This window comes from Helicoverpa zea, chromosome 11 (assembly GCF_022581195.2).
Source record: "Helicoverpa zea isolate HzStark_Cry1AcR chromosome 11, ilHelZeax1.1, whole genome shotgun sequence".
Lineage (NCBI taxonomy): Eukaryota > Metazoa > Arthropoda > Insecta > Lepidoptera > Noctuidae > Helicoverpa > Helicoverpa zea.
In genome coordinates this window covers 5,365,262-5,509,440 of record NC_061462.1, presented here as the reverse complement: position 1 = coordinate 5,509,440, position 144,179 = coordinate 5,365,262, and the positions used below count along the sequence as shown (strand labels likewise).

Sequence of the window (144,179 nt, the reverse complement as noted above, 5' to 3'; positions counted from 1 at the left end):
TGCAAAGTTCCAAAGATGTGTTAATGTAATAAAAGTGGACAAGAATAAGTTGTAAGTGAATTACAGTGGGATTAACTAACTTATAAAAGTCATGTCGTCAACCTAATCGTATCAAATTAAGTCTAGCATCTTTCTTGTATATCTAGGTCTTATATAACTAAGCCTGAAGTTACAGTTACAGATACAGTTACAGCCTTTTTCTCGTCCCACTGCTGGGCTGCGGCCTCCTCTCACACGGAGAAGGATTGAGCATTAATCACCATGCTTGCTCAATGCAGGTTGGTGATTTCAGACTATATAGTCCAGGTTTCCTCAATTATTATTGTAGCCTGAAGTAAGCTACAATAATATTTATTTTAATTACAAATCATTTTTCATTAGTGACATAAAGGCTAGTCCGGTTATGAGGATAAAAAAATCTTAGTAGAGTAGAAATTAGCTGTTTGTCTGATTCTTGTTCTCTAAAACGATTCCCACTTTTCATACGTACCACAAAACATACATAGTTTTACCAACCAAACGAAATAACACACATTTTCTGAGTGACACCCAATCACAAACACTCATCACTATTTACTAATCATGAAACTGTCAAGTCTTAATCACGATCGCGATATGGTCACCGCGGTACGCGTCATTGGATAGCTGGCAAGGATTATCCGTGAGCAAAATGCCATCGTTTGGACATGCTATCGGTATCGCCCGCCCGCACCCGGGTATTTACACAGCGCGATTATTATTTGATGCGAAGAGGGTTATTATTTTTGTGTTTATGTTAATGTTAATTAATTATTTTTGTGGATTAGACTCAAAGCTTGAATGTCACTGAATAACGGTGTAGGGTTATAACATTATGAGGATATCGGAACTTGAAAAATAAAACTGTCAAACATTATTTTAAACAAGCGTTCAAGGCTCATGCCTCGTATATAAAAGAAAACACAATACGTTAGTCACATTTTTCACCTAAAATCAACATTAAATAATTCGAAGACGTTTAAACCACAAAATGACGCATATTAATTGTAATTACCAACTAGATAAAACTGAAACTTGCTCCATTAAACACAATTACTTGAATAGTTAGTTTCAAATATTTTTATTCCAAGAACTTTTTGATGAGCTTTTCCAAGTATCAACTACGTAATTCTATCGATACCTAATTGAAGTTTATAGTACGATTATGTTCGAGTTGTATTGAAGACGGTATCGATTCGAAGGCGGAGTGCCAATGTAATGTCCGCATGTGTCATTGCAAATAAGCATTGCAAATTACCAGCGTACACTTGCACCATTATATAAGGTAATCAGTGCGACTGTTACAACTAATTGGAGGAATTAGCTATCTCTGTAACTGATTGTAGCAACTAGATGCTGTGTTTTGTTGGACAAAGTTCGCGTCTGTTTCTCGGGGTGTAGGTACCTATGTTTGGGGATATCTTGAAAAGTTTTGGGCTGATTTTAGTTTGTGTTTTGGTGAAAATGGGTTGGTTTTTTTTCATACTGGAAGGTTGTTAGCTTATAATATGTGGATTTATGTTCTCATATTATATCAAGTAGACACGTGTTAGTCTTTTTCTGCTAGATAGATTTTTTATCTGCTACTACACATACTTATTCCTTTTAGATTATCTAATAAACATTTTCTTGTATCTTAACAGTAGTTACAAGTTTTATAATAGAAACTAAGAAAACGCTTGTACTAAAGCGATCGATAAGACAAGCGTTTATTAGCAACTACGCATCCTCACACAAAGGATTATCGCGAAAGGAAGAAAGTGGTGTTCATAATAGCTAATTAGCCAAAGAATAGAGACTGAACGAAATAGAGTAACGAGGTCATTAATCTAACATTACTGTAGCTACATGTACACCTATCTATATGGATCCATAATAATAGTAAACACCCAAAAGTAAAATAGAATTCAAATTCTGCTCAGTAGAAAGTTATTTAGGCTCTTGGTGCAATATCTCAGTAAGAAAATATCATTGAGCAGCTTCGAAAAGACTTATGGCGGACGCAGTTCTACTGAAACCTGAAGAGAATACTGGGCAAAATGTATGCAATTGTCAGTCTCACTGATTATTTGATGTGGTTTTCCTGACCTCTACAGGTGATATGTTAAGACTATTTTTCATATCACAATAGTCGAAGCTGAGAGTGGAACTCAAATTCATTCGATAACTGCTGCATTATACTGACTTATAGATGACATCGTGAGAAAACCTTTAAGTATCTAGTCTATTTCATTCGAGTTCTGAAAGAGAAGCCGCTACTAAAAGGGGAACAATAACACCGAGATATTATAGGCAGTTTACGTAACTATTATTGTTACCATAATAACGCTTGATTCAACAGTAATTCTTTTCGTCACATTGTATTCAGAATCTTTTGTCGTTTTTCGACGGAAAATGACCATTGACAAAAGATAGGTAGCACTGATATTATTTTGTATGGAGTGGATGAACGAAATGAGTTTTAATACCTTTGTTATATTATGAGGAAGAAACTAGTTTAGTGTAGTTTTATCTGTGTAATCTTTTATTTTATGGTCTCGAGCTTTGTGTTCTATTCTATTTTCAAATATTCATGTAAGTTTACCTCCTATCTTTGATACATTTTTTTTAATTAGAAGGCTTTTGCTATCTGCATCAAATTGACTAAAACCTGTTTCCTTACTCTTATGTACCATATTTACCATGGTCGTATTACAAAAGCATAATATTAATGCTAATTGATGTTTCACTACATGAATAATTAGAATATTAATAATTACAGTTCCGTTCAATACTGCATGTGGCCAGTTTACATAACATTAGAGACTATTCATTTCAATAATACCAACATAATGCTGGTTGTACCAATATTGTTTCTATTGATTCCCGAATAATAATACCTATATGCATTATTTTCGTGTAGAATATATCAAAATGCTTTTCTGACTCTATTATTTAGTTATAAATGCCGCAAATCGAATGCACCAATATTGTTTGGGAATATTATAAATTACTTTGTTTTGTAGAGCTTATATTGTTAGCTAGTTATTGATGTATTTATAAAAGCGGTTTTATACCTAACATTATATTCTATTCTAGTTTATTATTAACTATGAGCGGTTCCTAATAACGAAGACTTTTGCTCATACATACCTAGTAATAATTTACAACTGTCTAAATGAATACATTTATATATCTATGTTTAAACAACACTGTTTCCTACTTGCTTTACTTTATATTAACTACCGCTGGAACACTGGTACACAATATGAAATATTTCATATGTACACAATCCTACTTATCCTACTTCCTACTTATATTATAAATGTGAACGTTTGTGAGATTGTATGGATGTATGTTTGTTATTCAATCATGCAAAAACGGCAGGACCGATTTGATTGAAATTTGGTATGTAGATAGGTGATACCCTGGATTAACACAGGCTACTTTTTATCAACACACCACGCGGGCGAAGCCGCTGGCGGAAGCTAGTATTACATAATAACTTCATGGAATAATGTAGTACACTAACTGATTCCATAAAATTTTAACTGTTACTGTGGAGGGTCCATCAGGTCCAACATTCCACATAGAGAAAGGCGTGAAACAGGGTGATCTACTATCACCAAACCTCTTCACGTGTACGCTGGAGGAAGTTTTCAAAAAGCTGACTGTGCCGTGGACATCAAAAGGTATCGATCGATCGATCGGGAGCAAGAGACTTTACAAATTTGCGGTTTGCTGATGACATCGTCCTTTTTGCGTCCACATCAGAGGAACTCCAACAAATGCTACAAGATCTGAGCATGGCAAGCCGAGAGGTTGGACTTCAAATGAACATGACTAAGACACAGACAATGACCAACAGCACGAAACGTAGGGTCGAGGTAGACGGGCAAGCTCTACATTATGTCGACGAATACATCTACTTGGGCCAGTTAGTCTCTTTCGAAAACAGGCAACAGCGAGAAATCGACCGCCGCATTGAGAACGCCTGGAAAAGCTGAAATATTTCATATGTCCATGAAGCATTACATGAAAGGGGACCTTCCCCTTTCACTCAAGCGAAAGCTAGTCGACATGTGTATCTTGCCCGTCCTAACCTACGGTGCACAAACCTGGTCTCTCACGGAGTGTCAGAAGTCCAAGCTCAAGGTTTGCCAAAGGGCAATGGAACGTAGCCTTTTAGGCATTAAACGGACCGATCGCATACGGAATACCGTGATACGTTCCAGAACAGGAGTCGCTGATGTGGGCCAAAAGGCGGCGACATTAAAATGGAACTGGGCCGGACACGTCAACCGAATGCATCCGGAGAGATGGGCCACTATTATCACCCAGTGGACACCTCAGGTTGGACACCGCAGGCGGGGTAGGCCCCGGAAGAGATGACGTGACGAACTAGACGCCTATCGTCCGGATTGGTGGACACGGTCGAAAGATCGGGAAGGGTGGAAGCGAGATGGGGAGGCCTTTGCCCAGCAGTGGGACACTACAGGCTAGATATAATATATAATAATATAAAATTATAACTGTGTTGTTATTACAAACTGTAATTTTGTAATTCTATATTATTACAGTTTGTAATAACAACACAGTTATAATTTTATATTAAAAATTAATTAACAAATTGTCAGACAGACAATTTGTTAATTAATTTTAATATTTAAAGTACTTTATAATTTTCAATCAATATAAGTACCTACACATGTGTACTTATATTGATTGTATGTAACTACTATAACAAAGTAGGACAACAACCATAGATTAACTCTTAAAATTATCTCTTTAGAGTAAGATATATATTTTTGAGATATATTTTTTTCTTACAATGTGTATCTAGAGCACTTTAAAGTCTCGACTGTATTCAATTAAATAAAAGGGTTCACACACTGACAGCACATTATATTGGCACACTCATAAAATCACACAATAAATATCAATGCACAGACGTCTTGAGTTCTCTATCTCAAGTCTTCATTTTCTCAATTCTCCCGGTCAGCGCGGACAAAGCTGTGGCCAGTCCCGGCTTATTCTATAAAAGCAATTGTATTGTCACATCCCGAGCACTTTGACGACGAAGCGACCCCAAACATTTTGATAACCACAAATACGTGTTTCGCGTTACAAGGGTATAGCGCCCTTAGACCGCAAAACAATGATAGCAATATACCAAGTTCGAATACTTAGTGTCTGTTTTGGCTACCTTCGTCATGGCCTTTTAAAGTGTGCGGTTGCGATATCGGCACTCTTAGTTTGTTTTATCAACCCGATGCCACCGATACTGTTGTTTCATGCAAATGTTTTAAAGTAGATACAAAGAAGTTTTAGACTATTGTCTTCTAGCGAGAACAGAAACTGTTAAATCCTTATGCAATCTCGTAATAAGGATTTTCAATACATTAAATGAAAGTGGTCTCATTTGTTCATACAAGTCCCGGAAAATGTGTTTATTATAACCATTCAAAATGTCAACTGGTTATACATATTAATTTACGATGATCTTACACGCAATTAAACATTGGATTGTCATTCAATTAAGTAAAATTAAACGCGTGATCCACGAGCGCAAGTTGCTGATACCAATAATTTTCCGTCCAACACTCAACTGTGCGTAATTAGGTTATATTGTATGTGAGGAAATTATAAATTTGCACAAGCTGTGCAATGAAATCATTATTGAGCAATTTGTCGCATACGCCCATAAATGCACCGTTGATTAATTTATTAAAGGGACCACAGTTTTACATAAATGATGGCAGTGACACAACCGTTGCACACCTCGGCTGAAACTGAAATGAAGCTGTGGTAATCATTCTGTTTATTAATGTAGGCCTTTAATATGAATAAATACTGGTGTACGTTATTTACGGAAAAATATATCAACCAATATTGTGTTAACATTTTGGTTTTCGTCATTTTGTTTTACCATGACATGTCATGTTGTTGTGTTTTAACATTTTGAAGTGGAGCAAGGGAGCGGATAAACAAACATTGTATCATGAACACATTTTAATACAAATCGATTTAGGTAAAAGCAAAAAAGGGAAACATTTTAACCCACTGTACTCAGCTTCTCTATTTATTTTTCATTAATTTCCTAGTAAAATATACGAGGCTCGCTCCCAAGTTCATTAACAAAATCAACTGAATAACTATACCTATTTGTACCTGACATTAGCGTTCGTCCTATTAAAAGCCCGGTACAAAATGGTGTGGGTGGGAAGGGTCCCGGCTTAAATTTTCACACCGTAATTGGAAAAAATGTTTAGCTACACAACGTCTAAATGAGTGTGACACGAGCCCATAGAGGTTGGGCAAACTGAATCAATTTGCGAGCCACCGCCTACACCCCTTGCACTAATTGATTTACTTTGCAACGAGATACTATAGGTTCAATTAAAAATCGTTTCCTTTAATTGACAATAACCGAAGCCAATAAAGTGAGTAAGGCATTAAATGAACAATCCATCAGATCGGCGTTTCGGTTTCGTTGAAAAATCTTTGCGATTTACGACTTTGCTACGAAATCTGATTGAGCAGTGATTGAATTGACCGTAATATTTATTAAATAAGTTCTGTTTGTGAAGATGTATTCCAATAAAAAAATAATAAAGTATATCTAGCATGTTTTGAACAGAAAAAATATTTTAGATAATATTTTGTGTTTCAGTAGTGTCAAACAATCGTTAGACACCAACTCCTTTGTAGCAAAATACTGTTAAAAATATGTTCACAGATGCTTACGGAATTCCAGTAAGTAATTATTATATAGGGCCGTAGACACAAAATACAAAAAAAAAGCAACATTTTCCCACAGTCCCTGTTATTTACAAGTTGTCGACTTATCAAATTGACAAAGTATATTTTTTGTTCGAACCGAGTACCATATTTCACAGCAGCTGAAATAGCGCTCAACTACCGACCCAAAATATAGACTAGCGCTATATATTTTACGAGTAAACCGAGCTTTGATTTTCGCTGGCTCTCTTTCAAAGTCAGCGTGAAATTAGTCTCGCCACATTCGCTCCAAATCCTACAAATAAACTGTAGTTATAGTACGGTTCTGAATTACTTCTAAAATAAATTCATGAATTATAATTATTACTTACATAAGGCAAACGATTGATCATACCTAAAGCAATTTAGGGACACCGTTATCTTCAAAATTAGATCCACAGGTGAAACTTCTCACAAATATAAAAATAAAGTGTTTACATAAATGTAATAATCAATATAAAAAAAAACGATTCTATACCATTCTAATATTTCATGTTGTCATTTTAAAAAATAACCGTAGTTTGAAACTTTAATTGGACGGAGCCATAACGTGCAATGTCTATCGGTTATTTTGAAAACATCCATTTAAATTAGTGTCACACCGCAATTTTGTTTGTTGATTTCAGAGAGGCTATCGATACACCTAACAAATTATTTGAAACATGTTATGATTTAAGTATCACACTAGTTTATGATTAATAAACTATAAGCTTCCACTTTACGTTAACTCATAAACGCCAATTTCACCAAAGAATGTGGAAAAATATCGCGCGAATAAAGGACTGCATGAGTTGGATCGTCATGTGAACGACGCGACGTTCAAGTGTGAATCAATAGCTCAGAGAGTCGATTCATACGGCTTAACTCTTAAAGCTCTGCTTTTTGATCCATTCACAACGTAAAGTGTTTTATTTGCCGTTTCTAGCCATAAGAACCTACAATACTGAACAACGAAAATAGAAACCTGAAAAACTTGAACTATCTTACTTGAAAAATCACGGACTTAGAATCCGTGCGCGCGAAAAGTCTAATCGAGTAATATTTTACTGAACCTTAGTTAAAACTGCAACTATCTAGCTCATTCCATTCTCCAAACCGTTATTTGTTGGAATGGAAGGCGTTTTAAGTAAAATAAATTACCTGTTACAAGATGAGAGTTTGTGACCGAGCGGGGATCAGCGGCGGGCGAACGTTACGGAAATGAGAAATGAATTGTGGGGAGATCGGGCCGTGTGTTCCTCGCCTTAACCGGCACTACCCGGTAAAACTATCGTGTTTCTGAAAGTATGAACATTATCTGGTATAGCGGGAATATTTTTAATAGCGCCGCAATATCTTTTAAATCGTTCATTACAGTTTACTCGGCGGTAATGACGGGAAACATTTTGCGGTGGCCGCGCTGAAGGCAAAATGTTTGTTTTATTGCTTTAAATGTTGTTTAACTGACATGAGTTTCGATTACATTTATGTACATTTTGGTAAGGGTACCTGTACGCTGTTGGAAACATTTACATTGGTAATATTGTTCTTTGGACTTTTATGTTATTAGTCCTGTCGACTGTCGTGTTCCGTCTTTCCGTCCGCGTATGTTATTCCGAGTTATATGTTTTACGAGTTCATAACTTTTGAACTTTTGTTTTTTTTTTTTTTGTTTATGACTAATAAACAGAACCAAGTACAACTTGTAACTTTAACGTGTAGTTTTGTTTAAAGTGTTTTTCCAGTTTAGATGAACGTTTCATCCATATTAGTGGCATTTAATTTAATTTTTATTTACATCAATTATCCTATATGATACTATTATACAATAATTAGACTACATAATTACCACAGATTATATAATAGTTACTACGTAACAGATAAATCACTCCATACAAAAAAGTCCATACCTACTGTTAAAAGCACCTACAAGTTCCCCAACTACCTACAAATTCCGAGCTGCGTTATAAAATGAACCTTAAAAGCTCGAGCGCTTGATTGTTATTCCAATGCGATAGCGCACAGTTCAGTGACCGCAACCGTGCCGTGGCCGCGCTTAGGGTTGCTTCTTACATTTTATTAATATTTAAGTAGGAAAACAAAGTTACGCTTATTTTAAGATAGCCTTTTTTAAAACTGAGTTTTTAAATAAAAAGTAATATCAAGAATATTTTTCTTTAGTTAACTATTGTATTGCCTACTAAAATGGAGTATGGGTACATATTACTAAATATTACCTAATACGTAAGCATAGGTAAGTACTTAAGTAAAGCTTTCGTCAAAATCAAAGGCGGTTTCCAACTATTTTTCGAGCACAAGTGCCATACCCCATATGGTACAACTCCGTCGAGTGTTGATACATACCTAAAATTGGTTTCTGCGTAGCGACACGCGTAATGTTCCGAGTTGTCATTAAGTTGGACCAGAACTATACCTACTTACACTCGAGATGTGTTTTGAGCTACAAAACTCACAATACAGTTCATATAACTAGGTAGGTATCTAAAGTAAAATAAGTACCTAATGATCTCTGTTGTTAAAATCATAAAGTATTACTAGATAAGTTCATAAATAAAAAATGTTTCTAAATCTTACAATAGTCGCATATAAACCAATACAACTCAAAATAATCCATCAGTTTGTTAGGTAGCTTAAAAAATCTAATAAAAACCAACAGCATAACATGCCACGAAATAAAAATAATAAATATTGGAACGCGCGCGGCGCGTGTGACTATTGAAAGCCCTGAGCCGCGTGGGGCTACCGGTAGCCCAGTGAGCGGTAGGCATTTATATATATATGATATATATGATATTACCTTAGAATTGAATGTTAATTTTGAGTTAATATATCGATTAAAACATTCACAATATTTGTACCTATTAAATAAGTACTTCGTCGTCTCCAGATTCACTTTGAATAAATGTCAATGTTAACTTCGAGATACTCCAAAAGTCAGAAGAGTTGTGTTAAAAACTTAACAAACTTGGTCTGTGTTTGATGTGGGAACGTCGACGTTGAAGTTTACTGAAAGTAACTCCCTAACTTTTGTACGAAAATAAAGGTTACATTTTCTTATACACAAAACAAATATTTCAGTTTTATTTGCAACAAATGTTTTAGTAACATCAAGTTTTGTGACTTTAGATAGTTTTATGGACTTCTTTTATTAAGTGAAGTGAGGTAAATTGAAAATAGCCTCTCAGCTGTACGAAGGTATATAGCACATATCTCCTATATGTAGGTACCTAGTATTTGTTTTCTATATAATTCTAAGTGAATTATTATGTAAACACGTCACCGCTGTATGAATTTCTATTGTAACCTCAGAGTATGTTCGCCAACTTTTTAATCATATGCATACTTCATTCTCACCTTATGAATTCTTGTTCCCGAATAATTAAATATGTTTCCTTGTAAACTGGGACGTAGAAAATAACGAAGAAAAGGCTGGTGAGTAAAATTGTCTTTTACAGTAAATTATGTTATAAAATGAAGGTTAATATTCCTTATAAAATTATATAATTTTCTATATAAATCTGTAGGCAGGTAGGTACTTATATACAATTTATAAATTCAGCTCTACCTAAGTATATGATATTCTGTTCAAAAATCGGTCTTCCTTATAATATATTGCGAAGTAATTAAAGGAAGCCATGCAAACGCTAATGAACAATTTGATTATAAAATTTACCTGAGAATATACGTTACACACCTACTCACATCCTAAGACACTCTCGAGCTACTCGATAAGTTTATCGATTGTTTACAAGATATCGACAAAGTGCACAGATCGAAGCAAAATTGATGGCCTATGATTCGGTCGGAGCTGGCTTGAATTTTTATTGAATTTGAGCTCGCTGGCATCAGCTCAAACACTACGTTAGCAGAATTAAATTATGGTAGCGCCAATTACAGCCGTTTTTGAACCGCACGATGGCTGATCGCCAATTTATGCGCTTATAAAGCCCGTTTCAGTTATAACATGATTTCAGTGCCCTGTTGTCCAGAATGTGTGCAGAATGCAGCATGTTACATTCCACCGTTAATCCTAGATAATATCTGAAAATTGAGACGCTTTTTTGATACTAATATGCAATCAACGTGGCAATCTAATCGCAGTTTAACAATGATGTTTTGTAGTAACAAAACACTTTAGTAGGGACCAATAGTAGTGTATAATAAAAATACGCTTAAAAAATCCATACAGACAAACGTGCAGTATTTCTTTGAAAAAAAAAAAAACAACTATTCATGAGGCACCGACCATTATTCCTACAAAACAGGCATTTCTCCTATACAAAATTGAACTAATTATTTAAACAACAATCGAAAGGCAAAAAGCAAACAGCGCTAAGTTTGTTTTGTCGAACAAAATGAAGAGAGGTGGTCGTGCATTCCCGTTAGAACAAAGCAGAAAATGTTAACAAATTCCCTCTCATTTTCATGAACAAATGATCGTATCTACGCTTGTGTGATAGCCTCGTACAGATTTTATCATTAAATTGATACTAACTGTAGTTTATTTCAATACTGTAGAATTGACACTGCGTTTGTTTTGAAAAAAAATGAATTCAGTAGGGCTTCATCAATTTCGTTAAGTTGGATTTTAAAATTAATGCTTCTCCTGTTTCTTCCTTTTGCACTCTTTATGTACTGGGTAGATTTGAGCTAGTTTGCAAAAATTATCATCGTAAAATATAACAATTTCATCAAAACCTTTTGACATAGGAATGTTAAATAATAGTATTTTCACCAAAAAGGTTTGGACCTCTTCATAAGATAACTTTTTCTGAAACCACCCCTTCATCGTAACATCATCAGTGAGAAATGTAAAACAGTTACTTAAGCATCCCAGTTTTTAGGTCACCCTAAGATCTTTGATGTGGCAAAGTCTTCGAGGCACCGAAAGTTTTTCTAGGCGATCCGTTTAGCGAAGTTTGTTTTATAGATAAGACGGGCTTCCGTCCTGTCATGAAGAGCTCGTTTTCTTGATATAAAAACTTGTAAAAATAAATTGTTGTAGAAACAACGGGACACAAGACTTAAGCAGTTTGCTGTTTACTTGTTGTTACAAACAATGGTTTTTGTGAGATGCTTGATTTTTATGAATAGGTATTGTAATTTCTTGAAGAAAAAATTTCAAATTTTTTTCTTGTGTGTTTTCCAAAAATGAATTCGTATGTAGAGGCAATTTCTTTTATGTTCAAGTTTTATGTAATAAGAGCTTGTTAGATCACAAATTATCTTAAACGTTGTTAGTATAAATTGGGGAAGGTTAGCACATCTAGAGCAATTCGAATGAAGCGTTAAGTTGGTAAACTGTTAGTCAACAAACTTGGGCTATAGTACCGACACTAATAGTTTGCCGATAAAGGTATTCGTTCTAGAACAATCTACTAGGGATTCTAAATTCGTTTGTTTAGGTAAGGTACTTCTAAGAATTCTTTAAGGAATTTTAAATTCTTTAAAGGAGTTTTCTCTTGGTCTAACTTCGAGGAAAAACTCCTCAACAGGATTCCTGTTAAGAAAAGAGATTTTCTATTTTGGATACTTTTTAAACGTACAGCTGTGATTTTATCAGGTCTTATTGATAGCCTTTTTGTGGGAAATCATCAAACGACACCTTCCGGTGTGTTGTGTGCTGTTAATGGCCAAAACTCAGCAAGTATGTATCGGGGCCGCGGTTTCTTTCGATCTATCCCGCGGCCCCGGCTGGCTTTGGCTTTGCTGACTCTCTTTTAGGAGACGGACGTACGATGAGCCACCTGAAACTCACCGCTGAAAGACAATTGATTTATTAACCTTACATTTGCCTATACCTAGCGGAATGTCTATTGGAGCGAAATTAATTATGGTGACACGGTTTTTGTCGGTAGGATACTTCTGAGAACTTCCTATATTGCATTTTATCTTTGTCTGACTTCAAAGAAAAACATGGAAACTCAAGCTCTACAGATGCGCTCACGACGAACACTAAGCACGGTTTTGTTGAAGAAAAGCCGGATTTAAATTAGAATTGCTGTTTTAGTGAATGCTCTTCCCGGAATTTGCATTCTTTAGTACAAGACTAGGAAATTATGACAAAGGTGAATGTAGGTCTCCTTTGTGTTACAAGAGTAAGATATTGTGTGACACTACTTACAGTAAAAAATTGCCTATTTAATTGATGTAAACTGGGGAGGGATAATGCCTGCCTAGATATTCTAAATAAGACGAGAAAAGCGACGGCTACGATATTCACTTTTTATATCTAGGTATTACATTATGTGCTCCTTTATGTACTCCCCTATGCACTTCCTTATGTACTCCATTACAAACTGCCCCTACGTACTGACAGCCCTATGCATTTTTAGTTATCACAAAAATAAATGAAGAGTGCTTACGTACTAAAACTTTGACGAAATTCTATTAATTAAAGCAACAGAACAGTAACTGTATAATGGTATCAATATGCACATTTCCTCAAACATCTGTATCGTTAATCAAATCAAGTGTTAAATGATCCGTTTCAAGGGGAGGGCCACCAAAACCAAGATATTTCCTGCTACCGACTTCCTGATGATTTTCCTTGGCAATATTTTTTCTTGTAGAACCAATGGAGTTGCTAACACGAACAATTTGTCAGAAGTGTGCTTTGTCTGTTCAGATTCGGACTATTTATCTTTCACTTTGAATTGGCTTCGAACCTGTCACTTATCATTTGCGAGTTCGTATGTTACACGTGTTTTGTTCCTGGTTCATGGTGCCAACGTTTATTTTGTGATTACGTAATGTTGGGATACTTTGTAGCTTTCATCGCATAAATTAATAATAGCATCGCTTTTAAGAGGAACGCGCTTTATAGACTTTTCGCTCAGTTTTCAATACGATGTTATTATCAATATTAACGCAATGAAAAACAGTAACAAGTAAAACAAAATCCTCAAGATAAATACGCCTTCAGTCTTTTTCATTTCAACGTTAATTTACCTTTCACCTAAATTATATTGCTTAAACAAATAAGAGACAACATCAACACTACAGTTTACACGTTGCACAAGTATTCACACAGCATGCCCATCCAACTCAAACGCTTACAGAAAGGTGGTAAATGCCAAGTTCCAGGAACGCTGACTCCGAATAGTTGCATAGCCTATATACGCCGGCGTAACCACAACCTTCTAGTTGACAATGTTAGTCTTGCAGACATTCAGACTATGTGAGTCATCCTTTAACCGCTATGGAGGAAGAATTTATTGACACCGCTTGTATGAGAGGAATTTGATGGAACGTGTCGGATGAGCGGAACTATTTGTCGTGTTTATAATCAAGCTTATGATGAGTTTGTATGCGTTGAATATATCGGTTGTGTGGAATAAGTTATTTTGCATTGTGGATTTTGGCGTTATGCGTTTGCGAATACTTTTCAAAAAAGTATGGGCAACCATTTTTTGCTCGTCACAAACTTTTAGTCGACAACGAAGGCAATCCCAAGATATAAGAAAAGCAAACCAACAGGAAAAACTAAGAACTTAAAACAGTATTTAAAATAAAGGGTTGACCACAAAACGTCAAATTTCACCAAAAAAAGCCCTAACCACTTAGCGTAAAGCCGTAGCCCACGTTTAATGCACTGTACAAGGTACATTAGTATTCCGTCTATTGTCTTCCTTTTTTCGAATGGACAGATGCTGTTGGCCTCTTCCGGCCTTTATAGCATCACTGGGCTTAAGCAGGCGAGCACTTAAGGCGCTCAGCCTGTAAAAAGCAAGGGGGGGTTACAAGATGTCTAATGGTACCTTAGGGAGAAAGCTCTGTTCTAAAAGAAGTGTGAGCTGCTATCTTTTATTATTTTTTGACATGAACACTTTTTGTTGCTAACCAAAATGGTGGTTGATGGAGCGTAAAACGAACTTTTTTTTCTCGTCAACAGGGTGTTTTTAATTTTCCTTTTTTTTTTAAATTCCTTCCGATATTATTTTCTGTATATTTGACAAGTTTAATATACGGTTTCACTACAGAATAATATAATGTATATACAGTGGGAAATAAAGCTTTATGAAACGTAAGTAAACTAATCCAAAATCCGCTTGGCTAAAAGATGTTTATCCACCTACCGCTATACGTATCTACTCACATATCAAGGTAAAATCCACGATTATAATTACACACATCACTTTTTAAAAAGTCTACATTAAGATCCACCTGATAATAAGAAGACTTGACGTGACTACTTAATGGACTTATGGCTCATACGTTACAAAATATGATTCGATTTTAATAAAATTTCACAGTATCAAGCGTCGGCATCGTGCATTAATGCAGTACCATAAATATCGTCGCTTACAGTGGCTTTTAATAGCACGTATACAAACTTTTATTGAATTCGCTCAATATATTTTGGCATTGGCGCAAATACGATGGTTGTTGAATTAAATAATGAAAAGGCAGTTTCCCACAGGTTTTAAACGGCTGAATGGCAAAGAGCCAACGTTTGTGTTCCACCTATCTACACATCTACAACCAATAGACATATTTTTAGTCTGTACCAGATGGCGTTTTGATTCAGATTGTGTGCTATTACTTAAATTCGCAATACATTTCCAATAAGGACTAGTGGTATCTACTTGAGACAGTTTTACTAACATTATTTTAATGTCGGTAGGATCCTTCCACGAGGAAGAAATATTAAGATAGGCATGTGTAAGAGCACTCCAAAAATTAGACCCATCCTCGTAATTGAGTTCCTAAGTCAACCTTTTGTTCAAATAACGTGCACACTTCCATAACATACACGAAAATGAAAGTGTTGTTTTCTTCAAAAATATTGCTAATGCCTAAAACAAAGTTGATGCTATTATTAATATTCAAGTCAAATATTTCCCTAACCATGCTTCTCAAACATTGGCGAACGGACGGATCTCCAAAAAATCCACATTAATTTTTCACGTTACATTTTGACGGAGCGACCACATTCTAATAATCCATTACAGCTAAACAAACAACTTGGCAAACTGTACACAACACACTACAGCGTGCCATTTATTAGCCGTCATAAATTGCTTCTGTGGGTTTGCTCAGTTTCAATTAACGTAACAGACTATTGGGCTTGCGCTCACATTAGCTTTGGTTCTCGATTACTGCTTTCAAACTTGATTTTGAAATCTGGAAAGTTATGGTACTGCTATTATTACTAATATTTCTTAATATTATGAAAGCAAAGTAACTCTTTTTATTTGTTGAACAAGACAACTGGACCTATTTAAATTATTATGTACTTACTCAAATTGTCTAGACTCTAGAACCACAGAAAAGTAATAGGCAACTTTTAATTCAGCTTTAAATAAGGTTCCCTCGAGACGCGCGAGGAAAGCTTTTCAAAAAAGTGAAATAAAAATAAACTTCTCCTAATACAGCACTCAGTAATGCTAACAAACAAATAGGTGAATAAGTACTAGCTTAAAAACTACGCCAGTGCAAGCACACATACTTCACCGTCAGTTGACAAATTGCACCGGGTGGGAAACAGTTGATACCGCTGTTTTTGCATCCCTCCTTGACTGGAAATGGAAATTATATTGAATACAAAGGGTTTTCTTGCCAAGAACCACTATGTTACAAAATACTATAAATCAGTTTTTTTTTCTTTTTGTAAAAAAGTAGAAATAAAAGTGTCGACTTTGAGATTCTGAGATTAATTTGCAGTCATGGGTAAGTAGCCATGTCTAATATTTTTTACACTTGATATAAGACAAGTTGCTTAATTGAACTCTGTCTATAACAAAGTACATACCTGCAAACAATCTAGAAGACTTTTCGAAATATTCTAATATTGAAACCTGCTATTGAAATAAAATTACACGTTAATTAACGGCTTCTATTCTAAACTATTACAATTAATTATCATTACGCAACAGAGAAGAAATTATTAACGAGCTAATATGTAAGCACTCTCTACAACAATGAATTGCCCAAGCAGAAATATATTAAAGATATTTGTAGTTAGGCGTTATAATTTAAAGTGCAATGACGACAGGCAATATTATGAATGAAAAAAGAATGCAATTTTGTGAAGTGGACCAGTGGACAATGGATGAAGTATACAGTTGATTTTGTGATCTAATCTGAATCAGTTCAGGTGTTTGCCGTGAAGGAAACAGACGCATTGTTTCCGTATTTATAATATTAGTTAGCAAACCAACATATTGTATCTCCAAAGTCCATAACATATTGGTGCTCACGCCTCGAGAGCTCATGACAGCGGCTGTCAAGACGCCACCGATGGGAGTGATTGACGAATGGCCTTGTATTGGTATCGCCTTAAATTACTACACAACTTCGCTATATAGACCATTGAATGGACGTACTGTTTTATGAAATGCACCAAGGATGAAGAATGTAATTATAATAAGGTACCAGTAATAAAAGGTTTTAATGCTACGAAGTAGGCATTATTTATTTAAGGTAAAATAGAGGAAATATTGTGCCATAGGTACCTATTACTTCGTAGACCAACAGTCTTTGGAGAGAACGAGATTATAATTTAAAGTTTGTATTGTTAAATCAAACTCCTCGATTTTATTTGAAACTACGGTATATATCAAGTAGTAGATATGTTTTAATTTTCTAAAAGCACTACAATTAACAGTTTAATTTAATTCAAAAGCTTTTTCAAGTTAACCGTTGATAAAATAGTTAAGACCTACGTACATGAAACTAATTTCCTGGCGCTTTGTTCAAATAAAACAAAAGGTTGTAGAAACCACTAAACTGAGCGAGCATGTGAAGAACACAAACAAAATTAAAGAAAAACTAAACAATAAGTAAACATCGACGGAGCATGTCCGGTTCGTGTAAGCTAAGCTAATACTTCGGTGGAGGAGTTGAAAGCCTCGGTGAATCCGATTCTTTTTACGAGTACATATACTCACTCGTGTACTTACTTCTTGCAAGAATATTGAAAATGCTGTGTCAATTATTTTGGAGACTATGTATTATAACTGTTTGTGATTATTGCAAGCATGGTGACATTTATAAGGGTCTGGCAGAATTAATACTTTCTAACGAAACAGTTAATGACTATATAGATTTCATCAATTTGAAGCATTATAGCAGTAAATACTCATTGATGATAGTCTTTTGTTTTATTAAGCTAATGCACGTCAATAAAGTATAAAATAAGAACCTACATATATTTCCATAAAACAAGTCCCATTAAAGCTTATCATATTAAATCATATTCACATATCAGCAAGAAAACATATGAAATGTTATATTTAGATCCCGATACCCAACGAGCAAACCAGCCGACGCGACATTGGGAACAAAGTTAATATAAACACAAAAACTGGATCGGGCCACAGGGCGTCACATCCGACCAAAAGTACGAGAAAAACAGGCAAAACCCGACATAACGAGTAACCGATAGGAAAAGCAAAACCCTGCATCGGGCCTGAAAGAAACTAACTGCGAATTAATAGAGCAGTTAGGGAACCGTTCAAAACTACGCGCCAATGTTCAGCCGATTTAAATTCATACTTTATTATACAGTGCACAGCACTGTGCTCTGAACATTTCCTATTTTTTCACTACTTGCCTTTTTTACACATTTGCAAATGGAAGAATTTTAATTAAAACTGCTTTTCTGCAGGATGTCGTTATATTGCGCTATTTTTATGATTTGTTTGTTCTGTGAGTAAGTAAGATCATAATAATTTGCAGTTTCAAGTCCACTTAACTTAGCATGTCCTCAGCTATGAGTCTTTTCAGGTCATGGAGTAATTAAGGGCTGATTTTTCAATCGCCAGATAACTTCTATCTGAGGAATATTTTTAACGTTTTGACAGCATTAGTATGGAAAATATGTCAAACCGCCATATTTATTCCTCAGATAGAAGTTAACTGATGATTGAAAAATCAGCCCTAAAATGAATAAAATTATGCTACAAGTTAGGTAAGATACTATCTAACTTAACCGACAAATGTTCGGATTATACTTTGCTATAAAGAAAACTTTTATTATGGAAGTAATTAATTTGAAAGAATGCTAATTTTTCTTTTAATCGCTTCTTTAGCGCCGCAACTTTTATCTACTTTGTTTGAATTACTTTCGGTCGAGCAGTTCGCGGCAAGTTTTGTAACATTTTTCTACTAAGTTATAACACTTTTATTATAATACAAAGCCATTGTTCCAAAATAAATTATAAATGAAGTTAAAAATAACCATTTTAGGGGTGATCATTTGTTAGCATCAAATATATGTTTAAATAATGTTTTAAAATTATTTAAGATGAGGGCAGTTTCATTCATATCAGTGGCTCTATCTGTCAGTTCCGTTTTTATATTATAGCAGAACTTAGATGTTTGATTTATATTGACGAGGACTTTATGATGTTACTTTTATTTGAGTACGCAAAGTATATCGCTCAGAATGTGAGAGAGGCCGAGGAAAAAGCCAATTCTGTTTATAATAAATAGGTTTTTTTTTGTCAACTGTTATTTTATTTCAGCATCAACAATGCTCCTGTTTATAACAGTTATTTTTTGCAACACGAAAAATCATGAGTGGCATAGTTCATTATTTATTTTACCATTTTATATACATGGTTTGGTACTTATATACCAAACAAATATTTGTAAAAACCAGATAGATATACATGTCCATAATGTTTTCCATTTACTGCTCACAGCCATGTTTATTGTTGACATGCCCAAAAATAAACAAAAGTACATTTCCCCTTTAAAACACTGCAACGTTTCGATCCTGAAACAGAATCTGTAATGTATTCGATCGGCGAATTCGTGACTACTCAATGCAGATCAAATATGAGCCAAATTGGTTCTGTACTTCCAAAAAAGGTTTGTAGCACCGTAACTAGGCATTTCGTTCGCTACACTTGGAAAAAAGGGGTGATCGAGACAAACTAGTTCTGTTCGCTACCATGAAATTACCAAATTGTTTGTACACCTACCTGTAGGTAAACAAAGAAACCGCTTCGGACTGGTTTGATTTGATTTTAGATTGTTCATTCTTGAGGTTTATTTGAAGGAACTCTCGAATAAATGGAACGCTTATCTTAACAAACATTTTCGAATGACATGTTTTAAGTTCAAAAACATTGTATTGTTGACCTACTTTTAACATGTCAGTGGCAAAGTTATTTTATGAATATAAGCATTTATTAGCTCAAATCAACATTGATTGAAATCGCAGGTACAGAACTACGCAAGCTCATATTGACTGACGGAGACGTTAGTGTCCAAACAGACCTTATCATAATTGATTAAGGTCGTTAATTAAAGATACGATTAGTGTGAACTAATCAGCCTCACTGGCTAATTAACCAAGGATTTAATATAACGTAATTAAATAGATGATAAGTGAATTTATTATACGCGTACCTATGTTATCTGAAAACGTCTTGATAAGATGTGAATGTCTACATCGCACATTTTACACCTTTACCCACATAATTTTTAAACACCATTGCCTATACCTACATTGTAAAAAACCCACTAAAGTGAATAATTTCATACATCACTGTCGCCGCGGAGTCGGTAAAGCATCCGTGAAATTATTCTGTACTCGGCCTTACGAAGTCGGCACTCTGTACTCGGTGGATAGACATGCGAGAAATTAAATCGTATGGAAACTAAAGTCGCTTGGAGGTTGAAAATTTTTATAGGTAATGAGAAATTCTGGTCTAACAACCTTGCAGTCATATAAAATATTGCTTTGGATAAAATTGATTTGAATACAATAAGGAAGGACAAGTAGGAATTTAGTAAAATATGCGATTTTTAGGTCGGTCCATTCAAATCAAATCAAATCAAATCAAATCATCTTTATTATCAGGCATCAAAGGCCCATAGATAAATACCTTAAAACTAGCATACATATGTTATACAAAATTGTTAGTAAATAAAAACTTAAAACTATGTTAGTAGCACTTCACTTAATGCACTATCTACTATCTGTGCGGTCCTGTGGCACTTGTCCGCGGAAGCGACGGAACACCACGTCCTGTGGCCAGAAGTTCTCGTCCAACACGAGGTGCAGGAAGCACGTCGGCACTCGCACCACGAACGCCTTGAAATTGACGTTATGGCGCGACTCCAGCAGCTGCACTCTCGGGGCGTACTTCAGCTTCTGGCGCACGTACTCCACGATGTCCTCCGCCTTAGTGGTGTAGTGTAGGCGGGAGATGTACACCGGGGTGTTCGGCTTGGCGGCACGAATTTTGATGTTTGGCTCAGTAGGAGCCGTGCCGCAACGATTCTTGTTGGTTCGCTGACGGCGCTTCCTCCTTTGCACCGTAACGAACCCCTCATCGTCAGCCCGATTCTGTCCCTTTACGGGCACGGGCTTCTTCGTAGCATCAATTTTGCTACCGGTGACGCTAGCGTAGTCTCGATGTTTCGTCGACGCTGCAGAAACGAGCATCTGTTCGAGCGGTCGAGCGGCGGCGAGCGGAGGAGCCGCAGGGACGGGAGCGGGGCAGCGGGGCGCACGAGGCGCGCACTGTGCCGACTCAGCATTCGGCGGCGACAGCGGCGATGGCGACAAAACTGCTGACGCGAAACTTGCACCCGATACATCGAGGCACGCTCCGCGCCGCATGTTTACGTTCGATGCACCCGCAGGTGACCCAGTTACAGTCACCGATTTACGCAACTCATTGAGTTCGCTGCGCAATTCGGCGACAGTATTTTGGGATGCATCTAACTTCCTCTGTACATCCGCAAGACTTGCCTTAAGAAAGACAATATCTTTCAATAGGCTTGTTACGTCGACGTGGTCGAAAGTGACGGGCGGTAGCTTGTTGAGATCCTTCGCTACAAACGTCGGCACGTCGTCAGGATCGGTCTCCTTTAGCAGCGTGATGATATCTTGTATGCTTTTCTTTGTCCCGTCACGCCGTCGGGACACCATCTGATCGCTCTTGTTGAGCAACCGGTACAGCAGCTGCTTTGCAGCAGCGACGTCCTCCTCGCTGAAATTCGTCGCGCAGATCTGGATAGCGGACACCTCGTCCATCACGTCCAGCTTCTGCTGCAGGAACGCCAGCAGCTCATTCGCCACAAGCTGTTCACTCATGGCGATTAAAATAACTAGCAACGGCTTACGCCGCGCTAAAACGATTAGAAACATTATCATCATCATCTCCCTGCCCTGTTCCCAAGTCATTTGGGGTCGGCGCAACATGTCTTTTTCTTCCATTCCTCTCTGTCAGACGTCATACTTACATCCACTCCCTTCTGCTTCATGTCCTCTTTCAGGCAATCTATCCATCTTTTCCTCGGTCTACCTCTGCCTCTCCATCCTTCCACATTCATACTTAGCACACTCTTTGTAGCATGAGTTTTTCTTTATTCGTCTTCTCTTCAACACATCCGCTAACTATTTTTACTATTTAACTATTTTTAGGTCGGTCCAAACTGTATCAAATACTCATTGAGTACCTAAATATAATATTTAAGTCCACAAAACTTTCTCAGCTCTCGAATAGGTCAGTGATCAGTAACTCCATCTGTTATATCTTGTTTGAAGTAAGTTTACGACTCTGTACAGCCGAAAACTACTCCTTCTCATTGCTAAAGTTCCACTCATTTAAATGCATTCAAGTTTGTGTATCGCTTTAGAAAAAATCTATAAGTCAGCTAGGTAAACTTGTAGCTATTTATCTACGATTCAATTCTCCGCAGTGATTCTACCTGAATATACCTGTAGAATGACACGTGTTATGAATGCTTTTAAATGTTAAATTAAAACAAGCAACGCATAGACCATCCAACATAAACTATATAAAACAGTTGCCTTATATCATAAATATCTAAAGGTAAACTGTTAGCTAAGACCAAATTTCGAGCACCAAGTTATGAATGTTGCTAGAACTTTTAATGGACTGCATTCAGTTAGCTCTATGCAAAACTGCGTCATTTCATGCAGAAATACAATATTAAATCTTAGCACACATCGCATTCGTAGAGTTTGCGTTTATCTAGGGAATTATGTGCAGTAATTTTGAAGCGTTATAATTTAGGAAGTTAACACAAGTTGGTGAAAATTCCCCGGGTATGTCAGTTTATACAATTTTGCTGTCTAGATTTATGTTTACAGCACAGTTAATTGGTACATCATAGACTTTATTCAATCAAAATAGGTTTTCCTACTTAAAGCTAAAGAGTAGGTATCTATACAATGGTTAGGTATAGATAGTTCAACTCAGATTTGCGCGCGGCCCTATGTGTGCGTCGGCTTGTAAATATACAACTTTCATTCGTGTGACAGTGACGTCGTCCGAGCATGACGTGTTCTTATCGCTTTTTGTTATGGGTACAGTCGTTTACGAAAATGTCTAGTTCTTCACGGAGAAAATGTTTAAGGAGTCAGGTAGCGTTTCAAAAAATGAAACAACATTCAAAGCTTTTTATTATTACATTTTACAGTTTTTCATTATTTTCTCATAAGTTTTTTCAAATTGACGTTGACAGTATCTAAGAAATAAATGAGGTGAAATATCTAAGATGAATTAAATACTCCTTACATATCGATCTCGGGGTACGCGGACAATAAATAAAAGTGTGGACTAAGAATGTAAAAAGATGTATAATCTAGTATAATAATGTAAACAAAATGTGTGAGGAATTTTAAAAAATAATATTGCTTCGCATAATGTCGACCAAAATAAGACGGAAATAATGAAACTCATAAATGAACGTTTAAGTCATATTGATGAAGGGATGTTGGGTAATACTTGTCGACATGTACAAAAGAAAAAAGAAAAATACTATAGACATTTTGACATGGAGTCAAAATTTATAATTTACCTCGGTGAGAGTAGCGAATCCGAAAATTCATCATTTGATTTTTCAAGTAGCGATTCAGAATCATTATAAATAAATAAACATTAAATTACGTAATAACTGTTTTTCTTTAAACAGCCGTAACCCCTAAATAACTGTATTTGTACCCGACTGTACCTCTTGTCACGCACACAAAGTCACTGTGCATGTACAAGGGTTACCCACACATAAGGCCGCGCGCAAGACTGAGTTGAACTTACTATATATAAGTTTTCCTAAATTAATCTAACTATTTGAACTCTACATGAAGTCACAACAGAATATTAAGTATCCCTTTATCGAACAAAACATTCAATATCAAAACCTGCATACAAGAACGCATTATGCAGTTTAACCCCATTGTGAAGCAACAGCAGCGGTAGGATTAGTTCAAAGTACACTAACATTTAATCCCAACATCGTAGCCGACATTACACCTAGCAACAATGCAAAAATTACACTGAGAAACAAGGTGAAACTGGAAAATTAGAATTGGTTTTCTTAATCGGCTGAGGTGGGAGTGAGCCTCGCTTGGTTCTATTCTGTCGCTTCCGAGAGCCGGCTGTTTTCAATACACCTCCAAATTGCTCCATTAAAACTTCTCTAACTGCCTTCAAACCGAATTGTTAACGCTTCGCCTACTACTGAATGTTGGACAATGACAAGTATATTCATTGAACATCGCATTATTGTCTCTCGGAAAAATCTTTTGACGTTGCTCTTTGAGTGACATATTTTAAGATTTTTTTCTATTTTGTTTTTTTTTTTTTGCAAGGGACCGTTAACTTCAAAGTAGCAAAATATTTAAGTATGATATCGAAATAAAATGTTTAAGTAAACTTTCCAATAGCTACCTCTATGTTTAACAGTTTTGCGGGATATGAGGGCATTAAGTATTTTTAAACTCTTGGGTCTACACGGGTTCCATCGCTACACGAGCACAAAGTGGCTTCATATTTTCAGAGCCAACAAAGAAAACTTTTTAAAGCAGTGTAATCATCCACTAGATGCATACTAGAAGTAGGAAACTTTAACTACTATTTGGCACACTTTCAAACTTCCACCGTGTCTGCCAGTGTGTCTATTTTCCACTTTTTGTAGTTCGATTAAAACATGCAGTAGCTCTTTCCGTTCTATTCATGTATGCGATGCACTTGAACGAGTTTTACAGAAAGGTGTGTGGCAAATAACACCCGAGAGCGAGCGTCATCGTGCTTAAAATAGAGGAATACTATCGTAAATATCTAGTACCACAGAGACTGTTCAATAAAACTAAAAGTGCACCAAGTGCTTCCTTGGAAATAATGAAAGTGTAAACCTTAGTTTTGTGGCATGCAGTGTATTGCTTCTCGGAAATTAAATTCTTTGACGGAACCATCCCGCTATTCAAAAAGCATAAAAATCTAAGGAAAGTTGGCTCTCGTATAAAAGGCTCGGCACTAATGTTTGTATAAATCGTACTTACCTGGCCTGCCTCGGCATCCAGTACGTTAGGTGTTTTGAATGCGAGGCCAAATTGACTCCATTAAAAGTTTTGAAAGCGCTCGTAGCTTAGATAATTTACTGAGAGAGTTATGCCGTCTATAAAAGCATACGTGGGTACTGAAAACTAATGAATTTATGTTTGTGTTTATATTTTCGTACTTTGTTAAGTTGAAGTTTAATGTTTTAGGTGGTTCTTGTTGATACGCTCATATGCTCTCATCTAAACATAGATTTAATCACGGTTCAGTACCACACTTTCATATTTCATGTTTTAAAGAGTGGATACTTCTAAAATAATGTTACTAGGTAGGTACTTAAATGATTGTCGTAGAGAAAGCTGATGGGTACTCAAACTTTATATCCAATCGCTTAAATGGTGCTTGAGTCTCATCGGATATCTTTTGAAAGCAGATATTGCCAGACACTATAAAAGAATACGTTCTTGCAACTGTCCCTTTAAAGATTCGCAATATTTTGTGAAGTGTAAATTACATAAATCTTAGGTAGGTACTTGAATGTTATCTGACCAATAAGCTTTATAACAACGGGACGGGAGCAGGAAAATTTCTTTCATGCTTTGCACCCCAAAACAAATAGGAAAAAGAGTAGGTAAGTACTATGTAGGTACACCTAAGTAACAGATTTTATCTATGAGCACGCATCCCGATAAATTCAGTTTTATCGCAAACTTTTCCTTTGAAATTGTGGTAATCTCACAGGGGACGAGACGGGACCCCATAATTGATAAGAGAGCACGGGGACACAGGACGCAGTAATAAGGGAACGGGGAAGCAATTACGACTTTAATAGGAGTAGGTACGAGGCTCGTGGGCCGTATGTTTGCTCTTAAATAATATGATTATGTTGCTTTGTTGAACGCTATTTTGATAAAGGAACTGTTACACATCAACGAGCTAGCTCATTTTAGTTATCGGAATAAGTTCCTGCCTAAATACCTAAGAGCATATCCACTTATCTGCAGAAATGACCTAAAAACTGGGTAACGCTCTTAAACATGCAATATCGAGCTATGTGAGCAAGATTCCTAACTTATTCTGTGCATAAGTAGGTAGGTAGTATAATATAAACGTTATTTTGTTTTGTCAAGTTGGTTTCTTCACTGCTAAAACATTTGTAATAACACATTATAGGTAGGTACGTAACTTCTTATTTGCAGGCTTATTTATTAAACTTAAATTATTAAGTTGCTCCACTAACCAACCAATTAAAAGAATTGGTAACATAAAGAAACGATCACAAACACAGTTGCAATTAACCACTGTAATTAAGCGCCGCATTCGATCGCAAGTGACATTCGAAAGCTGCGGTTTAGCTCTACTCGATTAAAAGGGTTTGAGCTTGTTATGAAGTTCTTACTCGGCTTTATAAAAATACAAAAAAAAAAAAAACTAATTAAGTACGTAGATAGGGGTCTACTGAAAACATAGTATTAAAAGAAAAACCCTTTGGCACCTTACAGGGAGTACCTACCCGCCTAAAATATAGGTTGATATGATATAGGTACTAATTATAATTGTTCAAAAACCTTATAATAATACTTATAAAGTTATTTATGTAGATGGAGCATTCAGTATCGTTCATCTACGACCTACCGACTTCACCTATTAGCCATAATGATAACAGATAAATAGATCAGCACAGAAGTTAATAAATAATTATTGTGTACTAGCATAGGTACACTCTCATATGTAAAAATACCGTCATTTACGAGTTTTATATGAAAATTGTATTGTTTAGCTTTTATCTTAGCAAAAAGACTAGTATTTGAAAATAAAAAGTTAGTTTGTTTATGTTAACAATGACATTGACATTGCCGCGAAAAGTCGTTGTCAATTTCTATTTGTCTATAATTCATTCAATGTTTTGTTTTTGGCGGTCTGTTTCTGGATCCCTGGATCTTCTGGGGAATTTAGAAATTAAATACTAATATTTTTTTCTTATATACTTAATTACTTACCGGCGATAAGCTTTGCAGCATTCACTATGACGTACGGTAAATTGCACAGGTTTTTCCTGCAAACTGTTGCCAGCCAAGGTGTTCTATCAATTACAGACGCCGAAACTGTTCTGAATAACTTTAACGGTAAGTAACATAGTCTTTAAGTAAAATAATGAGTTATAGCAAACAACATTAGGTCAGGAGGTCGTCTTAGGTTAAGCTCGGCAATGGTTTTTATGAGTTAGTGACCTCAAAGGGTGGTGGAGTGTCTTGCTAGTTCTTCTCCATGAGACCAATCTTTGGAACTGTGCACATAGCTTATGACTTTTCTTCAATCAGACCAGTGAAATTTAGATTATGAGACCTTTACCTACTATTTATCATTTAATTTTTACAACTTCCAGGTGAAGAAGCCAGTCCACCAGTCCAGGATGTGGTAAAAGCTATCAATGATCAAATAAGACCTTTTCAACAGGAAATTAAACTAGCTAAGGATGAGTTCACTAATGAAGATGTAGTTATATTCTTGTCTCTCGGTTATGATGATGCTACAAAGTCACAGAATTTCTTTTCTGCTACTGAACTCGAGTATTTTAGGATCCTCATTGAACAGATCATGACTACAGAATCAAGGCAGATCACAGGAATTAATGCTATTAATTTAGTTAGTAGAATGAAATCTACTTTTACTAAAACTGATGCTCAAGTAAGTATATTTCTCAATTATTTTTCCAATAGAGTAATGGTTACACTGGTAAGTCAATCAATAAATATATTGTTTATTTTCAATGCAACTGTTGGTTGCAATTTCATGGTTAAAATTCACACATACACAAGCTTTAAGCTTTTTCCATACCACTTAATTGCTATAACATCTCAATTGAGCAGTTAGGTATATAAATACTAATACAACAATTAAAGGTTTTCTGTAAGAGATTGCTTTTGAGCGATAAGCCTGCATATTGTACTCACACGTATTTGTTTGTAATGTCCTTTTCTATGTTTGTTTTGGTGTACAATAAAGAATATTCTATCTACAACTGAGTGGAATATTTTTTTTGTTTCTTACACTGACTTTTGAAATGACTGATGTGATTTAAAGAATTCTTTCCCTGTTAGAAAGCTAAACTATGCCAGAGTATTTCGTCAGAGTACGGAAGAAAGTGCGGGCAAACAGCTAATTTTAAAGTAAATGCAGAATTACAAAAATTTATATAAATGACACAAAAACTATGACATTTCAGAAACTGCTGGACACTTGGTGCAGAATGCGGTACTTGGATAAAGAACAGAACAACTATGCTTTGGGAGTGCGAGCCATCCATGAGTTTGAAGGATACTTTCGTCAGAACATGCCAGATGCTGTTGAAGAGTGTTGCCTCTGCAAAAATATTGTGTTCCGAGTATGTGATAACATTCCTTAAGAGAAAAATTTAATTGATAATTTTAGTAAAATATATAGAAACATTCTTTCTCGGCAGTGCAGTGAAAAGAAACAGAAATTGCAAAATTTTACTACAGTATAATGTCTGTAGTGCATTTTTAATGGTGTTTTTTCTTGATTATTGTATATTTAATTAATTTTATATTAAAGATGAAGAAGAAGGATCTACATTAAGCCAGACACCTCTGCTAGGTGTCATAATTCAGTTATGTTGTAATTGTTTTATCAGTTCTGCATTTTATAATATAAATGTAGCCACTTGAATGACTCAACTTTATTAGTTGCAGATAAGAATGTGCATGAATAAATTTTATTATTAAAATAAAATGTTAGAAGATTTATCAATTCAATATTTTATTTATTGTGAAGCAGAAACATAGACAGATAGTTGTTTGCTCTGAAACGTTATACAGGAACTTCATTATCTGCACTTTTTAACATTTTTTGTATTGTCTTATTTCAGGGTTACAACTGCCCGGCTTGTAGTAAGGCTGTCCACACAAGATGTCTGATCCGGTACTTGGAAAAAGTGGAAAAGTGGCCTTGCTGCAAATTTGACTTCAATCAAGATCAATTGGAGCGTCTCAATAATGAAGGGTAAGTTTAATATTTCTTTTTTTGTTGTTTTAGAGGATGTTTCATTAATTATAATTTAATAATATCAATCAGATAAAGATTCCCGCTCAGCCTTAAACTAAATATGGGTAAATACTGCTTAACAAATTGTAAACCTGCAATTAAGCAATACCATTACTATTTGGGAAGTTGTAGGACTAGTCTGTATTTGTCTTGATAAACTTTAATCCATAGGATTGATTTTGTTTTGTCATGTTTTACCTTTTCTAACATCATAACTTTAATTTCCAAAACATAGCAAAGAGGCAGGTAAGAATCATAATATTCTTATATTAGAATGTTTTTCTGATAAAAATGTAATTTTACCCCCTGACTTGCACTGACTCATACTTAAACTGTGACTACCATTTCATATTGACTATATAATTCATTTCTTTTAATTATCATAAAAGAAATTTGAGTAAAACTAATAACTAAGTCCTTCCTAGACGCGGGAAGGACTTAGTTATTAGTTTTACTGAAATTTCTTTGGAGAACCTGAACTTAGAAGAACTACTTCCCGTTCTATGGATGGAGATAAAATGTATCCATTGTTTATCTCCTGCTTATCATCAATTATCTCCCCACCAATTTACAAACAAATTATTTCAACCATTCTTGAGGCATAAAATAGCGTTACTAACATGATCTTCTGTCATATTCCTACCTAATATATATATATTTGAATATATTCTTTTGTATTCTATTGCTGTAGAAAATCAACCTACAATAGATTTCTAATCAGTTCCAGACTAACGCAGACACAAGTATCAGATAATTCACGCCATTCTGCGGACTCCAGTATTGAAGATGAGGGAACAAATGACACTCAAGAAAATCAGTCCATAGCTGGGCCTTCACAAGTTCAAGAGTCATCGGAAACCATGGATATGAGCCAAGATGTCATACCGGAGATCTCACAGAGAGTTACCAGGAAGAGAAAACGACAATAAATAAGTTTCCATACCCATAAGTTTCTATTTGGTAAGATTTGTTTGTCTATGGTTTCTTAGTTTCTTTTTGTTTGTATTTTGTAGAAGTTGATTAGTTTTTTTTATTTTTTTATTTGTATTTAGAATTTTGTAGTACTTTTGTCTTGATGGAAATTTCTATTAATTTCAACTCTAAGTAAATACCTTACATGCATAAGATTTATTGAATGTCTAGTAGTTTGGAATTAGCAGATGTTTTTGTCAGGACAACTTTAATATTTTTATTTTAATAAAAGCAAAGATAAGGGCCATTTAATTCTAAGCTTTTTTAAACTGTAAGTTGCAATTGTCGTAACGCGATTATCTTATTGACATTCCTAAGATGTTTAATGTGTGCAATGCTTCGTAATTTGGTACATGTTAAACATAGTTTTATAATGAAGGTATACAATGCCTTAGGTTTTATACCAAAACAATTGTTATCTGCTGGTTACAAATAAACGCCAGATTCAAAATATAAACTTAATTTATTATTCTAACTAACTTAAACAACTTTAATGACTAAAACATACCAAGAAATGATTATATAGCTAAATAAACATTCGCGACCTTCTTCTGAACAATTTTAGCAGATTTCGGATAATAATCGAGTAGATACTTCCATTGGTCCAACTTTAAATACACTATGTCGACCACGGTGCGAGCTCGGAATGAAAAGTGATGAACTAAACCAACGAACAAACCCTGTGAAGAATAAAAAATCTTGACTTTATAATCGTAGCGCACACTCGAAACCTGCTCGAAACATCTCGAGGAAACCTGGACTATAAAGTCTAAAATCACCAACCCGCATTGAGCTAGCATGGTCATTAATGCTCAATCCTTCTCCATGTGAGAGGAGGCCTGTGCCCAGCAGTGGGACGACAAAAAGACTGTAACAGTAACAGCACACTCGAAAATGTCAATGTATAATTTGCATGAAACTTCACTCGAGACATTCAATATAATTTGTATGAAGCTTCCTTTTTCTATGCACACAATCAGTAATTGTAACGTAATCGCCTCCCCTTCACAAGGACAATGAGTATGGCTAGATTAATATTAAATCAAAACAATATACCTACCTGAGCAATCCCAAAGCTGTCTTCTGGTCCTAAAACATCATAAATTGATTCCGTCAAGTTCGGATGTACTGTAAGCACTTCAACCTGCAATTAAAATGGTAATTACCCACAGACATTAATATCTTACATCTAGATGCATTAACTTGCATAGTAATGATAAATATGAGTGACAAATTGACGGTGATATCACGAGTGTTCAGATTACCTCACTTGCTTACCTGTCCTCTATGTATAAAGTAGATGCATTGGTCTGAGTCACCGCTTTGAACGATGTAGTTGCCGGGGAAGAAAACACAATGTTTCATCCACATGGCCAGCATTCTTCGGAAATCGTCGTCAGTTTTGCTGAATATGACGGATTCTCGAATGTGGGACCCGTAGACGGCTTGCATCACTTGGCAACGTAGGCGGAATGGTAGTTTGTAGATCAAGGAAGGCATCTATAGGGTTTTAATAATAATAATAAATCATTTTATTTCAGACACAGTCCATAACGTTTAATAATGGACTTAATTTTGATAAGTATAAAAGGAGAGAACGATAATAACCCTTTTTGGTAGTCGGGTACATATCAGCCTCGTTTCGGCGACATAGTGATAGATTATGTGAAATACAACTTCATAAACTCGATTTTTCTCATACATTTGGATTTCGTAAATCAGAACACATTATAATTATTTTTTTTTTATTTTGTCGTTATTCGATAATTTGGCATCAAGACAAGTGGGTGTGTTTGAGGATGGACAAATGACTATCATGCCAAAATGACCTATTTTATATACGGCAACCATTGGCCCTCCCGCAGAGTTTGATCACTATTTTTATATTTTCCTAAGGATAGGTGAAGCAAAAATATCTTTACTTGTTTTCCTTGTTGCCTATTCCATAGCTCGCGTACGTAGTCCCACATTTTTCCCATTTGGTGTAGACTCAAGTCCATGTCCCGGAGTCCATCTCTCAATTCGTTTATATTGTAGTCATATGCTATGCGAGACGATGAATGTGCTGTGATCATTGCTGACATTTCTGATATCAGGAGACCTAGGAAAATATTCAAATAAGTGTCATGCCATCAACCTGGATTGCTTTTTTTATGTTGACTTATCTTTACCACACCTGTGCAAAACTTGATAACGATAATGACAATAATAGTTTCGATAACTTCGAAACTATTTTGTGAGGAGACATCTCCAGTGCCCGTTATTGTAAGAAGGTTGATCATATACCATAACGCTGCCACGTATAATGCGAAGAAATTGCCCTGAAGAGAAAAAAGTTCAAATTGTGTTCTTTAAATTTTTTATAAGGATCAACCGACCTATGCAGCTGTTAGTTATTCACAAGCTCTTCCATTCAAATAAATCAGTTGATTTTATGGAAGAGCCACGGATGCTAAGAACAAATAACGAAATAAGTTATATTAACCTCAGAATATTTGGCACGTAGATTAAGAGCTTCTTTGGACATCCAATTAGCCGATGTGCAATGTACTGGTGTTAGGCACGATAATTTGAAGAAAAGACAAGCATTTACGTGCGATAATATTGATGCCCATATAGCAATTGTTCTGAAAACAATTTTATATAAATTTTGTATATTTTCAATTTCTACTCCAATAAATTAATCATCTTGGATATTTATTGTTAACTGATTCTGATACTTACGTCAGTTTAAACAATAAATTCGCAGAACCAATACTCGTTTTTCTGTGTGTTCGATACGTAAATAAATATGAAATTCTTGTGAGTTGGGGCGAACGTGCATAACAGAACATTATCATTTTCATTGACCACGACAGAGGCAGAGCAAACACGAAGTAGCATATAAGAAAATTAGCTAAAAAGTCCCTCCTTCGAAGATAAACTTTAGAGAAATACCTGTAATAATAAAGGAAGTCATGTGATATTGTTTTCGGAGTCTGTGCCTTAATATACCTAGGTAACATTTAACTGGCAGCGGTACCTAACACAGAAAACATATTTAAGCAAAAACTGATTAGAAAGTGAAAGACTTACATTTTCCTGACTTTGCGTGGATTTAAAACATAATCTCCGTATCTATTCATGTAACCACTGTGCACGTCCAAAAAAACTTTGAATAGAAACAGTATGTCGAAAATGACGCACACATAGAAGAAAAATGGTATTGAGAGAAATGCCATTTGGTACACAAGCAACATGAAATCTGCGTAAGCCAGGAAGAGTATGAGGTATTCTGCAAATAAATAATGTTGGTTACTATCCGTTAGCGTCAGGTCCGCCGTCACAAATCACCGATCCTCTCGAAATACATATAGAGAGTTGCTACCTAATTGCTACCAGCTACCATTAATTGCTACCAATTACTACCCTCGTAGTTTTGAAGATATTCAGCATTCTAAGGTGACAGCCATTCTGATATCAGGATGGCTGTCACTTTTCACAGTGTGAAGAAACGGCGCAAAAGTATTGAGTTTTTTTTTCACCCAGAGTTGCTACCTAATTGCTACCCTACAGAATTAAATTTTAGACCACATCGATTCCGTGGATAAAAAGATATTAAAAAAATTAGTTTTTGCGCCTAACTAAAATAGATTCTGTCGATTCTGTAGAGGCTGTCACCTTAGGATGCTGAATATCTTCAAAACTACGAGGGTAGCAATTGGTAGCAACTAATGGTAGCTGGTAGCAATTAGGTAGCAACTCTCTAGGAGTATTTCGAGAGGATCAGTGATTTGTGACGGCGGACCTGACGCTAACTACTATCCAGGTGGACAAAAAGTAAATAATTATGTTAAAGTTTCACGGGTACGGTGATTACCCATAAAAGTGACTAATTTGCTGTCCGGAATGATGCTACTACGGAACCATCTGAAAAGAAGAATAACATTGATTTGTCTCAATAGTAACAACTCTTACCTTACAAGCAAAAACTATGAAAATACTTTACCTATGGGGCTTCAATAACAAAAACGCTGCTGGAGTATAATTGACATTTCCTGCTGATGTTATAGATTTAGAACCGTGCGATTCTGCTAGGCTTTTGTCTGGGCTCTGCAAGTTTAAATAATGATCTATAATTTTTTAAATTTCTTCAAAAAACATCATTCGAACTCTCCTATCTTGGCACGTACGGCCTACGTGAGGTAGTAGCTGAGTTCTTAGTTAACTAACTCGAAGAACAATGGAAACCTAACATTACCTCCAAAAAAACATTTGTATCTATGTCAACGTCTTCTTCCTCTTCTTCGCCAGACTTGTACGATGCTGGGACGTTTGTTATTTGCTAAAATATCAAATATACACTATGAAAGTGCTATCGTTACAATAAGTACTAGAAGGAATAAGGATATTATGATGAGAGTTTCCTCACTTCTTCACTCGTCCTTTCTGATACCACTGTTGGTAGCACGTAGTCTTTTGGTGCTGATTCAACCGATTGCTTTACTTTTCTCAAAACAGATGGGTAGCTCTGCAAAATATAAAAAATCTGAATTATTGCGATGTTTTTATCTTCTTTATGTGATTTTATATATGACAAAACGAGGTTTATAAGTAAGCAAGCAAATGGAAATGCAAATAAATAAGAATCAGGTTTAGATGAGAATAATCTTGCAATAAGTCGGATCGGTTACCTTCAATAATGTATAGAAATCCCTCCCTTGAATGCAAAGTAGATCAATGTTCCTACTAGCAACGACATTTGACATAGTCAAGTACTTGGAAGCTCCTCTTATGTTCCCGAATATTCCTCCTGGGCCCATACAAGCTTCCACTTCATTTATATTGGATATTATATCGACCTGTTTGGGGAGTTTAAATATGATTTAGCCCATTCAAATCAGTCTCTAACATTGGAAATCATCCCAGTTGCAAAATTACCTTTCCCCGATAAATAATGTACATAGTATCTATGACTTCATTCGATCTCATAACCATATATCCTTTTTGGAAGTAGAGTTCTTTAAGTTTCTTGGCAAAAGCTCTGAAGAAGGAATACTCGACATCCTCAAATAAGGGGATTTCTCTCAATGTTTTTTCATACATGTATAAGACTGCATCTTCATTCAGATTTGCGTGTAGCTTTCCGAGTATCGATTGGTGCTTTAGAGAAAGAAAAAAACATGAATATTGATTTTTATGTTTTAGTTCCGTTTTTGTTTTATTATTATTTTTATTTAATTAATTCACGTACCGACCATCCACCTGTTCTCTTCCACTGATACTTCCAATATTCTATTACCGTCTTTTTAAGTGCAAATGGCACTTTCTCTCTTGTCAAAAACATTTCTAAATGCTTCAGATTTTCTTGGAACTTGGTCACGACCTGATCCGCCATGGCCTTGAGTGATGCAATTCTCGCGTACACATATCTAATGGATAGTAAGAATTGTATTTAATATTGTTTCTTTTGAGTTCTATCAAGCTAATAAAAGAGGTTGGAACCCGGATTAAAACTTGAAGCAAAATGAACTGCGTGAAGGGTGATCGTGATAATAAAACCGATGATTTCTTTAATCAAGGGTATTTGAATTTGAATGAAAAATACGGTATTCAGAATGAAGGCAGCGAGCTCACCCGAAAAATAAGACGCCATGTATATTGACGCAAATGCAAAGGATCATGTGAACGATATTCTGAGGTGTGATATCGCCGAAGCCTGCGCCTCCGAAACTGGTTGCGGTCCAATAGTAAGCCAGAAGATATATTTTAGCCGGTGCCATATGGTTTCCATCAATAATTACAATCCCGTCTACCCAAGAACCTGAAAGAAATTTAAATGGTTCTTGGAGTGTATAAAAATTTAGTCTTAGTGTCTTCAAATATGTTTTGCATTGTGTCGCAATACAGCTTAATCGTATACTGTTCATACTTGCCTTCGAGACAAACCATATTGCCATCAGGGTGAAAAATCGTCTTCATGTAAGGAATTTTTTTCGGTAGTTTTGAAATCTTCAATTCAAAATCTTCTGCATCTTCAGCTATTACGTATCTACAGGATAATGCGATTAACAGAGAAGTATATAGGTTCCAGAAGAATAATGTAAGAAGAAGAAAATGAACCACGCTCATGAAGTATGCCTGAAAAGACGAAGACTCGAAAATAATTAAGAGCAAACTGCTCACACTATGATGATGAAATGATAAAATGAAATGAACCTCTATGAATAAAAAAAGTATTTCATGTGAACTTATAAATCGGTGTAAGTGATGGAACATCGCATCGTCGCCAGGATAGGAATACAGATAGAAAAATTACCCTTTTCAGAGCACCTATTGACTCGGCCCAAGACGCAGTATAAAGTTTAACTACTTGTAAGACGTTAATCATTCTTAAGGCGCAATGGAACATATGGTGGTTTACTTCGTGATCTTCATCAGAATGGTCTTCTTTGTGTTTGGGTACAAAGAGCTTCCATACAGCGTACCATGGGAAACATGTAATAAAGTCTACTACGAACTGCCCCTGAAATTGTAAAATTTGATTAATGGATAAAAATTGCAATAGACAATGTAAATGGCCAGAAGGCAAAGCTCTCGCTTCACATATGGAGAATAAAGGAGTGATGTCATTGCGCCTACGAACTGTTTAGATAGACAAACTTTCTAAATTGTATTTGGTCGAATGGAAAGGAAACTTGAGTATGTAGTGTTTCCATTTACGAACTTACCTATTTATGTCCTTCATGTTTTATGTCGTTATTTCTTTTCCTGTTACTTGTTTGGTCAAATCAAGAAGTCGTCCTCAAGTGGGCGTATAATACTTGGGTATCGTTTAGTACTAATCATTTTATTAAAACTAAATATTCACCTGAAGATAATGCTTTGCTGTCATGTAAGGATGGTATATCAATTGGTTTTTGGAACCATAATACGCAACATGTAGCATTAAATACATGTCTATATAGCAGATGGCTTCCAAAGTCACAAGTGTCACATTGAATGATCCGAATTGTGGCGCCATACAAACAACTACCTTAAAAGTTTTAAAATAATGAGCATCAGGTGCGAAAATATGCAAACAGACAACTCAAGAGCATATAATAAAACCCTCTATTAAAATCGGGGGCCATCTTATATAAAACAGCTCTGAGAGACATGAACCATATTCATAATCTTCAGAAATCAAGACGGTTCATATATTCGAAGATAAAACAAGTACGACAATTAAATACGGCAGGTATATGAACAAATCCATTTTTACAAAGTTAAATAAAAATGCATCATTAGAAATAACAAATTCGTCTAGACTAGATGATCCTAATTCAAATGAATAGCAATCCATATTGCTGTCATAAAGATATCATAATAAAATCTTACGGGTATGATTAGACACAAGAAAAATGCAGTAGCTACGCGAAGGATCGCCCACGTTTTCAAAAATATACCATCTGGTCTTATTGCAATTGGCATCAGTAAATACGAAGCAACATTGTTCAGTACATGAAATTGTTTGAAAGACTTCCGGTAATTCTCTTTTGTTTTACTGTATTCCAGTGAAAGGTCTATGAAGGAATCTGCAAGGAGTAAATAAATGCGACATGAAAGGAGATCATTCAAGTCTCGAACATTTTGTACCCAAAAATGAAAGTGCCGGCCAGAAGAAAAAAATAGTAGATTCTTGTAGAGAATAATGCCCTGAAGATTTTTACTACTACAAGAATTGTCTACAATTAACCCCCAGGCTGCAATTTTACTTTTAAAATACCGAAAAATTCCACAATGTTTGGAGCAATAATTCCACAATGTTAGTCTGACTTCCCCACAGCGGGATTTGATAACTTCCGAGGTTGGGCAGGAGTCGTTTGAAGGCAGCGGCTGCCTTCTCCAATTTGGGGACGTAATGTAATGCTCCAAACATTGTGGGATTTTTTGGTATTTTCAAAGTCAAATAGCAGCCTGGGGGTTAGTTGTAGACAATTCTTGTAGTAGTAAAAAATCTTCAGGGCATTATTCTCTACAAGAATCTACTATTGTTTTCTTCTGGCCGGCACTTTCAGTTTTGGGTACGAAATGAATGATGTCCTTTGACTGGAATATAAAAAGTTCTGGAGTCGCATACTCTCATGTGGACCAACACAAAAAACTCCGAAATTAGATTCACCTTTACCGTCTAGAAAAACTTACTGTTGAAAAACTCTTGTAGAAGACTTGTTATCTTTACTCTTTGCTTTTTTTCTGCTAATCGATTGTAATGCTGTAAATATGAATCTACGGTCTGCGTTTTAGCCTTCTCCTCTATGATTTTTAGTTCTTCTGGCTTCAGGAGACCTTCGTGTTCTTTCATGTCTGGGAATAAACTTAATGCCGACGTGTATGCATAGTGGCTTACACTAACGAGCTGAAAAAAAAAGAAATTCTTAGACTCTTTCAGATACTATATTATGCATAGAATGTGTTTATATAAGTACTGTCATATACGTCATTATAACCTTAAATAAAAGTCAAAGCAATAAAACATTTGTTGTGTGTCGTGTAGGAGGACAATTTATATACGTAATTTGATCAACTTGGTATAGATATTAATCAACTACTACTTCCTTCATTTCCATATCGATATGGTCGTTCACTATTTATTATTCCGTGATAGTTGTAAAAGGTCATTCAGGAAAATAAAAAGATGTTTCAATCTTCTGAATAAAATTAGCAGCATTAGCAACAAAACCGAAAAATGTCCTGTCACTTACATTTGATTTATTGTCAGCAGCAATCTGAGCTACAGGATAGATTTCGTTGAGATGTAACAAAATCATTCGGATACGAAATATGTTGATCTTTCTATTAATATTCATCTTTATTGCGTCATATGTATATCAAATCATATTTATTCAATAACCTTAATTAGGGTCGAAAATGTTTTCGAATGTCAGAAAGCAAGCGTAGGATGACTACCCACAAACAACCCACCTGTAAAAGGTCGTGGAGACCCACAGATCTGCTTACCTTACAATGAGTCAATGTTACAACGCTGCTGAGAGTGGGGATGCCATACAAAAGCACCAGCAACCCCACATGGTTACCTGGGCCTATAACGCGTTCAGATTTAGTCTCTCTCATCTCATTGGACGTTACTAAACAGTAACCGCTCTCAATTATGTACAACTCCCTAGTTATTGTACCGCCATAGAATACAACTTCTCCTGGCGGTAAAATGATATCTCTCGCTGCTGCAATGTAAAGGTTTAAGCTTCACCTTTGTGTTATTTTATTATATTGATGAGAACTGTCTAAATCTCCGATAAAGTCCAAATGATTCTAGCCTTGACTTCTAAACTGTTTAACTCTGTGTTGAACAGTTCCTTCCTAGCCATTTGTAGTTAAGATGATTGCTGTCAATTAAAGATTGTTTCAAACTAATTTGGGATTGAAAGACTGTTCCGCTGAGTCTTAATAGACGTTGTTTGAAGTAAGACAATCTTAGGAGTTCCATTGACTGACAAATATGCAAGTCTTACCTTCTGTTAATGTATGAATGTAAGCCTTGTTTTTAACTTGAAAGAATTTGATGGACGTGAGTGCCTTAAATCTAGCTTGATGTAAAACTTTCTTCCTCAGCTCCGACGGGACCACAGTCTTCTCAAGCCAATTATCGTCTGTCAATTCTACACCCTGATATTAAGAAACAAATAATTATTCATTAGTCATGTCCTTTCTGCTATATTAGCATTATTTTATCCAATTTTACCGAATTGTATTGCCACTGTAGTTCGTAAAACGCCATTATTCTTGATTTAATTGCTGGATGCATATTGTTTTCTTTCATAAATTTATCAATAGTAATGATCACCTCCAGGAACGCTGTCTTAGTTCTGTGTAATCAAGATGTGCAAACATGCATACATTTTATCAGTCTGATTAGACAATATTCTATACGTTATAAGGGACCGTTAGCTACCTTGTCCAATGTGTAACAACAGCGGAAAATTCGGACACACAAAATCCAGTGAGTAAAACTCCATATAAGCTTAGGAACGCCACAATAGCCATGTCGTAGATGTCTCCGGGTGTGTAGTCGCCATATCCCACAGACAGCAGAATAGTTGTCGCAAAGTATACCGAAGTTATAACTGGAAACTTAGTTCTGGAAACAAAGGTTCTAGCTAAGTAATGGAAGTGATGAAAATGATTAGAAGATAAAACCTACACAGACAGGTGCCAATGTTATTCAAAGCATCAAGGGATTTTTTTAAACGGTTTTATTTAGCTCACCCCGTTTGTTTTATTTATTATTTATTCATTCTTGGGTCAAATTTAGAAATTAAAATTTCAGTGCCTTCCTGTTGTCAGATTGATCTGAAATTTGGTACACACCTTTAATTCCGATGACAATACAATATAGTAATATCAATAACATTGTAAATCCAAGATGGCCGCCGGTACAAAATGGCGGATTACATATTTTTCCACAACCCCCTCAATATGGGTATCAAATGAAAGGGCTACTCAAGTAGAATACTGTCAGCAACCCCAACGGGGCCCAACAGGGCCAAGGCCTGCCTGGGCTGCGGGATTGTCCTAAAGAGTTACCGTGGTCGTGGTACATAAAAGGCCTACGACGAAAAACAACGGTTTTTAGTCAGTAAGAGTCTAGCACTCCCTCACCGCTGCTGACCCATGTATAGAATGAAGAATATTCGGTAGGCATTTTCATTAAATACTAAAAACTAGATAATAAAAAATCGGTAAAAAAACTTTTAAGTTAAACGGTTTTATATCTTATGTGCACTGAAAAATAAAAAATAAAAAAACAGTTACTTACCTATAAACCTACGTAGGTGGTCCCGGTCATATAAGACTAAAATAAAAACGTGGGGCCCTCTGAAATCCTACTTATGGCAAAGCATATCTTTATACTTTGGTAGATCGTGAGCTCGGCGTTCGCTGATGAAGCCGCTACGGCTGATAATTGATTGTCAAAATCTCCAGTTATGATTATAGTAAGTCGATGCAATCCACACCTATTATACCTCTAGCTAGAAGAAAGTATTACAACAATAGTTACGGAATGGGCCCCACGTTTTTATTTTAGTCTAATATGACCGGGACCACCTACGTAGGTTTATAGGTAAGTAACTGTTTTTTTATTTTTTATTTTTATATAATGAATCAGTTGCAATTTCTACGTAATATTCTTACTATTCGGATACACGCTATGCTGCATTAATAGTAAAGCAGCATAGCGTGTACGTGAGTATAATGCGACATGTACTTTGCGGTTAATTTGAAAATGTAAACGGTACACTCAATCTGAAACTTCAAGTACACAGTGACGAAAGCCAATCTGAATTTATAATAACTTGTGTCTTTAATATGAGTCATAAGAATAAATCATTCAGCGGAAAACTTTAATAGAAACTTGATGAATCATAAATCCTCGATCCAAAATAATGTATTACGTATCTTATGTATTTCATGCAACAAATGCAAATTTTGGGAAGTTTGTACAATTCTTGATGTAAATAAATCTACTTATCTAAGGTGAAGTTGTGAAAGTACGATTTCACTGTGACTAAGCATTATTACATGTAGATTAGGCTACACAGACTATTAATACCCACTAGATAAATATGTACTTGTGATCAAACATAGACTAACATGTTCGACTTACTTTGAGGCCCTAGTTCCGCTTTTTTGGTCGTCCCATGTTAAAGCTCGGCTAAACCATGAGTTTTCTGAACATCGGTTAACGAAACAAGACTCCATGTATAGTATGACGCCGGACCAGTAGCAAAGTAAACATATGCATACGCAATACTTAACTGTCTGTAATTTGGCGTAATAGACATCACTTTATTAGGTAGCAAATCAAAATATAAAAGCGTAATTTTCACCAACCAACCTTGACAAGGAGTGAATTCAATAAAAGTTTCCTCTCCAATTTTTCAAAGAAACTTAACAGTCTCCACACTAAACAAAGCTTTATACCTTTGCATAAAAAAAATAGGTGGTCTCTATAGTTATCGTGATATTTCACAGACTGATGTATAGTAACTATGTATTCGAAGGGTATTATGGCTACGACATCAAGATAAAAGCCAAGAGTATTCATTCTGTAACTGACAATGTTTTTGAAATCGTTTATGTACTTCTTTTTAGTCTTAACTGCAGTCACTGTTGTTATACAAATATTAACTATCAACGAGATAGTTATAATTATTTGCGCATAGAAATAAATGCCTTCAGGAAAACTTCTTTTAAATCCTATAAAATAAGGATAAATTAGGCAAATGTAGAATACTATAGCGAGCATGTATAGTTCCCAATATTTGACTAGCGGGCAATTAGCTTCTAAAATCCAAGGAAACGAGGATTTGATGCATGTGAACATTGAAGCTTTCTTTTTAATGTGCTCGGACAAAATGTATAGGTCTAGGCAGCTTTCATCGAGTTGATCTTCTTCTGTCAAAGTATCCACATCCGTTACACCTAAGGAGTAGTCAAACGTTGAATTAGTTGTTAAGCTTCTAAGGCGATACCTACTCTGAAAGTATAAGTACATATATTAGAATCGAAAAATACCTTGAATGAATCTCAATTTATCCTTCAAACATTTGATGCTACTTTTCTTTCGATCCTTGGAAGCGTAGATATTCAATGAGAACTCTGTTTTCTGTCCCTGATTTAATTTTCTTCGTTGACTTCTGTTAATTCGTTCTTCTATTTCAGTGCGTATCGAATCTACGAGGTCTGGGTAGGTAATCATTAGTCGTATGAATTTGGTCTTTTCTAGGACTTGACATTCTACGTATGTAGCTGCTTTGACTGTGCAACGTGCTGTAAGAAAAATAATACAATTTAAGTAATAGCCACCCCGCTCCTTCATCCAATTTTTTTATAGAATTAATAGTTACCGGGAATATTGTAGACTAATGAAATTTCACCGAAACAAGTCCCCTTTGCAAAAGAAATCATAGGACTTTCATCGTCTTCATCTGATAACAATTCTAAAACTCCATTTGTGACACATACCTGCAACAGTAATGCAGTAGGTAATTTGTGATCGTAAGAGAAGCAGCTATCTAATTAATATTTTAAACAGATAATATACATGCAGACTTACCATAATAGTCTTGTTCTGGTTATGGCTATATACAACGTCTCCCGGTAGATAAAACTGGTGACTCATGTCTAAAGATAGCCTCCTAAGGAATGCTTCCGGTAATTTCCTAAATATCAGCGAGCTATACAGTGGGACAGCATTTAGATCATAACAGATTTCCATTTGCAATGGATAGGGAAGGAGTTTCAGAAGTTTAGGTTTAAAAACTCCTGACTTTTGATACCAGAGATCCTCGTAATACCTAATTCAATTCAATTGCATTATAATAAGCTTCTTACAAAATTAACTTATTTCATATCTAAAAGTTGCATACCTAATAATTCGCTTTGTAGTGTCTGAATCCATTTTTATCAACCTGAGATGATTTTTAATTTTCTTTAGTTGCCTCACGTATTTTGAGCGTCTCGTCGTTATAGTAATAAATTGTGAAGTCAATGATCCGACAAAGACAATAGTTGTCAGCAGAAAACCGACTAACGTTGCTAGTATGGCGACAAATCTTTCAGAAGTGGTCACTGGGTACAAGTCTCCGAGGGCGTTCGTAGTGAGAAACATGACTGACCAATATGTACACACATAATACCAATCGAGTGTTTCCTCAGTGGGCAAGTAAACAGCTGCTAACGACCACGATGTACGAATCTTATGTACGTCAAAGCTTCTGTTCGCAAACAAATACCATACACATGCCCACGTATGGACAGATAGAAAGAAAAGTATTAAATATTGTGACAAAAACGTAGTCCATTGATTACTGCCTGCTTGGGAAGATCGCTGGTAAAAATATTCTATAATTCTGTAGACCCGTATCATTGCCATTAAGGGTACTATTCCGTGGATCTTAATCTGTATTATCGAATCGTCCACTAAATACAGAATTGCGTATGGTACTGCTATTATAATATCGATAATTACTTTAAATGTGTCTGGCTCGACAAGGTTAAGAGTTTTTCGCCACTTTTTAAAGAACTTCAGGCCGACAATGATACAGACATCGAATGTAAATATGAAGTTGAAACACAATAGAACGATAATACCCCAAAACGGTCTTACGCCTGATCTGTAGAACGTATAAATGCAAGTGTCTAGAATGTATGCTATGAACAATGTCGTAAGTATGAATATTTTCCAGGCAGTGTTTGAATAAATTAGTAGAAGTGTCCGCAGCCTGCTGTTTGAAAATTCTGATCGTGTTTCTTGTAATATTGCATAGGTCTTCTGACGCCTCTCTTCATCAATTTCTAGTCGAACATTTGGAGCTATTCCAGAAGCTAGCCTGGATGGATGTTGTTGGCTTTGGTAATCGGCTCTTTTACGTCTAAACCTGTAAATGTCCAGGCCAGGTTCGCCTGTGTCGCCTGTGTTTGCTAATCGAAATGATTGTTTGGTTAGAGACTTTTGTTCTTAATATAAAATGAACGATATAGGTACCTATGTATAAAACTTACGCATTTTTGATCCAGTACATAAAGTTGAAGCAACTGGATGTTTTCGATGAAGATTATTTCAGAGCACCAATTTAGCAATGCAATATTTTAAAACTTGACAAAATAAAGTAACTTTATAGTCTAGTTGGTTTCAATAAAAAATAATAACCAGTAGGCGAAGCTTTGCCTCGTATAACTAAATGTGACGATGATTTACTAAGGATGTAGGATATGGGGTAGAAGTTAAAATTCGTTCCAATGAATAAATATGGAGTACAAACATTTCGTATTCTAACAAGGCATTTTCGTGTCATCGTTTGGTATAGATCAAAGATGGGAAGCTTGTAGTAGCAAATGGTCACACGATGGTTGGGTGACGCAATGTTTTCCTCGCCGCACAAATCGTAGGCCGAAAGCCGGACATGTAGATATCCAAGACGCAAAGCTGTGCGCACGGCACTCCAACCTACATACATGAACATAAAAATTGTTGTGGACTTGACGTTATTTTAATTTCATATTGTGCACATGCTGTTTATAACAAGACAACGTTCTAAGTAATGACTGTTATAATTATGTTTTAACGACATGTGGCAATCAATAATTTTGTTCAGAATTAGTTTTAGACGCGTTTCTAGAATTCATACGTTTTACGGCTTTTACTGAAAAAGAGTTAGCCAAAAAATTTTGCAAAAAACTTTTAAGTTGGATCTGATGTGCTTGGACTGGAAAAAATCTAAATCCAATGAACGTACATTGGACCTACTCATCTAGCGTGTAAAATTATGATCATGTTGTAAGTAATTTTATACTGCTAACACAAAGCGATTTGCCAAGCTCCCATTAGAATATGCAAGGAGTTGGTATTGCTCATAACATTTGCAATCTAATGTATTTATTATTGGCAGAGAGTTAGATATCTGATAGCGGCATTGGTTACTTACCATCTTCGTATATCCAAGTTCCATAGCGCCTAGATAATTAGAGTCCGAACGGGCTGCCATAGCTGGAGCGGCCGCATAATCACGATGCTTTTATGGTAGTCAAGCCCGTGTATCGGTGAAAAATGTTGTCATAAAACGATTTTAAATACTTTTAGCATTTTGCAGCTCATTTAATTTACTCCAAGTAACCTCCTTGTTAGTTTATTCTGTGGTAGGTATTACTTATTTAAGGAAAATTGTCTTCTAAATAAGAAGATGCAACCATCTTCAGTATGACGTAAACTTGCTGCAATGAGTGGGTAAATAGTAATTAATTGCAGGTAACCAATAATAAAATACATCCACATGGTCATCGCCGAACGGTTTTATGGAAAACAATAGATTGTTAGACAGGATTAATAGTAATATGCGTTGTTAATGTAATTTGTTTTAAATAGGAATTTGTTGCTACATTATTGCACCGCTATAAATAAGTGCTGCGGAGTAATTACAAATTGTGTCCTATGTATACTCTAGGAGGGTAACTATGACCCTTCTATTTGACATGTATGTAATAAAGCTTTCAATTCGGAAATAATAGCGGAATATAGAGCGTGGAACTTGTGTGCTTAATCCGTTTAATTCGATAGATCCACGAGAACATCGGATAGGGGTCAATTATCCATTTATCCTTTTAACAGAATTGATAAAACGTAACTAACTTGGGTGATTTTAATTGATCCAAAGTGCTGGCTTTGTTAAAAACGAATTTCGACGGTGATATAAAGTTTTATTTTTATCGTATCAATCAATGATTTAAGAAATAATGATAGAGATTGTTAAAAAAATATTAGCAAAGTCCCACATAGCAGCGGCAGACTTGAAAAAATCATAAAAGCCAGCTAAAACTGGCATGGTAGCCAGTTCATAATAAATTGTTGTCAGCATTCGTTAAGTATGAAATTCAGTCCATATGTGGTACAAAAATAATTTCAGGTTGATTGTGGTACTTAAATAAATTTTAAAGTCACCATTAGTGACAAAGACTGCGCAAGATAAGTAGGAAATGAGCATGGTTTGTGTTATGTGAATTGTGAACAGTTAACCTTAGCAATTCACGTAAAAGAAAAAGAATTGGTACATTTAGAACGGAACTCTTGGTTTTCTCAAATGTTGAACTATAAGATGTGCACGACTGAATGCCTAGGTTCATTATGTAGGTCTTGTAGATAGACAGTGTGAATACCTCTTCTGCAATAAATCAAGTTGCCTATCTTAGGTACATTTTTCTGACATCCAAATGCGACTACGACTATCATAAACATTTATTTAGCAATCGCTGTTTATTATCTTAGCACATTGCGTAACGTCTTTAATAATATGAAAAACAATTCTCTATTCGCCCACTGACTCCTTTTATGTAAAAGGAGAAAAAACTTGCTTATATGAAACATAATGCGTTGGCGTTCCGAAAAGGAGGAGTTAAATATCGCTTTATTGATATTTGTGAGAATTTTAGTTAAGTCACTTAAGTTTCTCTAATGATTGGGTTGGGAAGTTCGAATTGCAGTCACTTAGTGTAAAATTTGACATTCAACCGTGCCTGAGCCTCAAACTTAGCTCTAAAATTCTAAGAATAGTTTGTGCTGTAATAAAATCTAGAATTATACCTTACTTAGCTTCCTAATGAACGTTCAAGTTGTCTTGAACTTCAAAATGGTTTTACGAGAATAGCTATCTTTGATGAAATAAATATCTTTTCATTTTTTTTTTCTTGTTAATAAAATTCTACTAAGTAAACAACTTTTTTTTTCATTACTGAATTAGGCAAACACCGTGCGGATTTTAATATTTGTCACTCAATCATTTTCACGCATTGTATCACAGTAAATGCATCTTGAAAAATAACATAATTATTATTAGGAATTAGAAAGGCTACTAATGACGCTTCATTAATATTATTGAAGTGAACTATCTTAAATTGCAGTAGGCTTAATAAGTCCTTGAGCCTAATTACTCGTGACAAACTACCGGAGCTATGCAAACGCAATTGAAAAATAATGAATGTGCACTGTAGTTTTAGATGAATCCATTGTTTTATTTGAATAAACTTTTGCATTTGATTACTACCGTTATTCTACATTAGAGAAAGTTTTTACCTCTCATCTTTAAGTACTTTTGTATCTGAAGTACTTTTGGGTTTCGATTAGATGTTTAATTTTATTGAATTAAAGTTCATTCTTTTAGGTGGGCTACCCACGAGCAAACCGAGTCAGGTTTTTAGTGTTACTTTAATAAAATAACTAAGATACCGATGTGCAACAATACGAGTTTAAAAAGACTGGTGTCACTGCCCATGTATGGTGAACTAAAAAGGCGCATTCTGTCACGCCTTTTGCCCTTATTTTAGGTCATCCTGCTCGTGTTTCAACGAACTCATATTTATTCTTAAGACAATTATACTGTAGTTGTTTAATAAGTTAAATTCAAGGAGGTAATCATTTTTATATTTATAAAGTAAAAACTACCTTTAAACCTCGATTTTTACGTCTTTATTTTTCTAAACAAGTATGGAGTTCCTAAAATAGCACTCTACGTTGAATGTGACCCTAAACTAATTTAAATCAACTAAAACAGCACTTATGTTGCATACATACATTGATAGAAATAACGTAGAATAGTTACGGTCATGTCAACTAATATCATTATAGTTGTAACTGGGTTGACTAGATGGCGACTAAATCGCATTTATTTTCTGTGGCGCCAGAGAGAGACAGGTACAGAGCGTGTTATCGTAAGCGCGAGCGAGATCAACGTATGTTATTATTACGCCTCCGCAACGGACCGACGTCGCATGCGCTCACAAAAAATCCATTCGACAAGAGCGCAGGCGCAGCTCACCCACAACTTCAGTTCGGTCAACTTCGGCTAGTGGTGATCGAAACTTCGATGTGTGTGGAAGTGAATTTAACTAACATAATCTCACAAAAATAACAATAATCAGTAACTAAAGTACAATATCTAATTTGATCGTGTTGGAATAAACATTTTACGTGTAATCAGTTGTATAAATAGTATTCATGATGTGTGATAATAACAATCCTTCAACGCAAAGTATAGCGGACTACTTAGCTCAGTTGCTCAAAGACAGGAAGCAACTGGCTGCGTTCCCGAATGTTTTCATGCACATGGAGCGACTTCTGGATGAAGGTAGGTCAAAATCGTGTCGAACTATTTATAATACATCGGCTGCCGAAAGTACTAGGTCCTATCGTCGATGCTTGTCACCGAGGCGATCATAAATCGGATGCGTCGACAAATGTTACAACGCAAACGATATTAAGTTTATTTTTGTCTTCGCCCCGCCGAGTTATGGTCCAGTGGTGTTTGTAATGCGATCCTTCATTTCGAAAAGCGAAGTAAAGCAGACCGCCTCTGTGCCGATTTGCGGTCAGCGGTCGTTAGATTGTCGCCGACGAAAGAGATCGGTGAAATGTACCTACATGTAGTAAACGAGTTTGGTGACTACGCTTATGTGTCTCATAACGCTGTCCACGCAGCTGTTGTAAATAAATCTCTAATTAGTCCAGTTATGACTTTGAGGTTATATTTTAAACGGGGACGCGCGAGATGAAGGATCACAAGCCCTGGGGGTAACCTGTTCGCAGGGCCGTATTCTTGCATTCCGCGCGAGTTGGTGGAATGTCGCCACTCTGTGTAGGTACCGTACGTCCACCATTCTCAGTCATACGAGATTTGTACGTAGCGCTGCGCAGGCGCACCGCTCCTTGTGCGATCTATAGCCTCGTTTTATTACCACACGTAACCAGTCCATGGATACTATGTAGCCCTTATCTTTGCTACTGAGCGCCTGCCGACTATACTTACTTGACGTTTGCAAAATGAGTCCCGTAGCGATTTGAATATAGAATGTATTTTAATGTAGGTATATTAGAACTAGTGCCTATGTATTTAGCGAGTCATTAACATTTTACATAGGTAGTTAGGAATGATGAATGAATGACTATATTTTCATATGCATATTTTCCTTTCTCTTTTTCTAAAATTGGTTCAGGTAGGTTTAAAAAAATAATTGACACTCGATAGATATGCATGCCATATGCATATTCCATGACAGGTAAATGGGTATCTAGTTTATTTATTAAGGTGCCTTTTGTTTCTGATGTTTTGTGTGGCTATTGTTTCCGTTTTCCTTGTTTTTAATGGGAAGACTCATGTCAATCCTGAGCTAGTTAGCTATAGTGCTCTTTTATCTAGCTTTATCACGTCATTATAATAATAGTAAGCCTTATATTTTAATGAGAAACAGGTTTAACACTCTTTGGTACCTTTAAGTAAACTCTGTTACTTACTATAGCAGTTACCTAGTACACGCCCTTATTGATATTAAAAACCTGATCAAAAGAACTTGATCATAAAATCTGAAGTATATTGTTTTCTTCTTCTCGAAGATCTAGCAATAAAATTCACTATATTACTACTCACAGTACTTTTTGTATTGCTTTATTCAAATTTGAATAACCCCATTGCCCTTTCCTACATAGTCTTTACATTGATCTTTTATAATCATGGACTTAATATGCACTTAGGTACAGCATCTTAGTCCCAAACCCTATACATATATATAAATCTCGCAAATATTTGTCGCTCGCTAGAATCAAATCATGTATTAGAAAATAGCGAGAGATAACAGTACCGAATACCTAGACCATAATTAGTATAATTGGTCTAAGAACTACTGAAAAGTATCAGATCAGTTTTTTAAAATGTTGTCCAGTAAAAGCAAAACATAAACTTTTGTAACATTTTTCATAATTAAACCAATAAAAATTCTAAGACGAGTCGAGGCAACAGCAAAATTCATTGAAAAGGCGACGTGTTACTTTAAAACACATTAGCAACTCGCCTCACGTGTCGCAGCAAAGCAAGGTCTATTCGACCGACCGATACCTCTACATGTCATAATGTCGCAGCCATAACGATTTACTGTTAGTGTTGCCCTCTGGGATTAAAAGGTATGAATACTTACTTACTAAGTTGTACGCAATACACTGATCATAATGTATCCCATCCGAGTTCTTTCAATCAAGAACGGAACTTTATTTTGAGGTAGTAAGATGAATTAGCTCTTGAATAAGAGTAATTTTTGATGCATAAGACAGGTGAGCTAAGTAACTGACACGAATTCAGTCAGTTATATGCGGCATTTCGTGGTGGTAATGTTCTGAATTTACATTTAAAGTAGGCAAACAGTTTCTGTTATATTGAATCGTCAGCAGATGTCCTCATGTTCTCGTTGGTCTCATATTGTCCAATGTTTACTCGCATTTAAATGAGCCCTTACGAAATAATGTCAGTGGTGGCTCATGAGGCTAATAGGATTCGTCTCAGAACAGTCCAAGTGGATTGAAATTTTCCATATCCAATGCTTTGTAACATCATTTTAATAAAAGTGCCAACTATATTGTACTGATGTTGCGTGGACGTAAATTTAAAACACGTGGTTCTGGTAATATTCTTCTTGCATCACATTCGAAAACTTGTTGATTTAACATTTGCCTTAAAAAGCAACAGCTCTCGACTCGATGACTGACTCTTTAATTTCGTTTTGATAAGATTGGTAAGGTTTGACTCACCCGAGGCGAATTGGGAAATGTCGAGTTTTATTCGTCGATATTGGCAAGTTTTATGCTCTTTACATGTTTGTGTCTAATATAAATTACGATCTACGTGGTCCAGTACAGCGATGCCGTTGAAATTTTATGGTTTATTTGACATGTCACGCTGGACCACTGTGGGCACTGACGACTTGACGAAAATATCGACGGCAAGCTGACAGCAGACAGGCGTGGCGTATCGCGTTACGCCGAACTAAGAAATTACGACAGCTATTTTCGTTAGACGCTGGAATATTAGGCATACGAGAAAAGTGTAGTCGACCACGATTTCGACACGTTTGTCCCGCATAATTTTGATGTAGCTACACACAATACGCATGTCACTAAAAGGCCGGAACGACTTTTACACACTTACAATATAACCATATGGCTACATGATTGTAAATGCTATTAAAGAGCATGTTTCGATTGATGAATCTTAAAGTTCATCCATAATAATAGACATGAGTTCTCTAAATGTAATGGCTGACATTTTGTTAGGTACACAGAATATTTGATAGTCACAAACAATATCGACCGATCAATGTTTACATATTGAATCAACTATTTGGCTGTTTGCATTCCAAGAGGAACAGTAAGCAACGCTAGATAACAATGCGCTAACCAAAGTAAACATACAAATTCATCAATCAAAACATTCAATACAGATAAAAAACATTAGATTGTAATGTATGAAGGTAGAAGATAAAGAGACATCAATGGAAAATCGGTTCGAAATTTTATCTATCCTGATATGAACAATATAAGTGGATAATAAAAACGGCAGATTTATAGATAAGTTTTATCAAATATGTTACACACACTTGATTTGTAGATTAAACCCAGATAAGAGATAAAAATGAGTTTAATAGCCTTAAGCCATTGTTCTTATCGGAAAATATCAGCACAGAATGCTTTGTGAAAAAATTATAATTTTATTCATCCTTTGCAGTAGGTACTTGTCACATTATCTTCAAGCCTCGCAGAATTATCTGAAGTTGCTGCTGGCGCACAATTATTTAGCGTATACAAGTTCTAGTGACCCTGTTTAAATAAAATCGAATTACAATGAACGAGTAATACCTACTTAATAATGCAATTATTGCATTTTGATGCGTAGGCGCCACCTACCTTTGATGCCTTCGCTCGGTTCCGCAACCCTGTAGCAAAAGTGAGTCTTAGTTAGGTCATTATAAGGTTGCTTAGTATGCGATTAGGCGGGTGCGCCTACGTCGATGACCAAATGAGGGTAGCCGTGGGTAGCGTGGAGGTGTAGAAGCCAAGGTTGTTCCAGTCGCTTTCTGACATGTTATAACTTGCTGTGGGTTGCTTAATTGCAGAGATTCAAAACAGCCGTCGATGTTATATTATACAATCAATTTTGACTGTCAACCGACCTTACATGAATGCGCCATATAGCTTTTCCTAAGACATGTTATTCAGTACTTACATTTATCCATCTAATCTTTTTCGAATCAAATCCTTTTTAAAGAACATTATATTTTTTATGAGGATTGATTTTAAAAGACATAGACAAGGCTTCAGCGGTATTGATGCACAAAACAAAAAGTATGTATAACGAGGATTTTAAATGCAATGAATTCATATAATAACATGGAGGAGGCGTCGTTGAAGCACAAACGAGGGAAAGCGCGTATGAAGAACGTTTGGGTACCTGGCTAAGTACTTACATGAATTGTGTGGAAACACTTGCTTTCTTACTTCCTTTGTATGAGGTACTTCAGAAAATGTTACAGAAAGTAAATATTGACACGCGACTCATTATCGCGCCGACCTCGATAAGGCTACACTGCATCTCTGTAGAAAACTGGATCATACGAGACATCTATTCTTCGCTTGTTCCCACGACACTGCCGCTACGTATCTACGCTTTATCTGAAGCAACGTGATCATTCTTCTAATGAGAGATATTTTTCCAAGACCATGAAAATGTTTGTAGGCCACTACATACCGTAACATATCTGCCGCACCTGTGTTTTTATTTTAGGGAAGATTTAAAAATCCTAAAGATTATAAAAAGCAGAATATTGGAATCAAACGAGATCAACTTGGAATGTTAATGAAAACTTGATGGCCATCATACTTAGTGTACTTGAATGCACAAAGAACGCGTTCGGGAACAAAGCGTGGGCTGCGTGTGAGTACTGTAATTTGAAATGAAAATCGATCGCTTCAGAATGTGGAAGGAACCAGTCCCGTGGGCGGGACTTCGAAGCCTACGCATAGCTCTTAACAATTCGTTCAATATCGTTTTTATATTTCGGGTCTATAATATCTCCATAGCATCTTTTGGGCTCCTACGCAGGTCATACCTATGATTTATTGAATCTACTAACATTTTATATATTTTTTCTTTTCCATTATTATCGAAATGAGAAAGCGAACCAGAAACTTGATGATAAATCAGAGCCTTTGATGTCATTTCTCATAAATCAATTAGTTTAGCCATAAATACTAGTTCTGTATCAACTGCAGATAAACAAAGCTGGCTCACCTTCCGAGTTGCACGACAATTCTATCTAAACATAATTTTAGTTTATGTGCTCTCTCTAAGCCACCACTTAGCATACGTGAATATTCAGCAACTTAGTAACACGAATAGAAATAAGACGGATTGCTAACTGGTACCTAAACAAAAAGGTCGCAGTCAATGCGTGGGAGCTGACAGCCCACGGACAGAGGTAACTTGGGTGGACCTGCTTTGTTTAATTGTGGCCCTCAACGCCTACGGTATTGCTAGATACCTCGCAGAAAGAGACGGGTCAACATATTACTTGTTCCAAAAACGTGACATGTCTATTTAGAAATGACCATGCAACTGACAGTCATTTGCCATGTCAAGTAGTCTATTCTGGGTCAAGTTGCTGACTAACTTAAATAATCATATTTTTTTAAATAAATAGCAGCTTAAGAAAAATAGGGAAGTATATTTTAAGCCTTCACACAATCCGGCGGATGTCTTCTTTATCTCTTTCAAACATTCAATTTGGGTGTGTTGTGAGAACTGGTACACGCAGCCATTGATTTTAAAGGATTTTTGGATTTGTTAATCTATGGTTATGTCCTGAATTGCAGTATTCTGCGGCAATATTTGTCTTTAGATCTCTTAATAAGCACCTACTTAATTATGTCTGAAGACTTCTAATTTTGTAGATGACAGGAATGTTGCAAATTGTTACGTTGTAGGTGAATTGATAATTTATAAAATACATAACGTCTGCATAACTCGCAAAAATTATCCAAACAAGTCTTGATTCAATATCAGATTTAAAGTAATTATCATATTTAACTTTATTTCCTTGACACATAAAATTAAATAAAATGCAGCATTATTTTTCTTGATTTAGAATAACTGTATTGGTAGACTAGAGTTCACAAGCTTATTCAGTTAATCATATAAACATGGTGTCATGTCACACACTTTCCTACGTGAAACTAACTGAAACTGTCATTGTTTGTTTAGACTTTAGAAGCGTTTACTGGTTTATGCATTAGCAGTTACCACGTACGTACATACTTGCTTTGTTTGTGGGAAACGTAAATACTGCATGGATGGCCAGATGGAAAATCGCTGACCCACTTAGGACAATAGGCCAATAAATCTTCATGTTTTGACAAAAAAGGTTTTTGTTGTAGGTGAGCCGACCTGACTATTGATTCTCGGTTAAGTGCACCTCTGGTCCACATAGAATTCCAATAAGTGTAATTCAATTTTATTGAATATTTTACGCTATTCAATTCTCGTTTATGTGTTGTTTTATTTATTGCCTTTTCAAATAAAGACAAGAATAAGAGCTTATTCAAAAGATTGCCAACCAGATGGCTGAGCTTAAGTTTTGGAACGAATTGTAGGATTCAGCAGTATTGAAGGATTTCTTAATTACAATATTTCCACTATTAGGGCTCAGTGCCTTTTTACTTTAGAAATGTGAAAACAATTGGTGGTTTGCATGTCGTCCAAAATATCACGATCGCCAAATTCATTCGTCATATTTACCTAGGTATTGAAACCCTGGCAGTCTTTAAACTTAAACTTATTTAAACTCGTTTGCCAACAAATTCTGATTCGAATGATTAAAAACCATGAGATAAAAAACAACATTTCCTCTCTCTATAAAAATAAAATTAGATTAGAATTCAAGGTCAATAAAACAAAGACAAACAAGTAGATGTAGTACAGATCATTTTGCATAATCTGGAAAATCCCATTAGATATCTGGTCTATGGAGTAGGATTGTTGTTAGAAATGTTGCTCAGGCACCAGTTTCATACTTTGTCTAAGCAACGAATGAATGTAAATCTTGTATAATACTTATGAATCCGTTTGGATAAGGCAATAAAAATGATATTTGAATGTTTTAATAAATCACTTCGAAGTACAAAGGCATGTCGCATCCACAGATTAATTTATAGATGAACACTTATCTTGCTTGGCACACATCAGATAATTCTACATTCGAATGTCACGTTTACATCAACATTTTTATTTCCAGTGTTTGTTTTGTTGGGACTCGGTTACAGTAAAAAAACAATATAATACCATGGAATATCATAAATATCCAGATTTTGCTTCCGTGATATTTCATGTTGCAAAAATTCCAACAGATCCTAACAACTTGTATGTTCTCTTTCATTGTAACAAAAGTAAGTAGTTGCACCACATCGAATTAATTTTATTTCAGCCGTAAAACTAAATGCAGATTGTATGTAGTTAGAGTTTCATTAAAAATGTGAAATTTATTGTTTACCCTGTTACTGTGGTTACGATAACGCTAACCCGGCCTTCACGCTCCACACTAATCGCGATCCATGCAGCGCGGGCGCACGCTGTCTGACCTGTTATTTAATGTTTACATTGACGACAGTTTCCAATAATTATAATTAGTTCTTTTTATCGGCGTTGGTGTTCATTTTCATTGTAATCAATGCAAATGTAATGAAATCGGTGTCACGTTACGAATTTTAATTGCGGATACGGAAATAATAGACTGCGTCATGTGATTGTACATTTCATTGATATATTACTGTCTAAACTTAAAGATTCATCAATAAGTTCTTTCGTTTAAAATTATACAGAAAATGCAGTAAGTAACGCTGCGTAATTTCTTATAGGTAAACTTCGTAATTCGTCCAAACTGGGCTGGTCTAGTTCTTCAACTTTCTACAGCAGTACGTAGGTGGCGCCCGACAGTCGACATTTAGAGACTTGTAGATTGGCGTCGGTTTGATAGTATTACGCAGTTCATAATACATAGCTTACTATGGTTTGAGATGTAAAATATTGTCGAACGTTTAAGCTGTAATGTATTCAAAGCGATGCTAATGAGTATTTGTTAGTCAAAACCTAAAAAAAGGTTCATGACATCAGCACTGAGTATGGCAAGTTTTTTCTCATCGACTCCTGAGATTCGCTTTCTATAATCGATAGGCAAGGCGTTACTAACAAGCAATACAAACATGACGAAAGTGCCTCCGTTGCGCCACACATGTGGGATGCGCAGGCGCCGCTCTGCCGTCGGTTCTAGTGTAGACGGCTTAAGGGTCCCATTCATTTCGCATTAAGCAATTTGGTGAACGCACAGCGTTTACCGGTTCATTCATGCGATTGTGCAATTGGTGATACGTGATTTAAACCGCACACATCAAACACTGACGATTACTGAACAAATATCCGATTACTGTAGTATTTTTTTATTTGAGCTGTGACGAAATCATGGGTACTTTTTGATTAATGATACAAGGCCAGAGGAAATCGACAATAAGTTAAAAGGTAGGAGAAGCCAACCTACGACTACCTATATATTATTATTTTGCGGTTATTCCATATAATAATTATAACAGGAAATACAGATATCAGCTGAATCGATTAAATGTCCTGTTCTACATCGTCGTATATAAAAAGGTCGTGATGACTCAGTGGCGAGAAGTCGTCTGCTTATGTCTTTGCTTACTTTCAGATGCTGATAGATTATTACGATCTCACTCCTACTCGCCTATTACAGATATATCTGTCACTCTCTAGCTCAACTAACACTTCACGTGTTTGCTGGCTCGCCTACGCGACGTCATCTGTTAATTTAATTACTCCTTCTTTATACCATTTGTAAATGTACTAGATTTTTATAAATAATGGTCACATGTGCTTTCCGAACTTGTCTTAGGTAGTCAGCTTCTTTTTAATACAAAAAATAACATCGTTGTTGGGAATGAAAGGAGTCCCCCGCCGAGGTAAATTTTGAGATTCCTAGAAATGCTCTTGGGTAAAAAACGCGTAACACACTTATTTATAGAATACCATGTGCCGTTGTGAACCGAAATTAATGTTATTTTAATTGACTCAGAATATTTGCATTGTGGAATGTTCACCCAAGTACAATGAATTCCTTGAGCGACATTGGATGTAGGTTAGGATGATTGCAATAACACTTGTATTATGAATATAAAGTTACTGTTTATCTTATTAACGAACTTGCTTATAGACGACAAGATTGTGGTGTTAATCTAAGGTCAGTCGGTAGTCTGTCAGTATGTTTAATGTCAACTTTATTATTCGACATTTACGTAATTCTGCACTAATGATGATAATAGTCCTGTTCATAACGCGGTTTCTCCAGGCCTCGCACAACAGGTCGTTAAGACACTTAATATGAATATTAAAGTACTGTATGTGACTATGATTCAAAGCAAGAGCTACAAAACGGACAAGAAGGCACATTATGTAAGTAAACTGGTAATTTAAATAGAGGGAACTGCATCCAGTCTTGTTTTCTGGATGCTGGCCAACTTTGTCTAATTGGGTCATTTATATGCATTACGGAATTACTGAAATATTTTCTCTAGACTCAACATAAATTATTAGGGATTATCTGACTTGAGATAATACTAAATTCTATCGTAAAGCCACAGTTTAGTTACTCCTCCGTCTTCTTCATTCTCTCTTCGGTTCCATATGAAATGAATCCTCTTTAAGAAAAAGCTTTTGTTAAAAGTTAAAATGTAATATACAAACTTAATACAATGCCATATTCGTATTATAGTAACCTCTCCAGTGTACGTCTGTCAGAAAGCAATCCCCATCGTATACAAAAAACTGTTATAGCCATTAATTTTTGCTGCGTCCGACTACCCGCATGCGTCCTCATCGATCTATCCTGCATTTCATTATTTTCTAACGGTGACTTTATAATTTGCGCTTTGTGATGCCCCCTTTGAATATCAAATTAAAGTTTGTTGTTATTATTCTACTTACACTGTATCAATTTTATTTAATGAAGCTTAGTACTGAAATGTGCTCCGTTAATATGTTACTGCAGTGTAGCATGTTTGCAAAATATACCTACTGACTAGAATTTAAGTTTTTGACTCGTAAACTAAATGTTAGTTTAATGCTCTAAATAAAAATATTCTGAAAGCAAAAATATCAAACGCTATCCGGAACACTGTAACGACTTACACAGCCGCCTTCTTGATATCTCTGAAAGCAGCATCTTTCACGGGGCTTATGAACCTTGACTGTTTACTAATAAAGCATAAATTCGCTTGGAAGCTATCTTCAAATAGGACTTAATACGAATTAATTGGATATTTTTAATGTCATGGTGCTGTGTATTTATAAACCATCTGGAGGCGGCTTGGTTCACGGATGCGTTATTTGGGACTGTAGATACTAATACTGTTGCCATCCGTATGGTAAATATATAATTTTATGTCTTTTTGTTTCAGGTATGTTTCCGTGCATAGTTATGATGTTTAATATTTCATCGAACATTACCTTCTTTTATTGTAAGTTTACAATAAGAATTGACTTTTTTATTGCATAAGGTATTAATTTTCTGCTATTCGTCACTCTACACCAGTTGCTTTTCTATGAATATGCAATAAACAGCTGAAAGATAATATGTTTTTACTACACATAATATGGAAAATTTCTTTGTCTTTAAGTATAATATGAGCTACATGAACACAGGCGTGATGTGCATGTAATCCAAAGACGTTAGGTACCTGCTTACAAGAGAAAATACCGTGAGCCTTTGTTGTTAAGCATTAAAAAAAGTCCGTCCAAAAACGATCTCTTCATACCTTCCAATAAAATAAAATGGTAGAACAAAATGTTTAGTTAAATAAAATAGCTCGTGGCGGGCAGATTTAAAGAATTCTCATAAAGACGATAATGCCTGCCATATCCAATGTATTTATATACTCGCAAACACAACAGGAACACAGTCGGCACGAGCGTACGCTCATTAAACCCCACAACAATGCAGGGCGGGGTTGCCTGCGTAATAAAAATTACAAGACGCTCAGGATGGGAGTGCCTAAATGGTTCCTTACTTGTCTCCGGTCACGATAAATCTGTTTGACTCATTAAATCTAAAGCATTCGGTACAAGAACGGTATTTGTTTTATGATTTTTTTTATACAACTACTAAACTTAATGATATCTTAAATTGAACTCTTTGGACGGCAAGCGTTCTCGTGTATCAGACTGCGGATGAATTTGTTTAGATGGATGTTTATGTTGGGATTTATTTATATTTTCAAGATGATTGTTATCTTAAATATAATATGGCTGACGGATAATATGTGCCATGAATGAAGCGTGGCGTGGCGATGGTGGCCAAGTTTTGGGCTAGTAGACGCGAGCCAATGACGCGAGGTTCCGCTAAACTTCCGCCGCGCCCGTCCCGTTGCACTCGCGCGTAAACAATCGTCAGATTCGTTGTTGTCGCCCCACTAATTTGTATTCTACTAAAATAAATATTAGTTTTAAAAATTGTAAGCATACTAAACAATGAAAAGTTTTTTTTTGACTAGCAAAGAAAGGTTTTGTAGATAGCTGTGGGGATAAGTAATATTGCAGATGAAATGTAATTATTTTGACCTTAAACAGTTTTCTCTTGCAACAGATCGCGTTTCAAGTTACGCAACGAGAATGCGTCGGCGCAGATTTCGTCACCGCGGAAAGCGCGCTGGCCCATTAAATTGTTTTATTATGAACTCGACGCCATCTTGTGTATTTTTGGCTGAGGTTTAGGTGTTTATCTGGTTGGGACTCCGTCCAAGCAGTAATTAGTCAGTGTAACTTTATTTTCGCTTTCCATGAATATGTTGGAAAAGAAAATCGTGACTTTTAACACTAATGTCAGTCCTGTCAGGGTATTCTCATCAGTTATTAAATTTTATGCTGATAAGAATAAAAAAAATAGCGTTGGAACCCAAGTGGCCTTCGTTTCGAGAATTTTAACTGTAACATCAACATTAATGTATTAAATCAAGCCGGCAGAAAACATTCTTCCTGTGGAGTTGAATGACCGTAGTGTGTTTGTCATCCCATATCGTGGCTTCAGAAGTCCTCGCATCACCTGTTTCATTTTTCACTATCGTCGCAGACGTAAACTACATATCTTTAACCCTCTAAAACTATGAATGAGCTGCCACAAGTGACACTGGGTCTGCATTCTATGGTTTTAAATGTATTCAAATATTAATCAAGTCGTCTTGAGAGTTATTGAGAAATTCTTGAAATCTTTGCTAAGTTTTATCACTTTTTATATAAAACTGAAAGGCATTAATTTGCACGTAGGACATAAATTCATATTGCCAAATTATTTAAAGGTCTATCAATGTGTAGTGTAATTGCTGCTGCCATTTAGACCTATGTATGTTCGGGCGTCTTCGAAACATTGTAATTTGCATATTCGTTTTTTTACTTCATGACTCATTGTTTGGACATCTACACTGTCCGTACAAATGACGTAATCTACATTTTGGGGCTATTGGACATAAGGGCCATAAAGTGCCTCCACGTTGTGGACACCGTAATAGGCGAAGCACGAACTGTAGTCGCAATAACGAACCCACTTACCTTCTTACGGTTTTCCAGTTTCGCACCATCAACTAGCTTGTTATTATGTTTACACTTTTCAAACTGTATGCAGCTTCTTTCATTGTTTCCTGTCCTTAGTGCCAGTTTAGTTCTTTTTTCTTAATTATCCAGAATTAATCTGGTTTTTATAATAGTTTGGGTTCGGCTTCCAACATGTGTAAAAAATTGTTTATGCATCACAACTTCACGAGCATATGTGTAAGTCATCAGTCTTCCTCTAATATTTTCAAGACAGTTAAATACCTCGTATTTAAGTCATTGGAATCATGTTTTAGCCGCTGTCTAACAAATTTTCTTGTTTATAATAACAAATATCTTTTACTTTATCCTGACAGCTAAAAGTTACGTGCTCCACTTTGTGCGCAACTGGTATCATAAACCCCCATGTCGGAATAATTTGGTTTTCTCGAAGCAATCTAGTAAGATATATCATTGTTAACCGATATGCCAAATAAGCTTTTATGTACACAACCAGCTATTTGTTCTCAAAACCATATTTAGCTATCAATCACATCTGATTTATTTGGACAAAACTTGAGCTTAATTGCAGTGACAAATTCGAATACAAATACGTTTAATTAATGCGACCTTACTAATGTTGACGATTACCATAATCATACGTCATTAAAATATTTCTTTTTCATATTTTTGGCTGTGTAAGCTGGTCTTAGTAGAAATAGAAATATAATTTGTAGAAGGCAATATTCAGACATAATTTTCATTTACTTGCGAATAGTGTGTGTTCATCGTGTAACAGATTTGTAGATCTCATCGCACCGGGCAAGCGCGGCGTGGGAGACGCGCGAGGAACGTCGACCCCGCGTGCAACTATAAATACAACACACTCCTTATCCATGCATCAGAACATCCTTGATACGCCGCTTACATGAGCAGTATTCAATTTTCAGAAATAATCCCAGTAATTTGGTTCATTATGCTCCTTAGTCTAGGATTGTTGCGTGTGTTTTCTAGACGATTTATGATAGCAAGATATTCTGTAAGTGTTGATGGTAATTTTTGATCATGCGGTATTCATTTAGCTTTACTATCCCGTCGCTAGGGAGATTGAAAATAATGATCCATGTTAGAACATACCCATTTCAATAAGTTCCGGTTTTAATATTTTCCGTTAGGTATCGAGAACTGGCTGAACTCACCGTCTGAACACTTACAAGACGGCTGATACAAATTGTTTCGACAAAGTTCAATGCCACCTCTACATGGGTGATAGCAATTGAATCAGTTCCACTTGCAACGAATTAATGTTCATTAACAGGGAATGATATGACACAGTCTGCCGTTTCATAACTAATAACGAAACCAGCGTCTCTGGTTGATCTACTAACATTACCATTAGGACGTCCTGTAGCAATGACATCACCGATTTGATTTCTTACGATACTATCTCAAAGTGATGACCCAGTGTTTGTTCTGATAATGGTTAAAAAGTTTGTATAATGTAGTCGTCATGACTGATCTGAATGCTGGGCTCGGCTTGGGTCGTGAAACGGAACACTGTCGTCCCTGATAACTTTCCCGGCACTAGGTCAGTTTTGCGCGGCTCGCTTAACGGTACAATCAGGTTGTTGCCGTCCGTCGACACGTAACAATGTGATTGCAGTTTTGAAACGTTCATCGTAAGCGATTCGTTACGATTGTGAACGATGTAAGCTCTATTGCTTTGATATAAGAACGCAGGGGACGACTGTGTCCGCTTCCTAAAGCCTTGAACTTGCCGATCGCATGGACTTCGTTTGCATATATTGCTAATATTAAATTCAGAATTAAGACTGAGTTTTATCATTATTTAAATGAAGTGAAACTTTTTCTTATGTTGGGAATATTTTCCCTCGTGTCATTGGAACCGAAGCCTTTGTTTACTTAATTAATCTATGTAAATTGGTGTTGCTTATAATGTTAACTCGTCTGTCACGTTCGATTGTCACGTCCTCGGTCGCTGCATTTCTAAACGTGACGTAGTTATGTAGTTACGCAGGTACCTACATGACTGTTGATGATCTAGGTTTTGGTTGGCTTCATGTGGATATCGTTCTTTGAATAGGCACTGGGTAACTACGTCAGGGGAGACATTCAATTAAACGTTTCTAACCTTTTTAATTTTTTAAAATTGTAAGGCATTTTTACTTATAGGCATAAATTGATAACGTCACTGTTTCACTGTTTCACGATGAACCGTTCACAAAATATTTCTGTTATGTTCTATAGTGACAGAAATCGCTAAGCTAGGCGTTAAAGTGAGCATGACGCTCACTGAATGTTTAATTCTCATTATTTTTTCTGTTTCTACGTCATCATATCCTCTAACTAGTGGACGATGAGAACCTTGCGTTAGATGGAGCATGATATCACTTTTCGGACGCTAAAAAGATTAGTAATAATGTAAACAAACACAGTGTGTCTTACGTTTTATAAGCAGTATTAGAACATGTTTATTTTACTACATCGAAATGAGATCCAAAATATCTAGTGAGTAATAAATTTAAATAATCTATGACCGGAAACCAATGTGAAGACTGTCTGGATAAACTTTGAATTGCAGAGAGAACGCAGATAGGGTGCTTGAACTACTCAGTGCTTTGCATTTTCATAAATACGGGTTCCTTCGTATCTTAGCTTGCACGGTTCACTGTGTTAATGAATTCATAAGGAAATATTACAGAATTCTAATCTAAATATTTATTAATAAAAATACGATTTGGGAAAGTAAAAATCGACCTTAGCAATGCAAAATAGATTCTCAAATATTCTTATAGAAAAAAAGATGAACAAGTTGCACCTGTTTGCTTATAAACATACCTGTGCACAGGTTCCCTTTTGTGTTCATCAAAGGGTCCCCCCTATTATTCAATCGCAGTTCCTTTGTTGATGACGTCATCACTCTCGAGGGGCGCGCGCGCTATGTACGAGTATGAGGTAATCTTCAAACGTCCTTATATAAAGTGTGAAGTTAGTAACTTTATTTTTTGCCTTGTTAGACATTATTATGGGATTACGGAATCGCATTGCTCATTGGATTTTTTAAATTCGGTTAACGTCTTTGTCAATTCTACGAGTAGGATCTACTGATGTCACGTTGTTTTTACGACTGTTCAGTGTTCAATTCTGAGCCGTAAATCTATTAATTGAAATTCTGATTAACGGTGTAGACGACGATCGCTCATAGATGCTCGGAGAATAATAAAATTTTATTTGTGTGACAGACCTACTGCTGCCAAGCTAGTAGCCAGATGATTTAAATATGATGACACCGACATCAGTTATGAAGACTGAATAACTTTTGAGTACTGAGCATATTGTTCAATTAGTTATGAAATACGTATTGTTAGTTTCGTGATTAAAACAGTTATTCTAATATTTTTTGATATTATAAAAATAAAATAAAAACAATGTCTGAATAAGGATAATTTTGTGGCTAAACAATTCCAGTCACATCAAATTGGCCAAACCTCAAGACGAGAGTTTCAAGTTTCGTTGCCTTGACGTGCCGATGACTATTAGCTTATTTATAAATGTTTCGAGAAACGGTACATACGTAAATACCGTGATAAATCTTCCATTTAAATCGTAATTATTTCACATAGGTAGTTACGCAGTGATACTTCATAACCATGGATCCAGGAAAATGTTCTCTTAACGGTAGGTGACCTAGAATCAGCTGATCACGAGAACTTGTCTTAATTAGGTTAACGTCGACCCGTTACTGTAAAAACAAGAAACAGTACAATTTTGTGTCTCTCTTCCATTTGGTTTTAAGATTTTATTTTATCATCTGCCCATTTACGTCATTCGTTTCTTCTTATGTTTTTTTTTATTCGTTATGTTTATTTAAAGGTCTTTTCTTGTTCCAAACACTGGAACAGGATCACTACTTAGTTGTCTACCACTTTTACAAAGACATTAATATGCTCGAGTAAAAATACAGTTACAACAACAAAGCCCACGCCCATAATAAAATTCATTTCCTGACAAACCTTCAATAAAATGCATATGTATGTAATCATTGAATGAGCAAGTATAATTAACATACAAATAAGTGTAGGCAGTTTTCATTGCATTATCTTTGTACTTATCTTGCAAAACAATCGTCACGTTGCTCAATGATTTCTTCTACTGACAAAGACAAAGGGATGACCGTTAGTTTTTTTTCCTTTTTTGTCCGTCCCATGCGATGCGTAGTCTTAACAAACGTTTCTCTTGTTTCCTGTCGTTGTTCCACATTGTTACTAATGTACTGCCTATTGTTGCGTACTGAAGAATTTTAATGACAATGGGTTGGTCTACGAAACATGTTAAAACACCATACACAACGCAACAAATGTCCATCTACGTTATGTTTCCTATGCGGTAAAATATCGATTTATTATTTCAATTGGCTACCCTTTGACACAGTCTGTCTGTATTAGAGGTCACTGGTGGCATCTGGCCTTTAGTTGACTCAACTAAACATAAGTGCCGCATGTGTGCAAATTTGATTTACATTTAGAACGGACTAATGTCTGATCTAAAAACTAAATCAATGATAATAAAATAACTGTTCTAATACGACTTAACCGCAAGTCCTGTGCACGTAAAATATAAACCCTTCGTTCTCATAACATAATTATCAATCAACAATAAGCCTAAGTGGGCTGCTTTTAGAATCTGATATGAAGTAAACCATTCCACAATGAACAGTACAATATCATTTGCACCGACATTGAATTCAATTGCTCTGGTAATAAAATCTATTTTTGGTATTCGATTGTTTATAGCACGTAAGTGTGTCGGCCGTCGGAGTAGTTGCAGACGTCTCGTGTTTCAGAAGCGTGGTCGGTGTTAGCGCCAATGATCCACCTCTTTGTACCAACAGCTGCAATTTGCCAGAGACGCCAACCATTGACCATTGTTATTAGCCCTATTTGTATTCATCATTTCGAAATGTAGCGCGACTTCAATTTTGCATATTTGTTTGCTTAGGATTATGAATGCCGATTGTGAAGTCAAATAGGACGCACTATGTTTAGTTGTCAGTTTTCGTAAGCTGTGCTACAATTACATCTTAAAGTCATGTTGGATGTTCAAATTCATAGGTAGTAGCTACTTCATTAATATTAAGTGTTCCTCACAATATGTTACTATTGTACTTAGTACCTAAACTGTCAATCTTGTTCAGATATTCCTTCAAATTCATTTATTATGCAAATCACAAATTTATATTATCTAAAGATCGTGAACTGGCGACCATTAGGATAAAATCAGTCCATAATTCCGTGACAAGTTCTGGGCGCGTTTGAGGTTACAGTTTACTTTCAACACTGTCCACACGTATGTTTTAAACATGAATGCTTACAAACAAGAAAGGTAAATAGCTATTGAAATTAAAAACATGCCAGGCTATTTTGTGGCTAACATTGTGCGTAACGTTGACAATATGTGGCCTTGTGTAGCTACTGATCCTTTTATCTTCGTTATGATACTTGTTTGTGACGCAATTTATTAGGTATTTTGTTTAGAACACAATATAAAGCTTATTACAAAGGCGGGTTTTAAGGTTAACGGGAACGTTAAGACAAGAATCGTGGCGCCCACTGATTAATAACTGGGGGAAGAATATAATGTGACTTATCCGAAAGACCGATTTATTTTATTGACATTTCTATCGGTATAATCTTTGAAGCAATGAAATTGATATAAACAATGATGGATAACAGTGTCTTAATAGTTTTTGTTCTTTTTCTTCGATTAATCTATTCGAAAGTTTCAAATATTTTGTTCAATATTTAGCTATACTTGTATACTCCTTGACGTTACATTATGTTCTAAGAGACTTTTGCCAAATGAAATGTAAAACAGTTGCAGTAACTGATATTCAGCTGTTTTCTATGACCCGAATACTACAAGATCTACCATGCATATTCCATTGCGGTATACAATATTGTCATCGAAACTTGTATGCGGTGTGAGTAGCAGCAGCAATTTGTCACAGGGCTAGATACAATGGGTCATACATTGCATGAAATATGGTCTTGTGGCAACATCCATCAGAATCGTTACTCGCCATCGATATTTCATAGAAGCCAATCTAATCTTTCAACAGTTACAGTCGTGCCAAATTGGTAATTTTAATGGAAGCGTCATTTGTTAGGAAAGTGGCCTATTTTGTGTTTACCCAGCTGCCAGAATTTGTGAGTTGGGTAACTGTAAAAACTGTGTTATTTAAAATGGACTAACATCCAAACGGCTTTGCTACATCATTTAATTTTAACTGTTTGCTTCTTCCGACAATATTTGCTCCGGCAATAGTCCAGCAATTTGACTTGACCAAACATCACTGAGATCGCACACTGTGTGCTTATTTAAATGCGATATTAATTCTGAATGTGGATTTGCACAGGCTACTGAAACTATTCCAAAACGATTTGTTTTACCCGTTTGCTGTCGACTGCCTATCGCAGAAGGCGTTTATCGAATGCCTGTTACACTATTATTCTCGGATTAAATCAATGCGGCGCGAACGTGAATTCTATGCAGTTATACCGTGGCAATAATTAAATCAATTCACGTCAATCTCAACTTTTTTGGTCATCTAATTCTTGCAACGATCGAGAAAGTTACCGATATGATTGACTTATCTATTCTTTGATACATTAGTTATTTGTGAAAAACTGCTAATCTTTTACTTATTTAGTTTTTCGACATACGTCATCGTTTTTATTTCAACCATAGTCCAATCCCAAATTGGCTTCTTATGCCAGCTTTTGCGTATATCGATAGAAGTTTTCATAGTACCTTATAAGGGCAGGGGCCGGGTTCTAAGTGCCACCTACACATTGCTGTACAAATGTCCATATTCGTCATTATGGGCGTTCTGACTAAGGCGGCCGGCGAATCGGCTACCTTTGTTAGATGTAAGCTGATGACTATACTTTTTGCCGATGCTGTGGGCGGCCGATTCACCTTCGATATAAAGATTATCTTATTCCATGTAGGTGGTGGGTACTTACATGTAATTCTTGAGAATACTTATAAAATGTGCGTTGTTTCGATTTCGTAATGATAGTTCCGATTCAACGTGGGTGCTTAATGACGAACATAACCTAATCCACAAATTACATATTTATTTAACCTTATTACACTAGCACAGTAAGTACTTGCGACATCTAAGTGACCTTCTTTTGGATGGTGAATGAATGGCTCCAGTTAAATAGGCAAACGCTTAAATTATACAAGTTTACGTTGTAATGACTTCTGACTACTACTCATCCATATAAATGTGTTAAGTTTTCTTGCACTATGACTTGATGACTTAATAGAATGAACCAAAAGGTTGTGTTGATTATGTACCTACTAGCAAGACCTTGCTACTGTTCATCGGGTTTCAAGTTAGACCATGCATCATTGGAATTTCTACTTTTTGCTAGCCATTAAACTCGCTTAACAGTTGAAGAAACTGCTACTACTCTGATCTGACGCCATCTCACTAGTGACAACTTTTCCAACCATATTCTTACTTAAAAAAATCACTATTACCTAGTGATTTACACAATCAATCCATGATTGTTTTTGTTTTCCCCTTCCTCTATGTCCATTCAAGTTCAAATGTTTTGTTATTGTTTTCAATTAGATAATTATATTTCTGCAAACAATATTGGTACTTAATATACATACTTACCTAAGATAAATTGATAGCTAGTACAACTCAAAATAAATGCATAGAATTATGTTCGCATCGTGCTTGTAACCTATCATTTTGGTTTACCGAACAATCTTTCGGTTTGTTTCATCTCTGCTACCGACATTAGATAAAGACTCTTCTTAGTAATGTATTTGTGTTACTTTAGGGCTGTCAAAGATGCATTGTGGATTTACAGTATTCAGTAAGTTAATGTTTAAGATATGATTTTAGTGAACTTTATTAAAGTTACTACGGTTTTATTGTTTTACATTAAACGCATGTCGTCATCGATAATACATTATCGCCAATGAAATGAATAAATTGGCATTGATTATTAAATAATTTTATTATAATCAGATAGGTAAGCAAATATTCAACTGTTTAGTGATTTTCTGAGAATACATATTGTTTTATGTAGGTACGGCTTTTGAAGTAGCTGCAGAATAATCAACCCTATGTTAAACGTTGCATGGTACCGGCGCAGCTATTTTAATTACCATTTATTAAGATTTGAAGTACGCACTCGAGATTTTTATGTGTACCTTCAAGAGTCATGGTCGAATTGTTCATAGTTATTTATAAATACATGACATAACTGCAAGCAACATAAAACCAATCAATCAATGTTTAAAAAATAACGCATTCATTTTAACATAACACGACCAAATTACTTAAACGTTTGTCAAATAAATTTGAAGATGGTTAAAAGCCTGCTTGATTGATATCTGACCATAAAATATCAGCGGTCAAACCGACATTTGTAATTACGTACTTTATTAAGTTGATTGGTCAATATATTAACAGCTCATCAGTGTCCCTTTACGTGTATTTATCGTGATTGCGCATGTCTTGTTTATGATGAAGATTTGTAGCTATCTTAGAAGTTAATGTGAGATTAACTAACGTAGATCAACAACCCGTCTTGTATTTTTTTATTAAACCAAGTACCTACGTAGAACGATAGAAGTACAAGATAAAAAATGTGACGCTGATTCAGGACGAAAACCACAGATTTAAACAAATATCAAAGAAATCAGGATGGTATCATCATGCATCATACAGTATTGCTTAATACTTTGTCTTACTTATGCAATTCAAATAACGTTTTTATTTCTGTAAGCCTTTTCTCACTGTACTTAAATTCGATGTAATATAATATTCGTATAATTTACACGCAGCTAATGAAACCACAGGCCGTAACAAAGTATTCTTCCGACATGAGATGACGAATTTCATTCGAAAAAAATACTTCTTTGATTGATATTTTATCAAGGGACCTTTGAACTTGCTGTCGTGTGGACAATGGGTTGTACACTCAATTAGACCCTGGCCTCCGTGGGTGGTCCAATGTATTCCTTTGCCCTATAATCAATAAAAATGCGCCTTTAGTGTTCATGTCAGGTGAAGTGACGTTTTGACGGAGTCGGTGTTAGATGGTACTGGTTCTGTAATGGATATTGTGTAGCCCGGCGCTAAACTCACATTGTACTATTTCTTTTATCCGCGGATGTGAAGATCACATTCTTATGTTGGGTTATTACGAATGTATTGTCGTGTTTCCATTTATGATATGAACCATACTGAGTGTGATGTTGAAATATTGTATTGTAGTCGAAATGTTTTTATACACGTGCTCCCAATTTTAGTTCTTTCACTTGTTGATCGCTCCAACCCAGCTTGAAAGAATTCGGTTCAATTAGACCATGTTGGGACCTCTTGAATTGCGAAGATCAGCCAGTGAGTCACTTACATTATCCTCCTTCCAATTAAAACCTTTTCTCAGTAACTTAAAGTGACCCATAGTATTATGGGAAGTTGTGACAAATGAATGAATGCAACTCGTGGTTATATTTTTGGCTCACTCGCCCGAAACAGACGGTTATCGTAAGACAACACCGGCGTTTTAAGTTTCTTTATATATGAGTTACGCCAATATTTCTATAATGAAGTCATCATGATTCAAGTTTTAAGGAAAAATAATAATTATTGTATCTTATTGGCAGTGAGTGAAATAAAAGAATTATTATTAAAAAAACAAAATACCCGACTGCACACTAAAAAAAGAGTAAAACAAGCCCCACAATAATATTTAATTTATAAATATTGATGGAAAGCATCGCAGGCGGGGACCAACAGAGGCTTATTTATAGTCATTTCGGTTGTGCACCATTTAGCAGAATTTTCGTTGGTGGCGGTCAAGGTGGTCCCCGCCTGCGATGCTTTCCATCAATATTTATAAATTAAATATTATTGTGGGGCTTGTTTTACTCTTTTTTTAGTGTGCAGTCGGGTATTTTGTTTTTTTAATAATAATTCTTTTATTTATAACTTTTTAGCTGTTTTTATTTAACGAAAATGTTGTAGATGTAGAAGACTATGTATATGTAAGTACCATTTTAAATTATTTCGACGACATTTGGCTTTAGATTACGAGTGATGTTACTCCGCAACATAAATTTACCGCCAATCTGGACTGTTGGTAGTGAAGAAGAAAAAGAATTAGGTGAGTCATTACTGCTGAAGACCGTCAACGACGTGTGCCCTTATGCGTGTGCCCGCATTCGGGCTGTATACTCGAGCATATCCCCCTCCGCACCGCGCCGCGCGCCGCATGCCAGGCCACGCCCTATCTTTTTGCTTGCTAACGCATGAGTTGCTTTGCGTTGACGCAGAATTAACATGTTCCCGTGGAAATTTTGAGAAAAAACGTATCCTATATTAATTATTACTCCCGTGATTGAAATGAATCTAATGATACCGCATACATATTTTTTTAAAGGGAAATTTAGAAAAAATATCCCGTGGGACTTTTAGGATAAAATGTATCCTATGACACTCCCGTAATCAAGACAAATCTAACGATACCTCATACATCAAAATCCATCAAGCCGTTTAGGCTACAGGAGGTCACAAAGGAACAGACATACATACATACTTACATACACTCGAAAAACATTACCCTCCTTCTTTGGCAGTCGGGTAAAAATAGACGTAATGTGTCCTTTAGGTCAACTTTAATATGTTTACTTCGAAAAACAAGTTTAACTTCTTCATTCCATTTTATCTATAGGTTTTGATTTTGTGGTCATAAAATGAAGAAAGTCATTAAATAAATAGAAGGCAATAAAAATAGGAAGATGTGTTTGTGGGCACGTTCAATTGCTTACATAATAGAAATGTGGCTTGAAACAATCTAAGATTTTTTTGTAGGTACAAATTGTCTGCGTGATTTATTTCAGTGTTGTGTTGACCGAATTTTTCACCGCATTTTTAGCTCATCCTATCGTTATGTGCAATCAAGAAACGCCAGAAAAAATACTTTGAATATTTTTATTTTATTTTGTCAATAAAGCGATAAACATCCTACAATAAATGAAAATTAATTGTTACTATATAACAGGCTATTAATTTCTATTAATTGTCATGAATAATCTAAAACACCACACCCAACACCGAGTGCAATTAAACGCATTTGCGGCAAAACACATCATTTGTGACATTTAGTCGTTGAAATCGTATAATTAACTAACTACTGCGACCTCTAACAATGCAACATTAATGGATTGTTCACACCAAACGTATTGTCCGCCGCTGACTGTGAGTATACTCACAGTCGGCCTCAGTGTGAACGTCGACTCAATCTGCAGTACGCGTACTCACCAAGCCGACAATAGGCTATAGCGTACGATGCGCTACATGTGTGAACAAAAGAATACGCTCGTGTAGGTTCACACTAGATGCGTACGCTGAGCGGCCGACTATTCTACACATAAAAGAGCTCAGTATTTGAAGTTGCTCGTAGTATTTTATAAACGATCTCTGAGATCACTCGTGGTTCCCATACGATAAAACTAGTGTATTTTTAAAAAAAATCGGACGTTTACTGATATTTCAATTAAATGATGCGCATTCAGATAGTTGCCATTTGCGAAGCTCTAGAGGAAGACGAAAATAATAAAAAGAAGAGATTGTGGGTACATCCCTTAAATTTGAAGAGATGTTTTCTTGGTCAATTTCATACTTTATATTTCGAATATAGACTTTATCCAAATAAGTTCAAGAAATATTTTCGTATGACAGTAAAAACATTCGATGAGTTACTATCTTTAATACGTATAAGTTTATATAAAAGGGACACTAATTATCGACGTGCTATTCAGCCAGAAGAAAGATTGACAATTACTTTAAGGTAAGAGGAAAACAACTTGTACTGTAATCAACACTTATTTATTATAATCAAATCAATCACGTTTAAACAATTGCGAAAAGAACAATGTCAGACGTCCATAGTAACTTAGGCTCAATAAAAATATTTCATGTACAGTGAAAATTCTTACAGTTTCTTGTGTAGTTTCCCGCTGATCCCCCCAAAGGATTGTTCCCCCCAAAAAATCCCCCGTGGGCAGAAAATACCCCCAAATTTGGGGGGAATCCCCCCAATCTGGCATCACTGCGCGGCGGTGCGGACGCGGCGGAGCGGCGGTGCGTACGCGGCGGAGCGGCGCTATTCGGCAACTGCGTCCGCGTAGCCAATCCGCGTCCGCCGTGCATAGTCGCGTAGTAAAATAATCGGTTACTGAGAGTCAGCTACAACAGACGACGTAACAGCGTATAGTCGGTTCGGTGTGAACGACAATTTCAATATATATGGAAAAGCAATAAACTGCGTAACGCGCGCTCACAGTCAGCGGCGGACAATACGTTTGGTGTGAACGATGCCTCAAACAGCAACAAGCGCTCACTTTGATGTTGCCTATATATAATTTTATCGTCAATCGTCAATGATGTAAGCATTGTCTTACCTTAATATCATGACAATAACACTAACAGCATCGTATAAAGTTTACTATGAACATTTGCCTGTTATGTGAAATCTTCTAACGTTTATTAAGAATATTTTAACACTTTCTACTCAATATCCATGAAATTAATGGGTTTGTCGAATATGTTCATTGGATCTGAGATAAGATATACATTTTCTAAATTATCGAAAAGGGCTATTATTTTTAAAATGTCGAACGTCTAGGAAATATCTATGATGTAGGTTAAGAATCTTTAACTCTGTATTTCACAGTATTGTTACTGTGACTAGGGAAATCCTATGCAACAAATTCGATGCATGTCGTTGAATAAATCTGAATGCAAACACAAGTTTATTTAAATAGCCTCAAATTACACACCTGTTAATTTAATGACAACATACAAGCAAAATTTTGCAATTTAATTTATTGTACAGCTAATGTTTCATATTAATAATTACGAATTTAATGAATTAAAATACGAAATTACCTACATAATAAAAACAGAAATTACCGCTGAAATTATAATAGCCATTGGGATCCTGGCCAATTTCTAACGGCGTTCATCTACCTCTGTTAACAGCCAAAATAAATAAAGTTTTAAATTTCGACCAATCACACGCGATTAACAAATAGGTATCTCGACACATCCAACTAGTACGCCCAACGTTGCTCCTAAGTCTGAAGCCAAGAGTTTAACGACTTCTTATTAATTAAGTGGGAGCCACCAACATAATGTCTTTACACGTAGTACATGTTATTCCTATCATAAAAGCGACGGGGAATCATCGTCAAGGAGACAACTTTTAAATGCTCAATTGATGAAATAGGTATGTGTAACTGCTATAGAATCGTACTTTCATTAGAATGCATTATAGCAAAAGTGAATAAATTTCTCGTCCTAATAATCTTCTGAGACATTGAGGACCGATTAAAATCAGAATGTCATCTGAATAAAATACCATCTCAACATTACTGAAATACAGACGACAAACAGTGCCAACTTTTAAATTATTTTATATTGGACAAGCTAATTCAAAGAATTTCGTTTAGTACAACTAAACATAAAATCCGTTTCGTGTAGCTTAAAGAAGATTTTAAATACACGTGCTTGTCATCGCCATAACGCCTCGTCACTAACGCCGACGAAATTTAAAAACAAAGCGATTATCGAGAATATTTTTCCTCTCAGATTTTTTAATTGCACTGTTTTCTTTTTGCGTGCATGTGCTTGAACTCAGTGCCAAGAGTCTCACGCGTGAACATCCACAAAGAAATAGAGACGGTTATTTCTGACTATCACCTCTAGTTGCGTGTGACCGCTACACGAGTGTCAGAGCTATGAATGAGTTCTCTATTAATTTTATAAACGGAATTATCTCATCTGTCATATCAAATAACATTTGGTTCGTTTAATTATATGTATAAGCGGCGTTGTTTAACAAAGTCTCGTGAAACGTGCTCGCACCTAACAATGCTCGTTATTGCTTGTCTATTGGTATTAACATATTTTATTCCATGTGCAAATTATGTCATTGCTATTTTCGTTTGAGTGTTGTCAACTGCCTTTCTATTGAACTGTACATTTAATGTCACAGCCTCAAGATTCATCAGATTACTTGTTTATGGTTTTCTAGGTTCAATCTAATGCCAACAAGTACCAAAGGAATAAGAACTTCTAGAAAAGGCTATAACTAGGCATACTACTTCTCTCAATGAAATATTATATTAAATGCATGTCCGGTGCACCCTAAGTCTGGCTTCGTATTCCTTCTTTAAGTATCTACAAATTTTGGTTGTAGTACCTACTTATTTCGTAAATCTTTGCAAAAATCTTTTAACGGTAGTATTGAAATCTGCTACTCTTAGCAAATACTGTCAGACAAGCACTAAATGTTTTTAAAAGCTGAACGTGCACTTGCATCACATGACTAAACCAACATTTTATGTTGCACAACGCACTGAAAACTGTTGGCTGAATATTTGTGATCTTCTATTGCGCCTCGGTTCTTAGTACGCAGTGGCATTATAATAGGTACAGTGGTAGATCCTTAGGAAAACTACGTCTGAATCATGATCATTGGTTTACTCACATAAAATCTTTCGAAAAGTAAATCGCAAATAATACTGAATTCTCTGTTTTTTAACCATTTTCATCCTTTCTGCCAGCATTTTTGCATCGTGTCTTATTTTTGGAACTTTGACTATATGGGCTCAATCTCAAATTTAAAAAGCATCTTCCTTTGTCTGGAGATTTTCTTTCTTCTAAAGAACTTGCAAGTGATATAATCTAAGCAAGGTATAAGTGTTAATTGACACGTGTACTATTAATGACATTAATTAATATTAAACATTATCGGTACATAATTGCTCTAGTATGGTCATCCTAAGATCCGTATACAGCATGCAAATAAGCAAGCACACACATTCAATATTTCCCTACGGCAACCTGATCAACGATACTGTTGATCAATAGATCATTGTTATACCAGACAACAGTAATAGCAAGAACTAATAAACACGAAGTCTGTGCATCATTAGCTAATACAACGCTAATATTGTTTATGTTTCATTTCAGGTAAGCTTGGTTCACTAGTGTTGAGACGTGAGAAATTCTATAGAACCCCGCGACTCGTAAGTCATAAAGATTTTCAACGTGTTTTTGCTGACGCGATGCCTAGAAACAGCTTTCTTTCGCGGTCTTATTTATTGTTCAAGTCATTAATGTTTTACGTATTCGTACAATCGTGTTTTATATCGATAGGAGCAGAAACTCTTCACAATGTACATCATAGTTTCAGTTTTTCGAAACATGAATACCTATCTCTCTTTTGCCTATGTTCTGCTAGTTTTTGTCTTACTTTTTGTACTGACAAATTTTTTCCCGCTCTGTTATCATATCCTTCTTGATTGCACAAACCGAAACGTTCTCTGGATACGAAGGTAGGTACTCTAATTTTGGCTAACTCTTCACCTATTTCTTTGCTACAATTTATGCACGTCATTAATTTGTCAAAATCGAATGTCTATTTAAATCGCTGATGCCAATTTTTACCTGGCTAAGTAGGTGTGTACTATACATGACACTTCGCTTTATATTGGGTTAGGGACACAGAATTAATTAGCAGAATTATCTTTGCAACGACATGAGCTTGGCCTTACGTGTATTTGATTACACCTACGATTATTACAAGAATTGCAATTTAATTGAATTCAATCATTGTGCATCTGTAATTGTTTTAGTATCCTTGAAAAAACGTATGCATCATTCTTGACAGTCCATAAATGTTAGTAATAATAATCATGTTTTGTGGGCCATTAAACATTGACATCCATGTTTACTTGAAATACAGTTCGCGTAGGTGGTTAACATATGAAGTATTTACGTGTGACTGAGTGAGATGGCTCATTACAATAAGTTTTTCTAAAATGAATTGACGCGTGTCTTGCTGTAGGCGTTGCTACCAGCCGCGTTAACAATATGTTATGAATGGCAAGCTAAGTCAAACTGTCTTGACTGAGCCAAGTACTTCGCTGGCTCATAGCTTGCTATTGTCAAATATTAGCCTCAAACAATCCGTCTCGCTTGTAACCGAACCGCTATACGTTCTCGTGCTACTCAATGCAACTTAACCATAATTGAATGTATATTCAATATAGGCTTGAACTGTGTGTTATTGTTGTTGTAAAATGAGACACACAATGTGTCACATTCTATGACGCCATTAAATCTGTTTAAAATTGTTGTTAAAGTGTTTATTCAATAGTTTGTCATCGGTATAATTCTGTCATTCAATGTTTATAAGCTACGCCCACGAGCCATCCATTGAATACGAAGCCCATTCCAGAATGGTAGGTGTCGACATTTGACTCTTCGGTTTTATAGTCGGTAGTTGAAAAAACTGCCTGTCAGTGTATTGAATATCAACATGTCACAACAATATACAGAACGCCCCGATCGAGCTGATTCATGGCGGTTTTAATTATTATATTCATTGACTACTAAGCAATTTTATGCCTTCCTCCTGACACCGATTTTTGCGTGAACAGCTTCATAAGACGGCTACACCGGAGGTTATAAACTTTCTATTGAACTAGCATAATGGTACATTAAAGTCGCAACTGACACGGCACACTGAAACATCTAGTTTGTTGTTTTACGATAATGTTCCGTATTATATTAATGCCCGCGTCGCATCAAGTCACGTTGTTTGGCACCGACATACCACATAAAAAGGAAACCCCAGTTTCCCTACTGTAAACTAGTCCTATATTTACAAATGGGCCCCACAAGTAAACCGTGAAAAATAAATATTAGGCGATAAATCAGCGAAAATCTCCGGTTTACTCCAATGCTTTTATAGCTATAATAAAAGAACCGTCAACTGTGGATAGTGTTCGGAGAATAAATAGTATAGATCGCGGCCAGTATTCTGGAAACTCGAACGCGTAACAGCACCCATTGGTTCAGCTTTGACACATTTAGGCGTTGTTAACTACTGAGCTTATTTACACGTGTCGAACCTGCGTAAATCCTAACGAATAGGACCGTAAATCTGTAGCTGCGCTGTATGAAAACATGCGTATTCCTTCTCGCTTAGTCAATTTATTGAGATATAATTCTTGTGTTAGTGATGTTGAGCTTACACAATTATTATTTGAACATTATCTTCTTAAGCTTTGTTAAAAGTTCGCGCTTTAGAAACCTTTACCTACACTTCTTGTGAAGAGTTGGTTGAAATTTTTTCCTACATTCAAATTACTTGAACAAAATATGATGGCCAGTCAAATCAAATATCTTGTTATGATAACCTAGCTTTTAAGGGTAAATATACCCAAGAATAAATAAAACAAACTATACAATAGTCTATCCGTTTTCACTTCCGTATACTTGATATTTCGTTATTTATTTACGGTATCCATAGGTATACCCCTTGTGTGTTTGGACATATTTGCGTAACAGTGACAAACAACGTGCCATATCTTCTACCCTTTGGAAGTGGTATGCAAATAACAGTTTATTTTTTCATTCACACCCGATGTCTGCTAACTGCCATTCATAAATATGAGTATTATTTTTCTTTAGACCATTTACGCTTGACCACCTGTTTATGTACACGTTCTCTGAAATTAACATAACGTGTTTTGCTGGCGATATTCATATTTCTCAGTCACACTTCACACAATTAGCTGCAGTCCAATCCACTAGTGGTATGCACCTCAAATATTAGAGCTTGCTTTTATTCGTAACGGTATATCTGTATATTTCCTCTAAATGTTTATCCATTGCAGTAATAGTTTCCAGATATTTTCCAAATGTCGCATCTGTGTCTTAACAATGTGACAGTAGGTTCCCCGAACAAGCATAGACGAAGATAGCTAGATAAAAGCATTTCAATCACAATTGTTAAGACAACCTGCGCCGTTGGCATTTCCAACCGGTTTCCATTTTGTGTGCATTTCGTAATGGCCAATGCCAGATCGTTCTTACTGTGATTTATGCACTTATTATTTTGCAAAGCCATCGATTGTTTTACCTGCCTTCCAAATTGACTTGTATCTTTACTACATAACCGTTTCATTCATAAATGAATCACCTTCAATCTCATTTCGTCACTTTTCTAAGTATAATTATTGTCATCGTCCCACGCGTTCGAGGAATGACTAATGGGGATCTTGGAAGAACCATCTATTATACGTTGTACACCAAGACCATCATTATGTTCATTTGACATACAAACAATTTTAACATAACTTAATCTTACATAGTTTTAGCTGATTCTCATTTGTTATGTGTAGTTCCATGGGTAAGCAAAAAGTAAATGAGTTATTTTGGCCATAATCTTAGCTCGTGCTAGCAATTCCAATATATCGCAAAGATTACCTTTTGCAGTTCATAGTTAGAAGAGGCTTTGTATCCATCAATATGAATTCAGTCATCTCAATTGAAATTATTTATGTCCATTCCAATCTCTTTAATCTAGTGTCTACGGAAGTTGAACTAACTAAAATGAAGCTTGAAGTATCTACCATTCAACAGCTGCAGCTTTTTATTGATTCATTTTTCTATGTGTGCATAATGCACGTGCATGACTAGACATTAGCCTATGTTACTTGCCATCGACGACAGGAAGTCGAATATTACTGAAGGAACTATATGAGTGTTGTTAAATAGCTGTAAAATGTTATTTGTATGTGCTGTCACGCTCAACTCTTGTCTTCCAGGTTGACTAGCATTAATAACTTCAGATTTCACTCGTAGTTACATCTTAATATTTTACTTCAAGTATAAAATTTGAAGCTTCAAGTGTGAGGTACTTTAATTACTGCAAAGAAATTAAGCAACATTTTTATGAATGGACTATGCATACACGTGAAATTGTGTAACAACAGCGACTTACGTTTAGCACTAATTATACTTGGGCGACGTTGTATGCTAAATTCGTAATATTTCTAATCGGTGCTTTGAATCTTATCTAGATCTTGTGCTTCACGTGCAATAAGCAATAATTCCTTCAGTTAGTCTTCTAAAGGGTCTATTTTATTGGTAGGAAATATCGAAGCAAAAGCCCGTGCCGCCATGATGAGCCAGTACATCTGTCCGACGCTACGTATTGTCTGGGGCTACCGTAGCGGCAACTAACTCACTACTGCCTTTTGATTATCTTGTTCCCATTCATCATTCTCAAGTGCATCGCTTTCTATTAATATACATACTACTTTATTGTTATATGATATATTGAGTGGGCTTACTTGCTTATATTCTTACTTTACTATACTTTGATGTCTAAGATCATTAGTTTTGTTCCTCCTTAGTGCCTGTCTTGTGCAATCCGGTTTGATTACTTAATAATCTAATTTGTCAAGCTTGATTACAAATGGGCTGCTCACAAACACAATAGTTCTTATAGAATACACCGGATATGTATTCTCTTTGTCTACCAATGTGACATTACAATATTTCGGATGCGATTAGAGCTGCATTTGTCTCGAGATAATGTATGTCCAAGAAATCAATTAATTACTGCATGATTGATACAAAGGCTGTAACATATGATTGATTTTAATTTGTTTCTAACACGTTTACTGTTTGTTAGATGCTAGGTATTCAAAGGTAATCTGTGAGTTTCTGTCCAGATATTATTTATTGCGGTTATTAATCGAACCGGCTTCTTTGCCCAAAGGTCTTCCTCAATTCCAATCTAATAGGTGTTATTTTAAAGTATGTTTAAATATATAACAGAATTTTGAATGTTATGCTTTATTTATGTGAAGGCAAAAAACTCCTTAGTTATTACATTCTTCTTATCAGCCCTCGTGGAATAGGTAAAACCAACAGCTTTATTGTGTACTTCTTCCCAGAGTTGTCTGATTTCTTTAATGTCACTTCTGTGCCGGGTAATTACACACACACATTTTAATATATCAACATAATTATTCGCGTGATTCAAGTCTCCGTGGTTGGTCGGCGCAAGTGAAGCCGGTCGCAACTGACCGTGGTGCTGCGTTTACGCATCGCTGCTCAACGTGAGAAAATTCCCCTTCAATCCACATTGTTCTTAATTTGCCCTCATATATATAATTCAGGGAGCATTAATCTCAACGTTAGAATAAAACAAGCTATTATATAGTATAACTATTAATTTACCTAGCCAAATTGTTACTTAATAGTTACACCTACTGAAGATTTCTCATTGATCTTTAGAGTTCCACCAATGTGGAAATATGAAGATTAATAGTTAGTAGTCCTTCATGGTTTCATATAAATCTTGTGCATTTATGCTCCAATTGTGACAGTCAAGTTTAATTAATGCACCACCTTGTAATTTCACTGTCTAGACCGCGCGTCCGTTTACTTGGTTTGTTATTATGACGGCCGTTGCATTGGCGTCGTCGTTAAATTACGAAATACCAGCACTGTTCTTGGTGATGAAAGAAATTAATTGTTTCCGCCGACCGAGTCCACAAACGAAAGTGATTTTGTGACTTAGACTATTCTTAAAACCAATTATAACATTTGTTTCACTGGAACTGTAGCACACAGCAGACTGCGCGTAGATGACTATTTGATGGCCTTTTTAAAGGTGGAGTATTTCTTATGGAACCATAATATAAAATTAATGCCCTTTAAAATTGAAAACGCTATGTAATGTAATTTGATAAATGATGAAATTATTAAAATAACCTCATAAAATTTCGTTAACCAAGTAAACTTTAATCAATTCAATAGTTATCATAATCAAGAACACTTGCTTAACATTCGAATGTAAATGTTATCAATCAGTTTTTCATATATAAATATGCTAAAATCAATAGCAACGTATTTGTAACCTTTCATGACCGAATGACATTTATCTTGAAATATATCGTAGAATGTGTTATAACCGTCCAGGGGTCGAGTTCAATCCCGTCTTAAAACCACACGTGTTTATTTAATACATAATTTAAAAGATCGCACCGTGGGCAATAAAACAGAGTTCAAAGTTTTTTTATAGAAACTAATAAACCTTGTGGGCGGTGAGTCTTCGTGATAAAGAGTAAAAATCTAATCACGTAGCAAGACGTCCAATTCCGTGTGATAATATCGTTGTTGTGCTTGAAGTTACAGCTTATTAAGTGTGTATTAGAATAGAATGAGGGAGAGGGATTACAGAGTGAATGCACCGCGGACCGCCATTGTGGACAGTGACAATGCAAGAGAGATTGCATTGCATTATCTGGAACCAGTAAGCGTACGTGTGTGAGGTTCGCTGTCGCAACGCTCCGGAGAGGAAATGTGCAATACTACGAGTTATTTTTGATAGTAAATATTTCTCTTGTACTAACTCAAGAGATATATTACAAATTCAATTAAAATTGTGCATTATTTAAGTGCCTATTAAGGAAATTACCACAAATGCTATTGACCTGTAACCAGGACAAGCCAAATAACCATTTAATAACAGGTGATCAGTAATTATACCTACAGGTAATATTCACAAAGGTACATTTCATTCTTGATTGTATGCTCATAGGAGACTTACTTTGATTAATTTTCATAAAAAGTCCAAGTTAATCACAAGGCGCTCCCTTTTCCGTAGGTGGTCTCGAACTTCGAAGCGGCAATTGACATTTGTCACTCAGTGACACACAAGTTGCTTGCTCTCCTATTATAGTGAATGCTCTTCCTACGCCAGCGTTCAAACATCATTATGCTATAGAGTTATCATTACTTCCCAACTAAATTTCAATCTTAACTCAGAGACACAAAGATAGAATTTGCTTACTTGCTCCTAAAGGGAGTCTCGCCAGGCTAGAATTACGTACAATGCACATAGAATGATCGCGATTGCGGTTGAAGTAATCTGAGTAAATGGTAAAATTAAACCTTGTTAACAAATATAACTATATTGTGTGGCTTTGTAACCTATTTATGGTTAGCTCTACATTTATTTATTACAGACATTTTCCAAAATTTAAAAACATCATCTAATAAATTAATCATATTATAACTTGTTGCTTAATTAAACTCGATTAAAATATGAATTTATATTTAAATTGGTCGTCATGGCCTCAATGATTGATTGCATGTTTAGTAATTTGTTCCACAGTTGTGAAAAACTTGAATAATACCTAACCTCTCTTCCTCCGCAAGTTTAAAGAATCATCTTCAAGAAATGGGTTAATGTTAATGCTCGTAGGCGATGAGCGTGCAAGCTGTCATTAAATGTTTTCTGTTACATCTGCAAGCCTCATAAATAACTCCTGCACGTTACTTTTAACTCTTCCATTATACGTTATAATGAAAGTGCCTAAAGCTGCGTTTTTAGTGAGGAATAAAAGCTAGCGGTGTAAACATACGTTAAAAGATGTACAAACTTCAACAATGCTACGTAAATAGCCGTCCATCACTTAAACCATCAGGCTCATAGTTCACACGAGATTGAAGAAGGTACACAAGTTTGGTGACTTGCGCAAGAACGACCTCCTACAAACGACATATTCCGAAACTCGTTCACGTCAAATCCAAATACATTAATCAAACTAGCGCATAGACGTGGAGTGACGGACGGACAGCCCCCAAAACCACCTGCTTCAGAATACAGCCTCTATTATACCGCTATTGTTTTTGTTTAGTACTCTCATTTACCAGTACAAAGACTGCTGCATTGTTAAACGTCTATTACAAGTGTTTCGACACCCGTCAACGTCGTGTGACATGTTACAAAAGATTTTTTAAACGATCTGTTCTTGATTCAACCTTGTATTGACCATCAGACGATTCAACTTGTCAAATAGACAAACGCTGACAATGACGATTACCGTCCTATTAATCAAGTTATTCAATATACCTCAGTCATATGACTCAGACGTTGTAACCAACACAAAAATACGAATAAGCAGCGACAGCGCTTATTTAAATTGCAAAGTCATAAACATAAAGGCTATATTATAAACGTAAAATTCAGTAGCGTGTATATTAATTAATGCTATCAGTTACCGATTAAGTAGTTTGAAGATAAAAAAATATGCAGAAAATATAAAGTATAAACATTTCATCCTAAATGCATCCGCTATCAATATGCAGGAAAAGGTGGCAATTAAATACATAATCCATCGGCTATCACACGAGCCCCGTGGCGGGTTAATGGCTTGTTTACTCACTCTGCAGCCCTTATATGGCGTGAAAGCTCCTCCGCATTGTCGCCAGCCCCTCAGCGGACTCGGTATGGTCAGGCGGATACGTGCGTCTGCGCATATGAGCCATTTGATAGCGTGAGAGATTAACAAATTGAAGAAAACCCGCATAACTGTACTGGACGTATTTAACCGATAAAAAATGCGCAAGACCATTATTTGAGGTTAAAACATTTAGTTATTTTTTATATCTTTAAACTCTTCAGAAGCCGTACTTGAATTCGACAAACAGTTATCAGTCAGATAAGATAGTAAGGAATTCCAGTGAATCGTTTATGCCAAAATTGATTGATTGACTGTAGATAGTGAAGCTACCACAAAATTAAAACTTTTAGCACGTGCGATGGGAGATAGCTTGGTGATCCTTGTGTTATAATCTTGTCAAAATTAAACAGGCCTATCGCCAAACAGATGGTCGTTGATTCGTCGTCCGGAAATTAACCGATGACTCATTGCCTCTCTATCTCGATAAGGAAGATAAAAACGAGATCCTGCGTTTGTACAGCGATTTCTCACATACGGTGGGGAAATCGCAGACTTGTGCTGTAACATTTGAGCCATATGGTGTGAACTGATTCTGAATATCATATGGTGATACGGATAAAAATGAAGGATACATATACTTGAGTTATTCAAGCAATCTGGGGCCCGATTCTCCTAAGTTAATAATGTCAAAATCGAATAGAAATCGAATCGCAATATGATCGCAATAGCAGTTTTAACCATATCGGGCATTCTGCTACTAATAAAAGACCAATCGTATTCGATTGACATTTGATTGGTGTGCGATTGGTCTGCTATTTTGGTGATTTTGGTCTATACGGTAGTTTGCTGTACAATCATTTTGCAATCGTAAATCATTTGCAGACAAAATGATTCATTATTGAATGACAGAAAAGGATAAAAACGTTTATTTCAAAGAAAAAATAGCGGAATGCCACATACGTTTCAATCGTAATCGAGTCGGGATTGGATATCAGTCGAATCGAGTCGAACGTGAATCGTATGTTGCTTAAGTAAAATTAGGAGAATCGGGCCCCTGAACGCATGTAAAAATTGATCCTGTTGAGTTCACCGTACTTTTGTGTATTTTTTCTCTACTATTGTCCAGTCGCTGAAGTCATGCGTAAATTAATGATCAAAATATGTCATAACTCAATTACATCATTGTCGCTGGAGTGGCCTCAGCACGGTATGTTGGCCTGCCGTATTATAAGAGGTGCAGCATAAGATCTATCAATATGTCTGTCAATGATGTCATGCTGGTCTATTGTCGTAGCCTTCAAACTTATTACAGATCCGATGGTTACTAAAAATATTGATTACCTACTTTATGAAGCCACAATGAATGACTGTTCCAAATTTCACAAATAAATACCAACGATCGTAATAAGGCATTGTAAGTTTTCCGAAAACTAAAATGTCCTCGTAAAAACAGGAATTTTCCACGGGACATAAACCTTTATATTTACTAGTAAACGTTTGGGACGGTATTCTAAAATTAACGAGTCAATATGACATGTTTCATGTGTAAAATTTATTGCAGCAGATGTTATCCACGTAACTAACAAAATGTTATTTTTATTTTCAGAAATAGCAAAAGTTCGAGCAAGTTTATTCCAAATAAATGGAGTCAAGAAAGAACCACTCGTACTACCAGAGCCTGAAGGCATGGTCACCACACTCACAGAAAAAGTTTACGTGCCAGTCAAAGAACATCCAGATGTAAGTAATGACGTAATTAATACTGTTCTTACATTGGACCTAGGGTTTATCTGAAACGCCAGTCCGCGGGTCAAGGGAATGAAAACTATGATTACTTTAAGACTATATTAAAATATGACGCCATTTATATTCACATTTGCAATCTTTTGATTAACAGCCAGGAAGTTACGCTACTTGCGATTGGTTAGTGGCGTTTTCTGGAGCATTTCCCATTGTTCTAGAAAATGTAGCCCCCAATTTACTGCGTAACTACGTAGGACCAATCTGCTTTATTACTTCCAGCTCCGAGAAATTCTAATTAAAGCCGTATCGTTTCAAACTTTATGGATTTACAGAAAATATCCGACAGGCAAACCTGCTTCACAGTTTTAGGTCATTATCGAGTGTGAATTTTCCGTAGCTGTAAAGCATGTAGGTAGTCATCTTGTCGGTGTACAATTCCTCATAAAAATAGTTTTAACAGGTAAATACTTAGCTATCAAAACAGTACCTATACTTTTTTCTGGTATATTTTTTTAAATATCATTGCTGTTTCCACCTTGTTTCCTATTCGGTTGTTGGGTCGTACCCTATATTTACCCACATTGTTTCGATACCTCGAGCGGAAACATGCACGCATAATGACATTGTTTACAACTTAATTTGTCGTATACATACATACACCTTATATTTCATTCATCAACCATTAAAGTATCAGCATATCAATGAATACTTTCATTACGTACGGAGTATAAGAATTGTTGTGTCATTAATTATTCAACTGTCAAGAGTTCTTTTAAACAGTATTTGTAATAAGTGAGTGTAAACACTGCTCAGAGACAAACGAAACTTGTATGCACATTATTCCTGAGATGTGCTCAAGCAATTATAACCATAATGAATTTGTATTGCTGTGCAAACAAAACAGCAATTAATTCATACAGCTTTTAATGGTATACTCAAACTCATTTCAAAATAATTGTAGAAAAATACCCGTTTTTTAATGATCCTTTGGCTAATGATAGCATGGATTGAATCGCAAAAAGGTAATGAAGGAAGACGCTTGTCAATTATGCCACGATACACGTAAAGCTATCTAAACCATCTTAGCTTTCCTAAGGTTTTTTAAACAGACGAGAATTCTATACATTTCTTCGTTGATCGAGTTAATTGTTGCAAACAGCGAGTTTTACTGTAGGTAACAGTTGCGTTAGTCATACAAATAGAAATACAAGGTTGGCAGGCTGCTACATTTGGTACCTTATGTCAGGGCTATCTCGTCTTTGGCATGATTGTTGATTCTTGGGCGACCCTCAACGATACCGTCCATTCATTGTTACTAAGAGATTTGTAATCATTTACAAGCGAAAAGAGTACCTTTCTAAGCAAGGAGTTCAATGAACTGAATGATTCATTATTTAAATCGGTTAGCACTATATCCATGTCGGTGCCAAGTTCGATTGCAGCTGATGAAAATATTGTCAATGCATCAGTTCACATGTCGCGCTATTTAGCTTCCAATGTATTAGCTAGTTTATTTATGTAATAAGTACTTACTGAATATGTAGACCGAAAAGTTCACCATACTGTATTTGGGTTTGGTTTCATTAGAGCAGACTTGCAACTTATACATAAATATATCATGGATGACTTTAACGATATTCCCTTTTAAAGATCTTAATTTTTCAATGGTGATTATAATAATTTACCTACGTGTTAATTATTTTTTCTAACTGAAATAAAATTTATGGTTCCGATATTTCCTTAAAAGCTTATTTAGAAACTGATCAACATTAGCGAGATGTGTGTTGACTCATAGAGATATATTGTTGGCGCCATCAACTCGTCTGGATCACCTTATATGGTGTCATCTAACGAACCTCTGCCACTGAATTAATTTAGTTGAATTTTATTACAATTTTGAGTAGCTGAATAACAATTTCTGAATTTATCACGTGGTGATGTGAGAAACACGAACACTAATGGCAGTCGAGTTCCGTCTAAAGATTTCAACTTGAAAGAATCTGTTCGATTCTTCTTTAAATTCTTCATACTTATAGACGTTTAGTATGAATTTATTTGTGGCGATGTTACCATGCTCGTTGGTCTAATGATATAAGCCATTACCATGAATATTTATGTTTCGAGTAATACCTAAATTATCATAGATCATCTGAATAACTGCTAGGAATCTAACAATGTAGACGTAAATCTTAAGATGAATTGATCGTTGAATGATATTGATTGTCGATCAAAAGAACCGTCCCGAGACATCGGTCACGTTCACAGTAATAATGATGGAAACCCTTAACGATGCGGATGGATGTCACATGATGGAGTTCTGAGAAACTATCGTAAATAATTGCAGACACGCTGAAAGATTTTATTGCATAAACAAATCGCTGTATTTTGCCAATTCTTAAAATAAATGTTTTCACAATTGGTAATCATACCATCAATGTTTTATTTGCTCACAAAAACTGCGGCGTGAAGTAAACGTTAACTATTCCTGAAATAGAGCCAGCAGTACCAATGCGATTCGTATGTTCCACACATTGTCGAAACAATAGTTTTTGGTACACCGGCTGCTGTGACTAACGTCTTAAAACGTTTTATTTTTGTAACTGTACCGTGCATCTTTATAGCGCAAACAAAATAGCGACGTGTTAATTCTTTGATACACCGTTATGTTCCTGTTTATGCGGGTTCCAGGACGTATTTACGCGTTTATTACTCTGGTTTATATTTTCCACGCGGTCCCTGTTAGTTTATGTTAGCGAAACTGGGTTAAAATATAGAAAATTCATATTCAAGTTCACCGTCATTGATTTCTTGGATTTATAATACTTCATACAGCTATTCCGGCATGAACTCTGAGAAAAATGTAACAAACCACATATTTCCATTTAGTTGAATGTACGTATTCATTGATTTATAAACAAATCACGTAAGTATTATATTCTATTTACAGCAATAATTTCAGTCTCAAGATTGAGACGTTATGCACATATAGAAATGCAGATAGATAGTTACCTTATTAATTCTTTTCCTAGTCCTTTATAGAAAAAAATGCGAACCAAATGCGGAACATGTTGGATTCCGCATTGTTGGTATTGCAAATGATATGCTGAGCACATACGAGTGCGCTCGATGCTGTTCGATCATAGTCCACTAGATGGAGAGCTCCAACCTCATTCTGGTCCCACAGGTTCTAGCTCGCGTTGCATAGTGATGTTAACACATCGATAAAATACGTGTTTCCTAATGCAAATAATTTAATATCGATGTTCTGCCTGCATTTGTAATGTGCTCAACGTATGCGCGCATATTCTCAGAGATTTATCTTAAACGAAATTATGAGGTTTTAGTGCATAAATCGCGAACACGTAAGCACTCACACACTACATGTGTCGTGGAATATGTTTTGATAAATCTGATTCTCTGTAAACAATTAACAAGTTTTGTAATTTCGTATGAAAAGAGTTTTATTTAGAGTTTAGCTCTCCCACGATTTTGACTGCATTATTTATATTATTTTTTTGTCAAACACATGTTCTTTTTATTCAGACTGCAAAAGTCACGATCTTGATAAAGAATCGACATCGATACATTCGCAGGTCCGTGCCTCGAAATCTGCCTCTCTCCATTTAGGGCCGGAGAAGTTATTAAATCCTGCCATATCGGTGGGGACCGTTACTTTAGCTTTTTGCTTCTCAAGAAGTACCAGTTGATGCGTGTCTTAATGGAGGATCTTAGAGCCGTGCTCACACTAAGAGAAAACACAGGCATCTGTTGCTTTATAAAGGGAATTTAAATGGGAACTTATTTGAATTATATGTAGGCAATTGTCCTTATCTGCGGGTTGGAGTGGAAGCTTGATTACTTTCGTAAAAGAGGAAAGCCTAGAAGTTCATTAAGCTTCTGGAGAGCTTAGCTACTTATTATGAACGCACAGAGCATACATAAGTGGTTATAAGACTTTGTATTGGTACAAGTAGGAATTGCTATAAAACTGGTTGTTACTTTGTTAAGTCGATGTTAGGAATAAGAACCCGACAGAACGGCCAATAAAATGATGGCCCAAAAGCCAATGACATCGTCCGGTAAGTTTGGATTCGCTGAATCCGATTCGGTAGTAGAGAGTAACCATATAACCCACGTACATCTTTTTTGGCAGTGGTTTTTTTTTCTGCCATGTTTGACCTAACCCTTTTCTATTCAGATTATAGCTATGATTGTATCAACTGAATTTGTGAGACATGTTTTCCTCTCAGCCATGTGGTATTTTTTCATGAAGGGAATTTATTGTTTTATTCATTATCATGGTTCTTGATAATTAAAACATACCGCCAAGATGCTGCCACTATTTCAACACATAAATAAGTGAAGGGAATATAAGATTACTTTCACTAATAAACAAGTATTGCCGTAAAATTACGAAAATAATATAAATGTAATCTTATCGCGATAGTCAGCAGTTATAAACTGACTATTATAGGAAAGAACGTAAAAGAGAATTATATTCGCCGACGAACCGGCCGGACGGCTGAATTGTTTTAGTGAAAACATGTCTGGCACTAGCAGTGTGTGCTTTATCATTCGCGAGTGCAAACATCAGTAAAAGCTCGCGAATGTGTTTCAAAAAGATTAAACAATTCGCGCTACTGCACCATCGAGAAACTTGTTTAGATTACGACCAGCCGAGAATTTTAGATCGAGTATTAGATTAACGATATTTCGATCTATGCATCAATAAATCGATTGGAATACTTAAGTTTTATGGATGGCGTTGATTCAAACAGAAATACTTGGTTTGCAATATCTTCGGGACAAGAACGAATAGATTGTGAACGCGTTTCAAGGGAAAGCAATGATGGGGCGTTCATAGATCCAACAGTCCAACATCTAGATATCAATCGACTCAGAGTGCGGTCTTACATATCACAGTTGGTTTAAAATAATCATAATCTACCTACAATCATAAAAAAGACAAATTTACGAGAAAATACGGCTCAACGTAATGTCCCATCGCAAGAGAAGTACTATATTGGCGTTAATTTATGTTTCTTATACGGTTTTTAGGCTTTCACATTCAAACATGTTTTTCACAAACAAAAGCTGACCGGTTGGAGTTATCTTGCTGTCTTTTAAATTTTGCTCCTGTAGTTATCTAAATTTGTGGCAGTGCGTGGGTGTATACTGCCCTATGTTTTTCTCTGACATCGTTCCTTTGTATAATTTAATGAAGTTTTCTTATGGTTCAAGTCCGCAATATTAAGCTATAACGTATGCAGTAAACGCATGCGTGGGTGTGCCGCTAATATCCGTTCCATTTATCTCTTACACTGTAAATCTGGACAAATGAAGAATGGATTCATTGAACTCTATTATAGTCTCTATTTTCATCACGGCAGTTTTATATTCACATTGATTTTCATACGAATTCGTCGGATGGTTCCTAAGCTAGATAATTTTAATGATATAAGCAATTTGGAATTATAATAGTTGGTCTGATATTTGTCGGCTGATAACAAGGAGTGGTGTGTGTGGGTAATGAGGTTGATTGGATTGGTCCTACTTCACGTAAGGGTCACAGTTCAGTCGCCTTCGACACTAACTCATAACGGACGCTTTTGTCTATTAACTACGAGTAACTACTTGTTGATTATCTTCTATCGTTATCTCTAAAACGCACAAGCTTAGTGACTCCATCCAAAAGGTATGTGCTAACAGGGTTATTTAGGTGAAGCTTAAACATTACGAAACTAAAATAAAAGTAGCAGCTTACATTAATAAAGCATGAATATTATGGTCAACGTTACCACTTCCTAATGATTGTAACTCAATCACGTTTCCATGGAACAATGGATGACGGCAGTTTTACACAAAATAAGCTTACGTCATAGATTAAGCATCTGACTGTACTTATACAGGAGCCTAAGTAGTTCCTATGGGATTTCAAAATAAACTAAAAATTATTGATCATAATAATAAAGAACAAAAAACGATCTGTTGAGAAATTACGTACGTATGAAAAGAAAGATAAAGTGACAGCATAAGAATGTGCAACAAACATAAGAAATTCTATATTGCACCTCTTGTCTGTTTCACAATTGCAGACTCCCACATTATTCTGTACGCGAAACAAACTTAAATGCAAATTGTATGATAGAGATTAATGATTCCAGCTGACATTTTCACACAGTAAGACAAGGAAAAATTTAACTTTAAACGCTCGGGAACAGCTGGACATGTTTAATGAATCAACGTTCCCCATTGTGAATGAAAGTACAAGAGTATCTACCGTCTTGAACACACACTACAAATAATGTTGATAACGAGCACATTGCTATTAAACTTGCTTTCTATATTCCAACTAAGATTTATAGCGGAGATTATTAATCTTTCAGTAAGTTAATAGTGCACGGAAGAGTCTGTCAAAGAATTGAACTGAGAATTTTCTTTACTTAATTATTTGGAATGCCATTATAAATCTTATTCAAGTGTTACATTATTAAATTTCTATCCAAAGTAACATCGTGGAGAGGTATAATGAACATAACGATGTACTTTATCACCACTTGAAACACTTCAAATTGTCACGGATCACGCGACCCTAACATTCCTTTGTTCGGATCGTCAAAACGCAAGCAATGGACTGGTTCACTAGTACCTCCATACGTGTAAGGCTAGATGCAGCAGTGCATTCGGTACCCGTAATGAGGTTGATCGGATTGGTCGCGCTCCAGCGGCCACGGGTCACGGGTCGCAGCCCGCTCTAGACTTTGTCTAACAGCGATATCTATTAGTACATTGTCTTCCATATTGTTTTAGAAGCAACTGCGCCCAATACTTCCGTAGTACTCGTATCTACTTCGTTAATCCTCGTTTGCTTTGTTTATTGAATCATCCGTTTTGTTCAGTGTTTACCAATATGCTGGTAATCTTCCATCTTCAATAAATGTACCATCGTTTTGTGTATTTTAATCTAAATCTACTTGAGACATGATTTGCATTGACATGTCAATAAAACACTTATTTTATGACATCTGGCTTGGATTAGAAATTCATAAAACATAATTTATAGTATTAAAAACATAAGCAATATCAAATTTCTGTGAAATACATGAACATATTGTTGTAATTAAATTTTACGTCACATTTATATAGAAAATCGAACAAATTAATGGGTACAGAGGGTCGTGACTAATCCCGGGTAAAGCTTGTTAAGTCATTAAAGTATGGAATGATTTATTAATCAATATTACCTAGCTATTGTATTTATGGTAAGATATTGTCTGTCCCGTAAAATATACTGTATTTATGGATTAATCATTTTATCTTTCTATTATTAAGGCCTGATCACTAATAAAGGCTTGAGTAGACACCATATTTTTAGACTTGAAAAATAGATAGGTATACTGATAGCCTCATTTTCTGAAAATAATTTAAGCATAGTTGTGTGAGTATGTGAAAATGTCGAAGAGGGTCGCTTGTTGTCTGCCAGCATGCTATGATTCCAATCTGTTTGCTTTACGTTTACGTTTTGCGTGGGAGGATAGCAAGTCACACCTCGCCCTATTTCTCTTGTTCCATCTAGAATCCTGCGAATTGTAATAAGAATGTAATAACGCGACATATTTTTATAAATATGCATCTACACTGCCCTGGCATCATGCCGAAATAACTAAAGCATTGCAAAATAAAAAAAAAGAAAGCAGAATTTGTATGTAACGATTGACACGTTTCTTCATTACGTTTGGTAGCCAAAATTCCGTTCTATTCACAAAAATCAAGGCAACTAAAACGTGTATTTGGCGTAAAATATGCCAAAGACACTTTTGTAGTAGTTAGCAAACACCCACATACATACACACAGTTTTTTCGTAAAAAAGACAGACATATAACTAAATAAAGTACCAGAGTGTTCAAATACGCATCCAAGTACGGGAAAGGTTAATAGGTTACACGCAACATTGAGTAGGATAGTTAAAGGATAGCTGCAGTGTCCCTCATCATTTAGTTAGGTTGCACAAGGCAGATGGCACCGATCCGTGTAATATGTATACTTCCGCGATTGGTTAGCCAAGAAACTATCCCCTTATAAGCCTCGAAAAGGTTGGATGATAATACAGCTGAACGCAAAGGTAGTTAATGATCATGAGGTTAGTAATTTATCTGTAGAATAATGATATGTACTAAGCTTTACTGACAATCGGCGCAGCAGCAGTCAGCCCCGAGGCGACTTCGGATCGCGTCGTGACCAATCGTTGGACGACAATTATGTTAGAATTATACCATCAATCAATTGCAATATGGTAGGTACACACCCACCTGCACTCATCCGGCATACTCGCAGTCTCGCACTAATGATGGCCAATCACCGCCGGTCAATAGTTCACTTGTTTTGTTATTGTAGCTCTATTGTACTTTTCTTTGTTTGCTTTATTAGGGCTAAAATGTATGGTTATTTGTATATTCTACAAAAATATACTGCTTGTGTTTGTTAGTTTTTTACTTTAACGGGTTATTTTTGGTGTGAAAATGGTTTAGGAATTTATCTTAGATGTAGTTGTTCTACATAGAATTCCATTTTCTGGATCAAAATGAATGACTTACGTATTTGGATTCTTTGGAAGCATAGTAGTGATGTACAATTCTGGAGCACCATGACGACAATAAGTTAATAACCGGAAGCCATAGATTATTTTAAAATTATTACTAGCTCGCAGTCTACTTTTAAAAAAAAAATCCATTGTTTTGGAATTATCACAGCTATGAATACAAATACTCCGCATATTGGTTATCGAGTTGAAGATATCTTTGATAACTTTTTTTTTATGTATCATTGGTTTACTCTTTATTGACCTTTATTTTATTCAATTCGATATCGTTAAAATCGATTTTAATATAGGCTCTATATCAGAACTGGCTCATATTAAATGTGTATTTCTTTAGACCTGGCTCATATTAAATGTGTATTTATATTAACATTGTTTGTAAATGAGATTGATTTTGTTTTTGGTGAAAACTACTCATCACATAATCACATAGGCGCATTATTTTTAGTCGGAAAATCCATGTCGCAATTTATAATTTTTGCATGGCCACGGGCGGTGTAATGACAACATACACCCGTTTATTGTGCTCAGTATTCAGTTTTGTCACGTTTTTTGTTTCGTAACACTGTTAGATTCGTCATCCCATCACTCATCGAGCCACGAAATAGCTCTTAGTATTCCAGATGCATTTTGATAAATGATACATATTCTGTGATTTACATACTTAGATATTTAGGACACCTGTGCTTCTTTCCTATATCAGAAATACCTACTTTTCCGAGAAAATCCGATATAACATGGATTTCCAAAGAAACCGTTTGTTGTGCCAATGATATGAAATAAGTGGACTTGTAGCATTCACAAAAGGATTTTCAGAGCAATGACGGTCAAGTTTTTCAATTACTTATCCATCAGTTTTTTTCCATTAGAGATTGACTGACATAATAATAAAGAAGCTAATATCAAATTTCAATCTCTCCTCGCTTGACAGCTCGGTTATTGAAATCCGCTGTAGGTTAAGATAAACCGATATTTCCAGAAATAGCATTTAGAATTAATTGTACAATATTATATATTCTGCAGTGCAGTCACGTGCATAACAAAATGAATTGTATAATTAATTAAAGGAATATCAATAAATCAAGCATGTAAGGTTACAAGAGCAATCATTAAGCGTGTTTTGTTGATTTAATATTTATTACAAAATCATCGCTCGTATGTCTATATATTAACGATATTGCAATGTTCTAAATGTAATATTTCTCATTTGTTGAAGAAACAATTGCTGTGATAAATAACATTTAATTACAATTATGGTAAATAGTTTTGACTTGATTCAAAGCTTTAACATGAACATGAACATAAAGTTTGAACATGAACGGAGTTATTTAGGACAAATTAAAGGTACCTATAACAATGAATATGTAGTCCTACTTACACCAGTTCTTGTTAAATTGATTTATCAAAAACATTACGTGTATTGACAATATAAAGAATACTTCTTATCTATGTTCGCTAACAAAGCGACTTTACCAAACTATTATGGTTCCCACTGCACGTGGTTTGCGGTACTATCGGAGCGCTATCATTAGGGCACAAAACCACTGGCAATTACGTACGGAAAACTTGCACATTTCTACACAACATAAACACTATTGTGATTCAGTTAGGGGACAACGTCACTAACTGCGATATAACCAATATATCCGCATTACGGACTACCGTACGTTACGTGAATTGTACCGCTATCATTTATTTTAAACAGTAAATTGTGCGGTGTATTGGCAACTCTTCGTTATTATTGTTGATCAGCGGAATACTTGCGCAATGATTTTTCCTTCCTTACTTTGTTTTATCTTTTAACTTATGTTACCTGTTTTATGTACTCGTGTTACTTGTTAAATATATGGTCTAGGTTAAGTCTGAATTGTGCTATTTGTAAGCAAGAATCATTAAAATAATGTACTCAATCGTAATTACTGTAGACGTAAATCGTCTTACCTGTCAGATTAAATATAAAAACACGAATTAAAGTACCACAATACCTGTACTGCAACACCGATAAGTTAATCATTAATTCCTATTTACGGACCTCATAATGCGTTAATACAAGTAGCGTTTACTGATTTATTGTTGCACAAACAAATAACTTTATTTGCATTTATTCCGATAATAGCCGATAGTCAAACAGATAAAGTGGTGTTTGCATTAATTCTTGTAATCGTAGATACTTGGGTACGTATAGATAGGTAAAGGGCGCATGCGCCGCGGGCTGGAATGCAATTGGTTAATGTTTATCGATTAGCTGCGCCGGCGGCGGTGTACGTTTCCCATAGCTTTTGTTTACTGTTGTACAATTCGATTTCCACGTATCTATTTAATTGAACGGATTTATATGAACTAAATTATGAGTCATGTATTATTGTTAAGCGCTACCTTAGCAACTGAGTAAGTAGTCCGTGTTCAATTATACAATCGAATCGGGTAGGTTAAAAGTTAAATAAATCTAGAGACAAACTGCCACGAACGTGAATCTAAGCCTGCCTACTGGTAGGTATTTCTGTAATGTAGAAAATAAAATAATTACTTTTCTAATAAAAATATTACTAACAGTGAAAAAATGCAATAAAGTAAACACGGGCGCGTCGCCAACAATCGCGTCTCTATTTCGACGTAGCCCGACGTCCGGCGACCGGCTCAACCGGCGACCGAGCGTATGCGACCGAACTTTATTTCCCGTCACATGGCCGAATTGTGACGTTTTCTTGACATGAAAATGTTTTCAGACACTCCCATATTCATTACACCCGTCTAGTCGTCTGAGATATATAATTTGACACACACAGGGAGACAGGAATTCATTAGTTTGGAATTTTGCCTCTAGTTATGATTCAATATACTGTGATAGAGACAGAGTGTGATCTCTTTTTTAAGAAAAATCTTGGAAGGTCATTGGCAGACATCTTTTTACATCGATCTACCTCAAAAACCTTTGAAACACGTGTGTTCTTTTAACATGCGTCAAACTTTGTGAATATTGGGATATTGCAGCTTGGACGCAATATTTTACGAGGTCCTTGATGTACAATAGGATACACGCGTTATGGCCGACAAGCAAAGGAAGTGTTCTAAAGCGAGCTGTTTGTGGCCAACCACTAAACAGCATCAGGACGGCCCTCCACTTTGGAATTATGATCACTACGAGATTACGGCTAGGGTTTTATGTTGCTTAGAAACCACGGTCATATAAACGGGTTACAGGGAAATTTTACCCGCAGCCTACGTGTATACATCAAAGAAAATAAGCTTTCAAAACCTGTGGTTAAATGATATTTTCAATCATTTCAAATTGTGTGGTTTGAAACGTTTTTGTTTTGTTTTATTTGGTGAAATTTTAAAAGCAGCGTGTTGAAATCTCTCATGTGTTTTGAAGCTTACCTATCTAAATATTGAAGCGTTGCAGAACACTAAAGAGTAGCGTACCGTATAGGCTCATTACCTTTCTCATAGCTTCAGTTTAATACTTGTCTAGGTTGGTCCAGTTGGCTTGTTTTAAAAGATTTATGTGTACTATAAAGATATGCATCGGCATACGTTACTTCGGTCCGTCTATTCTTTGAGTGATTTACAATTCGTAGCCTGTCGTCGTGGCAGGCGCTGGACCGCGACGGCAACCAATGATCCCAGTTCTTTTGAGGCACTGATTTCCGCATCTCATATTTCCAATGGAATATGGTGTTACTTCAAAAAAAAAGATTCCATTGTCATTGAAAAGGAAACGTACCCAGATAAAGACTTTAAAACTGCCTAATTAGCTTCTCCATATACCAAAAAAAATGAATATTTTGCGGCCAACGTCACTTAACATATCTGTCGCATAATAACATCTTCGAGCAATTTGCATGCTGTCACGCAAAACAATTTAGCATGAGACATGTGACGAATTTCTAACCTCGATTTTTATTTACTACGCTTGTTTATTGTATATTTTGAACCGTAGTTCGGCTTCCTGAAATATTCCTATAGAAAAAAAGACGTTAGTGTGAACCGGCGTTTGGCTGGCGGCCAACTGGTCCATTTCTCAGCTTTGCTCGTGAACGGCAGAATGATACTAGTTCACAGTTCATATACACCGAGCTGACCGATGCTTTGAAGCAAACGTATTGAGGTTAAACGTATGTACACGATGCGTATGTGCAGGAAATATGGTTTATGTGAAACGAAGCGAGTAATTAATCCAACAGCTAATGGCATTAAATGTAGTCACACACTTGAATTAGGTCTTCGCATGTGGCGCCGACGACGTCGCAGCGTTTCGTAATCTTAAACTTTGAATGAATTACCAGAGAGATGATGAATGAAAAATCTTACTGTGGATCGGATTCGTTTTTTTAATTGGATTGAAACACGTTACATGTGTTGCAACCTTAGTTTATTCGGACTTTGATGCAAGATGATCTCACAAAATATTTGTTGAATAGTTTTGCATTTCAATCGATTTTTCTTGCCACTATATATGTTTTTAACATTATTTTGTTTCTTCTATTACAGTTCAACTTCGTTGGAAGGATTCTAGGACCCAGAGGCATGACAGCTAAACAGTTAGAACAAGAAACAGGCTGCAAAATCATGGTCAGAGGAAAAGGATCAATGAGGGATAAGAAAAAGGTAAAATCTAAATCTTTATTAATATTCCAGCAATATATTGCTTGAGACTTTTTAATGACTTGTTAGATAAATCATTTAATTGAAGTTTATCGGTGGTGCACATTTTAAAACTAACTTTCATATTTTCCACGCAGCCTCCATTGGAAATCGTATCAGGTTAACTCACTTTTCAATAATTTCTAAAGACTCGTATTTTAAACGTTTAAGTAGAACTTAATTGATGAAGACATTATTATGAAAATCAATAATCATGTTAGGAATAAATGAAAAAGTCCCAGTCATTTATTGGAAGATGGATTTGTGGTCAGCAGTTTCTAGATGAATCAATATTTTTATTTTAGATAATTCTCGTTCGAAGTCCACTCACTGCAAGAGCGAAGTAGTTAACTACTTAATCACGAAAAGTAAACTTAGAATGTATTTCGTCATTGCATTAGGCACACCTAACAGGCGTGCATATAATTTACTGAGCTGTAGAGCAGAATATTTTTCTATTTGCTTGCTATCTAATTAATTCTGTTGAAGCGAGTGCAAGTTTAACTTCACTTCTTCGCTATTTGCATATCGACTGGCTTGCATTGCCGTGGCAAGCGTTTGCCTCATTTACCTTGCTCAGATCATTAAAACAGCTATTGTCATAAGAAGAAAACTAACGAAACATTTATGTTTAATATATCTGTTAACACTTCAAAATACCTTCTGGCTCACTCAGTTCGTAGTTACCTATTGCTGTAAATGTGGTTTTGCTCCGAATATCGAAACATAACTCTCCGATTGAATCAATTTCTACGAATAGTATTACCCAAACATTGAGAAACGTATATGGATCTTCCGTTTAGATTTGTATGGGCTTGTTTGAAGTGCTCTAGCCATTAACGTTCAGTTGCGTCCTTGAGACTATAGCAATGTACGGGGTTATTTATATGCATAACCATACTTCAACTATCAATAGTAAAATGTAATATTGTATTGGTACCTACTTGACTGTTCTGTGGGCACTGAAAAAGTAATAGCTAGTTTTTATTATTTTTTTTTCGCTCTCTAAATCTGAACTAACCCAGATAATGAGTTCGTTATCGTTTAGCCATCCCGGACGCTGATATTCGAATGTTTGAAAAATATAAACGGCATGAATAAACTCTCAGTAAAAAATACTGAAATAGTCTTAGATATGACGCCATTACTAAAGTAAGAAATCCCCAATAACATAAACATCGGATCTTGGCTGTACGTCATTTCTTTTTCCCAATATTTTTTTCCTCAAAGCCCTAATTACTGCTAAATTGAGAGAGCTGTAAAGTTTTGAAAAAAACTGGAATATAATTTTAATAATGTTTTTAATCAATTTCAGGAGGATGCAAACAGAGGAAAGCCAAATTGGGAACATTTGGCCGACGATCTCCACGTCTTACTCACAGTTGAGGATACCGAAAACCGGGCGAAGATCAAGTTGGCCAGGGCTGTCGACGAAGTCAAACGTCTGCTTGTACCTGTAAGAATGCTTCTAGATTTTTCTAGAAAACGGGCCCGTCCTATTTCTCATTATAGAATCGAAAGTACACTTTCTTTTGTCTACACTTGTCAACGACACGTTGATTCTTTAGGCGTGCCTAGCTTTCGATTAAGAAGTACATACGGGCACTTGAATAGCTTAGCTGGTTCTAAAAATAACAGCAATAGCCATTGTTGACTACGAAGCCAAAATATCCATAATTCATACTGGACCAATGTGTTTGCTATGCGAATTAAATCTGAAGAAAAAGCCCAAGTTGGATTACTTTTTATACTACTACCACAAAAAGGAATGTTATTAATTAGTTGATAACGCCACCTTAAAAATTGCATCACAACATATTTATAAACTTATTTTGTATTTCTGTGGTGCAGCTTTAGCTTTAATTTTGACATGACTGTAGAATTGGTCTTGTTGAACTTCACAAATATTCAGCACGTTGTTATTCTCCGTCAAAACCCTATCACTATAAAATAATATCTTTAAATACTTTCGCGTGGGTTTTGTATAGAATGACCAAAGCAATCTTGAATCTTTGAATTTTAATTTAATTCAGCTTGTAACGATATTCCGTAATAGTAAACTATGGCTAAGTTAATAGTCTGTTACCACGCGAACATTGAATGGTTCGAGTTGCCGCGAATACTATCTGTTTAAGACAAACTCTCTAAGAAACTGGCAGACGGTTATGCCAAATAGAAATGTTGGCACACACTCCACTAGCCTCGTATGTAACTCACTCACTGCGTCGCTTTTAGGGTTTCCAAAGTTAAAGATAGAACCTGAAGACGCTGTCACGTCCGTCCGATAAGATCTTCCCTTCAGATGTGGTCCGGAACTTTCCGTCATTGCGATAGAACTTTCCAGAACATTTATGGTTCCTCGAGTTTTATTATGTAGCAAATTATTTTAATGTCCTAGTAGGTGGCCTAGTGGGTAAAGGACCAATCTCTTAAGTATGAGGGCGCGGGTTCGATCCCAGGTCAGGCAAGTACCAATGCAACTTTTCTAAGTCTGTATGTACTTTCTAAGTATATCTTAGACACCATTGGCTGTGTTTCGGATGGCACGTTAAACTGTAGGTCCCGGCTGTCATTGAACATCCTTGGCAGTCGTTACGGGTAGTCAGAAGCCAGTAAGTCTGACACCAGTCTAACCAAGGGGTATCGGGTTGCCCGGGTAACTGGGTTGAGGAGGTCAGATAGGCAGTCGCTTCTTGTAAAGCACTGGTACTCAGCTGAATCCGGTTAGACTGGAAGCCGACCCCAACATGATTGGGAAAAAAGGCTCGGAGGATATTATTTTAATGTCCTCATTACTGTACCACCAATAACCACGAATCCTAATTTTATAATACGCACAAATCATAGTCTTACACGAAAGCAGTAGCTTATCGCTTTCCGGTTTCCTTCCTCATGAGATACAGTAAATATTTTCTCGTCCACTGAATATCAGTAGAACCTTCCCTGAGAAAAATGTAACATTGTGTTACTATCTGGTATAAAGATCTCCCCGAGTGTTACGTTCATTGCCGTGCATTTAAGGCGTGATGACGTCATTAGCAATTGTGTTGAACCGCGGCAAGGCTCGGACTCATTACTACTAATTAACAGACACTGGTTACCTTCTACCTAGATACCTCAATAATTCTGTTTTGATAGTATGTTCTACTTTTACTTAATGGTCAAGTCATGGAGTTTTTAGTTTATTATTCCTTCTCAATGGATGTTGTGATGCCATTATCATTCTTGAAAAATGTAGTTAGGACCACGACAACTTTCAAGATTTGAGAGGTCATATTTTAAGAAGTGAGTTCATATTTTTTAAGAGAGAAAAAGCAAATCATACACACAACCCAGCCCAGAAAAACAGTTAACACAAAAATATGATAATAATCTTTAGCATTGCAAATAGAAATGATGTAACTTATCATGTATGTGATAGGATCTAACCTTTTTTACACTCGCATCGTTTTCCGTAGCTGACCTAATAAAACAGTACCTAGCTTATAGCTAACATTATTTTGGATAAGGACAAACAAGTGTAGTAAAATATTCTGACTCATTTCCTTTATTTCGTTCAATGTGTGTTTTTCTAAATATTGGTGCCAATTTGTATTCTTGGCTGCAAAATTGCCATCAAAGTCAAAAATGATTTACGAGTTACTCTGCCTAAATATAGTCTTACGACAGTAATAATACAGTATTTTACTGACAGTGACCTTATTTTAGTTCTAGACTTATTGTATGTACCTACCGGACTGCCTCAACATCCCCCCTTGTCTAAATAAAAACCAACAGTATAAAGTGGTTTGTCGACCTACCTTACTTACGGAGTAGGTGCACACACAAAACGCAAAAACTAGAGATCTAAACGATCGTGGCTTGTATCGTCTAGACTGGTTCCTAACCTGGCCTATGTGTCATAGAAAAACCGCTTTGAAACATACCTTGAATAGAATAACATAGAACACGGATGGTTTATTGTTTATTTTCGCTTATTGAAAAAACATGAATCACATAAACATCCCTTTTCGTTCACAGCAAGCCGATGGCGAAGATGAGCTGAAGAAACGTCAGCTGATGGAGTTGGCAATTATAAACGGGACTTACCGCGACTCCAGCACCAAGGCAGTAGTACCCGTCAACGGTCAGTGCCTCATAAGTATGGTCGCATTCATGTTTTGTCACTAAAACTACCCACTAAGACTTCCTAACACAGTTACGGAGAAGTAAGAAATGGAATACTCACGAATCTACTTACCCAATTTCTCCGTTCCCAAGTCATATGGCGCGTCCTCAATTCAGCTATTTGCAAAGACATGTTCGCTCTCATTAACACTCCATTTCTTAGTACTTCGTGACCACATCTATCTTTAGCTATCTTACTCCATACAGTCTACGCAAGCAAACTATTTCTTATACATTCTTTACGAGAACTAAGAGAGGTCCTATGTCCTGAGTTGGCTTACTATTAAAATTGAGGTAAATATCAGCATATTGTAGGTACACCCAGAATATAGACAACTGTATGGAGTAGATATTCATCGAATTGGCTTAAAGGGTTTTGAGTGAAATTTTCAAGGGTGCTAATTTGTGGAAAGATCCGGGGGATACTTTACACTTCTATGCAACTATCATGCCTTTCACACACACATTCCAAGGAATTTCAATCATTTCGAAGAAATGTGGGAGGATAACGAGGTACTTTCTAGTAATTGTGATTGTTTCCTGGATGAACAATGTTGTGGGACACATTATTTTGCATGGCAAATTACATAATAATCGTGGGATTATTTTCTCATCGGATTGTTTCATGACAACTGTACATATTCTGGACTGTTTTCATTACGTTTCCTATTGTTGAAGTGAGCATAAATTGTGTCTTTTGTTTGCGGATGTGAGTCATCGAGGCGACTGCTAAGATGACTAACTTAATTGATTTGTGGCATGTTACGGTTGTTAACTATTAACATGGGTGATTTCACCACACCAAGATCTCTTATCGTTAATTAAGAACCATTGGAAACCGTTCGAGCCTAAGTGGAATTCGTTACAGATGACGAAATGATCACGATGGATTTCCAATGTTATATATTCTTTTGGGAAAAATATATAAATACTTTATGGGTTTCTATGAAAGTGTTATACGTGCACGTTAATTTGAACTTCTGAAATTATATCTTGAAACCAAAATTTTTATATTATATTTTCATTCCCTCGTTATGTTCATTGTAAGTCTGACCTGAAGTATATCTAAGCTTAAATCACCGTTATCGTTCAGAATTTCACGCAAACGCGCACGCCAATTTGTAAATTTTCTACTAACAAACCAGATTGGTCCATTTGAATTGAGAACTGTGCTAATACAACGGGTTGACATGAGGGTAGCGAGTACCCAACGCTAGGCTGACCTTCGTTCGATTGATACAACGCAGACGATCCCACAGCGGACGAGGAGTGGCGGCGCGTGGCTGCGGCCGCGGCCGAGACGCAGCGGCTGCTAGCCCCGGGCGGCGGGGTGGGGGGAGTGGGCGGCGTGGCGCTGCGCTCGCAGGCTCCTCTGGGGGCCCCGCTGATCCTGTCGCCGCGCATGTCGCAAGGCGCCCAGGCCGGCCTACTCAACGGCTCGGGGGCCCAGGCCGCGGCCGGCCTGCTGTCGCCCGGCGAGCCCGCCCACCAGCTCATCTACGCGTCGCCCTACGACTACGCTAACTACGCAGCTCTGACGGCCGCCGCCAACCCGCTGCTCACCACCGAGTACGCCGCCGCCGACCATACGGGTGGGTTGTTCGCCCGTTGATTTATTATGGACGATGTTTGATAACTGGCAGCCTTAGAAATTTTCGAAATTTGCCTTTGAAGTATTATTGAATTAGTACAAACTTTTTCTTAAAAGAGCAGCTACAATAACAAATTGCCTTCAATTGCTCATTTGCTCAAAATCCAGTCAGTTTCTGCTCCTACGCGTTATAATAAGAAAGGGCAGTTTAATAAACGAGCACTTTAACAGTTAATTAATTTTAATCAAAATTCACAGTATTTTTAAAAGCCTGTTGCTAGACACTGGCTTAAATAATTTGTTATAAAATAGTGAAATGTATCAAACATCGTTTATCATCTACTAACGCTACATACACACGGTACCGGGTTTTCAATCTTCAATCGTCTTTGAACAAAATGTAAGAAAACAAGAATATAAACATTTTATTAAATTACAACTTTATATGTCGACGAAATAGGAACAAATATCGAACAAAATAACCGCATGTCAATTACCAACACACACAAAGGCCGAAGCCTCAAAGATATCTGAATGCTATTGGAAAAGCGACTTCAAAACCAACGCTATGACAGTCATTATAGTCATAAGTTTACGAAGTAATAAGGTAGTGAGTATTACGCCCTTATGGGGCTTTTCACTTCATTTTACGAATAGAGTTTAGGTCCCCTCGTTAACTAGAATCGCAGTATAAGGCTACGGCCTTAGGCTATAACTTACATTCGTATGTCGCATGCCTTATTTTTTTTCAAAAGCTTTCAGCAAAGCTCCAGCAACTTCATGGAATGGTAGCAGAATAATCTCCACAAATTGCTTCCTTTAACGGTCAATTCATGTGCCTTTAGCGGTTTACTAAACGGGGCCTTTATATACGACATACTGAATGCCAAATATATTACAAACTGGTATGATTATAGCCTTTTCTCGTCACATAATATTTTATGTATTTTATATTGACACCATAATTCCTAAGGGGTTTGGGATGGTACTGATTTTAACAACTAAAGATAACGGACAGAATTGTAACGCCATTGTTTCTTGTCCATAGCACGTGATTTGACCGATTACATCTGGAGCCATTTTTGGAGGGATTATCCTGCTGCGCGATATTAGACTTAATAACTCCAAACAGAGTAAACGAGACACAGAAACTCGATAACGGTTGTAGATGCTAGATGCTGCTAGTTCACTAAATACAGCTACTTATTTAAAACTTAACAAAGAACAATCAGGCTCGTGATTACACTGCACTAATATACTAATGTACACTATTCTAACGTATGGTGTCGAGCTTATGTTGAACTGTGTGTGATATAAATATTTTAATGGGGTTTGCAGCGTCGAGATATCTGCTAGCTGGCTTTTGACATTGGCCGCATCAGCCCACAATAAGATACGGCAGACTGCAAGCGCCGTATCGCACTACGCATCATTATTGCCGTCCTTGATATCATAATCCTCCTTCTAAACGCCTCAGGACGTCCTCTTTACAGTCATAATAAAACGCCATGATCAATTTATAGTGTTAAGATTTTATTGTTTTAAGTAACGTTAGCTTACGAACTCATTATTTTGTACCTACGATGTTAACGTCTTTAATATTTACGAATATGTTTTCTTCTACAGCTGTTTTGTACAGTTCAATACAAATTATAATTTTTGTTTTACTTGACAGTCAAAGATATATTATTTATTATATAACAGAATAATTTACTATTTATTCAAATTAATATAATTACCAGAATATTTATTGAAAATATATTTTCTTTTATAGCAGTTGTTTCGTGTTAGGGCTGATGGCAGTTCAATAATTGTTTTAAATTAGATATTATTTTAGTTAATTCTAAACTGCCAAGAAAACTCTATATAAGTTACCGATGTTTAATATACAAAGACGTAAAGTTTTTTTTTATATATACCTATTTATATACCTGTCTTGTTACTTGATACACTTCACTCGAATGATGATAGATATAATAGAACCCATCATTAGTTCTTGTGATAACCCTTGCTTGTAACACAACTAATTTATTAACATTATGTTAATGTAGATTCAAACTTCATTGAGTTTTGGACTAAGATATATCTTACTTTAAAGTATTATCATTTATTCTAAAATTCCACCATTTGCATGTGGTTTTTTTCATCCTTTTTTTCTATATTTCCAGTAAAATACTTGTGAATAACAAAAGAAATTTCGTATTAACAATAGTTAATCTGAATGAACGCAATGAGTTGCATAGATAATTCAGCAATTACAAGCAAAAGGGACCAAATACAAATTGATTTACGAAAACAACACATTTACATATTATTTAACTATATTTTAACAAAACTGACAAAATTAATAACGCGATACACACTCACATTACGAACAAAACGTGGAACATTCTAGGCGGTTTAAATGTTTATATACGTTTATCGTGTAGCAATAACATTTGCAGCTGCATTCTACACACTGTTATTGCTACAAATATTATATCGTAACTTATTAATTTATTAGCCATATTATTATATTTATAAACATACCATAGGCTAAGTATTATTATTATCTTTAAAAGATTTCTAGTTAGGTTAGAAAAGAGTGAGCTTTATGAAAATATTATACACCCGTATATTATTGTTTAGGTTTATTATATCGCAGTTAACACTGTAGTCAATTTTAATTAAATCATGAAATTATCGAAGCCAGCCATTACCTGTACCTTGACCGGGCATACGTAGACCCGTTCGTTTAAATATTTTATTTTGTTATATTTTCCAAAGCAATATAATAGATAATAGAGTAATCTATAGGCCTAAGCATAATAATAGAAGTTAGTGTTACTGCCAAATGAAGATTTAATCATAAAATTATATCTTAGTATTACCGAACGACAGAGACGAGTATTTGGCAGTGATATCTAGGTACTTGCGATCGTTAAGTCTAGAAAACGAAATCATTTACTATTTCTATTTTATAAATGAGATTAAAATTCTTTGCAGCATTTAGATGTAAAGCTACGCCCACTTCTATATACTTAGTCTTGCAGCTTTAAATGTATATGTATTCCAAATTGATTTTCCAGTGAATTTCTATATTATACAAGCTGTTGATTTGCATCCGTGCCATAGTCAAGGACGTAATTATGCTAGTGATTCTCGACCCAAATCAACCAAAAAATTGGTACGTAATTTTTTTAAATTATTTTTTTTCCGAATTCCGTCTATGTCATCTAGCCGTATTTAAACTTGGCGTGTGTGTTACTGGCCTTAAAACCATGCTGCGCCCTCACACAAACGCAAACACAAAGAATACGCAACGATCATTCGTAAATTTCATTCATAAAATTGGATTACTTCTGAAATACTACGACATTACAATGACAAAAAAAGCAGTGCATATTAGTTATTTCCCATCTACTGTAATTCCAATCGATTATTTACGTACTTTATGTCCTCCTCCTGAACTATGGCACAAATGCAAATCAACACCTTGTATATCCGCATTGCCGTAAGCAAAGGTCTGGGTTCACCGACTCGGTGTTGGAAGCTTTTGATGTTGAGCTAAGACGCAGATGTTAAATGTGTATATGCCGCTAGGTGTGGTGAGGAGGGCGCAACGGCTCGCGCAGGTCAGGGAGCACCCTTACCAGCGCACTGCCTTACCGGCGCCTTAATTCCCGCCAAAACGCTCTCACGCCGCCATTTTGTTCACAAGGTGAGAAGCGCGTGCACACGCATGCAGCTAGGTGAATACGTTTGCTTGTGTCTTATTGGTGTCGCATTCATTGGAACTTGCATTTTTATATCGAACCTCTTTCGAATGCATCTCAATATTCTTGCAAGTTTCAATTGTTATTTTTTGTATGTATTTCAATTTTACATTTCTGAGCAAGCATATTCGTCTCGAGTATGCGTGGGTACCTTTGCTTTACTGTCTCTCTGTGTCACTATTTATATTTATTATATTGTGTACTTATTAGTTACGTTCTCGAATAGTTTGTATGAGGATAAGACGCTTTATCGCTCTTCATACCGGATCTGAGGTGACACTGCATAATTTGAAAACTGTGATTTTTATATTTCTTTTTTATAGATATTTTAGATCTGTTACATGTTGTGATGCGAGGCATTATTAGAGACGCTCTATCATTATATTCAAAGTTAAACATCAGCGTTACCAAATTATTTGTCTGTACCTAGTTGTTTTCAATGCTATAGTAACGCGATTGAAATCACAACATGTCTTCGGACAGTCGTCATATTTTCAGGTATACATAAATTATATATCGAGGGAAGAAGGATTGATGTTACATTATTCTTTAATTGCAAAGTTTGACGTAGACGTACGTAGACGGTAGTGTTCAATATTACCAAATATAATCCACGGAGGTGCTACAAGCCGGTTGTGAGATCCTTCTTTCCTGAGTCTCGCCCAGTATTAGTCAAAGGAAAGAGCATTCTCAGAATTTGTGCCATCAATCCAGTATTAAACGTAATGCCCCTCCTTTGACTTGATATGTTTTTCATAATCATCACAACTTTCTATTAGTCAATATAAGATTTTTATATGAAATTTTTTAAGCTAGTTGTTTTTATTTTTGCCTTAGGTATTATATTTACTTTCTTATTTGAAAGTGGTTTATTATTAAGATAATTTGCACTTGTGTCCTTGTGGATTTAAAGCCGACATCCATTATGTCGGTTACGTATTTTCACGCTTCTTTATATGAAATGATTTTAAGTCGAAATGCTATTCGTAATTTTATAAAATGGATGATAATATGCGATAATGTTTTGTAAAGTATTGTTTCCGTTGTTGATTGTAAATAAATGCATTTTCTGAGAATATACACGCAATAAATTGTCTGAAATTTAAATTAATTGTTTTCTTTCTTTAGTCTCGTTAGGTCCGCGGTGCTAAAGTAAATGTTCTATGTGTTACAAGAATATATATGTCGATAAAGTTGATGACGTGCAGTCATTTGGTCAATTGTAGCCTCACACAACTAACATGCAACTCCACAAGGCCAAGTTCCCGTTTGTTTACATAATAATAATTATTAAGTGCACTATCATAACTGCTATTGTCACAACTTGCAGATTATCTGTAACTATGTATTTATATTATATGAGTCACTAACATGCAAATATGTAATGACATTGATTCGTTTATCACAAACTTATTAACAACTTTATGAGAATGCCGCCATATACAGTATTGAGATGTTGCAACAATGTGTTGAATAACTTACATACTTGCATCTGGGTGCTATGGTTATACATAAGTGATAAATTTATTATGCTTGTTTGTCTGAGCAATGTTCGTCACATCGCGGTCACCGCCGCTCGTGTTTCAAGCATTGCTCGTTTGGGAACTATTGGGCATTTAATCCTATATTTGTAGATTTATCATTTACATACTAAATTGACTTAACATTTTTCAACCATTAACTGCGTAAACTAATGAAGTACCCGTATAGTATTAACTGGGCCACAAACAGAACAAGTGTCGCGGCGCGAATGCCTGATAGACTCCCCCTCATTTTTTATTCAAATTTCTATTTTTATGAGAAATTCCGTACACTAGTCATATCAATCCGAGACCACGGTTTATCGCTTCTGTTGAATAGCTGCATGTTGCCGGTACCCGACTCTATCTTTCGCATATTGAGACTCCATTGCATAGGCACAAGTCTTGCATTTTGGCATTCCCCGCTAACCCGCGTGAAGTCACGGCTCGGCTCCGGCAGCGCAACGCAAGCGGTAAAGCGTGCACACTCGCGATTGGGGGTACTCGTGTAGTCGGACCATGACATTTTGATCGATACTAACATTCTGTTTTTCTCTCTTCTCGTTAACCCGGCTAGGTGAGTGCTAACGGCGCCGAGGAACTAACAGGAGTCGCGGCCGGCCGCTCCACGCCGGCCCCCTATGTCGCCGCGTAACATACTCATCGGAACATCGACCACCATGTAGCTATTAGCTGTTGGGCCTTTCACGTTTAACATTATACTATGTATTATAATAGTCTAACTATTAACATTTATATGCCTGTTATGTTTATAACATGATGAACTTTATTAACATTTTTATATACTTTTTTTATGAAATGGCACACGCCATCGACTATATTTACTATATTGTATCTTATTGTACTTCTGTTGTCGCTTGAACGTGTTGTTGTTGAAGCACGAGTGTTGTTAGGCTACCCGGACAAATCACGGCGTTAAACGTGGCACCTTTATACCTAATCTATAGATATTTATTTTAAACTTTTTTGGTTTAACGTTATTTGCTTAGAATTTACATGAAGACGCACTTTTAGCGCCGTCACGATAAAAAGATGGTTTGAATAAAATATTGACTTCTAACTAAAGCTTAATTCATGGAGTAGCTAGATTTTAATTTGATACTGAAATACGTTTGCTAACACAAATTGCTTTTTGATCTCTTCCCAAAAACAAAATAAGGAAATCCTTCATTAGTTGCTTTAAACTGTTCTATGAATTGAGCTTTGTAACGCAGTCATGATTTTTCAACTAAGTTACTATCTGACCTGTTAGACGAAAAGTCTATCAATCAGAAAAGATTGTACTGTAAAAAGTACAGTTCACGAAATTGATACGTATCAACGTTGATCGTTCTACGCTACATGGATAGTCTGTGGCGCACAAGAACAGGATGGCGTCATGCAAGAGGTCAAGTAAGTACCTACGATGCTAAAATATATTAAATTGCTTTTCATTAAATAATTGGACTGACATTGGATTATAGTCTAATATAGGTTGTTTTTTCATATACTCATCGACCCGACAAACCTTCGGCAATCATTCTACATTACTTTAAAACCAAAGACTAAATATTTTATAGTAATATTTGACTATATTTTTCTGATCAAACTTGAAATCATCGATGTCTTCCTTTGTTAAATGCGATTTATATTGGTCAATGAGTGTATGGATTCTCATTCGAAATAAATTATATTTATAGCATTGTATTTTACTCTTAGTGCTTAATATTTATAGATAACTTTGGATATTTGTACATCCCATGTGCCTTAATTAAATGTACAATGTTCTTACCTTTTTGGTTCTATAGAAATTGTTATAATGCTAATTGATAGCTAAGTTAGAAGAGATTAAATTATTGTTAACTTTTCTAAATGTTAATTTTTATACATTTATCGTCGTCAGTTTGAAATATTAATTATATAAGTATATAAATAATAATACCCAAATGTTTTAGTGTCTAGTAGACGTACGTTAGTTGTGACAACATTATTAACTTTATAAGTGCCTTCGTTACAATCTCTTCGGGAATCTCTAGATTTCGTTCTTATCTTATACAAATATCAGAGATCTGCGCTAAGTTTATTCAGTGAAAAATATTTACCCAATAATAATCTCAAAGATTACACAAACGTTCAAGTTTAATGTAACAAGGGCAATTATTCGTCATTACATGTATATTGTTATGTATAGAGCTTACATAATGTAATTAAAAGCAATATTATAACGTAATGAATCACGATTAGTGCAATAGAGATGTTATAATACTAAATAATATTTTATTAGTAAAGTAAACTCGACTAAAATAAGTTGGGAGAATATTTTTACAAGATTATATAGAGATCTGATATTGAGATTAATGCGGTAGGTAAAAAGTATATTATCACGATTGTTATCTGTGAAGATACATATTTTCTTTAAATTAAAATTGTTTTTAAGTAATTAGAGTAGAAGAGCTAATTAGTAGGTAATTTTTTATCGTTTTGCATTAATTAGGTGCTTTTGTCAAAATTTTGGAATCGATTGAAAAGAAAAAGTCGTTTAAAATTATTTACAGTAATTCTTTTTTACACTTCTATGTTAGAAAAGTTGTGTTGAATATCTACATTTTTGTTAAATATCCTCTAAAAAATAAATCAGTTTAAAACCTTATCATCGAAGTTGTTAACACTCCGTCCATGATTATTTCATAAATAAGTACTTAATTTTGTTGGTCTCCCACTCATGCATAGTTAAGTACGTATCATTTGAGACATCTCATTTGTGTCACGTGTTAACACTTAAAAATATCATAATAAATGTTAGTACCCCTGAAATATTTAAAAAGCATAGAAAACTTCATAACCATGTCAACATATTGGCTTGGTTTCATCTTACATAACGTCATCCCATGTAATTGTACTTCTTATTTCGTTTTTATTTAGTTACAATAAGGTCTAAATTTGCTTGTTCATAGATATAATGCTGGACAATATCTTACAATGTTCAAAATACTTCATTGGTATCCTCTGAGTTCACAGATATAAAACATAGGACATCAGAAGATTTATTTGCAAGCAGTTCTTCAAAATCAGACGAAGACTGCGTTTCACACACCCTTCATACATGCATCTACATAGTTCGTACAAATCATACTAATACAAATAAGCATTTAAAGATTTAATCATAAAATGCGAATGCCATAACAACTCGAGGAATCCGTTTCATATAATAATGTGAAAATATGTGATGAAATACATGTGTTTAACGTACAAATAATTTTATAGTCTGCAAATAACTAGTAATATACTGTGTTTCATAAGCAATAACTTTAGTAATTTTGTTTCTTGAAACATGCTTAGTGCCATCAGCAGACGGGCTTATTACATGTCATTGTTTTTTAATATTAATTTGTACTTATCGTTAAGGCGAATATTAATAGAGTGCCTTAAAAGAACTTGTACATATTTATTATTATCTTTCATTAAAGTATTAATATAGCGGAGAATAACAAAATCTAAAATTGTTTTCCAAAAACAATATATTATAGAGAATAAATAAATTTAGTTAAGTGAGATTGTGCATATTATGTATGTTTTGATGTGTGTTTAAGATTGATTTGGTATTAGTAAATATTTAAAAAAACGTAACGATGTTTTTATTTATGACCGCCTATTACCTCTATTACCTACCTACCACTCTTGTGTAATTACACTTGGTTTAGGTACATGATAATAATTATTGACAAAAGCCACTTCACCTTAGTCTGGCACACCATCGTGGATACTATTCATTCATCCAGCCAGCATTGTCGACCTCGATGGCGCAATGGTCACCATGCCGGACTGCCGAACCTGAGGTCCCGGGTTCGATTCTCGGTTCGGTCGACATTTGTGTGATGAGCATGCTTGTTGGCCGTGGTCTGGGTGTTACAATATGTATTTATAAATATGTATATATGTAGCTATATGTAGTTTATCAGTTGTGTTAGCACCCATAACACAAGTTAATTAATAACTTACCGCGGGGCTAACCGACCGTGTGTAAAAAATGTTCCAGCATTATTTATTTATTTATTATTTATTTATTATTTATTCATTATTTATTTATTATCCAGCGTAAATATTAGGAATTAATGTAAATGCTCCAGCATAAGGCACAACACTAAAACACTTAAATAAAATTATTCTATAGGCATTATTGGTCTCCACTGGTCCGATTTGGTCCCAATAACAAAGTTTAAGATTAGGCGATCGCTGCGCCATCTAGCCAAGATGTCGAATGACGTCACTGTCCACGAATTGAACCACGAACCTCATTCTGTGTTCGAGCGCTTGGCGTACAGCAAAAACTGCCACCAGTAGTTCGTAGGTGGCGCTAGTGTCAGTTGTAAAATGTGCTTTGATCTGCTTTGAGTGGCTTCAAGAAGGATGAAAGACATAGTTTACACAGTCCAAAACTTTGACATTGCTACCATAATAAACGAGTCAAGTATTTAGGTAAGTATAGAATTATTTTTTAGGTAGGCCCTCACGACAACAACCATTACCATACGTACATACCTACAATATTGTTGCACCATATAATTATAGGTGCTAAATGTTAAAGAAAGAAAAACATAACAAGCACATTGTAATAATACACATAATTAAACATTTAGTTTTAGGTTAAGTAATAAGTAGGCAACCTAAAACTAAATGTTTCACATGTAAGCCATCCACGTGACTAGGATTACCTACTCCACCTTATTCCATGCTAACTTACTTTCAGAAAGCAATATAAACTGAGCATATAAGGTAACTTTTCAATATGTGCCCGCATACATAGTTATGTTTAAATGGAAGCAATTTGAACTTTTCGTAGTGTCTGGAAATGGAATTTTAAATTCGCAGTCGTGTCCGTTCCCATGGTGCTTCGGAATAAACGGCCTGCAGTTTGTCCGACTGCATTTGTCGTTTTCATGCTTTGCGAGGGCACAAACATTGTTGACGCATGCTCTCGCCTTTGAACGTAGTGGATACTTCTGAATGGGTACCTACCTAAATTTTTGGGAAAACAAGTTGAAAGTGAAAATGCATCACAGTGTTTGTAAAGGTTTTGCGCTACAGTGCTCGGAACAGTTTACCGTTATTTTAATGTTGCGAATTTTCTTTTCTCTCTTAACAACCCATTCCATTTTGGAGTTTTAGGTGCAATGTAGTCCAAGTTCACCACAGCCTACGGTTACGTTTTGGGGCTGTAGGTAAGTTCTTTAATGTTAGTAGTCCACCACAAGCCAGAAGTTGTCGGATCGAGGGACTGATCTGAAAAATTTGTGAAATTGCGATTATTTTTGCGACCCCAATAATAAGGCTGAACTAAGTGGCCTACCAGGATGTACTGATGCATAAACCGTCCACTAGGCACAACTTGGTAAATTTACCTGAGGAGTAGTAGGTCTTGCGATGGATGCATATTTAATATTTATGTTATGCCTACCTCTATGGTTTATATGCTATGCCTACATACTAACCTGTTATCATGTCTTCACCACGTAGGTGTAAGGCCCAGTATTTCAATATCCCAATGTTATTAAGCTAGCGACACGAGTGACATGTTCAGTATGACCGGCGCATAGTAAAGTCGGTTTCGCGGCCTGTTATTACCGCTGCACCGTGATTACATTGATTTATATGCATGAGTTCTTATAAATGACGCATAATTGGGCCTATAGTTTCATTTTTATCGTTATTAAGTTGCGAGCAATAAATCATCGTCAAGATGCGGCCGCGATAATACTGATCTTACACATCGATAAATTGGGAATAGCGTGCGTGAATATATGTTCCGTCATTTCTAATTACGTGGGTTGTGAGGTAACTGTTTTTTCTTCCTGTCTGAAACAGCGTTTTTATAGGTATTAGTCGTAGGTGTTATTACAGCACCTACTCGGTTCTTAATTGCTGTATGCAGGTAATTAGTAAGCCCAGTAAATAGGCAGTTGATAGGCCGATGAGAGTCGATAAGATTGTACTGTGCACACTTGGGTGTTAGAGATGTGTTTGTAAATACATAGCTATTAGGAACCTATGCGAAGGCTGAGTTACATTGAGATACCTGATATGTAAACGTAAAGATACTCCATAATTAAGACTATATTACCAATACAGCTACAGTAACAAGGTCATAAAACTTCACCAAAACCATGTCACGAATAGTGTTAGTAAGTACATCCAATAGACCCTCTCCAACAGATTAAAAAGTTCAAGTCAAATTCCTGCCTTCGGCCGTGGTCCCACAATTTTCCGTCTACAAAATATTGTTGTTTGTTTCCATTACTTTCTGTCGAAGTCTGCGTGCAACGCAGGGGATACACACCGGCTTGGGGCGGCCGCTCGTAAAATTGCAACTGACTTGGGGGAGACGTCTCAAGACGCTCGTGCATTCTTAGGATTACAGTATATGTTGGGAGTTTAGAAGGGGCAGATAAGCCAGTGACAAATATATAAGTAAAAATACTTTAGGAGTATTTTCTGTGTATATGCACCTGTTAATCCCAATTTCCCCATAATTAAAGAGGCTACAAGTCTGCATATGTAACTTCAGGTAAATGGGTGCATGTAAGACGAGAGGTACCTATGTAATGAAGAATATACAAACAGCTACCATTACGTCCGCATGCTTAATGGCTGTAAGAAATAAGGTCCAAAAATACTTGACCTATTGAAAATAAAAATTTTCATTACGTGACACCGTTAGCTAAATTAAATCTCAAACAAAAAGATGACAGGTAATCTATAATACAACTATCTAAAAATATTACCTATACTATGTGATCAAGGAATCAACCCGGACTTACAGCGCGCTGGGGTGCCAGGGTCATAAAACTACTTCCCCCAACATTGTGAGGCTGTATGCCGCGACACCATTCACTTTCCGCACACATACTTCAATCGAAATAGGAAATTTTAAACTTTGATGCCCACTTTGTAGCCCTAACTTCGTCGTACAGCAATTGTATTCCACGTATTGTGGGCACTTTACGAGTCAAGAACTATTCTTTTAAAGGGCACTTGGGAAAAATACCCGATACCCCCATATTTGTGTTTAAATGCCACAGCTGTTACAAAATGTTCTGTGTAAATCTCGACAAAGAGTTCCGAGATTTTTCTCAAGTAAAAAGAAAAGCGAAAATGTATCAGCTGCTTTCTTTCCGCACAAGAGCCGTTTTATCAACAGAAGGAAATAGAGGATATTATGATTTCGCTACGTAGACGGCAGGTTTCCAACTTGTTAGGTACTTTATGGAATGTTACATTGGGATCCGATATTTCTGAAACGTTCCTGTATCTCTGTACAAGCAACAAGTGCAAAAATTGTATAACATTTTAAACAGTTGCATAATCGAGGGATTTAAGGAACCTACTTACCTTAGGCATAATAGTGAATCCCACACGACTGCTTCAGAAATAAATCATGAAAAGCAAACGTTTTTTTGAAAACACCTAAAAAGTACAACACGTTGGAGTGGTGCAACGGCAGCCTATTTGTCCTAGAGTCTCTGCTGAAAACGTGCCCCATCCCAAAATTAAAGCCTTCATAAATCGAATCAATTTGTCAAGAATAGGATCTTTCATAAAAATACTGAAAGTCTCTGCAGCTATATGAAGGGTATGAACAATTCATTTTTCCTCTTCCCTGATTAATGTCGTTCCGACTTTTTGCCTCCTCCTATTTCAATGAAAAATTTCCCCGGAGACCGGACTCGTAATTTTCAGGGAACTGAAATTACAGTTAATTGGCCAATGTTTACGCGAACCAAAGTGGTTTGATGTTTTTAAAAGGCACTGTTGCAATGCAATGGAAAAGAAGCAGCAACACATGATTAGTAGGAGTAGCTCCGGAGAATCTGATAAACTTTTTGAACCAAGTCAAAAATATTTCGGTAGTTATCCAGCCTCGAGCATTGCAAACACCTTCAGTACCTGGTGGGGCGTGATCTAACAATTCTGGTTTCATTCGTTGTCTCGGAAAAATCATCAGTGGAGGCATGTAGGTTCCAGCAGCGTTAAAACATATTTCTACTGTAATAGTCTGGCCGCGATCTGCAGATGATAACGAGCCTACTTGTTTTCGTCCTTTCATGGCCAATATTTTGCTCTTGGTTTTAGATACAACGGAGATACCAGTTTCGTCACAATTATATATTTTGTCAGGAGTTAATTTATGCTTGTCATAAATCTCTCCGAGCAACTGGTAGAATTTACTAACGGCCACTTTATTAAACCCCATTGCTCTAGCTGCTGAAGTAGCTTCGGGCTTACGAATGGATAAATCTGGATGACGCCTTAAGAAACCTTTGAGCCAATCAACCCCTGCCATCTGCTTGTCAGTATTAAAATTGTGCGCCTTACCATTTCTCACAGCCAGTTGATATGCTAGACGTCTCAGATCGAGAGTTGTCAGCCCAAAAAGACGTTCTTCCATATGTTTTAGATATGCCACAATCTCGTCTTCTTCTTTTGTTGTAAAAATAGGTTTTTTAGGGCCCAAAGGTACACCAATTGTAACTTCACCATCTTCCTTCATTTTCTTAACATATCGCTCCAAAGTAGTCTGAGGCACTCCGTATTCAGAAGCGGCTTTTCTGTAGCCCATTTCTTTACTTAATACTTTATCTATAGCTGTTTTCATAGAAATTGTTGACCACTCTCCTCTTTTAGTTTTTTTCTTGTATGAACGTACCATTGTTTTACCTGAAAAGTACAATCGTATTAGGCACGTACCTATTTATAAACATAGATACCTAAACGAAGACCCACTTCACCATGTTGCCCCTATACCCCATCTTACCTCATACCCAATACCCCGTCTTACCCCAAAGGCTGATTTAGAAAAAATAAATTTCTCGAAAAAAAAATATTAACTGAACTTTTGTCTAACTATACCACAACAAAGTAAACAACACTAACAACCATATACGAGAAAAGACATAAATTGGGTAGTCATAATTACCTTACAGTAAAGACGTTTTTAACTGCGTAAAATTAGATCGACGAGACACTCAACGTGATTTTCGTTTGTAAACAAAAAACGCGTGCACTCCCACTCACTGTTTCTGTCGCACTGACGGTTGATCGAGTATGGCTTCCTATTGGGTTATTGCTTTCTGTTCGCAAGAGTCTAGTTTCTTGTATGTGTGCGTGACCCCGTCTTACCTCGCGTCCCCGTCATGCCCCCCCTTCCCCTATGTACCTATTATGGATACAAAACGATCTAATGAAAACAATATGATGTTTTATTCAACTGCAATAGAAGGATGCATTAAATTAATTATGATAATTTCGATAAGTTTCGGTTCGTTAAAGAATATAAACCTTCTTTTCTACTGAGGTCGGGTTTGTCTGTAAATGGATGAATTAAGCTTAAGTATAATTATCAACTTTGCTAGCTAAAAACCTCATCAACAGAAATTTGAGCTGTATTTCTATTACGATAACGAGCATGTTTAACTATGCAATGCATATATGACGTATAATTTACAGCATAAGCAGTGACATGAGCAAGTTAATTGCTGCGAAGCGTCACAGCAAGCTGCTACCATTGAATGTATCACATATCTTGCGATATTAAGTAGCTACACGTTAATTATAACATGGACATTAACAATCAACAAGCTGTAAAATAATCATATGAGATGAAAATCATAAACATGTGTCCTATTAATAGAAAACAATTATATTTAATGGTTTGAATGTTTTAGATAACCCTAACAATACATATTACATTACTTTATGAGGTAGAATTAAATGAGTTTATTGACCATCCTACTCTAAGAATCTTCACTTCGAAATGAGAACTTACGTCAAACTTATTTTATCAAATAGAGTTTACGTCTATGGCACTGCTTTATGTAGTAGGTAAGGTTGTCTGGAAGAGATCGCTCTTAGCGATAAGACAGCCCATTATGTAACCTAACTACCTAGTTAAAGATCAAAAATGTAAAATTGGTGTACCTAATAAAGAATATATATCTATCTATCTAAACTTACCTATTTATTAATTAGTCGTGCATGAGAAAAAAGTGATTTCTATTAGTAAAAGAATTTCAGAATACAAATTAACTTATTTTAAGTACCTAGTAAGATTGTAAACTTAGTGCCTAATAGATGCATACTTAAGTGAAACTTGTATAGGTACGTATAGGTAATTGCTATAGGGAATAGGTAAGATCGTAGTAATTCAAATGGAACGACACACTTAACACTTCCATAATTTATTGATGAAAGCGATCGAATACATTAATTCAACACTCATGGGAAAATTCTAAGTGACTATCACGTATTAACATATCACTTTGCTATAACATGATTTCGAACTACTGGATAATATATTATCAACTAGCTTCCGCCAGCGGCTTCGCCCGCGTGGTGTGTTGATAAAAAGTAGCCTATGTGTTAATCCAGGGTCTCACTTATCTACATACCAAATTTCAACCAAATCGTTCCAGCTGTTTTTGCGTGAAAGAATAACAAACATACCTCCATACATTCTCACAAACTTTCACATTTATAATATTAGTAGGATTAGTAGGATATACCAAGTCTGCTGTTAGAAGAAAAACTATTTACCAACATGAGAAAAGGTGAAACCTCACTCACAAGGAACTCAGGAAAGTACTTTCTTGTAAAAACAAATGCTCTTAAATAATTTGGCCTTATCAGCAAACGCCAGACTATCTAAACAAATTGGTCAAACGAGGATAATTTGGAAAATATGTAGGTATGATGATCAAGTAGGTATGAGCTGATCAGGTGTAATAAATGGAAACCGTACCCCCAACCATTATAATTATCCACAGAATAATCACACGCTGTATACGCAAAGTAATTATATGATTTGAAATATGTTATTTCTTACTATCAAGCCTCTAATGAAGTGGATAGCCTACCATCTTACGATCCCTGGTGCAAACTCGTTGTAAGAACCGATCACAGCGAGGGACGGTTCTTTAATTACATCTCGCCGCGGTAATTAGCCAAGATTTGTATTTAATGAACCGCGTTAGTAAGTTTTCTAAAAGCTAATATGTGTTTAATTGCTGAAGAGATAAGATAACTTTTATGATGCGATAAATTTGTTTTTATCGTTTGTACGTTTTTAATAAGCAGGCGCTAGGTTTCGTTTTGAGTGAAGTTTTGTTTTATTTTTAGAGTGTTTAAAGCTTGTTTTAGAATGGGATTGGAATTGAACATAGATATGAGTCGTAAGCGTCTGTTATAATCGTCTGTTAATGACTAAGAAATGATATTTTTATCGGTATGTTTACTATGTGTTTATTGATTATGCAATATTTCACAATGTTTGTAAGGCCAATGACCAAAACATTTTATTCTAAAGGTTGAATAAGACTTGACTGCCAACTGAAATTCAGCCAGCATACAGAATTTGATGATATTTACTGTAGGTACTGTGGTGATGTGCTGGGTTCATAAAATTTTTATTTTTCGTTCATTCATATTACAGGTAAATATGAAAAACATTTAAAAATAGAAAAAATATACTTATTATTAAAACGTTTCATCCAAATCACAGTAGGTACTTACAGTTACGGTATGCCCCTGAACACAGAAATAATAATAACGTCATCATCGTAACTTTTATGCGATAATGACCAATGTTTTAAACTTTATGAACACTGTTATTCATTTAATTTAACCTTTAGATAAGCAGTGCAATAATGAGTCATAGCCCGATATAACGTAACGTACGATGAAAGTTTGGACAAAAAACTAAACATGATTCTCATAATATTGGCAAACAGTGTAATATAATAAAACGCATGATTTTTTATGATAACTGATTCACCAAACGAATTACGGTTTTTTCATATCTAAACAAAGTTTCGTCGCGCGCGCAACTTGGTGGGCGATATTGATAGTGCCAATGTGAAATGAAAATCCACAAGATTTCCGTATTCAAAATAATTGTTGCCATAAATTAAAACTATTCTGACGTTTGTGGCCCTCTTTCACGCTTGTTTATTTTTTTTCGTCGGGCCTACGCCGTTGAATGACATAAAAAGTATTTAATAGGCCCGTAGCCACCTCTATGGTTCCACACTCGTCTATTCACATTCAAATAATTATAAAAGTGTCATTTTTAATTATGAACGGTTTTGTCGGTCTGTCTGTGCTCTATTTGGAGCACGTGTTTAGGAATACCTAAACAGTTTCTATTTTTTACCGACTGTTAATATCCGTCGGTTTTGTGGATGTAATAGTTTCGTGTTTATTTGTATTTATTTTTAAGTTGATGAGCGTAGAAATGAGATTGCTTTTTGTAATTGGAAGATAATTATACTTATGATATTTTTAGTAGATACATATCCGAATATCCTGTTGTAGGTACCAGCCACTTTAAAATCTATTTGAGAGGTCATAAATAAAATGGGGCATTTATAGCTTGATTGAATTGCACAGCTATGTTTTATATGGCATTCAATAAAAAAGTTAACGCACTTCATAAAAGTTCACCTAACTGCAGTACATTAATCGTACGTTCCACGTCTGTCCAACAAGAGAACACGAACAACTCAGAAAAAATAAATAAACGCTCACCCAAAAACAAATAAAAGCTACAAACACGATCACGAAGTTTGGCACATAAACAAACTTTTTCTAAACCCATAAGTAGTTTATCATCAAGCAGCATCCGTACAAGGAAAACGCGAGAAAACGCTTCAGGAAAAGACCGCTCGTTACAATGATTTATGTTGCCATACAAAAAAGATGCTACAGCGAGCTAAGTGTTAAGGACCTCGTTTTAGTGGTCGGAAAACTACAACGCTGTATGCGAAACTGGTAAATGCCAGTTTTTACGACCTCACAAATTGTAGCCGTGAAACACGTAAAAATAATACGATCACTTTATTTTGGGAGTCGTTAAAAATAGGCACATGTAATAAAATAGTAAATATTTCTTATAAAGTTCCTTTTATTGCAACAACTAATCCAAATTATTTGCAAAATTAGCTTCTACAAGTTATACCAGTTTATACACCAACAACAATTGTAATATGAAAGTTATTGCAATAAAGATACTTAATAGGCGATGGTTAGGCTATTACAAAACAATGTAACGTTAACAAGATATTGGTGCCATTATTAAGTTAGACAGACTTCATGTAGTTTGCGGTTGAATCTCTACTTTGTACGAACATTATTGCAAGGAAGCACAGGAGACGGCTATCTTAAATAATAATATTTATTTCAAAAATGAAAAACTGCTCCGTAAGATTTTTCTCCAAAGAAAGTGTAAACCCTGAATCTGTACGGCAAACGAAGCCACACAATCGACCCAATTAACGTAACCAGATACAAAGACCCTATCTAAATTTGCAAGGAAACGAAACCAACTCAGTTCTCCACTTCTTTCAGCGATATCGTTAGATTATAATTCCCCCTTACATTTGCCACTCCATTTGGAGTCATTTGTATGTGCGGGACACACCCGTTCCTAGGAAACTTTCCCTTACCAAAAAGCCTTCGTCAAGTTTCTCAAAGTGGTTCGTGATTGTGTTACCGATGCGGACGCAGACTCTAATAATATAACCAAAGTTTCATTATATTGCTTTACACAAAACTTCCTGGAGTTTCTCTGTGAATTGTTTCGAGAAGACAAAGAGGGTATGAGCAAAAAAGTTTCCTTTTTTTGAGCAAAGAAAAGGGGAAGAGGAAGAACGATCTATTCTGGTCTGTTATTACTTTTATAAGACTTTTTTTGTTTATTTACACTTAATATTAGACGTTTTCATTTATCTACGGAAGCAATGAAAACATTATTTCTTCATAATTTATAACAAAAAGCATTTAAAAATTCTGTGCAATAAGTTTAGCAGTGAATAAAGTCTGTATACCAATGATTTTTGATTGAGCGTTTAAAAAACAAATCGGGCATGCCGTAAATCATTCAATCTGGCAATAAAATCCAATAAACTGTTCATTTTTGTGTCGGAATTTATATTGTACGCCATTCCAGTGAAACGAAGCGTACGTAACTGAACACGGGTGCTGAAAACATCCAGGTGTGTATCCATTTAAAATCCTCTTTGATGGCCAGTCACTATTTGCAATAAAAGTGGTCATACTTCGTACAAAGAACCAACTACCCTAGCTGTACCTACCTATACTATACAGTCTACCTAGGATTTTCGAAACCGTAAACGCAAATGAAAATTATTACTACCTACTGCTTTTCATTAAGTAATTAATAATATAGGTAGTTTATTAGTATTTCACCCAACATTATAAAAGTGAAAGATCTTACAATTCCGAGTCTTGCAATATTCTCACTTGTTCAAAAAGCAATCTACGTAAATTTTTCGAGTGAAATCAGCATCTTGATGATGTACGCCAAATGTTTATCAGTTTAAACGAAAATTCTTTCCTCTACACACCATACAATATAATGAGCTTACACCACGTTGCAGACTTTCCTCAAATCCTTGCACCTATCCCAACGAATATATTCCTAAGTCCCTATTCGGCTGTTACTATTTTATGGCTGCCATTTTGTAGGTTGAAGCCTCCCTGACGCTTGGGTCAGTTATAAAGTTCCTCTTTGTTTCAACGTTTTACTACGCGTGTTGGATAGGTGCACCGATACCACTAACAACGGTTTTATGATAACGGAGATAAACACAAGCCTTTTGTGGTGTGCGTAATTTTATGTGGGTTATTACGCTTTTTATGGTGGATGGATTGAAAATTGTTGGTTGTCTTTTGTTTGTTTACTTTATGTTTAGGTTAAAGAGTTTCGAATACGACATAACTTAACTTTTTTAACTTAGGTACGTTTGCATGAATTTGGAAAAACTTTGGCACCTATTTATAATGGAAAGATTAATGAAACGCACATTGCAACATACTCCTATGATTTGAATCCTAATATAAACATATTATACCTGTAACTTATTTAAATTTAGTCCTACAATTGTGCCTATTAATTATAACCTGTAATTTAACCTTTGTATAAGAATATACTATGTCCCAACTTTCTGTGCTATATAAAGAAAATTCTGTGTAAAAGTTTTACGTAAATAAAATTTTTATTTTATTTATTTTATTGCTATTCAAAATAATCTTTTACAATTCAGAATTTTACTTTCTTCCGACTCAAACAACAAACAAATTAATTTATCTTTTACCTCACAAAAAGCGGCATGCACAATTACCACTCGTACCTTCCTAACACAAATCCGTCTAATGACACCGAAGCGTGGTTCGTGTTTAATCAAACATCTATCAACGGATGGCCGAGCCGCGCTTACAGCAAAACAAACGAGCAAATTAGTCTCTACCCGGTCCCCGACAGATCCTGATTGATGGATGGCCCCAAGTCTTATACAATTAGCTTCTCAGCAAATCCCCCGCCTCTGTCAACGTTTTATGGCCAGATTAAAACCGCTTTGGTGATGACGAGATGCGAGTTTGATATGACAAGCCATAAGAAGTTGGTTGCTGTAGAACTTTGTTTGACCGAAATTGCGTACGTTGCTTAGTTTTTGTTAAAAAAGTTCGTTACGCTACAGTTTGCGTTGGATAACTCCAAACAGCCAGAGGACAAAAAATCCTTCATATGTCTGCTTCCGAGAAAATTTCACTGTAACATCATAGAAAATAATACAAAGAGCGATATGGCCGCATCCGAAAAAAAATAAACAACTTATAACTAGAGAAAAGGTAACATTGTCATTTCAAGAGACAAAATTCATCAAATTCTTAAATAAGAAGACTACAAACTTTAATACTGTCATTACATTTGAAGCAAAATCAACAAGTCAAACTGCACTATAAAACAAACTATAAAGACGGATCACGTATAAGCCTCGCATCAGGAAGTTCAATGTTCTGATAGCACAGTTCAATAACAAAGCCGTGAATGGACTAAAAATATCTACAAAGAATTGGGTTAATGACTACTTTCAATACTATCGGCCCTCGCCTAAACGTCTCTATGAAAGCTACTCTCACAGACTTACCAGTCCGATCGTGTAAACAGTTTTTATGTAGGAACCAAACGTTAAAACAATCCCGGACGCTCTTTGCCTATTTGGGTATTTAAAACATAAGAAATCTTTTTGCCCTATTTCGTTACTGACTCAGAGTTTCGCAAGAGAATATTTAAAGTAAACTTCCTTATACGAAGAATTCGATACAACTCTAAAACGCTTTTAAAGTGCTGTAATCAAACACGCTATGCATTTTGTTACGCGATAGCATAGATTAATAAAGCAATTTCATAGTCGTTTGTTTTTATATAGCCAGATCGACGTAATGTTTTCCTATGAAAGTCGTTAAGCCTGTCCCGTTTGAAGAAAAATGAAAAATTATTCGCGTTTCTTAGCATAATTTAATTTTTTACCGAGCGTCCTAAGAAAATAATTCCATTACTGAAGCAATTTCCTTTTACTGCCAACGATTTAACCTTACCGTCGCGAAGTACCTAATGCTGGTAACAACATAGCTTTGAGAGCTGGAAACTCTTTCGAATTTACCTTTAGTATCGCGAAAGTCCTTTCGCAAAATTCTATTTGCGTTTGCTTTTAAAGTGCAGGCGATTTTGAATTGTACACCTTCGTGATAGAGTTTAACTACTTCGACATATTTTTGTGAGGTGGAAAATGTGTGTTAGGTGGAAGGTATTATTGGAAATTCCTGAACGTTCGGAACGTTCGGCTGATATGGAACGTAGACGATAGTTGGACTGCGATTGGAGGGAACTCCTGTCTCGGACGTGAAGGCTTTCGCTGCGTGACGCTGCATCCTGTTTTGTTTCACAAAATAAAGTGTATCAAGAAAATCTCACAGCTTTTCATTCGTATAACGTTGGAGAGAACTGCTTGTGTCAGAAAATTTTCTACAATATATTTGTGAAACATTTATTTTGTCTGAATATAAAGGAAATGTCGGAACAAATAAATATGTCCATTAGGTACGGACACAAAAGCTCAGTGGAATAAGCAGTGCTATACTATACGCGTTTATATTATACCATCGATCACGCCTGTAGGTACTTAATCCAAATGCGATAGGGTAGATCTTATCGCCATTAATCGGGTGCATTTCCACTCATGGACTGAAAATGAAAACATTCCGACGGAAAACCAATTAAGACGAGCTTAGCGGTCCTGTATGCGGTATTACAGGACGTCATACATATCATGCCATTTTACTGTTATTTGCAGTTGTGATTTAAGAGAGTCCTATATAATTTAATAAAAAGGAAAGTACTGCATATTCTAGCAAGTTAGCATGCCGAAGATGTGCTTTGAGTGTTCATTAATTTTGAAAGTCCATGAAAACTTGAAAACACTAAATTACGTCTTAACTTTTTCACAAGCTAGCTAATGATTCCATAACAAACTAATTCCCCCCACTTTACCATTTCCGCAAATTAGTAATTTAATATTCACAACTCGGAAGGCATCTCAGTAATCGCGGTACACAAACGAACTTATAGTTAAGTAGAAACTCGCATAAAACAAAGTGTCAGTTATTACATAAGGGAGGGCGGCAAAAACCCTACCCTTTTTTTTTGTTTATCCCTCGCGCTACTTCCTCTTTGTCTCTTTGATGAAATATATAAACGTAAATATTCCGGGCGTTGTCTATGCTTTTTATTTCGCGCGGTGTTTGTCGTAATGCCAGTTTACAAATGTATGAATGTGGAACGTCGGCTTCCTTTTTTGAACGTGTAAATATTTTTATGAAATTCTGACTGGCTTTTGGTGAACTGAAGGTTTAGAGTACCTACCTTATTTAAGTAAAGCTTTATATTTTGGAGACTTTCACACTTTTTGCTAAACACTCCTTTTTGATTAAGATTGTGCAGAGCTTTGATTACAGAAACAAACGTGAATTTATTTAGGTGTAACAGGATATAATGCATTTGTTACTGAATTAAATGATTAAACAATAATTTATTTCCAAAGTTGGTATCCGGAACAAGTAACCGGCATCAAATATCACAGCAGACTGGTATTTAACCAAAACACTTTAACAAAACATTTAAACTATGACTCTGTAATTTATAGCTTCAGTTAATAGCAAGTTGCGAAATTACAACGTTTGTTGGGAATTCAACTAATGGTATTGTTTGCCTTATTTATAACTGATTATATTAATTTATAAACTAGACTAGATGCGCAGGTAGTAAAATTTTAATGATGCAGTCAATTAACGAAGGTTAAGAGATGATTAAAAATAATAGTTAGTCCTGCAAACTCGTTCAATTATTTAACATTTGTATAAAAAAAATAACTCAAACATCTACATTTAAAGACACAAAAGAAAAAAAAGGGCAAACCTAAAAAAAAATCTTGTAAAATTTACATTGCGTCTTTTCTGGCGTAACGTAGACCGTGCTGAGGGTTTTTATTTCTTCGTACATCGACATTACTTGACCATTGGGCGCTGAGCAGGGGATTCCCCTGATTTATAGACGAGGCGAGCGATGCTCACGAAAACCGAGGCGACCATCCAAGCTGTTTCTCTTTAAGTACCTTTATGTATTTGCCACACGTTTTTCGTCATCAAAGAGGTTTTTATTGATACTTTTGGATATACCTAACCTTTATCTTGATAACTGTTTATTTAGTTCTCGGTTCGGTCTGGATATTAGGGACACTAGAGACTAGTTCTGTAATCAATTACCATTCTAGCTGATTGGTTTACGTCTCGTAAATATTTCACCAATTTATATTCAAGTCTTACTGAAGTTATACTTTTTCTAAATGAACGTGCTTGCACAGGCTTCATGTCAATTAAATATTTATTTGAGTTGATGACTGTAATTCATTCAAAAAAAATCTAAGAAACCGACATAGTATCATGATACCATAAAATGGCATACCCACTCACCCTCTAAACGTTCCTTACTCGTATTTATCAATCCGAACAGAACCAACCTTGGTTAAAATTAACTTTAACAAGAGCGGCTGAATATAATACAATATAATTCAGATAATAATAAACCACTGGTTTCCAATATACGACAATGTATTCCCTGATTGACGGGCGTGAAATTAACATCAACGAAAATTTGAACGAAAAGGACGTGATGTAAATTCTATATTACTCTCCATTTGATGTCACGAGGTATATTTATGCGGAGTACGTTGATTGTGGAGGTACCAATTAAGTTCTACTGGTATTTTTGTGAATGTATTCTATGCGTCTATTTAAGGTGCACATATATCGATATGGTTGTGTTTATAAATTGTTATTTATTTTAAGTTACATAATTATCGTTGTTTTCGGGTTAAAATGTAGACAATATTATTATATTCTTTTAAAGGGAATATAATTCCTAGATTTCAATGAACGTAGTTAAATAACTTATATAGTTATCGACACGAATCTTGAGCTCGGACCTACATCTGCGCAGAAGTGATTATTAGCAAAGAACCAATCCCGAGTGACGGCTATGACGCGATGCACTGCGGGCCAATCACCGCTTTAACCCGCCCCCGCGCCTCACTTCATACCACAAAAGGGACCCAATAAATTTCTTCTGCGCAGATGTAGGTCAGAGCTCAAAATTCGTGCCGATAATAATAAAGGCTGGTAGGTAATATTAAAAGATTTTTGAGTTCAACAATTCAATTCGATTTTTGAGTTTAATGATTAAGTTATTATTTTGCCTAGAAATGAAACCTGCTTTCACTTTTTCTTGGAAAAATAAAAAAGAACCCATGGAATAAAGGCAGCCCAAAAATCGATCACTATAAATAATGTCCGTAATCTGTTCAGACGAGGTGCATGTCATCCTTTGCATATTGAAAGACTCGGTGGCGGGAAATTGGTTATTTAATAACGTGCTGGCAATGGGCCAGCTATTTGTCACTGAGTCTACATGATGGGTTTAAAAGTTTCTATGAAGATGTGGAAGAAATGATGGATTTTGTAAATTACATATTCTTAAGTTTTCCTTAGAAAAATTGTGTTTGCCCAATGTGTACAAAAAAGTGTTATAAAAATAATTTTGGAATACTTCGTAATTCATATTCTAAAATACTATTTATAAGTTGTTGCTTTTGGTCTAGGTGTCGCAAGTGCGGCTGCTAAGCACGAGGTCTCGGGTTCGATTCCCGAGTCGGGCCGAAATCGCCTTGTGGGTTTTAGAAGACTTTCACAAAGCAGCCCGGAGCCTGGAAGCTGGTGATTGATACACCCGTGCATCGGAGAGCACGTAAATGTCGGTCCTGCGCCTGATCTCTCTCCGGTCGTGTCGGATTACCGTCCCATCGGGCTATGAGAGTTAAGGAATAGTGAGTGCACCTGTGTCTGCGCAAATGCTCGTGCACTATAATATGTCCTGCGTAGTTGGCTAATCTCCTTACATGAGAACAGCCGCCGTAGCCGATAATCGGCTAGGAGGACATCATCATCATATAGGTATACAGCCTTTTTTGTACTTTTAGGCTAGTTTGACTTTGTTTGAATCTATTCGTTTTGCAGAGTTCAAGGTCAAGATATTTGCATAATTATAATATGACCTACTAAGACCACTCAAAAGCAGCTTAGTTATAAAATATTCACATACCGGCAAAAATAAAAGAAATTTTGCAATAAAACAACTTAACATCTCATTGACTTGCATTTAATTATACATTATAGTGCTCCTATTTATACATCTTCTGTAATATAATTAATTATTTATACAGATCGTTTTACATAATATACATAAGCCAAGGAACTATTAATATTCATTAAACTCTTAACAAATACTCATTGATCATATCTTTGAATACATTTTCGAAAGCAATAATCTTTATAATTATTTATGATATTACAAAATCTTCAAAACCAAATTATAAAAGTTACCTATAATTTTTTTAAAGTTCTTAAAACTGAAGTAACATTTAAATTGTCATTGTAATATTTGAGCGTCAAGCCCATAACCTAATTCTTAACTTTACAGTGAATATACAAACCGCTAAGGGTGCCTAACTTCATACATTTTATTGCTGTTTATATACATTTAATGTTTTCCTTACCTTTGACAAAAAACTGCCATAAAAATAACAAACAAGAATATAAAAATTAACATTTTTACTTTACAAAAAAAAAACGAGTATGTGTGTTTGTCATCTCAACTTAAACATTCTCTCAAATAGGTAGACTAAATGTAGGAAGTTATATTTGAAATACAATCATGCCTTAACTAGTGCAAACGTGACTACTTACGCATCATTATGTTATGTATCTTAGAGTAGAGCATTTGTACAGTAAACATAAACGACAAACATCCTCAAAAGTACTCTAATTACTAATGAGTTAATAGCTATTCAAACAGGTATTGTTGGGTTTCTAGTTTCGATTGCAAATCACGCTCGACGCATTGTTACGAACGTTGTCGACGAAGACATACCGATGTTATAAATTTTATTAATAAAACTAGCCATTTTCCTGCGTTTTCACCCGCATCCCATAGCGACAGCTACATATTCTATCCTTTAATTCCGTAAAGGTATACAAATATAAGCCTCGTTACGCGGGAAGAGTGTAACTTTCCAACAGTGAAACATTTTTTTCGTATTGGTCCAGTAGTTTTGGCGCCTTTTGGGGTACAAACGAACAAAAAATTTTGCCTCTTTGTTATATTAGAATAGTTTAACAGTAGTATGTATGTAGCATAGACGCACTATATCATGTCAGGTGTCTGACATCAATACTAAACACATAAGGAAACGTGCTATTGTTTTCGTCGACAATTAGTTTCCTTACATCCAGATATGGGTACCAAATCAATGTGTCACTTTGGCACGCAGCCCATTAGAAAAGAGATTTCTCAAAGACTTAAACATTACTTAAATGTTTTAAGTTTAAATCTATTTATAACGCTTTCTATGACTCATGGAGTATTGAAACGGCTAATGATGATGTTAACCTACTATTTGAGGATAATGTCAGTTTGGTACTAATAGTGACATTAGGCGAGACGGTTACTTACCGCTTAGTCATCCTAGTACAGGGGTTCCCCCTACCCTAGGTGCCTACTGCATACAAAGGGACAAAGGTTGTTACTACGAGAAATTAGCATTAACTTTGGTTTCTTTAAATCAAATCATAGAAGAGCAAACGAACGAAAACTTTATTTGAAATCTTTGAAGAAAGTAAGGTTATAAGAAGTTGCGTTTTTGGTACATTCAGCCATTATTATTTGTAGTGTACTAGAATACTCAGGATAACAAAAATATATCGATAATTCATTCTAAATTAGCATTAACTTAAAAATCAATAACTAGAAGGACCACATTTGCTCATTTTCCGATCCTCACACGACAAATTTTCTTCATCAGAAGTCCCACTTTTTGCACCAAGTCTTAGAGCTGTCTTGCAATCTCTTTACCTTGTTCACTTCCACCATTTTATCACACTAGACGTATATTTCCAATTCAAAGTTCAGAGGATGATGTCTCTGGCTTTTCATTCTGACTGTGACGTAAGAATATCCTACGCCACCATCGGTGATGTTGGCACTGGCATGGGAGAAGTCATTGTCTATGGCTGCTACTCCCTGCAAAAAATAAGAAGAGAGGAATCATTATAATTTACACAAAATAAAATAAAAAAGGGATAAAGGCAGGAGGATGATGACACGAAATAAGTGGTAGACATAGTTAAAGTTTTTTTTATGATATTTAGGCATTATAGTCAGTGAGAATGATTAATAAATATAATATATAGTAGACAATAATGAATCCTACAGTTTACCCGAATAAAAAGTAACCTCCCTCGATAAAGAGCTATCGAAATCAAAATCAAAATCAAAACTCATTTATTCAAACTTGGCTGCAAAACAGCACTTTTCGAACGTCAGAAAAAAAAATTACATAAGACAGCCCCCAAAACGCCCACCCTTCGCCACTTCCTATGTGTTTTTGCTGAGAAGAAGAAGTGGCGCAACAAACTCCCCAGCAACACATGTCTGTCTGTAGGTTAAAATACAGAAAGGAAGAATACAGTATACAGAATCGTATACAGAAAGAACCTTCCAAATCGATCTAGTAGTTCCGAGGATTCGTCACTTCATCAATCACCCAGTATTTACGAAACGAGAAGTCACGAACATTTTACTATATTCATACATTATCAAGAACAATGTTTTCTTGTTTCTTAGCAACATTAATTACGTTGTTATTTTATTTGCGCCTCAGAACAATGGTTCGCATTAATACTTTTTATATTGCTGACTTCATCACTCAACCGCAAGCCATAGCTACCTTCTTCTAATTTTGTCTTTCAAAAATATGAAAATGGAATTTTATAACCACATTTTATCAACGAAGTACTCAAAGAACCTAAAATGGCACAGCGGTAACTAAAATTATTGTAAACAAAGCGCTGTTTACAAAAATATTTGTTTTCTTTCCTAGCGATAGGTAATTGTTTTTTTGTTTTGATAGTCATTTGTTTATGAACTAGCGCATTATACCCGGTTTCTTGTGATAACAATTTTAATATTTACAAAATTAATTATGACTCCTTTTGTTTGTGTTTAGATATTCTATTCTTAGAAAATCATTAGGTTTATTCTAGGTACCTTATTCATGGTGTATTTTGTGAATGATTTCATTTGCTTGCAGGAAAATGCTCTGTCCTCTAAGATTATATCTACTTGGTTATGCAGAATTAATTGAACGGCCTACTATTTAAAATGCAAAACCATAAAATCGAATTAATCAACATAAAATTTTAACTAACTAACATTATCTTAAGCAACCTTGACCTAAAGATGCGATCAAGGAAGATATTACGAAAGAATGTTCTGCACAAAAATGTATAAAAGCTAAATTGATTTTATTACAACACGTTTGGTTATGTCAGTAATTTATTATCATGATTCACGGTAGTTTTTGTGTGGAATGCTTACGTAGTGTAAACATTGTTCTTTAAAATTAAATAAGGTAAAATTGTAAAGCGAGTCGAATTGACGTCGGCCGGTCAAGGTACAATTTTGACGCCATTAATGAGAAATGTGAAATATTCTAGAACATCAAAAGTATTCGTAAGTAAATTTAATAAATATTTGGGGTATTAATTTAATTATTTGACTTGTCAGGGTTAAAAATTGTTTATTTATTTATTCAAATTAAAAGTCATGTTGATTCTAATTCTAATGTATTTCAATTATATTACTTTTACTTTTTCATGAATTGTAGACAGATATGAAATTATCAAAATTATTGTGTAACTATTGCTCATTGCCAATTTATTTTTATTCAATTTAATAAAACACTTAATATTTTCATTTTTGATATAACAACAAGTAACTAAGTTCTTACCTTTATCGTCCGCTTTTCTGGGTCAGTATACGTTAAAGTCTGTATTCTCTTTTTGAAGGGTATCGCAAAATCTTTAACCCTCTGGTGGAACACCATCTTCCTGTGTACAGTATCGCCGATAATCATGTCTGAACACAACACAAACACGCACAACAAACACGACAATATTAATAGCGAGAGAACAAAACGCATTTCGAATTTATTTCACATAGTTGCACAAGTGAGTATAGCTTATGCGACTGTGCGGCGACGAATGAGATAACCTCTGCCGGTCGATAAACGAGCGACCACACAATAACAACTTCACTCCGCTCCTAATTTACACTCTTTTGCTAAAATACGAGCACAGCGTTTAAATGAGTGAACCTGTTCCCAAATGATGTTTGACTGATCAACTGTTAAAGTGACCATTCCTCTAGGTCATTTAAAAGTTTGTTTATCCAGTCAGTAGTTTTGATTTAGACACAATAGTGCATATTGTTCTCGCCGTTTGGTATGTTAATATTTACGATGATTAATTATTTATTTATTTTCAGCGTTTGTTAAAAGCGTTAGGAATTATTTGGCTGTTGACCATATTCATGAAAATGATTTGTAATAAATATTTTGGGCGTTCGTCGTTTTGACGAAAAAACCCCAAAAATTTAATAACTAAAGGGCGTCATCTTTGAGTGTTCTTAACAATACCTCCTTATACATCATTTTCGTAACATGAAAAGTTCACAAAAAATTAATGAACAAAACCAGATCCTGATTTATTTTCCATGAAAACACGGCGTGGCTATTTTTCTTCCGTGTCGACAAGACGATCAATCTTGTCGTCACTCGGAACTTTGACAAGAAAATTTGAAAAACTTTCCGTTTTGACACGAAGGATGCAATTTTTATTATATACCCTCTTATAGTAAAGTTTAAATAGCTTTCGAAAAGTTTCGCCTTGGATTTATAATTGCAATTTAACGCGTCAAGCTGGGACCGATTAAAAACGTCTGATTGTGGTAGTATAATTACTATTTCGCCTCAATGTTTATATCATTAAGCTGTGGAATGGATACGACTCACCATTTTCACATTTAAATTACGTGTTTATGGAATGATATTAAAACCTTTTATGGAAAAACTGCTCGCACTGAGGTTTGTGACGTCAACCTACCAGGAAAGATGGAGAAAGGAATTCACTGACTCAGTAAATTCGTCAAATCATGAAGTGCTCATAGCAGTTTATGTAAAAATATCACAAAAAAATTACAAAGGATTTTTCACCGAACTACGCATAAGTAGTATTTGTATTATTTTAGGCAGTGCCTTCGTCGTTGTTCATTATTTCATACTGAAAACAAAATAGAAAGTTAATCAAAGTTAATAAAATTGAATTAAACCCTACCTGAAAATAACCTGATTAACCAACTTTTTTACAGAAAAGCGATCGCAAACAAATTGTGAATAATAAACTGTTTCCCGTTCGGTAAAGCGAGCGAAGGCACCGGCTACAATTGATGCAAGGTTCATTTTGAATAATAACCGGTAAGGGTTAAATAATTGCTCTAATTTAGATTAATTGCTCATCTGTCCGCCCTTGCACGTGGGCGAGTAATTCTGGTGAAAATGTAAAGGTACGCAGTTGTTTTCATAAATCAAATTTATTCACAATTTTATGGGGCATTGTGTTAATCGAAATAACTTGTTTGGCTCAGTTTTGACGTGAGGTGTATGAGTGGGCGTTCCACGAAATAATTTTAGTTGATGGTATAATTTGTTTTGAGATTGACGGGCGTGTTTTGCGTAAATTAACCCCTGACTAGAAATTACTAAAACGAAAAGAAATCTGCAGTAAGTATAAAAGACTTCTAATAACATAAGCCTAAAAATATACACATTCTCAGACTATTAAGATCGTTTTCTTTGAAAGATTAATTCAATCCATTTTGTAAGATAAAATATTTTTTTGAAATATATTTGGGGCAATACATATTATGTTCTTGGAGTTAGCTTAAATTGAACAACGGGCGGCGCCTTCGTAAATATACATATACTACGTGATCCATCGTAAGTTCAATTCCCATATCAAAGTAAATATTTGGATGGATGTTTGTAAATGTAATGGAGCAGATAAAAGAAATTCTTTGTTAGAAAAACTGGTATCCAGCGTATTGTAGGGATACGTGTAGATTTTGATCAATAAATAGAAATGTTTTGTTTGTTTACTTGTTTATTTTAACTTAAGTAAAATATGGTTAATAACCAGTGAGAAATTATGTTCTAAGTACTGCCCAAATTATAACTCGTGAACATTCAAACACGTAGTTTTACATTTCAGCTAAGAACGACGCTACAAAATATCCGCAAAACAAATGAACATTTTTTATCGAATAAAATACACAAAAAAACTACTCAACTTTCATACTTTATGCTACTTCATATACTTTGTATTATAAATAGAAACATAAATAACACTGTCAACAGCATTTTCGGTGCAAGGGTGAAATATATCATTTCTTATAGATTATTTGATACGTAATCGAAGTCCAGAACATAAAGTTGCACTAGCACGTAGGGATTTAGAGATATACCCCTCCTAAAGTACCAAAAACGCGTTTTTTAACGATATTTGACGATTTTGATTTTGAAGGACAGCAAAATTGTTTTTTAGTTTCTATCTATAGCATTATATAGTACTACTCTTCCCGATTGAAATTAATTTTTATTTCGAACGCTAAGAGTTTAAATTTTCGTGAAATGAAATGTATACAGCTGCGATAGTTCGATCTTCCCTATATTTTATTTGGCCTGTTAGTATGAAAAAACTCCACTTTAGATATAAAATGGTATATCAATATATACCATTTTATATCTAGAAAACTATTGAGAAAGAAAACTTGCAAAAATATAAATTAAAATGGGGTTAATGCGGGGAAAGTAGTACTACATAATGCTTTAGTTAGAAATTACTAGAAAATTCTGCTGTCCCCAAAAAATTACATCAAATTTCATTAAAAAAACGCGTTTTTGGTACTTTAGGAGGGATATATCTCTAAATCCCTACGTGCTAGTGCAATTTTATGTTCTGGACTTCGATTACGTATCAAATATTCTACAAGAAATTGTATATTTCACCTTTGCACAAAAAAAATAATAATAATTTGTTGACCAGTGTAATAAACAAAAATGAAACCCAACCTTTTCAAACTAACCTTCACAAAACCTAGAATCAGTAGGTTGTTTATTACATATTCATGTAGAAACTATTACCCGTTGTCTAAAGCGATGCTGGCTGTTCCATAAGCGAGGGTTTTCCAAGGATTTCCACCCTCATAACTGATTCTATCGATATAGCTTCTGAGAATCGTCTGTGGTATTTATTTTATGTATTACTACGATATTTATGTTTATTGTTATTCGTATACGTTGTATTTATATTGTGTCTAGATGGTCTAGGTGCTGGGTTGTTCTTTGCTTGTAAGATGTGGTCGATTTTGTTCGTATTGGGTGGTTTTCAAGAACGTTTCATCCCAGAAATAGAATAAAGTTACTACCTATATGATTATTTAGTGTACTTTCAGAATACTACTTTTAGAAATCTGTCATATTTTAGTAGATGTACATATTATTCTCAAATACCTTTACATTTTAATGACTCTAGCATGCGCAGTAATGTTTTGCTATTTTACCTATTAAAAGTTATTAGCTATGTTCAGATATCAAACACAAAATAGCCTCTAAAAGATGTTTAAAATATGACAAGTTAGATATTATTGATTTAGTACTCTAAAAATCAAGACACATACAGCATAAAAAAATAAAATATCACAAACCAAATCAAACAACACTAACACAGTTTTCTATAAAGCAACAGTGTACGGCCAACAAAACAACTACCGCGAACGAACGATACAGATAGTGTGGGGAAAATCCCGGTTAAAATCAGAAAATCCCAACTGTAAATAAAGGGGGTGAATAAACGAATGCCGACGCGACTAGTGGCTGAACGATTCTTTTTTCATTGCGCCCTGATATATTCCGACAATCCCGAAGATTTGAATCTCTTTTTTTAAATATACTGTGGCTTTTGGTTTGGTTTACGTAACTAATACTTTTTAAGGTAGTGGGAGTATTGAGGATTTTGTATGGAGGTAAATATTATTTTTGTTCATCTCTTTTGTTTTACTACTTCTCAGAACTGATGGTTACTTTTCACGATCTAGAAAGGAAAGCCATTTTATAATTGTTTTTAGTTGTATATATGTATAAATAAGTTTATTTTACGTCATATAATACCTCAATATTTCAGTTAAAAAAAAGGAAGGAAAGTCGCGAAGGAGAATGATGAGCTAATATAACAATAGGTACCACTTTTTAAAATTATATTATTTAATATTTTATACTTTCCTTGCTTTAAAATAAAAATCTCACTGGAATCATAAATGAAAGAACTAATTAATTCCATTCAGCTGAAGTTTTAATTTAATTCATTCAGATACAGTCCAAAACAAATGAACGTTTTCATTCATTCGTGAAAATTAAAAGGATTATTATGCCTTTCATACAATTAAGAGTGCTCGAATGCTTACGTAGTGTCGATGGAAGATTATTTCAGTTTTACACACAGAACTTTTATGCAGGCAGGCGGTTCATATTTCTGTTATTCGACAATAATTACATATTTAAGTTTTTATTTTTATTTTTTGGTTTATAAAACGGAAGTGGTCCGGTATTTACGTCTAGGACCAGCGTCTAATGTTGGGGAAAACTTTCACATACAATGATTCTTGCCTGGATCAAGAGATGTAGGATTTCCTCCGCAATATGGAAGAATATTGAAGCATAAAAAAATGATTGATTAAAAAGATCGAAACCATCATTCAAAGTCGGAATTATGATAAAGCTTTCGATTCCGTTTGTATAGCTAATGGAATCTACAAACAGGAATACGATAGAATCAGCTAATGATATTCACCTTCTCGGAAAATTGCTTCCTTTATCCACACACGTCGTGCGTTTACTGGGAATTTAGGCGAGCAATCCGTGAGCGAGGGCGTTGCCATGGCAACCAGACGAAGGCTCATGTGGGCTCCAAAACTTTAAATTGTATTACCATGCGCCGAACATAATATATTTGAAGACATGTGTGGAAGACATCAATCTTGATTGGAACAGGAAAAGGAGTATTTCTTTGTGAAATATTTGAAAGTTTTTTTTTATTAACTGTTGTCTGAGTCCATGCCTGGATCCGCTATATTTAGTGGGTAATAAACGGTCCAGAATCGAAGCTGTTTCCCAGCAAAGCAAAATAAGCTTAGGTAGGCCTAAATAGAAAAATCAAAAGACCCCTTTTTATCGTCACAAAAGATACCAACGTAGCAATTTTATTTATAACATAAAAACTCTTGAACGTTCCATCAAAAATTAGAATAATTCGATCAATTTATGCAGCGAGACCCTTTTTAATCCTGACGAAATGGAATTACCTACTCTGGAATTGACTTCGAGACGAAAATCCGATACAGCCGGGAACCTCCCATCTTAGGACGGAACGAGAAAATCTCCATTTCATTTCACGTTCCATTGCCCTTTCACTACCATTTTATCGTTAGCCTTAGACTTGAAGTTGAAGGAATGGCGCATTGGAACGTGTAAAAAGACCTAAGTATATATTTTTTTAATACTTAATACCTAATATTCGTTTGTAAATCCTGAGAGTATTTTTCCTTAAGAGGATATCTTGAGTGGAAGGTGCTAGAAGTCTCTATAAACAAGGCCATTATTATCAGAACTACAGCTCGTAGATCATGTTTATATACTTTGGAACGACCGCAGTAAATAAAGCGACAGCGAAGAAAAAAACGCTTTAAATCCAAGACTTCGATGCTGGTAGGATAAGTAAATGTGTTGGAACGCATTCAACGCTTAATCTTAGCGTTTCCAAAAGAGTAAGTCGAGGATATTTGGAGAAAACAAATGCAGGTTTAGATCTAGTAGTTGTTCAAGTGTTCGAGACAAAAGATAACATTGGCAGCATGTCTCGAAAGTTGTTCAACAAACTTTGAATATAAGCCGTCAAGTTCATCGAGTATGCAAAGTTTAGGATGCTCATATGCTTTTACTAGTTCGCTTTGTTAGTTGGGGGGCTAGTTTTACATTTTATTTGGAAAAGTTTAAGTATATATTTTATCCAATTGGCTAAAGAGCCAAACAGTCTAATGTAATGTATGTTGTTATACATACTTCAACAAATTTTTTGTTCAAACTTCAACATATTTCTTATTTTATAAATAGTTATTTATGTAACAAAATTTGTGTTTTTTTCTAATTATGACTGATTTCATTGACTGACTGCGCATGATACTTATGCGCCTATCTAATTAATATTGAATCCATACGTGACTAGATGGACGTAGACGCTGACATTTTAAACACCCCATTCATATCACTACTAAAATTATGAATTTTTGTCCTTTTCGTTACTTAAACACACATAAGCTTATCTCAATCACTAACCGACACCGGTAATCGATCCTTGGTCTGCGAATCGAAGCCGAGTATAGCCAGACATAACGCAAGGATAATTGCCGCGTGCAAATCGATAGGCACCATTGAGTGCGTAGGAAATGGAGTATTTGGATGCAGATTGTATCCTCCTGCCGATGTGAATATGTCTTAATCCTGGATCCACGAAGACACAATAGATTTTCTATTATTCTCCAATTAGCGGCATTCATGCAGTTAAACTAGATTCGATAAATTTAAATAGGATAAGAAGTTGACTGCTAAACGCATATGTACCTAACCACCTTCATTATATTTTTCTCTTATTTTTCTGTGAAAGTGGATACATCTTAAAATTATAAGAGAATAGAGATACCTGTAGGTACCTAAGTAAGGTTTATGTGTCATTCCTTAAGATACAATTTTAAAGGAGTACAATGACGCTACGCTACTTAAAATAGATCACATAATTAAATGACTTATTTAATGTTTTTTTAAGGCACCACAAACGAGAGAAGAAAAACCGTCAACTCAATTAATGCATTCTCCATTTCCTCCATAATCCTTGTCACACGGATATCCGTGCGGGTGGCGGGCTAGCACTAATTGCCTGTTGGCCGCAGTTGAGGGGCGGCATTAGTTCCGACTATTGATTCGATGATGGAGGGACCGAGTGCGTTCTGATTGTGCTGCATAATATTGTTTATATGCTGTTGTTTTGGGAACTTGATTAATATATTCGGCTTAGGTAATGACGGTTGTTTTGTAGATGTTGAGTTAGGTTAGTATTAGTTTAATTTCTGGAGCAGTATTTAAATTCTGATTGCGTATCTTTTTTTTATTTCACAAATACACATTAGCATAAACTTAACACTAATATTGCGTGTCTGAGTTTTTTTTGTAGATGGAAAAGAAAACATAAAAATGAGGTTCTTTTGTTTTGTTTTTTTTTTTTTTTTTTTGTTAAGAAGTCTAAATAAACGACATGTAGGTTTTCTACATGAATCACTACGTGTACATACATATATTAACAGGCTATTTTCTCATTCTCGACACGCAAGCCTGAAACTACGAGGTATCTGAAAGCTATACAATAAAGCGTCAACATTTTGACTGCTATTAATAGGGGATGTTATTGTTTACTACTACCCTAAACACCAAAGTGAACAATACCATTAAGGTTATCGAAACATTATTAATGAATTGACTTTAATGATTATTACATTAATGAGTTGGTTTTGCTTCAGATATTGGTATAGTGTGTAGTAATGCGTGACACTTCCCATGTATGCTAAGAATAGTTTCGAACGTAGTAAAGTTGTCATTCATTTGTTTTCGAGAAATATCTAAAACAAATGAATTGGTTACTACCTACTTCCCGTTTCGTAGTTTTGGGTTTCGTTGATTACTAGCCCTGACGAACCAAGCCTCATGAGGCTTGTTAAGGACTACTGAGTTTAACATGACTGGTACTTCTGTGTGCCCTTAGATTTATTAACGTGAGTATCTGAGTTTAGGCTCAGACTATCATTTTCCCCAAATAACATAATAACCTCACTAATTTAGGGTATGGCCGCAGTCAACTTGCTGCTGTCAATACTACTTCGGCAGAGTTGGTAAAAGTAAATTATTAATTTAGCAAACATACTAGATGTCAATTTATTTAATTGACATCTAGTATGTTTTAAAAAAACCTTTTTTGTGAACATTATTATCACTATTTGACATTAACTTCTAGTAATTGTTTGTATTACAAATGTACTATAAAAAGTTTTTACAAATAACGATTCAGAAAGGTTAACCTTTTTTTGAAGTTTTGATGAATAACGTAGGTACACACATATTGTAATTTACTTTGATGGCTCTTAAAACTTATATCTCCATTAAAAGGAACTTGTAACGAATATCGAACTAGTAAATAGGATGGTCTTATAATGGATTGATCGGCGGATACATACAGACGGGGTCATTCACGTTAATTGCTGGGTAACTCGTGTCAATACGATGACAAATGGTAGTGTCCGTTTGTTGGCGCTTTTGCTTATTCCAATATTTGAACGAAATGCACTCATGGGGGTATGATGTAGCTATATTATTTGTTGTTACTTTTAGCTGCCTACATAATTATTTTATTCTGGTCATGAGTAGGTATTATTATTTGAGTATTTTCGAACACTTTACTCATTTATTTATGTAGGTAAGGTAAATAAAATAAGGCAATTGTCGCTAGTATCCATTTTAAGCCTACAGATAGTCTAACTCGCAATGCGCTTTATCTTTTATAATACAACATATGTAATTACTGACTTAAAAAGTTCTTAAGCATAAATTAACGTCAATCGCCTGATCTTTTGGTACCACAAAGACTTTCTTTTTAATGAAATCGAGCATACAAATTGCCCCATGGATAAGTCACGATTCCCTTTAATATTAAACGATGAATCTCATTTCGCGTGTCACCGAATTTCCTTACATATTGTGTTTTATGTTAAGAAGAAGACATTTTTGCAAGATGAAATTTCAAGAATGCTCTTTCATGACGTCAGCTGAAAGCGTTATGAGAGCCAGCGACTTTCTTCCGACGACGTGTAAAAGTAGGGATTCCATGCTTTAGGCATTTTGTTGGAAATCATTTTTTCCATACTCATATTTTGTAAGAGGTTTTTTGGATGCTCATCACTTATCGTCATCATTCATCAACATGGTTTACTTCATCTTTTCTTCTGTCAGTGGTTAGGGTCAGTTACTCGCTTTTATATAGCTGTGATGAAGTTTTCATATGATAGTGTCAGTGTTAAGCGCTATATGCAAGCTGGCCGCATCAAGCTGAAAAATCTTTGCAATACAGAATTACTATTTATTTTATATTTAACTTAACTTTTTTTAAAACTCATTTATATGTTTTACACTTAGAGCACAATAATAATTTATGTATGTACCTACATCCTACATTTCACACTCACAGTACCTACCTATGGTATCACACCCAATATTAGGTTGAACAGTTCAGCATACCGCCATTTAATCGAGTGTCAATCTCCATGGTGAGCCGCCTCGATGCATGTTAGTCGCCCACAATTTATGGCGAGCGCGATACCCGGCGCTATCTGACGCCATT

The 144,179-nt window shown here is 35.6% G+C and overlaps 5 protein-coding genes across 11 annotated transcripts; 2 read left to right on the top strand and 3 right to left on the bottom strand.

The window, feature by feature from the left end:
• The first annotated feature begins 26,926 nt into the window (after positions 1 to 26,926).
• LOC124634595 (non-structural maintenance of chromosomes element 1 homolog) lies at positions 26,927 to 30,540 on the top strand. Its single transcript, XM_047170221.1, has 5 exons — positions 26,927 to 27,172; positions 27,433 to 27,734; positions 28,273 to 28,431; positions 28,936 to 29,069; positions 29,833 to 30,540. The coding sequence occupies exons 1-5, from the start codon at positions 27,073 to 27,075 to the stop codon at positions 30,038 to 30,040; spliced, it is 903 nt and encodes a 300-aa protein (XP_047026177.1). The 5' UTR covers positions 26,927 to 27,072; the 3' UTR covers positions 30,041 to 30,540.
• LOC124634688 lies at positions 30,440 to 44,634 on the bottom strand. Its single transcript, XM_047170349.1, is given in 32 exon segments — positions 30,440 to 30,763; positions 31,144 to 31,227; positions 31,362 to 31,583; positions 32,006 to 32,184; positions 32,260 to 32,404; positions 32,569 to 32,710; positions 32,808 to 33,020; positions 33,159 to 33,357; positions 33,943 to 33,992; positions 34,072 to 34,175; positions 34,324 to 34,387; positions 34,460 to 34,593; positions 34,757 to 34,924; positions 35,004 to 35,225; positions 35,317 to 35,494; positions 35,700 to 35,886; positions 35,999 to 36,203; positions 36,382 to 36,588; positions 36,934 to 37,098; positions 37,443 to 37,639; positions 38,250 to 38,463; positions 39,066 to 39,289; positions 39,578 to 39,731; positions 39,808 to 39,931; positions 40,018 to 40,203; positions 41,731 to 41,881; positions 41,958 to 42,548; positions 42,642 to 42,896; positions 42,974 to 43,091; positions 43,183 to 43,423; positions 43,496 to 44,549; positions 44,631 to 44,634. Coding segments are annotated over 32 exon segments (6,543 nt in total). The 3' UTR covers positions 30,440 to 30,601.
• A 3,775-nt stretch (positions 44,635 to 48,409) lies between these two features.
• On the top strand, positions 48,410 to 113,897 carry LOC124634761 (protein held out wings). 7 transcript variants are annotated; one of them, XM_047170425.1, is made up of 8 exons: positions 48,412 to 48,742; positions 85,860 to 85,993; positions 99,085 to 99,201; positions 100,553 to 100,693; positions 103,258 to 103,378; positions 104,652 to 104,996; positions 108,578 to 108,695; positions 110,848 to 113,897. In XM_047170425.1, the coding sequence occupies exons 1-7, from the start codon at positions 48,613 to 48,615 to the stop codon at positions 108,652 to 108,654; spliced, it is 1,065 nt and encodes a 354-aa protein (XP_047026381.1). In that variant the 5' UTR covers positions 48,412 to 48,612; the 3' UTR covers positions 108,655 to 108,695; positions 110,848 to 113,897. The 7 variants fall into 7 exon arrangements, 6 of the variants coding, with proteins under 6 accessions (XP_047026383.1, XP_047026381.1, XP_047026384.1 ...); XR_006984908.1 differs by lacking the exon at positions 110,848 to 113,897 and adding an exon at positions 106,334 to 108,078 and having other exon boundaries at positions 48,413 to 48,742; positions 108,474 to 109,857; XM_047170427.1 differs by lacking the exons at positions 108,578 to 108,695; positions 110,848 to 113,897 and adding an exon at positions 106,044 to 107,771 and having other exon boundaries at positions 48,410 to 48,742.
• Positions 113,898 to 118,035: 4,138 nt separating this feature from the next.
• On the bottom strand, positions 118,036 to 119,461 carry LOC124634687. The gene is made up of 2 exons (XM_047170348.1): positions 119,242 to 119,461; positions 118,036 to 118,982 (listed from the first exon to the last, which is right to left on the bottom strand). The coding sequence occupies exon 2, from the start codon at positions 118,972 to 118,974 to the stop codon at positions 118,036 to 118,038; it is 939 nt and encodes a 312-aa protein (XP_047026304.1). The 5' UTR covers positions 118,975 to 118,982; positions 119,242 to 119,461.
• An 11,413-nt stretch (positions 119,462 to 130,874) lies between these two features.
• Positions 130,875 to 134,850, bottom strand: LOC124634620. The gene is made up of 2 exons (XM_047170272.1): positions 134,579 to 134,850; positions 130,875 to 132,810 (listed from the first exon to the last, which is right to left on the bottom strand). Exons 1-2 carry the CDS (start codon positions 134,768 to 134,770, stop codon positions 132,670 to 132,672), a joined length of 333 nt encoding a protein of 110 aa, XP_047026228.1. The 5' UTR covers positions 134,771 to 134,850; the 3' UTR covers positions 130,875 to 132,669.
• Between the last annotated feature and the right edge of the window lie 9,329 nt (positions 134,851 to 144,179).

Bases quoted from the DNA above. Each gene is read 5' to 3' on its own strand.
- LOC124634687 (XM_047170348.1), bottom strand. From the start codon at position 118,974: ATGGTACGTTCATACAAGAAAAAAACTAAAAGAGGAGAGTGGTCAACA.
- LOC124634620 (XM_047170272.1), bottom strand. From the start codon at position 134,770: ATGCGTTTTGTTCTCTCGCTATTAATATTGTCGTGTTTGTTGTGCGTG. The intron at 132,811-134,578 runs GTAAGAACTTAG...TATTTTTTGCAG, and splicing joins CAGAAAAGCGGACGATAAAG to GGAGTAGCAGCCATAGACAA.
- LOC124634761 (XM_047170425.1), top strand. From the start codon at position 48,613: ATGATGTGTGATAATAACAATCCTTCAACGCAAAGTATAGCGGACTAC. The intron at 48,743-85,859 runs GTAGGTCAAAAT...TTTTATTTTCAG, and splicing joins GGAGCGACTTCTGGATGAAG to AAATAGCAAAAGTTCGAGCA. The intron at 85,994-99,084 runs GTAAGTAATGAC...CTTCTATTACAG, and splicing joins CAGTCAAAGAACATCCAGAT to TTCAACTTCGTTGGAAGGAT.
- LOC124634595 (XM_047170221.1), top strand. From the start codon at position 27,073: ATGACGTACGGTAAATTGCACAGGTTTTTCCTGCAAACTGTTGCCAGC. The intron at 27,173-27,432 runs GTAAGTAACATA...TACAACTTCCAG, and splicing joins TGTTCTGAATAACTTTAACG to GTGAAGAAGCCAGTCCACCA. The intron at 28,432-28,935 runs GTATGTGATAAC...GTCTTATTTCAG, and splicing joins GCAAAAATATTGTGTTCCGA to GGTTACAACTGCCCGGCTTG.